The following is a 142,624-nucleotide window of genomic DNA, read 5'->3' on the forward strand; positions in this document are numbered from 1 at the left end:
GCTATTCAATGCTGCATCCAAAGTGATTTCATATGCTTTAAGTTGTGATTCCCACAGCCTGGGATGTGAGACAAGTTTAGGTGGTTCATGGAGGAAGTTTTTAAAATACCATGTGTTTAATGTGTGTTAGAAAAAAAAATCTTGCACAAAGGTAATGCCACAAATGTTTTCACCTAGGGTGAATCAAGTTTAAAAGTCAACTCCAAACAATTATTAATAACAGTACCAATGGTTGCAGAAGGTTGCAAAAATAGTGAAAGTGATGGGCTCATTAAATCTTTAATTTAAAAGTCAAAGGCAAGAGCCCGCCTCCAGCTCAGTGAGACGCCTGCAGGAGGTTTCCCACCAGCAGAGAGTGATTCAAAGATGGCGGCTCAGATTCTCACCCATATTGCGATGTGAATGGGGACTCTTTGGTTGAACTTTACTCTCCCATAAATTATAATCCTATTATAGTCCTATTAGTTTTTTTTTAGACATTTTCTGCTTTGAAAAGTCCTCTGCCAGGTTTTCTTAGACTGAGGTCCTACCCAAGGAGCTGACAGTCATTCCATTACTAATCTTGACTCTAGTTGTATTGACTGGCTGAGAAATATTTAGAAATAATTCAGAATTGTGTACAGTTTTAATAACCAGTGCCTTGGCCATGAGCTGGTCACACAAGAGGCATACAGACCTCCCGGCAAGGGAATCTGCCCCCAGAAAGTTCAAGGTCAGGGGGACAGTGTCTCGGCAGCTCAGATAGCCATTTGCAGTGGATAAAACACACATGTATTTTCAACAAAACGTGTGTTTTGTCTGTCCTTCCTATAAAACTTATGCTTCAGTGACATGATGCTGTAATCCTGCGAGGCTCTTGGCTGGACATAAGTTGAAAGTATTTTTTCAGTTTTTTACAAGGTCCTCTTTATGACAATGCAGGAGGCATTTTTTTTTTTTTTTTTTTTTGTCTCTAGTCTCGGTTACAGAAATAGACTTTTATTTTAGGAAATTGTGAATACACTACTTGTTTTGATGAATAAAACTTAGAGCCGACAAGGAGCCCTCTGCTTGCTAATCAGTGGCTGTCATCTCTCAGATACACAGACGCTAGAGCTGCAGCTCTTTTTTTTTTTAAATTGAAGTAGAGTCAGTTTACAATGTTGGGTCAACTTCTGGTGCACAGCATCATGTTTCAGCCATGCATGTACATCCATACATTCCTTTTCATACTCTTTTTCATTGTAGGTTACTACAAGATATTGAATATAGTTCCCTGTGCTCTACAGTAGGACCTTGTTGTTTATCTATTTTATATATAGTGGTTAGAATCTGCAGATCTCTACCTCCTAGTTTATCCCTTCCTCCCTGCACCTGTCACCATAAGTTTGTTTTCTATGTCTGTGAGTCTGTCTCTGTTTTGTAAATAAATTCATTTGTGTCTTTTCAAATACCATATGGTATCACTCATATGTGGAATCTAAAAAAAAAAAAATAGAGCTGCAATTTTTGACTTCTGTTTTATCTCATCATTTTCCCACTTATTTTTTTGTGTGGTTTGGATTCTTTATTCTTGTATTCAAAATTTGGTTTCCCCCATGACTCATAGGTCAGTATAATCCCTTTTATGTCTTACATGAAATTACCCAGAATGTAAATAAGTAAAATTATTATTCCCCAGATACTAAATGTTAAATAGATTGTGACCCAAATCGCTAAGGGCAGGAAAAACGTAGGAAGTGTTTTTTGTTTTGTTTTGTTTTGTTTTTTTTTTTACTGCCGATCACAGTTAATTTGGCTTCCGGGGCCAAACCTGATGTCTGCGTCGTTTCTAATCCAACTTCCAGGCATACATATTCATAGCCCGCTTGACAGCCTGTTTCCCCCACCCCGTGCTTTCTGTCTCAATAACAGCACTAATTGCCTGGGTAGGGAGCCCATTCGAGCGAGATTTTTTTCTTTTTTTCTTTTTCTTTTTCTTTTTTCTTAAACAGACTGCCCGATCTATTTTAGACGGGGTCTGCATATTTGTGGTAATAGGCATGATTCTCCTATTCTGTTACCGTTCATGGTCATTCTGATTAGAGATCTATTTAAAGCTTTAAAAAAAAAAGTTGAAGAAATTCACAGCGCAAAGAAAGAAGTAGGGAAACCGAAGCGCGAGTCAAAACACTTCCCCGAGACTCGTGGGTAAAGGCCTAAATAAACATCTTTGCCACGTCCTTGTAAAACTATTTTTGGTGTAGCCTTTTAATTAAACTGTCCTCAGGACTTTTTCAGATGCCCGCTCCACCCTGTTTCCATTCTGAAGATGAGGGGAAGTTGCACATACATCTCAAGTTTTCAGTGATGACTTGAGACTCAAGTTTTATCTGCCCAGGGCACAGGGAGCTCACGTGCGGGCTTCCAGGGGTCTCTGAACTGTTGTGTACAGGCTTTTTAAGGATAGAAAAATAGGCTTTGGCTTCATTAGATTCTCAAAGTATTTAGACACGAGTTAAGGAAGGTCTGTGGTCTCTTCAGGGCCAGCAATGCCCTTGGCACTCACCCTTTGACACTGAGCCAGTAAGGCCTTTCACTCTCAGCCCAGATCAGCCCTCAGTTCTTTTTTTTTTTTAATTGAATTATAGTTGATTTGCAATGTTGTGTTAATTTCTGGTGTACAGCATAGTGATTCAGTTTTATATATGTATATATATATTCCTTTTCATATTCTTTTTCATTATAGGCCATTACAAGATATTGAATATAGTTCCCCAATATTGAACTCCCAATTTATATCTCTCAACCCACTCACCTCCTGGCCCCACAACCAAAGAAAGTTTGTTTTCTTTCTTTTTAAAATTCATTTATTTTTTCTTTCTTTCTTTCTCTCTTTCTTTCTCTCTTTCTTTCTTTCTTTCTTTCTTTCTTTCTTTCTTTCTTTCTTTCTTTCTTTCTTTTCCTTTCTTTCTTTTTCTTTTTTGGAGGGGGCAGTAATTAGGTTTATTTATTTATTTATTTATTTTATTGCTTTTAAAAAATGGAGGTACAGGGGATTGAATCTAGACCCTCGTGCATGCTAAGTGCACACCCTACCACTGAGCTACACCTCCCTCCTCCATAAGGAGATCTTCTCTGTCTGTGAGTCTGTCTCTGTTCTATAAATAAGTCCATTTGTGTTCCTTTTTTTTTTTAAACATTTTTTATTGAGTTATAGTCATCTTACAATGTTGTATCAAATTCCAGTATAGAGAACAATTTTTCAATTATACATGAACATACATATATTCATTGTCACGTTCTTTTTTGCTGTGAGCTACCACAAGATCTTGTATACATTTCCCTGTGCTATATAGTATAGTCTTGTTTATCTGTTCTACATATGCCTGTCAGTATCTACAAATTTTGAAATCCCAGTCTAGGGAGCAGCTTTTTGGAGAGAGGTACCCACCCCCCACCCCCTTGGCAACCACAAGTTTATATTCTATGTCTATGAGTCTGTTTCTGTTTTGTATTTATGTTCTTTTTTTTTTTTTTTTTTAGATTCCACATCTGAGCGATCTCATACAGTATTTCTCTTTCTCTTTCTGGCTTACTTCACTTAGAATGACATTCTCCACGGACATCCATGTTGCTGCAAATGGCATTAGGCATTATTTTATTCTTCTTTATGGCTGAGTAGTATTCCATTGTATAAATATACCACATCATCTTCATCCAGTCATCTGCCGGTCAGCCATCAGTTCTTAAACACCCTTGTCCGCAAGGACCAGGGGCCGTGGGGGACAAGGATAGCTCTGGGGCTGCCCAGGCCTCGCAGGAGTTACAGTCTGATCAAACCTTCACATGCAAGACAGTCAACTATGGATCTCACACAGCTGCAGGTTCTCATCTAGTCACTGTGGAGTGGGCCCAACATTCCCCGCTCTCTCAGGCATAGAAAGAATAATTATTAGCAGTATCACCTACTTTCCATGTGTGTCTGACTTGCAGCAAACAAACTCCATGTTGGCAAATCTGGATTTATTAAACAGGTAAAGCAGGTTTGCTATAGTAAGGATGGCACCGTTTTGGCACATAGGGTCCCCTGCTCCGCTGCACACTGCAGTCACCTGGGAATCTTTAAAGTCTGTTCATGCCTGGTCCCCACCCCCTGACATGCTGATTAATTGGTAAGGATGCCACCCGAGCAGGGCACGGGGACTGACAAGCTCCCCGGGAAATTCTAGAAGACAGCAAAGCTTAGGAGCCACTGATCTAATAGCCACCATCACTGCCTCATAACTTCTGAAAGCGATCAGCCAAGTTATGACAGAAAACTTGACCTGCCTGAGCCCTGAGCCTTCTACCGGACGGGACCTTCCGAGCATTCAGCTCAAACACTTCCCACCCATTTTCTGTCAGTTTCTCCGAAACGTTTTCTAGGACTTAACCAGTACCTCTCTCCAAAAAGCTGCTGCCTGGATTTTGGAAGCAGCTGGGAGGTTAGACGGATGTTAGGCGCAGAGGACCTTGCCTGAGGCCGCCGCGGTACGTGCTCAGCCAACCGCTTTATCACGAGGGTTTCGGTGACCCGGCCGCCAGGGGAGGGTTGGCTGGAAGAGCCCAGCAGCCTCCATCATTGTCTAAGTATCCTGGGTCCCGCGATGATCATTTTACAGGGAGCCTTTGAAGTAACTCGTCTTAAAGGTAGTGGAATTACTATTAAACTTCGATTTCCAAGATCTCTTACTCTTAAAAAGAAATCAACAGGTGAATAATGTGACATGATGGCATAAGCTCTTACTTTTTTAATCGATGTTCTGGTATTTTTAAATTTACCCACTGTGAATAAATTGGCATTGCTAAGTCTGTTATACAGAATAAACGAATTCCCTTCCCTCTTCCCCCTTTAATTGGTTAAAATCATTAGGAATCGCTTTGGATAACTTGTTAGCGCAACAGGTAAGATTAAGAACTTAATTGTTCATTTAGGGAAAGCAGAGATTTTGTGAGGCTTTTAAAGGTAAGAATAAAATAATGAAATGTGTGTTACCAAACTGAATACAATCTGTGTCAATACTTCACCATTTAGAGCAGTGATTCTCAGCTGGGGACGATTTTGCCCCCCAGGGGCCATTTGGTAAAGTCTAAAGACATTTCTGGATGTCACAGCTCAGGAGAGGGATGGTATTGGCATCTACTGGTAGAGACGGGGTTGCTGGTAAACCTCCTATGATGCACAGGACACCCTCCCCAGCAAAGAGTTCTCCAACCTACAATCCGAATAGTGCCAAGGTGGACAGACTTGGATTTCAAGATGCAGACAGGGTGGTTCAAACCTGTCTTGTAGTTTCTAAAGTGAGGTGTTCCATGGATGTATGAACTGAGTTCTTGTTAAAAGCAAATAAAAAAATAAAAGTCACCACGTGAAGCTTCTCTGCATCTCCCAGGGATAGAGGTGGTGGCATTCATCTGATGGTAACGTCATCACCACTTCTGACTTTATTTTGGAGCACAGAGCTTAATTATACACGATAGCACCCATGGTGAGAAAAGAAAATTGTCATGATGGGGAAAGAAGAAATAACCATTGCCCAAAGTCCTGGAAAAGTTTGGACAACAAAGGTGGGTAGCCAGCAGGCACTGAAGCAGGTAACTGTCACCTTGTTCCCAAAACTGCCGAACCCTCCTGGCGGCAGCTGGCATCAGCCCGCTGTGTCAAAAGGACCTTGTTGAGTAAAGCCTGTAATTGCCAGTGGGTTCTCTGGGCAAGAGTGGGAGAGAAAGAGCTGGAAATTTCCATCGCCCTGTGAATTGCTGAAACACAGAACACAAAGGGGAGGTGGACGTGACAGCTTTTAAGCAGACAGCTGCTCGAGGTGAGCCAGGAATAGAGTGACCCTGCACATGCTCAGTGAGCCCAGAAGAGGACACTTTGCTTCGTTCCATTAGATGCAGATGCTGCTCACTGAGCATCACTGACTTGTGTGCTTCTGAGTGAGATGTCTTGTGATTTCTCTTGGGTTGCCTATAAATACATCGCAGAATTTACAGCTTAGTAGAATGACAGTCCATTAGAAATAGAAGGAGATAAAGAAATGAGTGGTGGAGACTTTTGACTCCTGCACAGAAGAGAAGAGAGAAGATTCTGAAATATACAAAGCATCAGGGACTTTTGGGTCAGTGAATGACAGGTACCTGCCCTTTCTTCCTCCAGACTGAAAACACCCTAATTATTTAGCATTGCCTCAGTGCTATTCTAGTAGATAAGGGATGGGAGGTAAGACACTAAAAATGAAGGAAGTGTGTCTGGCGGGACAGTTTTGGGGAGAGGCATACCGCTGGGGGAACACCCCAGAATGGTTTCCAGAGGCTGGTTTCCAGGGTTCAAAGGTGAGTGGCCAGGGAGGGGGGTACCTATGTCCCAGCCCGAATGCAGCTTGGTCTAAATTAGGAAAGAGGCCCCTTCCTCAAGACACTTCTCTGCTGTCTTCCAGAAAATTGTCATGATAATGACACAAGCGTCCCATGACTACTGTGTCGGCCCCCACCCCCACGCAGTGCACAGCACAACCTGCAAAATCATAAAGAAGCAGCTTTGGGGAGAATAACAAAGGTCGTCAAAGGCTGAAATTGTAAAATTCAGTGGTCCTAGCTCATCCCTAGTTAATGAGAGAATGCTCTTTCTTCATAGGACAAAGCCAGCTATGACAGATTTAGGAGAAAGGATGGAGCTTGAAAAGCATCATTTTTTTTTTTTTGCAGCTCTCATTTAAATAACTGATGTGGGGGAGGCGGGAGGGGGACATAGCTCAGCTGTAGAGCGCACGCTTAGCATGCATGAGGTCCTGGGTTCAATCCCCAGTACCTCCGTTAGGGGGGGAAAAAAAAGAAAGGTACTGTAGAACAACTTGAAAAAAGTTTGTCTTCCAGAAGAATCTCCTTCACACTGCTTCACACACACTTCAGTGGATAGGGAAGGTGAATCTTCCTGACTTGAAGAGAGCCGAAAGTATCATTTCCCTCTGTTTCTTCTCCATTTCTAGACATGTCAGATGCGGTTTGGTTTTGGGTTTTTGTTTTTGCTTTCTCGTCACTGCGCATTTCCAAATGTTGCCCCTTCTTACCGTTTGCTCTGGGGTTCATGCCATTCTAGTGCATTTCACCTGCATTTCCTTTCCTGGGCCTCTCCTCCCACCCTAAGCTGTCAGTTCGCTTTAGAGCTACTTGTACCATGAAGCTGGAGAAATTGGGCCACTCTTCAAAGAGCAGGATGGAGAGAGGGGACCAGAGGAGGCATCTGTGGACAGTGATGGCCTGAAGGAGTGAGAGGTGAGAGATGAGATGGAGGAATCTGGTGGCCACCACCTTAACCAAGGAATCACACTTAGCATCGCTCATCGCCTGCAGAGGCGTTAAACAGAGTACACAGCATCACCTATGAAGAACGCCTCCCAGAAGTGCTTACTCTGAATCTAATCAAACCTTTTCTTAGGAAATACAAGAGATAAAGAAACAAGGGAACTATATTCAATATCTTATAATAGCCTATAATGAAAAAGAATATGAAATATACATAAACGTATAACTGAATCACTATGCTGTACACCTGAAACTAACACAACGTTGTAAACCAACTTCAATGAAAAAGAAAGAGAGAAAGAAAGAAAGAAAGAAAGAAAAGTAATACCATGTGAACAAGTCAGATCCAGATACAGCCTGATCTCCAACACATTTTTGTCACAAAGTAACAATAATAACAAGTTAACCATTTTGTTGCCTCAACCTGGAGGAGGTATCATGAAAGCGTTTTGCAGTTGTGATGGGGGAATGGCAACACGTCTCCTGAGAAATCTCCTGGCCAAAATGCTATACATCTTTAAATATTTGATAACCATTTTCCAGATTATTTTTTCTTTCCTCTACACTGATGAAAGGTCTTACCAAAATATAATTAGTTTGTTCAAAATGTATATCAAATAATACAAGAGCTTATAAAAGGAAAGACAGCTCTTCCTTGCACTCATTACTACCTATCTTCCAGAAACAGCCACCCTTAACTCTTTCGGCTATTTTTAAAAATAAGTGTTGTCATGGCTCTAAATTATGTGCTCCTACCACGGTTTATCAGTTTGAGACCTTCTGATCTGACAGATGAAGTTTTAGTTCTCTTACAGTCCCACCTTCTCTCTCTCTTCCAGTATACTCAGAGCATCATTTTTAGTTAAATTAATGAAAAAAAATAATTGCGCAAAAGTGTCATTGCAGATCCAAGTCATATCCTATGGTTACACTTCTTTTTTGCCTGCCTTTTGGTTTGTCCTTGCCTTTCTAAGCATCTTTTCTTCCTTTTTGCAGTGGTTTCCTGACAATAATCTTCCCTTGTTTGTTTGTCCCTTGTTCTTTTTCAAATGCACCACCATATTTATCTGGTGCCATTGTTTTTTGTTTTTGTTTTTGTTTTTTCAGTGAGATTCTTGAAGAGTCCTTGGTGCCTTCGAGGCCTGATCTATGGGATGTCCCTTGTGGGTTTCCTAAACTCCCATCTTTCACTTTTGTGGTCTACTGTCTTATTCTATACAGTATATTTTCTGGAAGCTTCCTAAAAGAGGAAAGAAACTGTTTTTTGAGGCTTTGAATGTCAGGAAGTGTCTTGACGGTTACACTTGAATAATGGTCTTGCTGAACGCAGACTAGGAACCTAGAAACCATGTACCTTGACGTTTGGAGGGCGTTGCTCTGTTGTTAGATGTTGCTTAATTCTCAGGTTGTTTGTTGCAAGAGTTTAGAAATATAGTTGATTTTTATATTGGTTTTGTATGCTGCAGTCTTGCTGAAGTTTTTTTCCCAGTTCTAATAGTTTTTTAGTGCATTCCTGACAATTATCTGTGTATAAGATCATGTCATCTCTGAATAGAGATGGTTTTACTTCTTTTCTTCCAATCTGCATGCCTTATGTTTCTTTTTCTTGCCCAACTGCCCTAGCTGGAACCTCTAGCCCTAGGTGAATAGAGGTGGCGAGACTGGACAGCCTTGTCTTGTTCCTGATCTTAGAGGGAAAGCATCCAATTTTTCACCATTTAGTGTTTAACCACAAAAGGATATTACATTTTGCAAATGCTTTTCTTGTGTCCATTGAGATGATCCCATGATTTCTCTTGTTTATTGAAAAGATGTGTTACATTAATTGATTCTTGGATGTTAATTCCTGGGATAAATCCCTCTTGGGCATGGTGTGTAATTCATTTATGTATAACTCATTTTTAAAAATAAAAAAAAAATACAGTTTTAAAGGTTACTTTCTATTTATAGTTATTACAAAATATAATTCATTATATATAAAAGTATTCTTTATATATAAATTATTCCTTTTATGTATAAAAATTTTGTATGTTTGTATGTTTCTTTTTTACATGTCTTTTTATACATTTGCTAGTATTTTGTTGAGGATTTATACATCCGTATTCCTAAGAGATCTTTGTCTGTAATTTTCTTTTGTCATTTTTGTCTAGTTGTGGTGTCAGTGTGATAGTGGCCCCAGAAAAGAGTTGGACAGTGATGTCCTGCCTTCCTTGGGAACAGAGCCCTCTGACTCAGCACTGGGGAGGAAGAAGGCCCGTGCTCTTGGCTGCATCTGTCTGAGATGGAGTTTCTGTTTCTCTGAGCTGGGAGGGAGGAGGGCGTGAGTCTCAGTTTGAAGACCACAGACTATTGTTCTTACAAAGTTTTAGTGAGTTTTCTTGAATAAATGTATCTTCATTTGTTTTATGGCCTTAGGACGATCTCCAGTGGTTTTAAATGGTTGTTTGTCTGTTTTTTTTTTAAATAATTTTCACAGTTTTGCTGAACAGAAAGAAGGTCTTTGGTGCCCTTTACTCTATCATGTCAGAAGCCAGAAGCAAAACTCCAACTTCATCCTTTCTTATCACTTCTAAAGGTCTTTTTTAAAAAATTGTCTTGATTTTTCTATATAATGTTGGAGGAATTTCTGAAATGTCTTGTAGTCCTTGCTTGTCCATTTATACTTAAAATTGAAGCCCTGAGAAGCTGATTGCTTTGCAGAGGGAAGGGCACAAATAGGGGAGACGGATTGATCTCTAGGTTAGTGGGCAAATTATTGGGTTTCATAAGAGAATATGAAACAAAGCAAAAAAATCAGAAGTGTGGAGGAAGGGTCAGTGTGCTATTCACCTCGCCTTTCCTAGTTTGATCAAATACACATTCTAAATTGGGAAAATACAGCCCTTCTCCCCACCCTGGCTTTCCCCCTAAAACTTGAGTCATTTCAATAACCATTTCTTCAATTTTAGAAGGATCTTTTAGGAATTAATATAGGTAAAGAAACATGTACTGAGCTTCAGTAATTTCTCTAATTTCCCTGTTTTTTCTCTGATTAAGTTAAAACAAAGTCAGATTAACTTTTTTTCTGAAAAATACCATGTATAGTATTATTCCACCTTTATAAAATAATTTTTATTCCTACCTGTTTATCTATCACATTGCTTATAATCTACCACCCCGTGGTCTCTCTATACGCATATAGAAGGAAGTCTGTAATGTTTACCATTACCAGTTGCTTGTTATTTCTGGGTGGTAGAAATGGAGGTGGTTTATTACTTTCTTTTTAAGTTTTTTTGTATTGATTGACATTTTAAATAATAGGCATGGATCATTAAAAAAAAAAAAGTCAACAGAATGCAAAAGCAAAATTTAGCCCATTAAAAGAGCCCATCAACCAAGCAGTCAGGGCTGGGACGACGGTGAAGCAGGTGAGGAGCCTTGGGTGCAAAATTCAGACAGGTGCTCCCTCACAGGGCCAGGCAAGTGCACCCTCGGCTCCTCCGTGCCTCTCCGTGGTCCGTGACAGCCCTGCAGATGACGCAGGGAGGACTTACAGATCAGCGTAGGTGAAGAACAGCATGTTTGGAATTCTGGATAGATGAGGAAAGCAGACTCTCATAAACGATTTTTTTTTTTTTTTAGTATTTTTTTAAGTGTCTGCAAAAGAAATAGCCATTACACTTTAGAAGTTCATTGATGAGAACCCCTGAAAGCAACCAACACCCAGTCTCCCTGTTCTTTCCTCTCCCTCAGTTCAGCATCAGTGAGTGTGTTACAGGCTCCAGCCGTGGGGGGCACAGAGGGGCTCAGCCCCAGCACCCTCATTCCCTGACCACCCTCCCTCAGGTAGCACTACACCCTCCTTCAACTTTCCGGCCTGTTTTCCTGCTTTACAGACTGCCTAGCAGCTACCCCATTCCACGTGCACTCATACTTCACATGTGTAGTTGTGCTTTGTGTGTTACGTGTTGATTGCCCGTCTTGCGTTATTATAACATACACGCCGCGACGCTACCCTCATGGAAGCGTGATGGTGCGCAGTAGGTTTCTGCTTCTGGCTTCTGACATGACAGCGTAAAGGGCGCCACAGGAGGAAAGGGGTCGTTGTGCTTTCATGGAGTGACCGTGGACCCGATGCTGTTATGACAACAGGAAGATGGGTAGAATGCAGCCTTTGCTCCCTGCAGACAGAGTCTGCGTGCCTCCCTGCCTCTGCTCCCAGCACTGTTCATTCGCTCCCCAAATCGTTATCCCACAAACGCAGACCTTTGGTTTTTATTCCCCTTGCCCTTTTGTCATAGTCTCTGTTTCTTCTTTTTTTTCCTTCTTGCCTTCAACTCTCACCCAGTTATTGCAGGGAAATATTTTTTCCTCTGTAAAAAAAATATCACTCTGAGTAATGAGCATAAAAGGTAATATGAGTAATTACACATTTATTAAGAGAAAGTCAAATTTGAAGAGAAAACAATAATAATAGTGTTACCAACTGTGAACATCTATTAAGTGTTTGCTCTGTACCTGACTCTGCCAAGCAATTTCTGTGCATGGCCTCATTTAATCAGTACAGATAAGGAAACCATGGCAGCAAGAAGTAACTTGTCCGGGTCACGGAGCCAGTAACTGATCTGAACTCATCTGATTCCAGAGCCTGAGCCCTCCCAGGGGAAACAGAGAGGCTGTGGGGTTCATGTCTGATGTACCCCTTGTGAGGGTTTCCTCCGTCCCCTCCCCACTGCACCAGCAGTTGCTCCTTTCATGCTCTGACAGAGATCCTCTCACACTCGACTTCAGCTCTTACCACGTGAAATGTGAGGCACGGGTCTGGAAGGTGCAGCCGGGTGCATCTTCTCTCGTTACCAGTGTCGTGAAGTATTTGCTCTCCTCATTCTTTGCGATCAGCAAGAACTTCCTATATATGTATCCATTCACACACCAAGAGTTCAAAACCCATCATCTGCTACTTACTAGCGCTAGAGAGTTAGGCAGATTACTTAACCCTTCTGAACCTTAGGTGACTCCTGTGTAATGTGGGGAGGATGATGCCAGTGTTACAGTGTAACAGGAAAAACCTGAGATGTGTCTGCAAGGTGCCTGGCTCCGTGCCCAGCACAACACGGTTGCTCTGTGCATGCCTGCGTTGTCCCTCCTGTCCACCCCTGACTCTCCCGCTGCACCTTACATAGCATCTCAGCTATGTTATGTTACCTATTATGGCTTGAATTAGTTACTTACTACTATGCAACAAATTACCATGAACTTAGCAGCCTAAAGCAATCAACATTATCTCAAAGTTTCTGTAGGTCAGGGGTCTGGGAACAGCTTTGCCGGGTCGGGGTGGTGGGTGGGGGTTCTGGCTCAGTCCTCCTGAGGTCCCAGGCAAGATGGCAGCTGACTTGCAGTCATCTCCGGGCTCAGCCGGGGGAGAGTCTGCTTCCAAGCTCGCTCACGTGGCTGCTGACATGCTTCAGGAGATCGGCTTCTAAGCTTACTCAAGAGGGTGTCTCCACAGGGCTGTCTCAGGCCGTAGCAGCTGGCTTCCCCGGGAGCAAGCAAGCCAAGACAGAGAGAGACCGTCCACCCAAGATGGGAGCCATCGTCTTCTTATGATCGTATCTCAGAGGTGAGATCCCATGACTTTGGCTGCATTTTTATTAGAATCAAGTCCATAAATCCAGCCAGCACTCAAGAGGAGTGTCTAATACAAAAGCCTGCACACCAAGACGTGGAGGTCATTGGGGGGATATGAGAATCTGCCCACGACCTGGCTGAGTCTTACAGAGCTAGACCGGGGGTTGTGATACGTGCAGTTGCCTTTCATCACTTTCACAGAAAGGGACTCACACACTTTGGGAACAAAAACATTGCTAAGCACCGTCACTGACTGTGCTGGCTGGGCTTCAGCCGACTCCACGAAGTAATAACAATACTGACTCCTTTTGCAAAGTCTTACAGCTGTCACACCACCTGTACCTTTCAATTCCCACTCTAGCATAATTACACTTTTCCTCTGAGCTGGTTTGCTTCTTAAGAACCATTTCCCCTTGGGCTGTCTCCTTGGTACATTTTCCACTTCCTACTCTTTGGTTTATAGATGCCCACCCACCCCCCAACACCCACACGCTAGCTTCCTTCCTCTGGGAGCGCCACAGATCAGGCAGGTAGTCATGGTGAAATGTAAATACCACTCCCAGCCCACGCCTGGAAGGCGACTTGTTTATTATTCCAGCGCAGTCACAGCATGCTGCCGCCACCTCCCCAGCGCGGCGTGTTCCGTGTTCCATCTCTGGCTGCTCTCGGCTCCTTTCCCCTCTTCCTCCTGCTGGCTGCCCTGCCCCTCGGTCACGGCACTGCCTCATTGCATTAGCCTCCCAAGAGGGTAGGACATAGATCAAATTGGATAGTCGCATCCTTTCAGGTTTTAAAGAGATTCTGTAAATACTAACATATGTATGACGGAACTAGATGAACATGTCATAAATACTAAGTTAGTATTATAAACATTAACATTTCACTGTGTAAATATTAAAACACATATTTTATATAAAAATCATCTGCTTGGAGATTAAAAAGTAAATCCAACGACTTGAAATTTTGTGTTCTTCCATTTCCATGAGTTATTGAGAGTCTGTTTCTTAGAGGCAGTATTCAATTACTGAGTGGTTTGTGACTGCCAATCACTTTATTAAACTTACCACCTTTGAGGAACAGAAGGGGCTGTGAACAGGTGAATGTTCTTTTTTTTTTCTTTTCTTTTTGAAGTACAGTCAGTTTCAATGTGTCAGTTTCTGGTGTACAGCACAGTGTCCCAGTCATGCATATACATACATATATTAATTTTCACATTATTTTGAACAGGTGTATATTCTGAGGTAGATTTGATGGTGGCAGTTACACAGGGAGGGGAAGAGACAGTGTGATCATGGAAAAACTGAGATGCACTGGCTGTGAGTCATGAGAGAGAAATGTTTACAAAAATGAAAACCCGATAGCCTCATTTAGTTATGATGAACTTTGTGACATTTACTTTGCTAAAGTTATACCGAGCAGAACATTTTGCAGAAGAAGAATCATACTCCTTTTTTTAAAAAAATTGAAGTGTAATTGATTTATAATGCATCAGTTTCAGGTGTACCGCAAAGTAATTCAGTTATACATATGCATACATGTATCTATTCTTTTCAAATTCTTTTCCATTATAGATTATTCTGTGAATCCCAAACTCCCAATTTATTCCTCCCCCTCCTTTCCCCTTTGGGAACCATAAGTTTGTTTTCTGTGCCTGTGAGTCTATTGCCATTTTGTAAAAGAAAAGTCAGAAAACAACGAACAAAATGGAAATAGTAACTCCATACTTACCAATAATTACTTAAATATAAATGAACTACATTCTCTAATTAAAAGATATAAAGTGGATGTGTGGATGAAAAAACAAGACCCATCTACATGCTGCTTACAAGTGAGTCACCTCCTTTAAGGACACAAAGTAAAAGGATGGAAAAAGATATTCCATGCCAATGGAAATAAAAAAAAAGCAGAGGTAGCCGTACTTATGTCAAACAAGATAGACTTTAAGCCAAAGACTATTATAGGAGACAAAGAAGGTCATTATATAATGATAAAGGGGTAAATCCAACAGGAGGATATAATATTTATAAATATCTATGCACCCAACCTAGGAGTGCCTAAATATATAAAGCAAGTATAACAAATCTGAAGAGATAAAGACAGCCATCCAATAATAGTAGAGGATTTTCATACATTTAACAACAGGCAGATCATCCAGACAGATAATCAATAAGGAAACACTGGACTTAAACTGCATGTTAGACCAGACAGACTTAACGTAGAACACGCCATCCAAGAGCAGCAGAACACGCATTCTTCTCAAGTGGCATGAAATATTCTCCAGTTTGTATCATATGTTAGGCCTCAACACAAATCTTAATAAATTTAAGAAGACTGAAATCATAGCAGCATCTTTTCTGATCACAAAAGGGTGAAACTGGAAATCAATTACAAAGAGAAAACTGGAAAATTCACAAGTATGTGGAGATTAAAAGCATACTACTGAACATAAAATGGATCAAAGAAGGGATTGAAAGAAAATTAAAATATTATTTGAGACAACTGAAAATGGAAATACAACACACCAGAACATATGGGATACAGCAGAGGCAGTAGGGTGTTCATAGTAATAAATGCCTACAGTAAGAAATAAAAAACTCAAATACACAACCTAACTTTACACCTCAAGAAACTGGAAAAAGAGGAATAAACAAAGCCCATAGTAGAAGGAAGGAAATAACAAATATGAGAGTGGAAATCAAAGAAATAGAGATGAAAAACACAATAGAAAAGATCAATAAAAGTAAAAGCTGGCTTTTTGAAAAGATACACAAGTTAAACAAACCTTTAGCTAGACTTTCCAAGAAAAAGATTCAAAAAACACAATTATCAGTGAAAGAAGAGACATTACAACTGATACCACAGGGGAGAAAAAAGGATCATAAGAGACCGTTACAAATTACTATACATCAACAAGTTGGACAATATAGAAGAAATGGGTAAACTTCTAGAAACACACAATCTACTAAGACTGAATCATGAAGAAACAGAAAATCTGGACAGACCAAATACTAGCAAGGACATTGAATCAGTAATCAAAAACCTCGCAACAAAGAAAAGCCCAGAACTAGATGACTTCCCTGGTGAATTATACCAAACATTTAAAGAATTAATACCAATTCTCTCAAACTCTCCCAAAAAGCTGAAGATAAGGGAGTATTTTCTGAACTCACTTTATGAGGCCAGCATTATCCTAATACCAAAATCAGACAAGGACACTACAAGAAAAGAGAATTATAGGCTACAATCCTCTTGGACATAGATGCAAAAGTCCTTAAGAAAATATTAGCAAACCAAACTCAATATATTACAAGGATTATGCACTATGATTAGTTGGAATTTACTCCAGGGATGCAAGGATGGTTCAACACCCACAAATCAACGCGATACATTGGTTGTCAGGAGCAGAGGGGAGGACTGGGGAGGAATGGAGTGAGGTTAGTTAAAGGGCATAAACGTTCAGTTATAAGATGAATGAGGCCTGAGGATCTAATGTAAAACATGGTGTCTATAGTTGATAATGCTGTATGGTGCAATTAGAATTTGGCAATGAGATTAGAACATAAATGTTTTTACCAAAAAGAAAAGAAAAAGACAAGTATGTGAGGTAATGGATGTATTAAGTAACTAGATGAAGGAACCCTTTCACACTGTATATCAAATCACCATGATATACACTTTACATACCTTATAATTTTGTATGTCTAATATACTGCAATAAACCTAAAGTTTAAAAAAAGCTTTATCAGTAACCTCAAAACATTTCATTCTGACAGGGCTTAAAAGGGGTTATTTCTCCAATGAAGTTTGCACCCATTTTATGGATGGTGCAGACTCAACTGGAGAAACATGGGTTTATTTTAGTTACCTGGTCAATATACTTTTTTAACAGTGGTATTTGAATTGTCTGAATGGCTCTGCTTATTAGAAGGAGCATAGTTCTGCTCATCGATATGTTTCTTATTTTTATGAAGTAGGTCTTGGCCTTTAGTGAAGACTTAGTGCCCATAATGATTTAATTTATACTGTGGGCACCACAACTAGAAAGTAAGAGTGACATGAGAAAAGGATAATCTATACGATCTTCTTTTAAATCCTTTGTGGATCAAGGTCAAAAATAAATGAAGCAATAAATGAAGGTTCTGTGTTCATTTAAATGACTAAAAATGTATTCTGATCAAGGGAGATGATGTACATTATGGCCTTTAAGCTGAAACGCATTATGCAAATGTCAATCATTGCCCCAACCCGAGGAAGGCTGCTTGTGAGCCTCCTCTAAGCATCACCCTCCATGTGCCTGTTTATTGGAGAAGCGGATGGTGACGCAGAGGCAGAGATGCAGGACGGACTCAGGGGCAGGTGCTAGATAGAGTTTTTATTGGGCTCCTCTGGTATAATTTCTTTCGTGTTGAAAAGCTTGACAGTCTAACTTCTCCCAGTCCAATTTACATGTTGTTTACCCAGACAGAGCACTCACATGGTAGGTTTTCTTTTGGCTGGTAACTGAGAAAAGAGGATTGACAATGACTGAGGCCTCGGGTGCCGTTTTCTGCAGTACGGAAAGCTCTTTCCACTGTATTAATCCAGTTTCCTCAACAGCATTTTGAGGGTGGCGTTTTTTTTATCTCTTTCACAGACATAAAGAGAGTGAATGTTGGAGTTAATATGATTCACCCAAGATCTCATCCCTAGTTCGTGGCAGATGCAAAAATTCAGTGCAAAATGGTGAGTTCTTTACGCCAGCCTACGTGACAGACAGCGTTTGGCGCGTTTCTATCAAGACCAAGTGTTGTTCAATATTTGCCTCATCATCAGCATGTTTGCTAGACTGAGAAAAACAGAGATGCAGATAGATTCAAACTGCTCACTTGTAACTTCTCTCAATGGAGGAGCAGATTAAAGACTTGGTCATGTGAAATTTTGGATTGTTCACATACTATTACAACCTGCAAAGCTGAATAAATAAATGGTTATGATTTCTTATTTCTTTAAAATACATATGACTGTTTAAATCAAAATTATAAAGTTTTGCTGTGGGGTTTATAACATATGTAAATGTAATACATGTAAAAACTGTAACATGAAGAATCAGATGAACATAGATAATTGCAAGGGTTTTAGGGTTTATATGAATTAGTATATTTACTCTAAGTGAACTGTGAAAATTTAAGGATGCACATTGTAATCCCTAGAGCTAAAAAGCCAATAGGCAAAATCGGATTATAAAATATATTTACTCAAAAGATTGTGGGAAAGGGAGAACAGAGGGTCAAAAATCAGATGGTACCAACAGGCAACAAATAATAAAATAGTAGACTTACCCAAACATATCAATAATTATATTAAATGTAAATGGACTAAACTTTCCAAATAAAATACAAGAGATGAAGGATAGAATATTAATTTATAGTAACAGGAAATCAAAAATGTTAAGGTGGTGACTTCGGTTCTGGCTCTAAATGTGCTTGAATTCTAAACTAATTTACCCATGAGACTGTGTAAGCTCTCAGGCTTCTTGAATGATTTGAGTGGCTTTCTCTTACAGCACGGATCTATAAACTCTTCAAAATATCCTTAAATTCAAGTTTGGGGCAGCAGAGTGTTCCCTCTCCCAGAGGGCTTTGGGATTCCTACCCAAATTTCCTCCAGTGTTATACTGCATATGATAAGATTTAATTTGCCTATTTGATTTGCATATACACTTAAGTGACCCTTTATAGAACAACAAAGATCAGCCTTTTCAGGTTAAGAAAAAATTCCTACTATGACTGTTATAATTTCCTCGATGACTACCTCTGGTAAGGCTGAAAGCTCTGTCTTGTCCCTTTCCATTTCCTCAGGAAATTGATCCAAAGCCTAGCACAGAGTGGGCACTCAGTAAATAAATAACACAACATGATCAGCTCTAGAAGCAATTTACAGCCACCTGTCGGGTACTACTTGTTAACTTCTAAAATTAATTTTATTGGTGTATACATTTTACATAATAAAAAGTCCCCATTTTAAGTGTACAATTTGATGAGTTTAATAAATGTATACATCCACGTAACCACCACCAGAGTCAAGATACTTCCATTACCCTCAAAAGTTCCCTCATGCCTTTTGCCATCAGTCTTTCCACATTTTTTCCCCAATCCCTGACTGCAGGTACCCAGTGATCAAGGTTATACCACTTAATGTTAGTTTGCATTTTCTAGAATTTATATATATATAAAAGGAGTCATACAGTATATATCCTTTTGTGTCTGGCTTTTTTTTTTTTTTTTTGCTCAGTTTTTGAAATTCATCTACATTGTTACATGTATTAGTAAAGTATTATTGTTGTTATTCCATTGTTTCAACACAGTATACTTTGTCCATTCATTTATCTGTTGATGACTATTTGGATTGTTTCCAGTTTTGGGCTATTTTTAACAAAATTGCTATCATTTGTAAATAAGCATTTGTACCGATATATGTTTTCATTTTGGGGGTATAAATGTTTAGGGGTAGAGTGGCTGGATCATTATACTAGGTATATGCTTATAAAAAACTTATCAAACATTGTTTTCCGAAAGTAGTTTTATCATTTTTCAGTCCCACCAGCAAAGCAGGAGTTCCAGGTGCTCCATGTGTTCAGTAACGCTTGAGACCATCAATCCTCTTATTTTTAGTCATTCTAGGGGATAGGTGGTGGTGTCTCGCTTTAAAATCCACCTGCTGAAATCTCTGAATTCCCATCTCGCCCCCTGTGACCAGCTATCACTTTGGACTTTCATTGTTTGAAAATTAATGACAACAATCATTGTCAAAAAATTACTACTAGAACACCACCACCACCAATGGAGCATTTACCACTCTCCTCCCCTGAGGCTGTAAGTTCCGAGACCTATCTGCAGCACAATGCGTGGAGCACAGGCAGTGCATTTATTAGCTATCTGTTGCTGTGTAATAAATTACCCCCAATTTTAGCGGCTCAAAATGACAAATGTTTATTGTTTCACACAGTTTCTGAGGGTTAGGAATCCAGGAGCAGCTTAGCTGAGTGGTCCTAGGTCCAGGCCTATAGTGAGGTTGCAGCTAGGGGATTGGCTGGTTCTACAGTCATTGGAGGGCTTGCCTGAGACTGGAGCATTGGCTTTCCAGATGACTCACTTGCATAGCTGTGGGCAGAGGTCATATTCAGTTCCTTTCTGGCTGTCGTCAGCAGCCCTGGATTCCTTGTCGTGCGGCTCTCTCCATTGGGCTGCCCAGCAGGGAACTTTCTCCAAAGTGAGTGATCCAAGAGACAAAGATAGATGTTGATTACACAGGCCAGCCAGTATATGGTGAATATTTATGGACTGAACAGAGGTGTGCCTGACACTATGCTAAGCATTTTACTTAATCACCTTACTTAACCCTGATAACAACCCATGGACCATTGTCCTCATTTGTGGTAATAAAACTGAGGCTTATGGAAGTTAAGTGATCTGTCCAACTCTACAAAGCTATTAAGGGGCAGAGCTAGAGTTGAAAGTTGGACCTTTCCAGCCCCAAAGGATGTGAAAAATGGTTCACACTGAAAATGAATTGCACTATTCAAAAAAAAAAAAAAAAGATTTTTATGGTAGTTAAAATTTTGTTTAAATTGAGTCAAAATCCTTTACATATGGGAAAAGAAACTAGAAATTATATTAATAGGCAAACCCTAGATCTCTTCAGGAGGATAAAGAACTGGTTCCCTATTCTCCAGTTGACAAGGTGTTTTCATTTTTTTCTCCCTTGTCAGATAATAACAGCAGTATTTGTAATAGCCAAGACATGGAAGCAGCCAATCAACAGATGACTGGATAAAGAAGATGTGGTGTATATATGTATACACAAAGGAACATTACTCAGCCATGAAAAAGAATGAAATAATGCCATTTGCAGCAACATGGATGGAGATTATCATACTAAGTGAAGTAAGTCAAACAGAGAAAGACAAATATCATATGGTATCACTTATATGTGGATCTAAAATATGATACAAATGAACTTACTTACAAAACAGAAATAGACTCACAAAGAAAACAAACTTATGCTTATCAAAGGGGAAAGTTGGGGGGAGTGATAAATTAGGAGTTTGGGATTAGCAGATACAAACTACTATATACAGAATAGATAAACAAGGTCCTACTGTATAGCACAGGGAACTATATTCAATAACTTGTGATAACCCATAATGAAAAGGAATATGAAAAGAATATATATATAACCGAATCACTATGCTGTACACCAGAAACTAACACAACATTGTAAATCAACTATATTTTAATTAAAAAAAAACAACCTATAAGGTAGTTGCACGGATCTACAGAGCAAGTGAGACAGTACCTGTCGTCCAAGAGGTCACGGTCTTTTGGGGATTAAGGTGGGACAAAAATAATCGAACACAGGGACGTACACATAGGGAATTCTTAATAAGGTTTGAATTTTTAAAAAGACCAGCCATATCTTTAAAATACACTTGGTGTTTATTAAAATAATCTAGTGTGATCATCTCTGGAAGTCAATAGAAGATCAAGATGAGGGAGCCAGGCCTTTTAAATTTTTATTAATTTTTTTTTTAAAGCAGTTGGAAAACTTACAAGGTTAGTGACTTGCTTGCCATTCCAGACTCAGGTTCTCAGACAGGAACCACAGTTTTCCAATAAAGGTGCTATAAAATGGGTTTCTGGAATGCAGGAATGAAGGAAGAGTGGCTCAGGTTCAAAGTCCAGGTAACCTTCCGTGAGAAGGTAGGACTCAAGCCAGGACAAACAAAAGACAGGGTGGAGTGGGCAGAGCAGTGGAATTTAGGGACTGACAGGTGCGAGTAGTACTTGGTGGTACTTGGAACCATCCTCCCTGACTGGGAAGTAAAAAGCTCTCCTAGCAGAGTTGAAATGATGAAGTGCCCCCCTCCCCATTCACCCCAGGAAAACGGTCCTGTGCATAGTTGCAACTGACACCCCATATGCCTTAGAAAAACTAGTTTCAGGCCAAAATCGGCCTTGTTACACTCAGCTTTCAGTCTTCTGCAGAAATGCGCATTCCGTGGCTCCAGATTTTAACTTTGGCAGGTTGGGGGCGGTAGTGGGGAGTGTGTGTGTGTGTGTGTGTGTGTGTGTGTGTGTGTGTGTGTGTGTGTGTGTGTGTGTGTGTGTGTGTGTGTGTTTAGATCCTGGGAGGTGTCTTGGCAGAGGTCACAGCCACTGGAAGGGGAAGGTGTGAGGCCTAGAGGGCAGCCAGGTTGGGAGTAGAGTCGGAGTAGACTCTGGAAAACAATCCATCAATGTGATTGGTTTTGACCTGGTCGGCAAGCCTTTGTGAAGGAGCCAGCTTGGTTAGACAGGGAGAAGAGGGGGCAGTGCAGGGTCCTGGCTCAAGTCCGTGGATATGACTCGGGGGCGAAGGAATGGTCGTTACCCCAGTAGTGAGCCTCTTGGGTCCTGCCCAGCTACCCCTTCTTGGACAGCAACCTACCCTTTGCAAGAGACTGGGTGCTGGTGCAGAAACGCAGGCGCCGGATGGGGGATGCTCACCTGGCAGCTGCCCTGCCTCCCCCGCTCCTCCCGCCTCACCTGTCCAGGCTCGTCAGCAGGGGCCAACATCTGGCAAGGCTGGAACAGGCCCAGAAACCCAGCTTTGCCAGCTCGTGTTTGCATGTGGGCTTCTGATGGGGAGCATGCACACGTCTGGGACCCTCGCAGACCCCTGTGCTGTCGGTGGTCTGGGGAGAGGGATTTCCTGTTACTACCGTGTACGGAGCCGGCGGTGGCTGAGGGTGTTACACCGCCTGCAGGCGGTGCCCGCGGACCGGAGGGCAGGGCAGGGCGGGGGGCCCCGCGCCGTGCGGGCGGGGGCCGCCTGGGCGGCGCGCACACAGGTGGCCGAGGCAGCCGCAGCCAGGGCGTTGGGGCCCCCGCAGGGCCGCACGGAATCCCGCGGCCCGGGGCGCCCACGGCGCGCGAGGTGCGCTCCGGGGCGGTCCCGCCTGACCCCGGAAGGGAAAGCGGTTTTGGGGAAGGGGAGCGAGGAGAGCGAGTTAAGTCAAACTGAGCGTCAAAGTTGTTTTGCTGCCCTCGGGCCGCCTCGTCCCCGCCTCCTCTTTGCCCCAGGCTCCTGCTGAGTGGCCTCCTCGGAGCCCCGGCACTCCCCGCGTCCCGGCCGGAGTCGGGGGGCCACGAGCGCCAGGTCTCGGGCTTCTCGACCCTCCGGAGCCAGGTCGCCGCGAAAACCCGGAGCGGAGCGGCCCTCGGGCCGGAGCCGCCCCGGGCGCGCATGCTCAGTCGCGCGGCGGCGGCGGCGGCGAGTAGGAAGCGCGGCGCGGCGGCGGCGGCGCGGCTGGAGGGTGGGAGGGGCGCACCGGCCGGCGGGCGGGGGCGCGGGGCCGCGGGGGGGCTCCCGCCCGAGGTGCCTGGGCGCGATTGGGAGCGCGGAGCCGGGCGCGAGGAGCGAGCGAGCACGGGGGCCAACGAGCGCGGGGTGGGCGGCGGGCGGAGCGCAGCCGCCGGGCGGGCGGAGCGGGCGGGGAGCCCGGGTCTCCGCGGCTCGGGACACGGTGGCGGGCGGCGATGTTCCACTGCATCCCCCTGTGGCGGTGCAACCGTCATGTGGAGACCATCGACAAGAGCCACTGCTCGCTGGTCTACGTCCCGGAGGAGATCTACCGCTACGCCCACAGCCTGGAGGAGCTGCTGCTGGACTCCAACCAGCTCCGCGAGCTGCCGGAGGTGAGTGTCCGGCCTCACCTGCGCGCCGCCCTCGGGGGAGCGCGGCCGAGCCCCGCCAGCCTCGCCGCCTCCTCTCCCCTTCCTTGCCTTCGCGCCCTCTCTTCCACCTCCCGACCCGACCGGCTGGTCCCGCAGGAACCGCCACTACCTGCATTCACCTGCTTCGTCCTCCCGTACTCCTCCCCCTCCCCCGGAAAAGTTCCTTTTCTTTTTGTACCCGGCGACTCGCTGTTTTCCAAGTTGGCTCTAGACCTTGCGCGGTTGGGGAAGCGTTCTGTGCGGATAAGTAGTTTAGATACACGTCTAGGTACTGATAGCCGGCACCTGTGACCAGGCAGGTGAGGAGCCAGGTGGCTCGGGCCGTTCCCCGCCCGGAGGACGGAGCGCGGCACCCCGCTCCCGGGGCGGCCCCCTCGCCCTGCATTCCCGGACCGCTGGCCGGGGAGTGTTTCCCCCTCGGCCTGGGCAGAGCGGGGAGGAGGTGGGCAGCGCGCGAGCGAGCCGCGCTATCTCGGCATCTTCCGAGGAATGTGCTCCGGGCCTTATCGCGGGTGGGCCGTGCCGGGAAGGGCTGTAGCTGGGCGGCCTGCCTGGGCTCCGGTACCGGCCGCGGAGGGGGTGGGGGAGGAGGGGGGCTGTGCCCGCGGAGCCGTGGGCAGGTGCCCAGGTGCCCGCCGCTCGGGCCCGGCCTGCGTGGACCTGTTGCGTGGAAGCAGCCGCGGTGAGTGTCCGCAGAGGCTCTGCCCCGCGGGCCAGCCTTGCAGCCGCCGCTCCCAAAAAGGCCGCCTTCAGCTTGCCGCCTTCTGCCCTTGCGGTGATGTGTTACCTTTTCAGAATTGTTTATGTAAATTAATCACTCTGCTGCGGGCCAGACTTGTCAAGCGACACATGCTGATCGTGCTTTAATGGAGGGTCCGGAACTGCGAACTTTCCACCTTCGAGCTTGCCCAGGGAACTTAGCTTGAGGAAGCCTTAAGGAGGAAGGTATCCCCAGTCCAGGGCCGTCTGTGCAGGAAGTCGGTGTGCAGTAGTCCGAAGGTGTTCAGGAAGTAGGGGCCCTGAAGGCCGGAGCGTCGGAACTCGTATCTTGCTGGACCCTTTTTGTTAACACAAAGCCCAGACGCGGTCGCAGAAACACTCACTAGTCAGACGTTCGGGCTTGTTAGAATGCCCCAATGCGTTCTCCGGCCGGAGAGTGTTTTCAACAGCAGAACTGTGTTTTTCTCAACCTTTCAAGTGTTGTTATTCTCCTTGGATTAACTTTCCTTGGTCTCTGTGGAATTGATTGGATGGTTTGCTCCGTGCGATCCCGGGGATTATCCTCGCTGGGATCTTTGCAAAGTCCACCCCCCACCCCCAGGCTTTATTTAGCTTAGAAGCAGAAAAGCCATCCAGTTCCCTCCAGCGTTTATTATTTTGCAGGCATTTTCAAACATGGTTTTATCCGGCCTTTAGCTTCCTTAAATTTGACTTAAAGTCACGAGCTCACTTACTGCCATAAGTTGTGATGAGTTTTAGGCACGGCTATGGCCAGGAATATAAAATATGTAATTTAATACGTTTCAAGGGCTTCAGAATGAAGTTGTGAAAAGAGGGGAGTGAAAAGTTGTTCTGCTAGAAACGTTTCCGTACTCTCTGTGGTGTTGTTTTGCTTGTTTGTTTCCTTCTGCAGGACTGGAAGATGCCCTTTGACTTGGATTGGTTTTTCACTCCCTTCTGCAGAGTTTGTGGGTTTTCCTGTAACGTTGGGGAATTCAGCTCGGTATGAGAAATTAGGGGTTTGGATGTGTCAGGTATTTCTCCTGAGTCTAAATGGAAAACTTCTCAGAAGCTCAAAATACAGTCTGTAAATGTGGGCATAAACAAGCTTTTCAGAGGCTAGACGTGGTCTCGGTGATGGGTCATTGCTCTGACAGCTCTTAAATTAGTTTTATAGTTTTCAAGTTGTGTAAAATCCATTTGTCCCTGACTCATTGCGTGCCTGGGTGCGTGCAAGGCAGACTCCGGACAACCACCTTGAAAACACAGATGTTTGATTCACCATCTTTGCTTGGGCGTCTGTTGTTTCTCCTCTGAGATGTGTGTAACTCATTAGTGCTGCTCACTGCTGTCCCTGCCCCCTGCCCCCTCCCATAGCCCCACCCCTACCCCCTTGCCTGCCACTGATGGACCTCCAAGGTGTTTGTGGGGGTGGCCATACCTGCTGTATGTTCTTCATTTGCAGCCGAAAGGGAAGCCTGCACCCTCCACCCCAACAGCAAGGGTACACCCCTCCAGCCTTCAGCATCGTGAAAAGCACCTCCTTCTCCCTGGAGGTCTGCAACCTCTGTTAGCTCCAGTCCTCTCGTTTCACAAACGGAGACTCAGAATTGAAGTGACTTTTTCAGGGCTAATTCCCGCCAGTTAGATGCAGAATCGCTGTCATCCTCCTTTTCAGGTGTCTGGCAACTATGACAACTTTGGACGCCCAGCAGGAACCTGGCCCGCTGCGCTTCTAGCACCGTCAGACCCTCAGTTACTTAGCCCCCCAGTCTGACTCACATCAATAAGCTTGGCCGCAGTCAAGCATTTAATGACCCTCCAGTATTTGCTAGTTGTGGGAATGTAGAGATTAAGGAAGGTGTGATTCCTATGAGCTGTTTGCAGCTTTGCGGGGAGTCGGGGACTTCAGTACAGATGTGGTGGGTGTGGGGTGGAGTGGGCGCCCCAGTTACCAGACTTGGTGGTTGCTTCCCTGATCTTCTAACTTTTTTGCTGAACCTGCACCACCATCTCCAGCAGGATCCACCGTGTGATAGCCTCCAGGCTGCCATTCTGCAGGGTTGCTTAGAGCCTTCACCTTTAGCCTGGAGCAGCTGGACGAGAGCCTCACCACCCCTTCCCATCCTCCCTCCTCTCCCCTCCTCCATCCCTTTGGGATGTTGTTAACAGAGGCACCTTGAGATGCCCCCTTGGGAGCATATGCCCAGCATCCAGTAGGTCCTGCTGGATAAACTGCTGTTAATCTGTGGAATGAAAGTTGCTGAGTCTGATCCAAATCTTCCTCCTCTGCTTCTTTCTTGGCCCTGAAGCACATCACTGCTGCGGCATCGGTCCTTTTAATGGAGTCGGGGGTCTTCAGGTTGGAGGCATCCTCAGAAGTGGAGGTCGTCTAAGTGGTGCAGTGGTTTTGTCTTCCTCTCCATCATCAGTCCATCCCTGCCTTCCTTTTTGCACATACTCTGTGTTTCTGATGCCATCAGTTTCCCCACAGTGAGCTCCGATTCTCTGATACCTTCCAACACGTGCATTTACATGGCCTCTCTAGACCGTCACAGCGCCTGGTCTAATAGGCAGCAGATATTTGGAGTGAACGCTGTCAAGCCTTTCTCGTTTAACAGGTTGAGTTTCGTCTTGTCACCTCCCTTAGTGAGAGTTCATTTGATCGTCCCATGACTGTCCACTGACCTTATCTCAGATACCTGCTCCTGCCCATCATTCTTTCTCACGTCCTGCTTTGTTTTCCCCCGCCCTCAGAGTACGTATCACTGTATCACTACCGAGCTCCAGTCTGCACTTGGTTACTTGCCCAGCTCCCCAGCCAGCACATAAGCTCCTTGAGGGCAGGGGTGCTTTTGTTCGAGGCTGAACCCAGGACCGTGTCTGGTACACAGTGGGCACTCCAGTGCCTGTGGCACGGACAAGTCCTTATACCCTGTCACGGGTGGACGGCCCCGTTTCTTAGTCATCGTGACTGCCCTTCCCACCTCTGGCTGTGGCTGCGCACCAGTCTGTGGGAATTGGTAACGACACAGAGACACTGAGAACTCAGAGGTCCTGTGCTGCCCATCTGTTCTCTGTCTCTTCTATGCTGGACACTTTTGACCGCCTTACCTTTTGGAGATAATCTTTATGCGTCGTCGACATATTCTGTGGATATGACTTGCACATCTCCAGCTGTGATCTGTTGAGAGGACACTCATGCCCAGATGGAATAAGCCCCTCTTGTTTTCAACCCACCATGTTTCAGTTTAGGTCTCGCCCCCCCCCCCCCCCGCCCCAACTGGCTTCTCTCCCCAACAGTTCCATTTCTAAAGGCTGGGGCAGCCGCTCTCCCTGCCTCACGGATTCAGGGACTTAGCTTCTCATCTCCGCCATCCTTCCATCAGAATGCCCTCTTTCCTCTCCATCTCTCGCTCCCCTGGCTGGTTCCCCCTGGATTCCTGCTGTCCTGTCCGAGGCTGGCCATCTTCTGCGGGTGCTCTTAGGGCTGGGCTGGAAGGAGCGGGAAGCAGGGATGCTGGAGTCAGTTCAGGTGCTGCTCCACCACCTGCATTCTTTCTCCAAGCCTCCCTTTCCTCACCTGTCACAGTAGCACCTACTTTGTATGGTTATTCCGGGATTAAAGAGATAATGCAGGCAGTGCACTTAACAGGGCTGAGATGGCTAAGCTCCTTTTGGATACTGTGACAAGATGCTTTTTAGGATACAGTGTTGGTTATTATGTATTTTTTTTTGAAGTATAGTTATTTACTATGTTGTGTTAGTTTCTAGTGAACAGCATAGTGATTCAGTTATAGGTATATACATATATATATATATTCCTTTTCAGATTCTTTCCCATAATAGGTTATTGTAAGATACTGAATATAGTTCCCTATGCTATACAGTAGAAACTTGTTGTTTATCTGTTTTATACATAGTTGTTCGTATCTGCAAATCCCAAGCTCCCAATTTATCGCGCCTCCCTTTCCCCTTTGGTAACCATAAATTTGCTTTCTATGTCTGTGAGCCTCTTTCAGTTTTGTAAATAAGTTCATTTGTGCCATTTTTTAAGATTCCACAGGTAAGTGATGTCATATGATATTTGTCTTTCTCTGGCTTACCTTCAGTTGGTAAGATCATCTCTAGGTCCATCCATGTTGCTGCAAATGGCATCATTTCATTCTTTTTTATGGCTGAGTAGTACTTCCTGTTATATAAATACGCCACAGCTTCTTCATCCAGTCATCTGTTGATGGACATTTAGGTTGCTTCCATGTCTTGGCTATTGTAAATAGTGTTGCTCTGAACATTGGGGTGCATGTATCTTTTCGAATTAGAATTTTCTCCAAATGTGTGCCTAAGAGTGGGATTGCTGAATTGTATGGTAACTCTATTTTTTAGTTTTCAAAGGACTCTCCATCCTAAGGAAACTGTGTTTTATAAACTGGACTTTGAAGACATTTTCCTGGGAATTGGTAAATTAATTTTTAAAACCAAAGTTAAATTTTTAACTTTCTTTTAAATAATAATTTTTAAAACATCCTAGGTTCTGTAACATCTAGATGACCTTACAATGAGTCATGCCATAAGGATTTTGTGCCGATGTTAGATTGAGCACCCCTTTGATTGTCTCTAGCGAAGCAGGAAGGGTCAGATGTGGACTTATCGCAGAAATCATGCTTTAGGGTCAATTGAAGGCTGGAAGTTCATGAACTAAGGTTTCATGGCAGTTTGCCAAGAGTGATGGATGCTGAAGATCTCCCTGCCCCACGGTGGGGCAGCCTCCCTGAGTTGTGAGGAACCTGCCCCAGGTAGCGTCTTGCACACGATGCAAAACAGCGTCATAATCGTCTGTCGTGTGCAATTAACACCGAGTTCTCTTTTGTTGTTTTTTAATCAGATTTTTAAATTGTTTCACCTTATTGTTTTCATAAGAGCTCAAGCACAGGGTGGGCATACCTAGCTTTTTATTCAGACATGCTTAAATAACATTATAATGAAAATGAATTTAAGGCAAAGCCCAGGAGGAAGGGCGTCCAAGAGATCACTGTCCCCTGGGAGCGGTGACTCGCATGTTCCTCAGGTTTGGGAAGCCGCTCTCCTTTCTCGGATGTGCTGTTGGTTTTCTGATTATGTTTCTTGTGAGTCCAGCCCCCCTTCCTCTTCTCCTGCTCCCACCTCGCAGACCCCCCCCCCCACTTCCCAGGTGAGGAGACTGAAGCCTGGGGGAGGTGTAATTTCCCCCAGGTAGGTGGACATTAAGGTCTCTTTGATTAGAAGCATTGAGTAGTTGCTGCACATTAATAATAATCCTAATAGCCACCGCTTACTGAGATTTTACTGAGCTCCAAACATTGTATTAAATGCTCAGTATAAATTATTTCCCTTAAATGGAATAGCAACTCACGTTAGCCCTTAGAATTCCAGTTTAGCCAGTGCAGACGCTGAGGCTTATTTAAGAAGTTGCTCCAGAAGCTTGTGTAAGGAACTGGGCTGAGGTCTGCTGTGGGGCCAGCGCCTGCCTCCAGCCCCATGTGTCACTTGCCCCCGGGGGTGGGGCTTGGCTGTGTGACCTGCTTCGAGGAGCCTCCACTGAAGGTGATGACACCTCCAAGGTGTCTCTCGCTCTCTGAGGAGCCAAGGGAAGGCTTCAGAGGGGGTGACATTCGCATTGGAAAGAAGGAATTGGTTTTCTCTGGATTTATGCCCAGGAGTGGGATTGCTGGATCATATGGTGACCCTAGCTTCTTAAGGAAGCTCTCTTCTGTTCTCTTTGGTGGCTACACCAAACTACATTCCTACCAACAGTGTAGGGAGCAGTCCCTTTTATATGTGAATAACTGAATCACTCTGCTGTACACCAGAAACGAACACAACATTGTAAATCAACTGGACTTCAATTAAAAAAAAAAAACAAAGGGAAGGGAAAGACATGTCGTGGTTGCCCAAACCAGTCCTTTCCAGGTGGCTCGGGCTAGGATGCCTGAGGGGTTGAGCAGGACTGGACAGAGGCTGGGGTTGGGGCCCTTTGGCAAGGAGATGAACTCTGTCCTCTGGATGGCATGTCAGCAGAGGCACAGTACAGGTTGGACCTCTGTTCTAGAAAGGTGGCTCTGGGGCGGGGTGGGGGAAGCAGTCTGGAGCCCCTGTGGTGGTCTGCGTGGGAGGAACCATACAGCACCTGTGGGCTGGGCGAGGCAGGTGCTTCGTGGAGGATGTTCAGGCTGGGAGCTTCCTGCCCTCTGGTCCAGTGCTCTTTCTCTGCCCGCTTCCGTGTTGTGCGGACCGCCTGAGGTCTGCATCAGTGCTCTGGGGGCACGAAGCATTTACCTCCCTTTTGTGGACACATGTTCCTCGATTGTTGAATGTTATGTGTCTGCATTCAACTCGTAAATTGCTTGCTAAGCTTTGTACGTAGTCATTGGCTTGGGGGAAAGATGGACAGCCAGATGTGCTCAGGATGGGGAAGTTTGTTTGTTTTGGGTTTCAGATGAATATGGTCAGCGAGTTGATAAAACTGCAGCCGCAATAACGCTGGTAGCCCAGTGTGTTCTGTTTTCCTGAGGAATGTGTCTGGGTACCACGTGTGTACCAGACCACGGACCTCAGTTTCCTCATTCTCTGCTGATGCTCTGAAACACTGGTGCCTGGAGCATTTTTCATTTCCAGAGTAACTTGGGAGTCAACTCGAGGCTGACATCTCATTTTTAAAAAATCGTTCAATTCTTTGAGGAGATAGCAATACTACTCACTTAATAAACCTTTCCTAGAGTTTGACCAAGTTGAGCTGTGCTGGTAAAATAGCAAAGTGAGCCTGTTTCCACAGTCTCCTCCTCTCTTTTCTGGGGCTTTCAGGGACAAGGGGGCACCTCGGCCCCTCTTCATAGCTTCCAGAGTGTCATCCTCTCTGCCAGAAAGTGAACTTACGTACTGCGATAAGTCGGCACTTGGGATTGTCTTAAAAAGGATCCTTTACACAGACTAGAAATCTGAGGGGTAAAGCATAGCTGATATTTACCCAGGAGGGTCAGGAACAGCAGTGTGAACGTTTCTCAGCAGTGATGACAAAAAAATCCCAGCCTTGGTCCTGCCGGGCCCTGGACAGAGGTGTTGGGCTCTTTTGGGGGGAGGACCCCACAAGGCTGCAGGCTTCTCTCTTGGCTCACAGAAGTCTAAAGAAAGTTTGCCTATTTTAGGACTCTGTCCGGAACACAGGGCTAGAGATATTTGTCCCCTTCATGTGATAGTTTGAGGGGTGATGAGATCACGGGCCAGAGCTTAGTAAGTGCATAGGAGAAACTCCTGGATGTCCATTTACTTTCTCCTGGGTATTACTTAGTGGGCGGGAATGGTAATTTACTATCGCATGTGGTATTTTAGGAGGTCTAATCGGGTGTGTGTGCGTTTGTGCCTGCAGTGTAAAGTACTTTGAACTTCTGGAAGTAGGATGGAATATTTTAAAACATTATTTTTTTTGCTTATCATCATTTTGAGAAATTTCCTTATATCTAGGCTGTAGCTTCTAGATTCCGGAGAATTTGACTCAGTTGGGAGAAATTTGTTAATTTCTGTTTCCGAGAACTGCAAGGAGTAGATTTGACATGTGGTGGGTAAAAGGTGCTACACCTAATTGCAGCGTGTTACAGACTGAGTCCTGGAGGGTATGATCAGATGGTGGAGGACTCTCCACCCTGACCGCTCCAGTCGCCTTTCTCTCCACAAGCCACAGCCCCTTCTGGGGGAAAGATAATCAGAGGGGCTGTCAGCTGACTCGTGGGGGAAGTGGGGAGCATTTGTGAAGGGCAGAAAGGAGCTGCTGAACCCTGAGGATGTGACCTGGGTTCTGACTTCCTGACCTGATGGAGAGGATGCTGTGACCTGGGCTCTAACCTCCTGACCTGATGGAGAGGATGCTGTGACCTGGGCTCTGACCTCCTGACCTGATGGAGAGGATGCTGTGACCTGGGCTTCCTGACCTGACGGGGAGGATGCTGTGACCTGGGCTCTGACCTCCTGACCTGATGGAGTGGGCGCTGTGACCTGGGCTCTGACCTCCTGACCTGATGGAGAGGATGCTGTGACCTAGGCTTCCTGACCTGACAGGGAGGATGCTGTGACCTGGGCTCTGACCTCCTGACCTGATGGAGAGGGTGCTTTGACCTGGGCTCTGACCTCCTGACCTGATGGAGAGGATTCTGTAACCTGGGCTCTGACCTCCTGACCTGATGGAGAGGGCGCTGTGACCTGGGCTCGTGCTGTTAGTGCAGCTGGCCTCACTTTGGACCATGATGTGGCCTTGTTTCGTCTCATTACAGGAGTAGTATGTGTCGGATGCATCGAAAAATTCAAAGAATAAAAAATGTGACACTTTCCTTGATTCTCTCCAAGTGATTCCAGCCAGACATGAATGATTTTAGAAGGTATTCTTACAGACTTTTCCTCTTCACATGCCACCATATAGTTATTACTCTTAAAATGACAAGAGGACCCCTATGTAAATGACTATGTAAATTGCTTTGCCACTTTTTTTTTTTAACTTCACACTGTGCCCTGGACATCTCCACGTCAGTACGTATAGATGTATTTGAGCACTGATGCTGGTGCTATAGAGTTCCCTCGTGTGGGATATGCCAGAGTTGATTTATTTCACCATCCTCCGATTGCTGAATATTTAAATTGTTTCCACCTTATTTTTTTGCAGTGACAAATCGTGCTGGACTATATGTTCCTGTACATGTCCCTTTGCAGATGTTTCTTTAAGATGAAGTTCAAGATGCATAATTGTCAGATGAAAGGGTGCACACTTTAAAAATTTCAGTAGATATTGCTAGATTGTCAAAGATTATTATTTTTTTAATCAGAGTTGAATGGAGGCCTTGCCATTAGGGAAATCTACCCACTTCCCAGCTAGAGGATGAAGGATGAGGGAGGTAAGGTGATGTGTCACAGGAGTATGAAAACGTGGGCTGTCCTCTCCCCGTCCTGACTGCACCTGCTGTGAGCTCTCCCGGGGGCTGGGAACATAGGCCAGGAGGTGGTTCTATCATTTCTGCTCCTTTTCTCCTTGACAGGACTCCTTCCCGTAAACCTGTGAAAACCCTCGGGTAGGCTTCCGTCAGGCACTTAGACTTTTGTTCCAGGTCTTTGGAAGACAGACATCTGACTCCTGTGTTGAAGTAGCCTGTGGGCTGCAATGGGGCAGGGAAGCGAGCGGGATGGAATTCCTCACGTAGCTCAGTGCCAGGCAAACTGGGAGTTGCCATGGACCTCAAGGGAGGCTGGTTTTCACCGAAGGGAGGTTCAGATGGGCCGGGCAGTGGGGGCGGGCGTCGCAGATGGGGAGCTTTTGTGAGTCAACGTGATGCTGTGTTGCGGAGCAGAGACCCTCACTCTGGGTTGTGTTTCTGGAGCAGGGGGTGCAGATGGACAGTGTGCAGGATGTGGGGGGACAGGCAGCATGGCACCAACGCGGTGTGATGACTGCGCGGACCAGCCCTGCCCCCGGCCCGCCTCCTGATGTGGCGGTTCAGGCCCACGTCTCCCGCTGGCCGGGAGAGTCTGTAGACTGCTTAGGAGGCGGGCCTCTTGGTTGCGACGCCTCGGACAGGTAACTCGGCACCCCTGTGCCCCAGTCTGCTTGTCTGTAAAAAGAGGGTAGTAATAGTTCCTCTGTCTCAAAGCTGTTTGAAGGGTAAATGAGTTCATGCATGTAAAATGCTGGGAGCACGTCTGTTCCATAGACAGGCCCCCAGGACAAAGGGATGGTCCTTGTCATCATTATTGGCTATTTTGTGAAAGAGGCCGAAACCCCTTCACCTCCAAATCCGGTCTCCAGACTTGGTGGGAGAGATCCGTCTGAAACACAGGTGTGGTGGGTGACTTCCTGCGGCAGTGGCTTCTCCCCTTTTGGGACAGCCTGGCCGTGTTTTCGTCCCCCGTCCCTCCCCATCCGGAACCTGTGCTCCAGCAGCGGCCGGCTCCCCTGGTTACCAACCGCGCCATCCTCCCGCACCTTCCTTTGTGTTCTGTCTCCTATGAGGTACTCTCTCTCTCTGCCTCCTTGTCTGCCTCGCTGTCTGCATCCCATGGGACACAGCTCCAGCGATACCATTCCCGTGGGAAGCCTCCTCTTACCTCCTCTCTGGTTTCTGGGGACACCAGTACCATTATTCTCACCTCTTTGTCTGGGTCTCTGTCCCCCGTCGAAGCTGGTTCCTTAGAGCTACGCACCTTTCCTTCGGTTGCGTTCCCGCGGCCTGACAGGGTGATGAGCACAGAGCAGACACGTGAGACGTCTTGCAGCATCATGCAGGGGATGTTTTCAGCCCATCTGGGGAGGGCATTTAGAAATGGGTTTGGGCCAGACCGGGAAGTAGAGCTTGAAGATTGCTCCAAGGAGGGCCGTGCTTTCTGCGGTCCTTGCCTGTCTGGGTGGCGTCACAGTGCGGGGAAAACAGTCCAGGCCTTGGAGTCCGTCAGCCCTGGGCTCCTGTCCTTGCTCTGGCCGACACTGGCATTGACCTTGGGCAGTTCATGTAATCTCTTGAGCCTCAGTTTCCTTATCTGAGCCATGAAGCGGGTGGTGTCGGTGATGTTCAAGGTCTCTCTGAGTTCTGACCTCCCTGGGTGCTAATCTGATGAAAGTTTATGACTTGAGGCCGCTGCGCGAACCTTAGGGAAGCGGTGCCCTGTTGTGCACGTGCTCCGGGAGGCCGCCCAGTGGGGCTGAGCAGAACCACAAGGCTAGGCTTAATCGTCATAATCAAGGGTTCGGTAATAAGAAGAAACTGTTCCAAATGCTTACCCTCCTGTGGTCAGTTGTTGATTCCCAGAACCAATTAGGGCAAAAAGATCAGCAGATTTTCTTTGGTTAAAACACACACACACGCACACACCCACCAGCGACGTTCGAACACGGAATTCTTTCCCCCTGTGTCAGTCGCGTTTCCCCAGCTTTTAGAAGCGAGGCGAAGCGGGCCGCTTGGCTGGGGCTTTGTCTCCTTAGTAAATGAACTCAGGCAGTTAGGAGGTGGCTGTTTGAAACTGCACTTTGGCTTGATTTGAGTACCCGAGAGACTGTATTTTGGGAAACTTAATTGGCGGACCGATGCTTAGAACATCCGTGGGCTAACCTCACCCTGAGGTAGCTTTGCAGGGAGTCTGTTGGGTTGAAAGCTGCCCACTCCTACTCTTCTGCCTAATCGCTCGCTTCCTGACCGGGTGTCGGTGTCGGGGGCTTCCCGGGCCACGTGGTTCAGGAGTAGGGGGAGGGGATGGACCTCTGCTGGGTCCTGCCAGACCCTCCTCCTTCCCCTGCTCACTCCACGCACTCCTGGGTGCTGGCTGTGCTCTGGGCGTGGTTCCTTCTAGCAAGGTGGAGATCTTGCCTTGTCCTAATGGAGCTTCCATTCTGGGTAAGGGAGACAGCCAGGAAGTGGATGAGCAGATGAGAATTTCAGAGAGTAATGAGAGCTGTCAACCACAGACAGGGAAGTGCGGCAGAGAGCAGTGGAGCAGAGGCTCCTGTTTGCTCTGAGAAGGCATCTCTGAGGAGGTGACCTTTGCACTGATGCTGTGAGGAGGTGCGTGCGTGTGGTGGAGGTCCTTGCAAAGCTTTGGGGATGGGTTTGGTGAGCTTGTGGGCTGGACAAGGTCAGTGTGGCTGGCATGACAGGGACAGGGAGCAGGAAATAAAGGTGAAGGTGTAGGTGGGGCTCAGAGACCCTGGGGAGGAGTTTTTCCATCCATGGGAAGTGTGGCAGATCATAAGCCCATTAGTATCTCACTGATGCTTTAGAAAGTTCACTCTGCTGGCTGGTTAGAGTTTTGTCTAGAGGGAGGGAGGGTTCTCAGAAGCAGGGAGACCTGGAGAGAGGAGCTGATGGTGAGTAATGAGATTTATGGTGGGGGTAGAGTCAACAGGACCTGCTGATGTATCGGATGTAGATTTTTGGTTTCATCAGCTGAGGGCTGGCAGATTCCTCGCCAGGTTTCGGAGGACTAGGAAAGGGAATACTGCAGCCGTGTAGGGGCTGGTCAGTACTTGAGTTTGGGCATGAGACCCGGACCTTGGGCCAGGAAGCCTGGGTAACCATAACTGCAATAAAGACAGCAGATGTTTTTTGAGTAACATGCCTCAAACTGTGCTTTGCCCAAACACTTCCCACCGTGAACTCATTCAGCCCTCCCAACAAACGTAACTTCATTTTACGTAAATAGCTTTGTTACACTCCTGAGGGCACCAGGACGCAGAGAGGTGAATTCACTTGCTGGAGTCTCACAGGCAGTACACAGAAGAGCTGGGGGCAGACTGATGTGGACCAGCGTTCCCGGCCCGCGGGGCTGCTGTCCCTCAAGTTCAAACACACAGAGACCACGCTGTCTGCACCAAAAACCGCCCGACGTGCTGGGAGTTGCGTCCGCCCTGTGAAAAAGGAGCAGAAAGACAGCTGTGACCCCCGGGTTATTTTTTGCACCATTAAGAAAAAGAGCACCGAGCTGAAATATCATTGTAAGAATTAGGTCACCAAATATTAATGTGCTTATTCATGCATAATCTTTCAGAGAAGATTAGTGGCACCCATTCTTTGGGGCTGGATTTTTTACCTTCTGGAGCGAACTCGAGCACTGGGTTTATCATAGGAGGTGCCCCCACAGTCCTTCCACCCCCAGTCCTCCGGCTGTTGCACTGTTTATCTCCGTTCTCAAAGTGTGATGTCAGGTGATTGACCGGTGAGGCAGGTGTTAGTGTTGACTGTCGAAGTCAGAATTACAGAGAGCTTCCCATGTACTTTCTGGAACCATCCATATTCCAGTACCTTTACAAATGGATGCTAATAAGGTCAGGGTAATAGAAGCCATGAGTTTTATACTGGACTCACCTTACCTGGTAGCACGCTTCAGTTCTTCACCTGCCTCGGCTCTCCACAGCTTCGTTCTAGAACGGCAGGGGGCGGGGGAGGCGTCCCATCTGTGCGCCGGCTCTCTCCGGTAACGGGAGCGACCCGCTGACGTCACCCAGAGGCCAGAGGAAAGCGAATCCCGGCCCTCCTCTTCAACCTCACCCGTGCCCACCCCTCCGCAGAACTTACTGCTTACAAAGAAAGTCTGCGTGAGGATGTCTGGAAGGTAAACAGAGCAGAGGGTCGTTTCTTGCGAGATGTAGTTCGTACGGTCTTTTGAAAACCTTACATATTCTTTCGGTTTGCAGGTTTAGGTCCAAAGTCAGTCCAGCCCAGGAGAAGCGGCGGGTCACTTCCATGGTTTCAGTTCCCGGTCGTTTCCCCCGAGAGAGGGGTTCAGCCCTGGAGAAACAGGAAGGATATTCGGAATTCTCTTGGCTGCAGATAACAAACACCTCAGCCTAAAATGCCGAAGTGAAAGAGGCCCTTAGGGGTCTTGTGTGTCAGGAGGCCTGAAGGAAGGTGGCTTTAGGGTCAGTTCAGCAGGTGCGCAGCGCCGGGTGCTGGGGGGACTCCTGAGTGACCTGGCAGGGTGGCACCCCGGGGAAGGGCTTACGCAGAGTCCGGCACCTAGGGGGGCAGGGAGGAGGATGGGGATGGGCGCGGCTCAGTGCCGGCTGGTCCTCGCAGACACCCTTGCAGACATCCATGGTAGTAGTGCTTGTGATGTCTCTCTTCAGTTTCCCCCTGGGTCTTCTGCCAGAGACACAGGGGCCGTCTGCTCAGGGAGCGTCTCTAGCAGAGTTGATTTCTCTTCCAAGTTATTCTCAAAAAAAGGAAAAGCTTGTCCATGTAGACGTTTCTCTAGGTTTTATTTTCACTGTGCATGAGAGAAAATTTGTGAGAGAAGAAAAACCCAGGTAAATGGGATGTTACAAAGATTAAATTGCCAATTGGACTTAGTTTCTAAGTTGTTAAATTCTGACGTGCTGAGGACCTCCTAGCACGTTCTGACATCCTCTCTGTTGCATTTCTGTGACTCAGTGCCTGTGTTGGTGCCGTGCGCTCTGCTTGGAAACCTCTTCTCCAGTGCAGGTGCCTCCTCCTCTGGGAAGCCCTCCGGGTCTGCTACCACACCCATGTCCCTGTGCTCTGCCAGCCCCTGTGGTCCCACCTCTTCCACGCTGTTCATCGGGGTTCGACTTAGCTGTGTATCTGTTTATTTCCCTCGGTTTGTCATCAGAGGCTTGTTTTATGCATCTCTGTCCCAGGCACTGGGGAACTCAGTGCCTTATTCATGGGAAATGTTCAAAAAAATGTCTGTTACATTGAAAAAAGTGATTTTTAGGGAGTAGCTGAGATACATAAATCCTCAGATACTCACTTTGGTACAGTGAGGGCTGGCAGTACTGCGGTCCCGCCTCTGTCAAGTGCAGCCTGAGCCTGGCATCTCCAGAGGGACCCACCAGCGGCCAGTGAAGTGTATGGTGGTGGAGGTTTGCTGTCCACCTGAGCGGGCTGGGGCCGAGTCAGTGAAATCCTGCAGGTGCGGGGTAGGGTCTGTGTCGCCCAGAGAAAACATGGCATCAGTCCTGCCTCTTCGCAGAGGCATGAACGAGGAGTGAAGTGGCCAAATGGTGGGGAGTGCCTCTGCCCACGCGCTGGACGCCTGCCCTCGCCTTGGAAGCGTGGAGGGAGGACTCGCTACAGTGTGGAAACACCGATAGCAGCCCTTTCGCGGCTGCCTGCAGTGTCTCAGACACACGACTGGGCACTTAAACAGGATTTGCCTGGTCCTCAGGTCAGCCTTCATGAGAGGGTTTTTGAAAGTCCTCTTTTCCAGATGAGAACACTGAGCCTGGGGAGATGGGCCAGGGGACATCGGGGAGGAGGCCGTGGGAGAGGTCGTAGCCAGATCGGGACATCGGAGTGGGAGGTGAGCAAAAGGAAACCACTTGGAGCGAGGTCAGGATTCCAGGGTGTGACCCAGGAGAGGGTGGTGACGCACATGGGAGTGTGGGTCAACGGCCTCCTAGAAGCCCGGGAACCAGCAGGTTTGTCCGTCGCTGGGATCAGCACCCTTGCTCAGGCAGGGGGAGCAGGTGGGCAGTGCAGGATGGGGCGGTCCGGCCTGAGACAAGCTGGGGGGGCAAGAGGGGCTCATGTCACATCTAAGGACAGCCGCCCTGACCCACAGGTGGGGATGGAGGCCTCCTGTTACCACCTTATTCAGTGCTTTTTTTTTTTTCCTGGAAAACAAGACTTTTTTGGTGAAGTCTGCCGATTTTCAGGCGTTGACATCTTATGTATATCACGTGCGTGGGCTGGATTCGGCTGCGTGGGCTCGTCTACCCCTCTGCTGTGCAAGCCCTTGACATCCCTAGGACGGAGGCAGGAGGTGGTGGTGGGGGGACGGCTGTGCGTCGGATCCCTTGGTCTTGGTAGCGCCTTACCTTCCTGGACATGAGTTTGGAGGATGGAGGTTTTAAAGATAAAGACCTAATGAGCTAATTAGTTTTTCAGTTGGCGCTAATAGGAGATGATAGTAATCTGAAGCCTTTGGCTCAGGAGGATCGCAGACTGATACAAATGTGCCAACTCCTTCTCAAGTGCCAGTCGCCTTCTTCTTTTCCTCTGCATAGAGGAGCCCTGTTTTTCAATCCTGGGTTTTTTTTTTTTTTCTCTTTTTCTTTTTCCTGGTTTGCTTCTCGGCTCCTACTGCCTCTTGTGCCTCTCAGCGTTCTCTTTCCTGACCCTTTCCCCTTGTCTCTTATTTCTGTATTTATGTCTCCATCCCAAATTCATTTTCTCCCAGAGTTCAGCTCGAGTGAGTTGGTTAATGCAACGTGTTAGCTCAGTGTTTCAGGGTACTGATTCAGGAAAATTGTGTATCCTGTTTTCTTAGTTTTTTTTAAACTCTGTGAATTGACTGTGTGAGTCGAGGTTACAGGTGGGGAAATTCGGCCCTTGCACACCCAGAGGCATGTCTTGTCCTCACGCTAATCACCCTGGGGGTTTTACTCAAATTTCAGAACGTTGTTTCTCCTCTGGCCACCTCCACGTAGCTCTGACCATCATTGGTGTTTGCAAATCTTTGTCCCTTTGAAGGGATGGTTGACATTTGGGACAGGCCAGGAGTCAAGACTATAAAGAATAAGGTGGTGAATCTTTCTGAAACGGGCCCTAGTCCTGTGGGAAGAGGAGATGCGGTCCTGAAGCACTGACCGGGGTCAGCGGTACTGCTGGGGGGCGGGAGGCCAGGGGTCCTTGAGGTGGCTCCAGGGGGAGGGGCACAGATGTGAGAGCCTGGAGTCTGTGCCCATTTCCCCTCCATTTGCAGCCTGGCTTTAAAGACTTTGCATCCAGACACACTGTATTTGTCAAGTGACCAACAGCTAAATTGTCCTGTTTCCAAAGACACCTTGGTTAGCCCTTTAGTTTATCTTCCGGAGATAAAGGTACCATTTCTATTGGCCTTTGAAATCCTGCAAGGGACTCTGAGACCTGCATTGCCATCCTGGTGGGCCTGTTGGGCTCCGGAAGCTCTAGGTGGGGAACCACCGGGGTATGGGTTTCCCAGGTGACACTGTCACCGGATGATGTGCACGTGGCCGACTGGCGCACGGTGGTTAACCTGCACGCCTGAGTCAGGCTCCATGCACTCCTCGCGTGTGTCAGGTGCAGGACCGAGCTGCTCTCTCTAACCGTTCCCTGGCAGGCACCGCAGTGGTTTAGACTCGGTTCTTTATCAGAAGCACCTGGGGAGTTCTTTTCAGACCTGCGGATTCTGGAGATGTATTTCCAGAAATGCTGGTTCATTATGTGGGGCTGGGGGCAGCAGGACCCCCAGGTGAGTGGTGCTGGGGGCCCCTCGGCCACCCCATGAGAAACACTGGTCGAGTGGGCGTCAGGGTTGGCCAGGGTGGGTCCCTGTCCTGCCTCCTCCATACTGGCCATGTGATCTCGCCAAGTGCCTTAAACATCTCCGAGCCTCAATTCTCTATTCCTTGACATGAGATGGGTGATGCCATCTGGGGAGTGCAGGTACCCATCAGGTACAGACACAGAGCACCCGGCTCTGCTTGGCACGTGTTCATCACCGAGGGTTGGAAATAGGGGTCTCCACCCATGCTCTGGATTTCTGATGTATTTGTCAGAGGGGAATATAGCCAACCCTGAGGGTGAGGATCGCATTTGACACTTTCTCTGTCCTCCAGTCCACTGCCCTGGGGGGCTGCTGGATGATGGGGCCCCTTTGTCCCATGTGACCCAGAAGTTGGTGGCTCAGCCTGTAGGTCCGGCTCTGCCCCTTAACGGCCACAACCTGAGATTTCTGTGGTTCTCTGTTCTTCCTCCCACGTACTGGCATGGGTGCACACGTGTGTGGAAACACACGTGGACAAGCGTGCACAGCTGAGCTGGTCCTGAGGAGCTGTCCCTGAGGCCTGGCTCAGGCCCAGTGCTCATCGCTGGGGATACTGAACTGTGGTGACAGTTGTCTGCGGGCCTGCCCCGCCGAGGCCCAGGGACTCTCCAGCCTCTAAGAGGTGGCCTCTGCCCGCTGAATCTGCAGGGAAATCACCGTGTCCATCTCCAGCCACAAGCCTGGATCAGGCCCTCCTTCCCCTGCGTCCTCAGGCCCCGGAGGCGCGGGGCCCACCGCACAGTTGTCTCCGTGAAGCCTGGGCTTCGACAACATGACTTTGATCTTCCTGGAAGACAGGCAGGCCAGTTTTTCACAAAACGGTTTATTTTTGTTTGTTTTCAGTGCTAGCACGGAGAAAGAATGCCTTGGTTTTGGCCCAGGGTGCTGTCAAAACACACCACTTCCCGCGTCCAGAATGTGAGCAGGTTTAACAATTGCCCAAGCGCGCGCGGCGTGGAGTTCCCAGCTCCCCTCTGCGACTTTCCAGCAGGGGTAACTTGGCATTCTCTTCTTGCTAATCATTTAAAATTCTCATCAAAAGCTTTGCTCTCATCACGTGAGCTCTTTTGGCAAACGCAGGAGGGTGTGTCTAATGTAATTCCAGTTTCAGAAGCAGTTTTTTTAAGTCAAAGAGGCGTTAATCTTCAATGTCTTTGACGTTGGGCTGTTTATTAGAATTTTGAGCATGTAAATTATGGTGAGCATGGTACCAGAGGGCGCGTTTTTTTTTTCTTCTTTTTTCTCTTGTTTAGTTTGCTTCCTCATTCTTGGCTTGGTAATTATATTTGGGATAATTTAGGCTTGGACTACAAAACAGATGTCAGATCTGTGTTCTCTGTTTGTCACACAGTAATAATTTTCTATACATTACCCAGCAGAACATACAAGTGTATTTTAGGAATTGAGCCCCGTCATCTCTCTCCCAACAGGCTCTAGAATCTTAAGCAAAAGAAACAGGTGGGGATAGAGAAATCACTGAGATGGAAACTCTAAGTGCCTGGTGACTATAGAAACCAGTAAAAAGCCCCTTTTTATTTTATTTTACTTTATTTTATTTTATTATTTTTTTTTAGTTCAAGTTACCAGAATCAAAATAGAGCTAAATTGGTAGTCATTGCTTTTGAATATAGCTTTATTTCAATAGAGAATTTAAATCGTGTGTTAAAGTTCCTTTTCAAAACTTTAATGATTTCCTAGGATTCTTTGTAAACTAAATATTTCTTTGAAAGTAAGCTCATGGAGACTAACGGGAAGGGCGATGGATCCGGATGACAGCCTTCTTTCCTGTGTTTTTTTTCTGATTCATACGTTTTATGAATGCTTTCTGTGTGCCCGACAATCTGAAACAGTGTGTGAGCCCCCAGAAACCCCAGCTCACTTCCCCTTTACAAGCAATTCACCACATTAGTTTCATGGTAATAGATTAAGACAGAGAAGACAGCCAGAACCTTAATTAGTGCTTCATCTTTTAAGCTAAAAAAATTCACTTGAGTTGGCATTTTTAATATTCACAGTTGATTTTGGGGGGCAGTATTTTTTTTTTATTCTGCCTCTGATTACAGAAATGATATTGATGCCTGTTTTGGAAACCTGTAATGATACAGAAATGTTTAACAAGGCAGAAGAAAATAGCCCCCGCCCCCATAACCACATCTGAGATTCCAACCCCTGACTTCAGTGAGAGGGGGCGACTGTCTAGGGCCTCACATCAGGGCATCCAGCTGGCTCCCCCGGGAGCCCAGGGGGCATCCTTCATCCCAGAGCATCCCGGCTGCCACCCGGCATCCTGGTAAACGCCTTCCTTTCTGCCGGACTTGGAGCTCCTTGAGGGAGGAGCTGCCTTAGTTTTTGTATGCCTAGAACCTGGAGTAACGTAGGTGCTCACGAATGGTTACGTTGAAACTACATCCCATGCATTTTGCGTTCACACCATTTGATTGCGGACAGCCAGCACTTACTTTCTTGAACTGTCTACAGATATTTCAGAGAGCATTTTATATTTTGAATATGTAAAATATGGACATGGTAAAACATTAAGACAGCGCCAAAGTGTGCACAGTGAGAAGCCGTTCCCCTTCCATCCGCGTCCCAGGCCTGCGCTTCCCTTCGGAGGGGAAAGCCACTCTTCCAGGACTTAGTATCTCGCCAGAGGTGGTGTGTTTCCACACAAACAATGCAGATCATCTTTTAAGAAACCTGCCTTTGGGCTGGAGGGCGGGGGTGGACCTGTGAGCGGCAGGGCTCTTCTGGAAGCCTTCCTGCCCTGTCTGAATGGGACAGCTCAGCACAGCCGTTCCAGCTCTGGCATTCTGCTTTAAAAATAGAAATACCAGTGTGTCAAGATATAGATTGAGGAATTTTTATTACTGCATTTTTTTTTGTGGTGGCAAAAAAGAAAAAAAAGGAAAAAGGAACAGAAAAAAACAAATAAAGGAAAACGAAGTAAAGTCCATGCCTGTCCGGGAAGCGGTTGAGTGAGTTGTACGCGCACCGTGGCTGTGGTGAGGCCCTTACCAAGATGAGGTGGCGCGTTATTCATCGGTTGTCACGGAAGAACTTTCTCAATGTGTTTTTATGTCTCCAAAGAAAGATGGGGAGAAGATCGTACAGTATCTGCTTTTTACAGAATAATGACAGACTCTCCAAGGGGCTGCGTGTGTTTGTGTGTTTACGTGTGGCATCACAAGCATGGAGAAGGGTGGGGCGGAGGGAGCGAAGTCAAGAACACTTGCTAAGTTCAGTTTCTTCTTTTCATATAAATCTTTCCTGGAATAGGCATTGTGCTCATGGAAGTGATTTGCTGAATCTCCCTCCCTTCATTCTAGGAAATGGCAGTGGGCACTCAAATCCTCCCTTAATCTCATCTCACTAGGGCTTTTATCTTTTGGGGTCTGAGCCATCCGAGGCAGAGCGCAGGGACTCCTGTGGGACAGTGAACTGCTTTGGCATGACACGTGTGCCTGGGGTTTGAAGTCGGCGGGGAGGCACTGACCGCCTGCAGCTACCGAGCAGGAGGACCTTGGAGGGCAGGTACCACACGGCCGGCTGAGCAGCTGAGAGGTGGCAGGAGGGACCCATGGGGGCGATGATCAGATTCCCCCAGGAAAACTGTCGGACCAGAAAAAAAAGTCACTGAGGTCCTGGAAGAGCAAGAGACCATTCAGGGTCTGACGATCCCTGGAGGGTCTTGCCAGAAAGGTGCGTTAGGTGGCAGAGGGAGGCGCTGATGGAGGTTACATCGCGGAGGAATGACGTTCGGGCGTCTTTGCTGGGTTTGCATCCTGACACAGCCCTTTGTTGCCCTTCACGTCATCTCGTTATCCTTGCCTGGGTGGATGCTTGGGGCAGGTAGGGCCAGGAAGAGTGGGAGGGAGGTGTCCTTCAAGGGAGCCTTGAAAAGTACCTGCAGAAGGTGGTGCCCCTGCCCCCTCTTCCCAGAAGTGCCTAAACGCTTACTGATTGAATGTATGTCAGTCCTGGGGAGAAGTCTAACTTGCTGTTACACAGCCCTAAGTTATTTCGTCTTGGGTTGAGGAGGTGCCTTATCTGCTCACACATCTGTAAAGGACCCTAGAACCTCCACTCTGGACCCAAGAGATGGAAAGTCAGATGGAAGGGACGGGGGTGGCGGGGGCTCTGCTCGTGTTGGCAGGAAAGCACGCCGCCATCCTCTCTGCCTGGAATCTACCCTGCTCCCTACTGTAGAATCTGGTCTTCAGTGAAACATTTCTAGTTCATTTATTCTGCCTAGTTATGCTCCTAGAGGAGATGTTACATTTCACCAGAGACCTTTTTAAAACTTGGTGCTCCAAATGAGATTTTCCCGCAGGCCAGAGACCTGGCCGCACCCCCGTTCTGGGCACAATACTGCCATGAGCGCAGTCTGAGAGCGTGTAAATGCACATGTAACTACTGGGTTCCTGTCGTGTTCAGGGTTTCATTGATATGTGTGGTTTTGGGTTATATCACGTTTGGTTAAATCCATCCCCAAGCCTTGTTCATGCATGTCGCTCTGGGCCTAGTCTCCATTATTCTGTACAGAATTTTAGTTTATTTTGGGGGTGGGAGGGTCCAAATGCAAGCCTTCGCATTTCTTGGGGCTAAATTTAATCTAATTAGACTAAGCCCAATAGGGCTCCTGTAGCTGCCTTTTAAGAGATTTTTTTCCCCCACCTGATTTTCTTATAACTTACTTGCTAGTGTCAGGGACCCTGAAAACCAAAGAAAAAGGTGTCACCAAATAGAAGGAAAGCAGGAGCCGGAGACTGCACGTAGACCTCTGTCCGGCTGTGTGCTGGTGGTGTCACTTCCTGCTGACTATGCGGCCTCTCTGAACTTCCACCCCCACGCTCTTCTCTTGGTATGAGATGCAAACATCTCTCTTTCTCTCTCCCTCCCAGTCTTACAAATAAGGATGCGTCCACACGTGGCGACCATCTGGAACGGAGCTTGGCACATGGTAGGCACCTGCTGAGGAATGGCAGTGTCTTCAGCTCGTTAGTTACAGTGTTGCAGAGCGTGGAGCCTGGTACCCCGTGGTCATTCCTGCAGGTGGGCGACGAGCCCAGTGGCCAGCATCCTTTGCGCTGGCTTTGATTGTTCCGCCAGTTTCCTGTTCCCCGCTTTCCCCGCAGCCCGTCTCTGCATTTGTGCAGGGCACCGTGAGAGGTCTTCTCACACACCGTGCTGAATTTCAGGTGCTCTCTTTAAGGACACAGGTAATTATTCAGGGTGTCATGCGACAGGAAGAAAGGCAAGACATTGACGTGTCCAGGCTTTAAAATCACAGTTGGATAAAACAGAATTTGGAGAGGTGAGGTAGATATGCCCTGGGGACAGAGGAACAGGGCACCGCTGGATGTCAGTACCGTGGTTACGGGAGCCGTGGGCTCGACTTCCGCATCCCGCGGTGGCAGCCACTCAGGGGGACCTCCTTAAGGACCTGTTGCTTCCCTCGGTCTCTCTCCAGGTGTCTGAGCTTGTTTCCTCTCTGTCCTTCAGGGAGCACTCAAGAATCTCTCACCTGCACCAAGCTTTCTTTGAACTGTTGCAAGCCACATGATTCTTTTCCTCTGTTTTGTGCCTTTTGGAAGATGCAGCGTTCAGCTTGCAGAAGGTCACCCGTGTCACTGCCGGGCACCATTTGCATGCCCCGTGGGTCCCCACATGTCTGCCTCACTGGCATCTGCTTTTCCTCCGTGGATGGATCCGAGTGTGACTGTCCTGGGCTCCTTCCTCCGTAAGAATATTACCAGCTATGCTTTATGACAATAATGGACGAATATAATCCAAGCTGGATTCATTAGGATTATATTATTTTTTTTTTTCCTTTTTATCTTAAAAGGAATGAGAACATTCTTGAGGGCTCTCAGAGTATCCTGGGCCCTCGGCCCTGGGCTGGCCAGTGTTGAAAGGCTCAGAGACTCTGTCCTGACAGCTACCTCCTCCTGGAGGGCCACCTGATTTCTGGTGGCTGTGCCTCCCCGTTTTCCATCCTCATTTACTCCAAGAATATTGGATGGTCCTGATGGCCGTCTAAGAAGGTGCTTTTCCCTTCTTCATCCCCTCTCTCTGCTTTCTTCCAGGCTGTTGTGCCTTGGTGGCCGTTCTCAGATTCTCTGCAGATTCCTGCCCAAGTAAAGACGGCTGTAAAGGGGCTGTTTTTTTCACTAACCGCTCCGACCTGTTGCAAGGCCGACTTTGGAAAGACATCAAGGTTAATGCTTTTGCCTTCTAATTTGAGGCTCTTAACATATTTTAAAAAAATTTTTTTAATGTTGTGAGATCGTTCTGTTCTTTTCCATTTTGAATGGAGCCCACCAAAAGTATTTCGGTCTTGTCAATGATTACTTTGAAATGAAACTCATGAAACAGGATATAATTTACTGGGCTTGTCATGAATTGAGAGCCTGTTTTTCTCTTTGTCGTGACCCTAGCTGTGTGTTTCCAGGGCCTGCTAAGAGCAGCTCATCTGCTGGTAAAGGTACGCAGGATGGCTCCTGGACAAGGAGAACACAGTGATCCCCAGAGCAGGACTGCAGAGGAGCGGGGAGGAGGCAGCAGTGGCGAAGACTCAGACACCACAGTTCAAACTTGCCTCTGGAGTATTGAAACCAGTGGGCAGCCCTCAAGTCAGGGCCCACAAGAAGCCAGGGGAAGTACGCTGGGGTGAAGTCCAGCCTTGGAGTGGGAGAGGTCAGGGAGAAAGAGGATGAGGCTTATTCCATCAGCCTTGCTGTCTCCCCATCAGGATGGTGGCTTTGGCATTTGGAGAGCCAGACACATCATTGGCATTTCCAGCGTGCTCACAAGTAAGCCACATGGATGGAGCCGTAAAGGCGAGGCTTTCTCAGCGTGGCCAGAGACCGCGAGTTGCCAGTGGGTGGCCAGGCAGGAGCCAGGTCCTTGCTGGGCACATGGACAGTGGACGGGTGGTTCAGTATTCTGTGGTTCACTCCGGATTATCAGCCACCTCCTCTGCCACTGGCAAAGTGTTGAAATCCCATCGACTGTAACTAAATCCCCTCACTTCATTTTCCCGTCCTCGGTCCTGGTGGGATGTGCTGCTGCATCCCGGGAGGGCAGGATGGCTGCACAGAGGACTCCTCCGTCCCTCTTGTCCTCGCCCTTGCAGACATTTAATCCACATGTGTGTTCTTGGGAGACTTGAGTGTGTTCCCTTCCTGGGAGGGGGGGGGGAGGCTGAGCCCAGGAGAGGTGGGAGATTCTCTGTCCCGTGTTGCTCACGGTGACCACACCAGCCTCACCAGGACCTTGCCTCACCAGGACCTGCCATTCCCGCTTGTAATGCTGTTCTTGTCTGTCAGGTTTACCTTTTATTTATTTGATTATTTTATTTTACTTCATTAAAAAATTTTTTTTGATGTGGGAGGTAATTAGGTTTATTTATTTATATTTATTTTTTTAATGGAGATACTGGGGATTGAACCCAGGACCTCATGCATGCTAAACACGTGCTCTACCACTGAGCTGTCCCCTCCCCTGAGACTTGTTTTTCAGACTTAAAAACAGAACAAGAACCTTCTAATCGCATGGGAAGTACTGATAGGAATCCATTAAAATTCCATATTTGTAAGTTGCTTGTCACTCCTGAGGGAGGGCACGAATCCTTTCAAAAAGACCTCAATGTATTGCAGCCGGTGGCCTCGTGGCAAAGCCATGTTGATGCTGCCGCCTGGCCAGACTCTTTCTTTTCTCCTTCCTTCCAGTACCGTGAAAAGTCGTGCTTCGTTTTTGCCACCTGACCTGGCCAGTGCTTCCTGATTTTTCTTCTCATTCACCTGGCGGGGGTGGGGTGGGGGGCTGTGACATCACATTCTGGTGAGTTTGGACGCCGAATTCTGATCCCCTGGTAACCTGCCAGTTGCTTCGCTGCCTCTTGCAAATGCCGTATGTGGTGCTAGTTAATGACAGGCCAGAGTGAGCATCACCAGCTGTTCTCTCAGAACCCGGGTGCATTTTGAGTGGGACGCAGAGCAGGCACAGGGAAACTGTACTTGCAGAATCTCAGGGTCAAGTTGCCACCTCCTAGGTCAACCACCCGTCTAATTCCCCAGTGCCATCACGGAACTGCAGTAAGTAGTCCCCTGGCCTGTGCTTGGGCAGGGAGCTCGCTGTATCCCCAGCACATTTTAGTTCAGTATATAGATGGGCCTTTTTCTTCCTTTAGTGTCCCTTTGGTTTTCATTTGTTCAGCCATCAGATTCCCGAGCCCTTCTGCCTGGAGATCACACATTAGCAGGTCTGAGGCGGGGCCTCGGAGCCCACGTATCTACGGAACGCCCCAGTAATTCCTAAAATCCGTGGCTTTGGTTCTTCGTGTTTTGACAGCAAAGCTGCACCCTGGGCAGGGGTTGTGGGTGTGGGGCTGAGGATGCTTGCAAAGCAGAGCTGGGCACCAGACATCCCGAGTGGGAACTTGGAATTCATCTTCTAATCCATGCTTTATTAAAAAAAAAAAACAGTCAAAACAGCATCGCGTCTCGTCCCTGGACACGTCAACTGTCTGGGGTGTGGCAGACCTGTGGGAGGTTCCCAGGGACACTTGTCACCACAGAGGGCGTCTTCACCTGGTGAGGGGGCAGAGACAAGATGCTTTGGGAAGCAGTTTTCACTTTGCCCAGGTGATGGGGTAAAAAGGAGAGGTTGGGGCCTTTGGGGTAAGATGTTGGTAGCCAGAGAAAGGTGTTGGGGACAGTTGGGACCTGCTGGGTAGCAGACGATTCCTGGGGCCAGACAGGCCACTGGGAAGTCATGGGCAGAGGTTGGATCGGACGTGGGACTTGCAGACAGAGAAGCTGGGTGTGAGGTGTGGCTTACATGCCCTGGTATCCTTCTGAAGTTCAGTTCAGTTCATTTCACTGATTGCTCACTGGGCAGTTCTGTTGTGAGATGTGAGGGAGCACTTGATATGCTGCCAAAACCTATGGAAATGTTGATGGTTATACACACTCCCAGGGTAGGAGCGCCCCTCCGGAGTACGTGCTTGGTTCTGCACGCACCAGTCGGCCGCTGGAGGCTTCGGGGAGACACATCTGTACTCCAGGGGGTCAACTCAGTCCCACGTGTAGTGCTGCTCCCGTGTGGGCGGGGGTGCCTTCCGAGCATCCACTTCTGACCTCACATGTGTTTTTGGAACATCACCCATCCGAGTGGGGAGGCTCTTGGTTCAAGGCCAAGGAGAAGAGACGTGGGCACTTTGTCTCACCTGCCTGCCTTCTTTTTTCTTCCTTTCTCATAATTCGCATCATGGGCTGTTGGCCCCGGAAGGGAGTGCAGAGACCTATTTGAGACCCTTTGCTACTAGTTATCCTGGGGCCAGCCTGAAGGAGCGGTGCCCCAGGGCAACCCCTGGGATCCCCTTTCCAGAGCTGTCTCCATGGACACTGCCCTCCTCCGGGCCCCCTCCCACCTGTGTGCCTCTGGGCCCAGGCTAGGCCCACCCTCAAGTCTGGACCAACGTGGATTCCACTCTCTGGGTTACTGAGCCTCCCCCAGATCCTTCCAGCCCTGTCGTGTACGTTTCAGTTCATGCCTCTGCTTTATTTTGTTTCTGATGATGTGATGAGCGGAAATACTTCTTTTGAAGTTACTTTGCTGTGTTTGGATCGTAGCGTGAGTACTTGGTAGACTGGAGCCACTGGACTCGTTAACTGGTATTTAAGGTCTCTTCACCAGATCCTTTAAGTGTTTGGTCTCAGCCGTCTGTTGACTTGTGTGTGTGTGTAATGTCTTTTTGTTTGTGGTCTTTCTCTGCTTTTGAAAACAACAGAAGTCTTAAAATGTCTGGGCATGATTCTTGTCTAGCTCTTGACTCCATCCTCACGGTGTAATCCGGGGGCAGCAAGATGTTATCATTGGACCTAAATTTCTTACACTTGAAAAGCTTGAGTAGCTTGGATACACAGGAGGGCGTGGTTTATGGTGGTGTAACAGTAATAATTATAGCTAACGTTTGTTAAACTTTTCTCACGTAGGCACTGCTCTAAATGCTTGACCTGTGTCCACTCATGTAAGTGTCACCACAATTCTGTGAGGGACAGGGACTGTTATCACCCCCTCTGACAGATGAAGAAACTGGGGCACAGAGAGGTTAAGCTGCTTTCGTGAGGTCACACAGACAGCCGGTAACTGGGGGAGCTGCGTCTGCAGACTTCAGACTCCACAGTGCTTCTTGGCCCTGCTGTTTATGGTAGACAGGGAGGGACTTTGGACGTGAGTTTGAATCCTGGCGCCGACACACCTGTGTAAACTGGGCCCAGGTGTGTCACCTGTCCATGCTGCAGTTTCATTATTTGTGAAATGACAGTAGCGGCCAGGAGTAGAGTGGTTTTTAAGATTCAGGGAGGTGAGGTTCGCAGAGCCTCGTACCTGGTGCGTTAAAGACGCTGCTTCTTAGTTTAGAACCGCTTTTGTGAAAAGTAAGAGTGTTGAAAGTTTTTGTAATCAGACTTTCAAAGTCCACTCTGGTAATGCAGCATTTTAATCTGAAATTGCTTTGACCTATGCCTGCGCCATGTTCTTCCTTAAAAGAAGTTTTTGCTGTGTGGTCAGTCAGTGGTGCCAGGCTGTGGAAGGTGCTTTCCAGAGAGACAAGCAGGTGGTGGTGTGGGATCAGGCCAGCACCCCCTGGGCTGCTGATGGGATGGTGTAGTGTGGGGTGAAGGAATGCCCTGGTTTCCTTCTGTCATGTGCATCTGGGTAAAAAGCTGGACTCTGGGCTGGGAGCTGGAGGCCGGGGGAGTGTTGGCACAGAAGCCATCAGGCCAGGGCTGCCTGCAGAAATTTCCCCAGGGGCTTATGGGGAATGGTTCATGCCATTGTACCTGGACGCCTGGGAGCTCTGGCTTGTCTCCTGGATGTCCAGGAGCTGAGGGGAGGCAGCTGTCTCTCATACTTTCCTTTGGGATCCCTTCAGGAGTTCTCTTTTTCTCCAGTGTTCTTTCTGGCCCCGAGAGAGCTTTCCGGCCCCGAGCACTCTAGGTGATGCACCGAGTGAGTGCTTATCCCGGGGCAGCAAGCAGCTGGCCAGCAGCGCGTGCACGCCGCTGGGACTTCTTTGCAGGGCTTGGTGGTGATGGACGAGCCGCGTCCTCAGATGCCGAGCTTTGCGAGTGGAGCGGCCGGGATGTGGGCCTCAGGGCCCCGCCCTGCATCCCTGCACGTTCTGATGTTAAACAGACACTGGGCACGTCCAGGTGGCCTCTCACCACGCTTGCTGGTAAACAGCAAAAATAAAATGTAAAGAATGTCGAAAAGGGCAGCCCGAAGAAGTGGCAGTGAGAGAACTCTGCCCGTCCTCCTGGCTCTGAAAGCCTTTCATCAGAAGGAGCTGCCGCCCATGGGGGTCGCACACTTTCCGCTGGGCGCTCACGGCTTCTCTTGTTCCTTCGACAGTGGGGCAGTTCAGAGAGCTTTCCACATTAGGCCTGGGGTTTGCAGTTCTTCATCTGGATTAACGTTAGAATTTAATACCCAGTTCAGTTTGTGAGACTAAAGTGTGGCGATCAGCGTGAGCTCTGTTGTGTTTTTGCAAAACTGTTTGTGAGTTGCTAGGGAATCTGCTCTTGGTTTTTTCCATCTTGCTTTTCACACGGCTGTGTGGGTCGGCCAGGAGGAAACGGCGTGAACTTAGAGTGTGAGAAGTTTAAACACGAGAGAGAGTCTGTTTTGAAGATGCATGGGCCGTTCTTATAGGAGCTTTAAGCACGTTGGAACCCAGGCCTGTCGAGGTGGACAGACACGCTTGTACTGAAGTCCCTGAACTACGCAGTTTTAATCTTAAGTTGTGATGATAGAAATGCCCAAATACATGTCGTAGCTCCTGTGTGTTTGGGATCTATTAGAAAATGTTTTGGGGTGCATTTAAACCCTTCTCCACTTTTAAGGTCGACAGTGATCACTGTATTTCTAAATGCCTGAAATCTGGTTAGAGCCTCGCAGGGACCTCTTCCTCTGTGCAAAGACCGAATTGTGTATTTAAATTGTTTGGAGCCCTGTGAGGCTTCAGCAGATATGTGTCCTATGTTTGGGTTATTTCTTCTCTTGGGTTTGCTATATTGCAAATATATATGTATTTTATATTGCAAATATATATATATATATATATATGTAATTGCTATATATAATATGTATATATAAATATACTTTTTTGTTTTTTTAAACATTTATTAGTTTATTGTTTCTACAAAATGCATTAGTCATCATTTAAATATCTGACATCATTAGAAATCATTTTAACATTTTTTTCTCCCTCCTGCCATAAAAATACACTAAGTAATTTGCTTAAAAAAGAAAGCTATGAACAAGTGTTGTGGTTTCCTCTCCCTCACCTAATACGCACCTCAGTGACAGCAGTTTGTGTATTAATAACACAGTGGGCTGAAGGCTGAGCTTCAGATGCTCTTCCACTTCCAAGTGCAGTGTGTATGTACATAAACACACATCTGTACACCGAGCAGTTATGTACATGGTGCTATACTTGTTAATGCACTCCCTCCTGTTTCGGGAAAGTCCTTCGACAATTCCTTGAAACAAACCCTCCAAAATAAATATGCCCTGATGACTCCCGATGCAGGGCTGACCCCAGGCAGTGGCATGTTGGACATGGATTCTGGGCTGTAATGTGTCGATGAAACGAGTGAGTCTGGCGCCCCCCCGCCCCCCCCCCCCCCCCCGCCAACCCTTCAGCATCTCTTGACGGTGGTTTAAAACAGTGTGGTCCTCGGAAGCGTTACTGAGAACGAGAGACGACTTCTTCTTCCCCCTAATTACACTTTCCCCCTAGTGTAATTAGGTTGCACTGACAATGCCAGTCAGTGTCGCCTTGGGAGACTATGGGTCGTTTCTTTGTTTTGTTTTGATTTAATTTATCTCAAATCACGTTGATGGGCGTTCTGAAATTCCTCCCCTAAAATCAAATGTTTTGTGAGTTTTTTAAACGTGTCTCATCCTTTGGGTCTCTCACCTGCCTCTCTATTAGGGGCCCGGGGTCTTGACCCCAGCCCCGCACATCCTCTGTCCACATCTGACCACACGCAGGGCCTCTCGTGCCAACCAGAGAGTGAAGCAGGTGCTCCCTTTCTCACTGGAGGGCCGGGTTTGGAAGCGGGTCCCTGGGCAGGTGGTGTCCGACAGCCCAGGGTGGGCCGGCTCGTATTCTTTCAGTTCCACCAGGACTGCCCTGCTGCTGGGTAATGGCTCCTCCTTTGCCTCCAAAAGTAGACCAAGCCTTTTTCTTTTTTTAATATGCCTTTTAAAAAAACTTATGGATTAGTTTATTAAGAAGCAAAAATGGTGATGTAAGTAGGTCTAAGAGCCTATCCTTCTACAGAAATATAAAAAGAATCCAGAAAAGCTGTCCAAATCACGTTTGTTAGAACTCTGAAAAACTATCCAAAGCTTATAGCAACCAAGGCAACTCTTACTGCCTTCTGTAGATTCTTATTTTGTAGCTGGCTTTATTCCTTTGATAACTATGTAAGTTTAAAAAGCTAAAGATCTAATCTCTTCTTAGAAACAGTAATTAGTACATATATGTAAACTAAAAAGAAGTGCAGAGTACTGTATATATGTATGTAAATGCAATATAATGAGCATGTGCCGTCAAACTAATAATTCTACATAATAAAACTGAAAAAGAGAAAAAAATAAAATAAAAGTTGTTTTAAAATTGAAGTAGAGTTGATTTACAATGTTGTGTTAGTTTCTGGTGTACAGCATAGTGATTCAGTTATTCATATACATATTCTCTTTCAGATTCTTTTCCATTATAGGTTATCACCGGCTATTTCTATGCCTTTTTTCCTCTGTCATATTATAAACTTGTGTCACATTTCTGCCTGCTGCCTCCCCTGTCCCTTTCGGCCTTCCCCGTTGCCTAGGGTTTTATCTGGAGTTACTCCTCCAGCCCCAGGATCCTCTTGGAGTTACTCATTGTCTTATCTGCCCGGATTTCTTCCTTTTCAGGGCTGCTGTCTCTGCAGTACCGCTGTGTGCACTTACATGCGGGTTCGTTAGCGCGTTCTTTCCCTTCCTGCAGCATCAGGACCATCCTAGTGTTACCCATCCCAGCCCCCTCCCCCTTCCTGTGACTTTGCTTCACTTAGCTAATTAGAATACAGTTGCACAAATGTTTTGTTTGTGAGTTACCTGAGCACTTACTACTTTGTGGTCCTCTAACGTGGCTGTTCTTTGGATTTTCCCTGCTAGAATGTTGTTAACTGGCAGCAGTGTTGGGGGAGCCACTAAATGTTGCAAAAACCTCAATTTCCTCATCTGTGAACTGGAGGTAAAACACTTTACCTCATTGGTGCATAGAGGAATTCAGTTAAATAAAAGTGTCTACAAAAACTTCAATTCGAAAGGATACGTGCACCTCAATGTTCACAGCAGCACTATTTACAATAGCCAAGACATGGAAACAACCTAAATGTCCATTGACAATGACTGGGTAAAGAAGTTGTGGTATATTTTTTACAATGGAGTACTACTCAGCCATAAAAAAGAATAAAATAATGCTATTTGCAGCAACATGAATGGACCTGGAGATTGTCATACTAAATGAAGTAAGTCAAATAGAGAAAGATAAATATATGAGATCACTTATATGCGGAATCTTAAAAAATGAGACAAATGTACTTATTTACAAGATAGAAACAGACTCACAGACACAGAAAGCAAATTTATGGTTACCAGGGGAGAAAAAGGGGGAGGGTTAATTTGGGATTTGGGATTAACAGATACACACCACCATGTATAAAATAGATAAACAACAAGGACCTACTGTATATATACCACAGGGAAGTATACTCAATATCTTGTAATAACCTATAATGGAAAAGAATCTGAAAAAGATTGTATGACTGAATCACTTTGCTGTGCACTTGAAACTAATATAACATTACAAATCAACTACACTTCAATAAAAATCAAAGTGTCTGTGTGTCCCTAGCCTAGTCTTTCATGACCAAAAGGGATCCATTCTTTATTGACTTCTACCAATTCTGTGCATGATTCGACATCTTTTTTGAGATGTAATTCACATGCCATACAATTTGCCCATTTGAAGTGCACAATTCAGTGGGTTTTGGATGTTTGTGGGGTTGTGCAGCCATTACCATGATTAATTTTAGAGTGTCTCCATCACCCTGAAAGGAACCTCATACCCATTAGTAGTAATTTCCTGTTTCCTAGGCAGCCACTAATCTACTTTCTGTAATTTTATGCATTTTTACCATCATGCTTATTATATTGAGTGCTAATAGGATTTTCATGTTTCTTATGGTACATTGAAGGTATTTTGAAATGCAGTCCTAATATTTTTAGAACTGAAAAGAGCCCTCTGACCATTTAATGCTTACTTCTTTTTTTTTTTTTTTTAATTGAAGTACCATCAATTACAGTGTGTCAATTTCTGGTGTAGAGCATAATGTTCCAGTCATGCTTATTTCTTACACAAGGAAACGGAGGACCAGAGAAGTCAAGTGACTCACCCGGGAGCATACCCATTCCCCTCTTCTTTACCAAAACACACTAAAAAAGTGTCTTATTAACACTTATTTCATCAGTAGTCCTTATTTTTGAGTCTTTGCTAAAACCATTTCAAATTCAAATTTGGGTGTGAGATATGCTTGTTTGAATTCTCTGCTTTAGCCAATGGATCTTTTTAATATTCTGTGAAAATTTCTTGGGTTTTCCCCTTTATTATAACTTTCTCATGTATCAAAAATCTTGTCAACCAATGTTTATTCATAATATTAATGTATTTTTCTGTTTAACTTTCCTTTAGAAAAATCATTGCTCTGTGATTAACCATAGAATTTGCTGGGATAATCTGTGTAGTTTTTACATGGCACACCTGAGGATTCTATGCCATCTTGTGGTAGAGCGTTTACTCTACCAGATTTCCCCAAGAGTCCTCACAGACTCTTTGCCCCTTTCAAACGCTGCTCAGAGAGCTTTGTGTAAGAAGCCATACTATCATAAGGGAGAGGAAAGAGGCCTGTGGAGAACAGAGGGGCTCCAGCTGGTGCTGGCACTGCTGCCAGACTGGAAGAGTTAGACCAGGGGGGATCTCCACCCCTTCTGACCCTCTAGCTGAGTGTAACTGCATGAGTGAGGTCAGGTGAAAAGAGCAGAGGAACTGCCCAGGCACCCCACGGAAATGTGAGAAGAGAAAAAAACTCGTGTTGTTTTTGAGTCACTAAGTTTGGGATGATTTGTTACGCAGCAGTGGCTGACTGATACACACAGGTGCCAGTGTTGTAGAGACATTGAGATGATTAGAGAGTGTAATCCAGAAGAAGGGTTTATAAGCTTGTTGAGTTTTCTTCCCTGACTTTCTGAGGAAGTCAAAAACTTGAAGATTTAACGGATCTTAGTGGCTTGTGTCTGTATTATAAGAATACAGTTAATTTAAAGCATTTGAATGCCAAATTAAGATCCCATCAGGATAATAAGACAAGGATTGAGGAGTTACTGTTTTCATCTTGGGATGCTGTCAGAGAGGATTGTTTTTCCATCCGGTATGTGCTTCCCCAGTTGAATAAAGAGTGTTTGTGACAGGCTTTCTTTGAGGATGCTTTTAACATGCAGAACAAAACTTAAATTTGCTTGCCATTGGAATTTCTATTGGATGAGGAGCTTTGTAGGCTGTCATTTCCCCCAACGTAAACCTAACTTATTATTCACTGTAGATCTGAGTCTCTAATTGACTTGATTTCTCATATTATTTCTGACTGGTCCCTGAATGTATGGCTTTGGGGATGGTTTTTGTGCTGTTGCTATTATGCCTTTCCTGGAAAACAAAGTGAGCTTTTCATGCTTGAGTAAACACACGGATGCATTATGAAACTGTCAGACTCTCGGAACAATTGGCATAAGCTCAGTTATTCAAATGTGACTCTTTTGAATGGCTTTTGTATCAGCTAATGCTTTAGTATAATGCAGCCTAAGGAAATGTAAGTACCTTTCCTTAAGAAATTAAATTTCAGCTCTACGATTAAAGAAATCCAAAGGATTAGACCTTTTGTTGAGCACTTTCGTTATCATATGCAGCTAATTGGTAGCATTCATTTGCTGAGATGCATAGTTCATTTTATTTTGAAATGTCTTTCCTTTTTTTTCCCTTAAAAAAATAAAGTTGTTCATGCCTTTCCTTTATTGCCCTGCACAACTTCCACACTCCCACAACCCTGCCCTGCTATGATCCCTTCCCCGCACGCACACCTTGTTTTTTCACATAGTGTACCTGCCATCTTGTTTTCTTTTTAAATTCTATTTGCATCGTAAATCTTTTTCAAGTTCTGTGGTGTTTATAGCGATCGATTTTGTTCTTTGCTTACTAGTGAATTACTAGTGATATGCTAATCATTTCCCTTCTTTGACATGTTTTTCATTTTTAGTGGTGAGAATGTGAAGGCATATTATGCATTGTAGCATGTTGTTCTTATCTGCAAGTATTTCATTTATGAGAATGGATGCCCCAAAGTATTGTTCTTATGTCAATGGACTTGAAGACTTGTTACAGTTTGTGTATTGCCCAACTGATTTCTAAAAAGAGGATAACTTCTTTTTGATCATAGAAGTTACAATCCCTTGTACCCAAAAAAGAAAAAAAAAAGATGAAGCTTATTAAATGCGAGCATCCTTCAAAATTATCATTTGGAGCGCCCTGTACTCTTAGCAGAGCCTTTTTCCTTTATAAATTCAAGTTCTGTTTTTACCAAAGTAATATATGCAAGTAATTTTTGAAAAATCCAAGAAGTCGCATCAGGATCAGTGAGGGGTTGCAGCCTCGTGCCCCCCTCCCCCAACTCCAGGCTCTGGGTTTTGAGAACCCCCAGCTCTTGGTGTGTCTACGGACATCTGCCTCCACATCCCTAAATGGCTTGCTTTTACAGTTTGTTCTCCTACCCCCACTTTTTAGCTATTTATTGATTTTCTTCTATGGAAGATGAGTCTTTAGCACTTAGAGTTTCTTTCACATCCTTTCAATATTGACGTAATAAAAATTTTGTTCTAAATATATATGTCTTAAAATCTTATGACTATTGAAGTATTGTTCACAACCAAATCTTATTATTTCTGCTATGATTATGTCTTATACTATTTATTTTTCCTGGAATTAATAACTCTCCTTTTTTGCTTGCTTTGTTTTCTCTATTTCAATTTCTCTTTTTTTTTTTGTCCAACTATTTTATTTTTATTTTTTAATTATTATTTAATTATTTTTTATTTTAAAAAATTTGGGGGGGGTTAATTAGGATTATTTATTTATTTATTTATTTTTAATGGCGGTACTGGAGATGGAACCCAGGAACTCTCATGCGTGCTGAGCACACACTTCACCACTGAGCTATACCCTGCCCCCTCCCCATTTCAGTTTCTAAGTTATCACCAAGCAGATCTCGATACTTCCAAGCACCTCGGCTAAGCCCTCACGTGTGTTTTTATTTTAGTTTTTTTTCCAGAGCTCCCCTCTGGGAGCCCTCACATTCTTTTCCATATAGGCTGATCGCTCTTAGGACCTACTGCTCTGCTGACGCCTTGGAATTCCATCACTGTTTTATCCAGGGAATTTCCTCTGTCTCTGTTTTGCTGGTTCTCTGATGTCTGGATCTCAGCTCCTCCCCCTTTTAGATTTACTTCCACATTGTGATGGATTCTTGAGAAAGGTGCACGGAAGGTAAACTGTGAAACCACGCATGTCTGGAAGCATCTTTATTCTGTCGCCCTACATGGTTGATAGTTTGCTGGGTATGTAACTTTAGGTTGGGAATAATGTTTTCATGGCCTTTTAAAGGCATTGCTCCATTGGCTTCTTACTTTCAAGTCTGCTGTTGAGTTCAGTGCTGTTCTGACTCCTAGTCCTTTGTTATGACCCCCCTGCCCCCACCCTCTGGTCTCTGGAAGCTTTAGAATCTTCTTATTCTGGAGTCATGGAATTTTATAATAGTCCTTGGTATCCCTCTGTACTCTGTTTCATTCGTTTCATTGTCCCTGTCGTGGGCCCTTTCAGACTGGAAAACGTGTCCTCTGCCGTCCCTGTGTCTTCTCTCTGGAATACCTGTTCGTTGTAGTTAGCGCCTTGCGGTCCGATCCTTTACTCTTCCTATCTTTTCCTCTCCTGTTTCTCCATCTCATTGTCTTTCTATTCTACTTTCTGAGGGACTTTTTGTTAGGTTTATCTTTCATCTCTCTCTTTTTTCTTTTTTTGATTCTTACATTGATGTTGCACTAGCATCTAATTTCTGAGAGCTTATTCTTCGAAGCTTGCCTCTTAGCATCACACAGCTTCTCTGTCTCTAATTTCCCTGGGTATTCATTCCATTTTAGGCTGATGAAGTCTTCCCTGCCCCCGCCCTCGTATTTGTTTCTTCTGAGGGATGTGTGGACACCCACTCTCTTGCATGTTAAGGGCTTTTTGTCCTCCAGCGTCAGGAGAACCTCACCTCTGTTTAAATGAGATCCAGGCACTTGAAGGGGAAAAAAAAAGATGATTGGAAGCCCAGTGTGCCTGGGTGGGGCTTGGAATGTGGGGCTTCCTGACAGTGCACCGTGAGCCTGTTTCCCCACCTGGAACCTGGGTGCGGGGAGGGGGGGTTGTTAGCACTGAGCAGCCTCTGACACCACCCCCCCAACCCCCGTGTGCAGTAGGGTACCACGCCCCTCCCTTAGCCATGCTTTCTGGTGCCTTGCCTGGTTGTGCAGGGTAGAGAAGGGGTTATGGGGACCAGCCATCCTTATGTCCATCTTCAGCCAGATCTCCTTTCTTCAGCAGTACCTGGACCTAACCTGTGATTGGCTGCTCACGCCAGGCTTCCATCTCAGCTGTGTTTTGATTCTTCCGTTGGCTACCCTTTGCTGATCTGTTTTCTGGCTTCGAGGATTTTGTTGCATGTCTACTTTGCTTCTTGTCCCCTCTCATTTTGAGTTGCCTTCGCGCCTTGTTGTCATATTTTTATGTCTGTGTTCATCTCTCTACAAATTCCTTTAATGCCATTTGAGTACCGTTTGCAGAGGGTGTGGGGCCACAGGCATGTGCTCAGAGTGCCGTGGTTAATGGAATTATCCAGAGCAGGCTCTTTTTTAGATTGGTCAGAAATGATTCTCCTCCACACGGTTGTGGAATATTTATATATTTTCTGATGCACTGTAATGTCTTTTAAAAATGTTTGAAAAATATTTTATTCTAATTTTCAAATATCTTTAATGTTGTCTTAGCATCAATTTTTCTTAGTAGAAAATGTCACCACCTAACTGGATAGCAGAAAGGAGTAATTACTGTTCTCATTGAGTTAGTTATTCATTTTTAAAAAAGCTTTAATTTTGAAATCATTGTAGATTGATAGGAAGTTGCAGAAATAGCACAGAGATGTCCTGTGTACTCAGTTTACCCCCGCGGTAACATCGTCACGTGACTATGGTACAATATCAACATCAGGAAATTGACATTGGTGCCGTCCTCATTTTTAAAAGACGTAACTTTTTTAAATTTCATATTGGGCAAAAAAGTTTGCATTGCAACTATATGTGAGATCTGTATGGAACTGTTTTGTCTTTCAGCAATTTTTCCAGCTAGTCAAATTACGAAAGCTTGGACTTAGTGATAATGAAATTCAGCGGCTCCCTCCAGAAATAGCAAACTTCATGCAGCTGGTCGAACTTGACGTATCCCGGAATGGTAAGAAAAAGATTCCACTCGAATTGTCCGTTTGTTTCTTCTGACGCCGGGGGCCGTTCTCAGTAAGTACAGCTGGCTGCGTGCTACCAGAGGTGCTTTTCCCCTGATGCTTGCAGGAAAGCTACCCGTCCATTTGAGGGTGAAATTAAGGCCATACTGAAAAGCTCAGTCACCTTTTAGGTGTTTCCTCCAATATTCCACGGCACAGTTTTTGAGACGCCAACTTTCTCAAAGTGGGGTTGCTCTGATTCACAGTGGTGGAGAGTGGACTGGGAAAGCCACAAGCTTGCCTCTTCATGTTACCGGGTGTGACAGTGAGGGCTGGTGGTTCATCCTGTGTCCCAATCCTGCGGGCTGCTGAGGTCAGGGGAGCCGCCCCGGGAAGGACTGCTTTCTCCCGGCGGTGGCCCCGGTACCAGGGGTGCTCCTGTGAGCATCCGCCTCCCTGCAGTGAACGGACCTGTGTGTTGTCCTTTTATTTCTAACTAAGCCGTGGTCAGGTCTGCCCACCTGAATTTGTGTGGCACATTTGTGAGTTTATTTTGATTTCCAGATTTCACTGTAATGTTTCCTTTTCATTGAGCACTTCAATAGGGTATTTCTATCCTGTTTAGCCTTTCACTTTTAAATGAGTGCCCTGGTTTAACCTTGTGTTTTAAAGCCCTTCGAGCCTTCCCCAGTGGGCTGGTCCCACTGCCTGTTGGAGCGTGTTTGATAAATTACTTTAAGTTTAAGTGGCAGCTCCCAGAGGCTGTGTCTTGAGGGATGGAATTCAGTGCTTGCAAGGACTCTGGTTTAATTTCCCCAGGATAAGCCCACATGTACTCCCTATTGTTTGTAAACATGATAATCCTTTTCTTTCTCTCGTATTACACACCTGCTTTGTGTTTTGTTTTGTGTTCCTACAAAAATCTGTAGGTTTCTTCCCAGTGAACCTTAGGTCTGGCCCTTCCTGTCTGATGTCCTCCACAGAAACCCCAAGGACCAGATGCAGGATTTTCTTGCGGGCTGTTGTTAAAAGACAGTGATGACCATCAGTATTTGTTTGAAAACGCAGTGAAGAAAAAATGATTTTATCCCCCACTTTTAAAATTCCTGCCACCTAGCAGATCCTGTAAATTAGAAACTGTCTTTAGACCGAGCCGTACTTTCTTGACTTAGGGTTCTTTTTTCGTTTTATGAGAATTATTTCTTACCTTGAAGGTACTAGAAAAAGTGGAAAAAAATTTTTTCAATTGAAGGATAGTTGATTTACAGTGTGTTTGAAAAAAAGTGATTTTGGGGGCTTGTTTTCCAATGGCATGTTTGGTTGCAGGGGCCCAGCTCAGCTTAGATAAAGGGGTTTGATTATAAAGGTGGGGCTGGAACCAACATTCTAGAAGCATTGCCACGGAGCTCACGTCATATACCATGTTCGGAGTCCCGTGGCCTGTCTTCGTGGACCTGATGTGGCACCAGCCTCTCCAGACCTGCTGTGCTGTGGCCTCTCACCCCCTTGCTAGGACATCTGGTTGCCAGCTCTAAACGACGACTGATTGACCCAGCTCTTTTTTTTTTTTTTTTTTTTTTTTTTTTTAAGTTGACCATCAGCCATAGCTCTAGGTCACGGGACACCCTAAAGAGTGGCCGCCCTGGGACATGGTGGCAGGCAGTGCCCTGCACTCAGCACAGATGTCGTTGACGGATGGTGTCCCTCACCCTGGATGTGGCGGGGGTGGGCATCGGAGGCCCGTGGTGCAGCTGAGGCTGTCCTGCGTCCCCCTGTCTCGGGTGCACGTTTTCGCAGCTACCCTCTCCTGTCTTGGCAGTTGACTCAGTCGTAAAGCCTAAGAAAGAGCAGACGTGTGAGCTGAGTTATTTGGGAGGAGAGAAAACCTAAGAGCTTGAACACAGAGCCTCCAGCCCCGTCACCAACGCTGGTGGAACAGGACGCTCTGTGGGCAGGCGGCATCGTCAGCCAGCAGTTTTACCGGCTCCCATGGCGGCTGCTGCTTTTCCAGCATTCAGAGGAGGAAGAAGGGCCCCCTGCCTCTTCCCTCGCGTCCGCTTAACGCCTTCCAGTGCGTTGCTGGAAGAAGGAAAGCTTTCTCTGAGGTCGTATCAGGACACAGTGTTTTCTCTCCCCGGGATACCTCGCCCCCCCCACCTTTGTTTCCCCCTCATTTTCAGCTTCTCCTCCTGCGGTTGTTGGAGTTTTGGGGAAGGACCTTGCAGCCCCTCCGCTTTTCATCAGGCTCCTGGAGAAATGCTGAGGACGGGTGAACCGCCCCTTCCCCTGCTGGCAGACCTCGCTCTGGCTCGTGTGTGTGTACATGTGTGTGTGTGCGTGTGTGGCGGGGGTGGAGGGAGCTTTCTTTGTAGTGGTGAAAAAAACGCACAGATGACTGAGCAGAAGAAGGTCACTGTTTCAGTCTCACCCACAGGAACACAGGTCTTGAGCTATTCCAGATCAGGACAATCTCCCTGAGTCTCCTCTCTCACCTTCTGCTGATAAAATCCCATTAATGTGAATCTCCAAGGCAGCTGAGTAGTTAAGTCAAAGTTACACAGGCCGCAGCCTGAGAGAGGCAGCTTGAGGACCCCTACTTGGCAGGGATGCAGGCATCTGGGAGGGTTTGGGGCTCGTGTCTGGAGGCCCCTGTGAGCCGACAGCCCCGGCAGAGGTGGCCTCCTCCATCATCCGAGGCTGTTCCTTTGAGTCCTGCGCAGCTGGGTTGTAGCAGGGCCACAGCCAACGCTGGCTGCTGTCACACTGGGCTCTTTATTGGCCTCCTGGGTTCCTGATTTGCCAGAGAGCATTGCTGGACAGTGGAGGGAAAGGCTACCGAAAGCAAAGGATTATGTTAAAATGGAGATTTTGATGCACTGGGTCTGGAGCTTCTGCATTGCTAAGAAGCTCCCTGGGGATGCCAGCCCTGGTGGTCCACCTGCTGGCCCACCCACCCTGCTTGCACCACCAAGGAGCAAGTTCTTAGCTGTGCCCACTTTGCAGCCTGCCCCTATCAGCGTCCCGTGGTCAGGAGCACGGATTTGCTCAGCTTCCAGCGGCCTTGCACCTGCCCACATGGGAGGTGGGAAACCTCCACGATATTCCAGCTTAAAGCCTGAGAGGCTCGAGCTGACGGAAGTTCAAGTTGGCTTCCATTCCCAGGGCAAAATTCTGCCTCTCCTGACATTCCCTTGCTCAAGGGAGGGAGAAAAGACAAGTTTCCTGTTCCTCACCAAAAGAAACCTGCAAATGAAGAGGAGAGGAGTTTTTCCAGGCTCATTTCCCAGGCCAGGAAGAGCCACCAGGACCTCCAGACCCTGACTGCTGTGGTGTCGCTCTCTGAAGTTTCAAGAACAAAGTCAAGAGAATTGAGTGTGGAGTCAGAAAGGAGAAGTGTGAGCTGGGGGAGGGGGAGGAGGAGGTCAGGGCTGATGGGTTGGGGACAGACTGTGGGGACTTTTTCCTGGGATGAGCACAGTGTGAACGGTTCTGTCCCCAGAATGACAAGATGTGCTGGGCAGAGAGGGCTGGGGGTGGAGCCTCCACCTGCCCCTCCATGCCAGCCGCGCCCTCCCACCCCTCCACCGGTGGGTTGCTGGACCTTGCTCCGTGCAAACCCAGAGAGAGGCCAGGACACTGACCGGCTTCTCATGTCCTAACTTGGTCAGTTATTTTTTTTTTTAATCAGACAAATTAGCTAAAATCTATATAGGATTAAAGAAACCTGGTATTTCCCCATAGATTAAAGAATGATGGGAGTATATAAAATTAGTACATGAATGTGTGATGAAAATACTGGCCAAAAAAAAGCACATGGACTTCAGATTAAGATCTGATGCTATTTTCTATGGTGAAGTGTGTACACTTTAATGCTTGGACTCTGTGCCTGTTTTCTCTGCTCACTGATTCTTAGCTGTTCCAGGCAAATGGTCTCTGGATATGTGAGAAGAGATATTACCCTATTGTAGTATCCTGCTACCCACGCATCTGGGGCAGACTTTCCTAATGCATTGTGAATCCTGCCTGAAGGGTTAGTAATTTGAGTTTTATAGTCTATGCTGTAATTTGACTTACGTCACAGTACTGTGTCATTATCCATTTAGTTCATTTTTTTCCCCAAAGTGTGAAGCATATGCCACGAGCACTATAAGAGAGCATTTTAAGTGGTGCTGCAAAACAGCAATTTTTAATATTGAGTTGTAGTGAGGAAGTTGTACCCTTTTTCCTTCCTTTAGAAAAATTGTATTTCCTTTGGGTTGCTTTCTGTAAAATTTAATGATGCTCTGTTGCACTGTTATCTTCTGTATCTGGCAGTGGTAATAGCTTTGTATTCATATTAGTGATTCAAAAATTTTTGAATCTTCCTCCCATTAGAAAAGTCAAATGAAAAGAATGAGGTAAATCATAACACAAGTGCTCTGCCAGTGTGGCAAAAATTGTGAAGGTGAGGTGGGGATGGGTGACGTGATGGGGACCCTGATCAGCGTTAGCAAACCCCACCAAAGAGGGGGTGAGTTTATTTCTCATATGGAGCAAACCATACTGCCTGCAGAAAAAACATGGCAGGAGACCGCATGAAATCCTTGCGAATTACTTTGCAAACCTGAGTTAGCAAGAAACGAAAAGATAGTTTTAGTTCAAATCATCGTTGGCAGCCGGACATCCCTTCCGAGTAAGCAGATGGACGGCTCGTCTACCAGCAGGATGGTCGTCCTGCCAAGTTGAGATGCTCGACTCTGCCGAAATGCTTGGGCTGGCTGTCTTCTGTCCGACCACAAGCTGCTGACCAGTGTCTGTGGTCTGTAGCTGTGGGTTTGCTTAATGAAATCTAAGGCCATCTGGAAGCCTGCTGAAACGACCTGATGTACCGTCAAGTCTTGGTGCTTCTGAGTGTGCCGTGAAAAAAGGCTCTCTCTGGCAAGCAAGGAATCCGGTGTGTCTAGAAGCCCTCCTACTTGGCTATGAACAGTTAGCCTTTTTTTCTTTTGTTTTTTGTAATAACTACATATACCCACACCAGAAGTGTGGCAGAAGCCAGTTTCAGCCCCTGCAGACTGCAGATGTGCCACGGGGTTAGTGCTCGCTCTGCTTAGCACCTGCTCCCGCTCTAGACTTAATCCATGGTTTTAGCAGGTGAGTTTCTTTGTCACAGTCGCTGCTAAAGTGTGGCAGGAGACGCGGGGTGAAGCCCACAGTGCCTGGCCACTCTGCCGCGTAGGTGGAGAGCCAGGTCATTTCCACCCCCGGCCTTTGCACACGCTGCTGCTTTCCTGTCATGAGCCCTTTCTCTGTCCTAACCCTTACCTTCTCTTTTGTTAGGAAGAGGGGTTAATAATAGAAAAAAGATAATTGCCTGCAGCTCACATTTTAATTCCAGACAATAATAATTATTTTCAAAGTGAAGGGTGCAAAGAAATTGGGCTTCTGTCATGTTTTCTCATCACCTTTCTGTGCTACAAAGTTTTTTTTGTTTTTTTCCAGGGAGCATTGTTTAAATGTGAGCATGCGTAGAACACTGAAAGGGTTGGAATACACTTTGCCAAGAGACCCTCCCTCCCTTTTTGGTACTATAAAGAAACATCGGTGATATTTTCTCAAATAAACCTGAAAAATCTATCACAAATTAATGTCACAATTTTTTTTTTTTTTTTTTTTTTTTTTTTGCAGGGGGTAGGTAATTAGGTTTATTTATTTATTTGGTTTTTTGATGGAGGTACTGGGGATTGAACCCAGGACCTGGCGCATGCTAAGCACACGCTCTACCACTTGAGCTATACCCTCCCCCCATACAAATTGCTAACTCCAAAGGGAAGTTTTGACAACAGTGCCTTGGCTGACAATGGTTTTGGATCTCTCTCAGTTTGTTTTGCATCTCCTCAGACCAGTGGTTTCACTTTTTATAGTGGACTGGATTTTAAAAAACATCCAAACATTACCTAATGCCAATTTAGGAAATAAACAAAGACACTGACGGTCCTTTATGTTACTCAAAATCTGCCTCAGGGAGCAATTCCAAAGAAGTGTAACAGAGTAAACTGTTGTTAATCTAATATTAATTAATAAAACTGCTGTTACTCTTAATTAAAGAGTGAAAAATGATTGTTACTCTTTATTAAGTAATTCAGAGGTTGCTTTCCTCTTATCAGAAAAATTGTGACTGTGCTGAATAGGTTGTGAGTTTATGTAACTTTCTCTCTCCCTCTGTTTTTGAATTAGCAGGTTTGTCATAGAGATGTGCCCTCTGAGTTTGAGATCAACACCTCTGAATGTATTCTGTAGGTCAGTAAGCTCCTCAGTTGGTCTGGGTTCTCCCCCCACCCCCGCCCCGCGTGGGTCACTCGCTCAGCCTTCACCTGCTACGCCCAGTGCCAGATGCTGGATTTTCCAAAACAAGGGGGAAGGTGTAGCTCAAGTGGTAGAGCGCATGCTTAGCGTGCATGAGGTCCTGGGTTCAGTCCCCAGTATCCGCCTCTAAAAATAAATAAACCTAATTACCACCAAAATAAAATTATTAAATAATACAAAGCAGTGTTGGACTTACACGGACTGGGCTGAGTTGAAGACACAAAAATAATTGCAGCGGTCTCTCCTGAAATAAAACAAAATCCCAACACGTGGGATGCTAGTCTCCACTCGCTGTTTAGGCAGTTGACCAGGGTACCGACTTGACAGTCTCCAGCTGTAAAAGTGCTTGTTGAGGGCGAGTGGCCACGTGGCTTCCCTCGGATTTTGAGGTCACCTCGTTTGTCATGTGAATCGGGCTTGAGCCAAGAGACAGGGCGTCTCCAGGCAGCCGAGGGCCGGATGGCACCTCTCCACGAGGATGGCGACGGCTTAAGATGCTGTTGTGAGCACAGACAGTGCTCTGAGCCAATTAAGCCAGAAAAGACACGTCTCAGAGAGGGATGAGGGAGCGGAGGAGGAAAGAGGGAACGAGGGGCAGGATTCAGAACCGACACTTGAGGATTGTATATAGAAACGCTGGGGTTTTAGATTAGCTTTGTAAGTATTGACAGTGTCCTCAATCTAACACACCTGCTCAAAGCTAATAATGAATTACGATTCTTAAATCTTTTCAGTTTGGAAAAGCCTTGGACCCAGGTCTTTTTTTTTTTTTTAATGCTTATGAGTGTCAACGATAGTTCATAATACAAACGTATACAGCCAGACACAGATGGATGGGCTCCCGTTTGCTAATAGCACAAAACCTGTGCGAGATGCGTGAGGTTTTTTAACTTGAATTTTTTCTCAGCAAGCTCCGAGGTAACACTTCTAGGGTAACTGCTGTGCTGTCTTGGCAAAAGATTGGTGTATTGCCATAGAACAAGGAAAGCCAAATGCTGAGAGTGTCAAGGGTTTTATGTTTGAAAGAAGAGGAAAGAGATTAGATAATGTGAAGGTCCCGGGTCCCTGGGAAGCGGGTGTGGCTTTGTCTCTCATGGCCGGTGGGTCTTGCTTTCACTTACTTAACATAGGTTTGTGGGCACCGTCCTTACCATTGTTGTCAAACATTTAAATGTTTTAACAAGGCGGATGCATCACTAACTCTTGCCTTTTCGACTTTCTGGGGGAAACATGACGTGGCCTGTTTAGCACAACAGGGCGCTGTAGGCGTGGAAGGCAGGGCTGGCCTCGGCCAGGTAACCGGCCAGGTAACCAGCAAGGTGGGAGGTTTCCAGAGGGTGTGAGACGTTAAAGGCCAACCAGACAGAGTAACGAAAGAGGTGAGTCAGCGATTTAGAAGTCTCTACCTGATGTCGGATTCTTGTGTCGAAATAAGTCAGGGAGGCACGGTCACGCCCCGGGCCTTGTGGAGATGGGGGTACATGGGGAAGGAACCGGGGCAGAAGCGGGCCAGGCGTAAAACGCTCAAGGGCGTTTCAGGGCCTGTGAAGCGGTCGGTTCTGTACTTACCCGACGTAGGTTTTGTTTGTGAAGGTGCTCGGGGCAAGTGCCACCACGCGGCGGTCCACGCGTCGACCGTTTGCCTCTGCTGTTCACCCTTTGTTTGATGGTCTTGCAGAATGTGAACCAAGAGGCAGGGCCGATGGGGCGGGGCAAGATGAACACGGGGTCTGGGCGTGTGGACAGACGTGGGGGGGCCCGAGCCAGGCACTTGACGCTCGGCCACAACAAAAGGCAGGGCCCCCCCCCTCCTGAGTAGCACCCGGGAGAGGGGCGCTGAGATCCCTCCGGGCAGAGGCCCTAGCTAAGCCGGGGGGGGGGGTGGCAGGCACCCTGCGGAACCGCGTGGGTCATGAGTGTCCCTCCCCTCCCCATCTGACACGGACTCCACATCCAGGCCCCCGCCTCAGCTCTACCAGGGACCAGCCAGCCTGCAGGTGTGACCAGTTGGAGCATGCAGAGGGCTCCCTGCGGCCATCGGCTCTGGTCTTCTGGAGTGCTCCCCTCCTGCCAGTCGAAGCTGCTCTTCTTTCTAAAATCCCTCTTGGCTGTGCCAGCAGCCGCTCTGACCTTCCTCCAGGATCCAACGGGAAAAAATAAACTCAAAGAAGTGTTCTAAATAAAGGTGGCATGGTTCACGGTGAAATGTACAACCAGGCACTGGTGAAGTCCTGGCTGGAATGTGTGCTTCCCTGAGATAAGGGACAGAGAGCAGGACACTTTTAGACTGAGTTTTATTCATCTCTTGAATATTTAACCGGCACCAGGTGTTCAAGTGCTGTGCTGGGAGCTAGGATGGCAAGTCAGATTAGTGACAGAGATTTAGCGGGCAGGGGTGGAAGGACCAAGTCCATCTGGGGTGACAGGGCGGTGTCAGAGGTGTGACTGAAGGAGCCAGGGAGGGGCCCCATCATTCCCGGGAGGAGAGGGGTATTAAGAAGGCTTACTGGGCAAGATGACATTTACCAAGCTCTGAGGAGCAAGGAGCAGGTGGAGACATTTCCAGGCAGATGATGTAGCACAAGTGTGTGTCTGAAGGTTTGAAATAGTGCAAAGGATTTGGGAAACACAAGATATCCTGTGTGGCAAGAGACGAGGCTGGAGAGAGGCAGATGGCTGGGCCTGTGTGCTCGCCCCAGGAGTGTTTCCTTGAAAGCCTGGTTTGGGGGAGGGGGTGGCGCTATGCAAGGGTTTCCAGCAAGGGAGTAACTCAGCTCACTCAGCACCAGCAGGGAGCGCGGGGCTGATCAGGGCAGCCTGGATGCAGAAGGCCTGGCACCCCTGTGGGGGATGGAGGGATGGGAGTGGGAGCAGGGAAAATGGTACTGAGGGGCAGGGTGAGGGAGAGGCCTGGGTCTGGGGTGGACAACCACTTCCCTCCATGGGGGAGACGGGAGACCCCAGAGAGGGCCAGATCTGAGGGGAAAATGAGTTTATTTGTGGACACGTGGAGGGAAGGATGCCTTTTTTTTTTTTTTAAATGAACACACTGATTTTCATTAATTTATTTTTTTGGGGGGAGGTAATTAGATTTATTTATTTATTTATTATTATGTTTAGTGGAGGTACTGGGGATTGAACCTAGGACCTCGTGTGCGCTAAGCATGCGCTCTGCCAATGAGCTATCCCCGCCCCCCAGCTTTTGGAAGATCTAAATGGGGCTGTAGCTGAATGTACGGGTTCAGGGGAGACATGTTAGCAGGAGAGGAAGGTTTGGGAGTCATCCGTGTGCAGGTGATGGTTGAAGCTGCCGCCGTGAAGGGCACGAGGCGTGCAGAGTATCACTGGGGAAGGGGACGCAGAGGGAGATTCTGAGAAGGCTTAGTGGGAGGGTTTGTCAGTAGCGCTGAATGAACTGCAGAAAAGGCTGAGCGAGAGAGTGGCTGCCGGGTCATCACGGAAGACATCCCGGAGAATTGACCTCATGGGCTAAAGCTTTCAGATTAATGGATGGAGTTGTTGTCTTGGACGGGACTGTCCAGGCAGGACTTTGGGGAGCACCGTCGTGAAGGACTGGAGAAAAGAGACTTGAGAGAGTGACTGAGAAGGAGCAGGGAGAGAAACAGGCGCATCGGGAGAGCTCGCCTGGGAACCAGAGTCCGGGAAGCACGTCCAGGAAGGCTGGGCGGAACAGTCAGTAAACGTGGGCTGGGAAGTTTCCGTTGGACTTGGCACCCGGCAGGTCATCTGTAACGGCGGAAGCGATGCCAGAGCGGCTGACAGCACACGGCGCTGCTTGTTCTGTGCTTTTCCCTGGACTCTTTGCAAGGTCAGAGGAACGCTGGAAAAACACCATTTCTGGGAGGAAACAGCAGCGATCAGAGTTTCCTGCCGGACCTGCCAGGTCTAAGGGCTGTGAGCGATCAAGCTGGGATGTATGTCTTGGACAGCTGACTATGATACAACTAATGGGGAATTTCATAGCTCTGGTCATAATGTGTGTGTGTCTGATCAGTGTCTAGCATGGGAACGAGCCGTCCAGGCGGACCCGGAAGACAGAAGGTGGGGGACCAGTCACCAGTATTCTGCGGCTGGGACCAGAGTGCGCTCTGGGCAGTTTACGCCTGGTAATTCCACATTAAGTGTTGAGGACCACAGACGATGCTCCCTCCTTCTAAAACCCTTCAGTAATTGCACTGACCCATTGTGTTTCCAAGTTTATTTCATCTTGGGATTTTTTTTTTTTTAATTATAAAAGCAGCGTATGGTTCACTGTAAAAAGTCAATGGAGGCAAATAAAGTTTAGGTCATCAACCTGCCCTTCCCACTTCCAGACTCTCCCCACCCTGGTGAGGTTGCCAGTGTTGGGTGTCACACCACACTGGGCTTCTTCTGAAGGTACCTCCCTTCCCCACTGCTTCCCGAGATCATGGAGGGCACAGACTTGCCTTCCTTACCTTTTTCTCCTCACCTTCTGCCATGTAGCTGGACATAAGCCGCCAGGGTCTGTTAATTATTAGCTACATGAATGATCAGAGAAATGAACGAGTGAATGAATGGGACGATTTCTCAGGCTTTGCCCTTGGGGCCGTTGGCTTCTGTTTAAACTTCAGCGAGAAACCGATACAAGAGGAGAGCCCCCGTTTTGGTCACTGACTCGTACGAGTGCTGTGGATGGCGCTGTGTCATGGGGTGCAAGGTCTGCAGCCCCTTTTTCAAGCCTAGAGGGGCAGACTGAATTACGTGAATTAAAATTAATTCAGAAAGCGGGAGATGACTGGCAGGAGAACCAGTCAGAGATGAGCGGCTCAGCACTGCCGTGGCATTAGGTGTGATCTGATCTTCATAATGCATTTTCAGCTCTTAGAAAGAAGCACACAGGAACTTCTACATTGAGTTCACACAGCCTAGAAGCGTTTACTGTGCTGCTCTGCACGTCAGGCACTGGGGTTAAGTCATCATAGGTAGAGCTGAAGGAAGAATCCTGTCCAAGAGACACAAGCTATAGTCGGTCCCAGAGGCCTTCCAACCACGGGGGCTAAACCGTATTTGTAGGTGTAAAAGGGAGGATGGAGAAAAATGGCCAAGTTCAGCAAATTAGAATGTCCTGCTGATCATCAGACCACAGATAAAGGGGATTTCAGGTACCACGAGAACAGGAATTCTTTCCAGTTGGAGATTGAGACTGGATTCCGGTCTTCCCTCCTTCCCTGGGGGTGGCGCTTCTCCAGGTGGGCTCTGGGACCGCCTGCCTCAGAATCCTTGTTAAAATCGCGTATTTCCCACTTTCCCCAAGGACTCCACAATTAGGATTCCCAGAGCACGATCCCCGGAGTCTGCATTTTAATCTCCAGGGAAAGCTCACGTAAGTTAAATTGGAGCCGGGAGTCACTCATTTAAGAATCTAACAGAGCCTACACAGTCCCTGAGGGGGCTGAGGTCCTGAACAGTATTTAGGCCAGAAGGGGGTCCTTACAGTCTGAGCTTCAGCCGTGGGCTAAATCCACAGCTTAAGTACAGAAAACGGGTTTTACCCAGCCTGAAATTCACGTGTCTGTCTTAATAACCCAGATATTACAGGTAGAGGGGTGTAAGAATTGGTTTTATTTTAAAAATGGGAAGGAGGTAGTTAGATTAGATTCAAACGGTCCCCTTTCCATCCTTTTCCTGCCTCTTTCCCCCCATTCCTTTCCCATCTTCTACTCCACAACAAAACAGCTTTATTTGACCTCCGCCTGCTGTCCTGCCTGTCTGCCAGAGTCTGCGGAAGCCCTCAGACTGCTCTGTTTCCATCTCAGGGCAAAAATGGCTTCACCCTGGAGGTGCCCTGCGGGTGGGAGCCGTCGGTGATTGTTGGGTACCACACCAGCCACTCCAGCACTGCCGGGGCCTCGTCAGCGTCAGCGGTGGGTCCTGACCCGGCCGCGTCTCAGATTCACCTGAGGTCGTGTTTTTCCTTTTTTTAAAGCTGACCTCACCCCAGGCCGCCTTCCTGGAATCTCAGGGGATGATGGCCCCAGCTGATTGTGATACACATTCAGGGCTGAGAACCAATTAGGTTAAATGCCTCAGTGTTTCTCATGGGTCTTAAGACCCTTTGTATCTGCATCTCTGGGGCATCGGATTAAAATGCAGACTGCTCCTCCAGACCCGAGACCCCGTGAATCAGTTGCTGGGAGGAGCCCCAGCCTTTCCATCATGTAAGCACTGCAAGCCTTTCTTCCGTTGGGTGAAACTTGGGAACCCCCAGTCTTTGGGCTACTCGGTGCTTTTCTCCGCCTTGGATTAGGGATGTGCACTGGGAAGAGCTGTCAGGAGCTGTTGAGAATCAGTGCTCTGGCAAGTTTATCCAGGCTGAGAGGCCTCTCCTTGTGCTCGTGCAGATCTGTGTTGTCCCCTCGACCCCAGCCCAGGCCCCTGGCCGCTCCTCTGCTCTGTGTTACCCGCAGTGTGGTTTTAGGAGTCCGAGTGACTCATCCCAGCCCACGGTCGAGCCTGTCAGTTGGAAAACACCATGCGTGGTGTGGGGGTGAGAGGGTGTCCACCCCAGCAGACGATCAGACCCACAGAATTCACGGAAGGGACGCGCCTGACCCCAGGTGCTAATTTGCACTCCAGGGGAGGGGAAGGGTCCGTGGCCTCAGAAGATGGAGAGGCCTTGAGGGAGAGTGGAAGCCTTCATTTCCAGATTGAAGCATTCAATCCCTGAGAATTCCATTTCCCTAGAGAATTTTGGTGCATAAAGACCAGTAGTGTTTTCGTGTGTATTAAATGGGACACTGAAGTAGCTGGTAAGTACAAAGATTGTATTTTTAGTTTTTGGCATTTAGTTGCTGTCATCTTGAGGTTTAAGTAGCCATTATGCAGAATCATATATATTTTATTTTGGGAGGTGGGCAAGTAAGACGAGTGTCACACTGTCCATGTCCCCCCCACCCCCAGCTTCTCATTCTGTATGAAACCTAACACTTACCCTCCTGTTATTCCTTACTTTTTGGTGAAAAAAAATTTTTTCCCTCCAAAACAGGAGATCTTGTATCTCAAGACACATTTGTGTTTATTTGGTCAGCTCTGCTGGGGAGGAAAAGCTGAGGCATGGAGGTTATTTCTGTCATTGTGGCTGGAATTAGGTGAAAACCCTCTGGGCCAAGAAGGTTTCTTTCCCGGCACAAGTTACCAAGACTCAAAATACAACTTTGACAAAGGGCCCCTGTCCCACCTCCCTCCCCGCAACACCCAGAGGCCACGCCAACCTTTCCGGCCTCACAGCCTCTCCCCGTCTCCCCTGCAGACACTGGAAAGGCTGCCCGGGCAGGACTCATGGCTTTGTCTACAAGGCTGCTGCCTCCTGGGCACGTCCGTGGGGGTTGGAATAATATAATAAACGGGATGGCGCCTTTGGAAAACAATCTCCCTTTAGCATTATTATTTTTTTCCTTGCTCACCCAGGGTAACAGCCGAGGCAGCAAATGCAGACACGGATCATGCGTTCAGACTTAGTCTTCTTGGACAATCCTGGGTAGTTTTAAGCAGGCTGGAGTCAGACAGCTAGCCTTCAGCCAGTCCTTTTGGCACTCGAAGCCTTGCTGGGGCCGAGTGGTTGAATGGGTCTGTGAAGCCGGAAGATGCCCCGAGCGGGCCTGCGGTCAGGGCAGTCAGGGCCTCACCGCGGTCTGGGAGCATCTCTCCTGATGCGCTCCTGCAGTTCACGGCTGGTTGTTTAGTCCCCATCGTGTTTGGATCCTGCCTTTGAGTGGGCCTGGATTCGTGGTGTTTGTGCGTGGTGGGAGCCTGCCTTCCCCGCCAGTGCGGCCCTCCCGTCTCATCCTCCCTCCCTCCCGCACGCAGCATCACCTCAGAGATGCCAGGTCTGGTTTTTCACGGAGGATGTTGATGTTGGGGGTTTTGTCCTTTGCCTCTCAGCCTGCCCCTCCCTCATCTGCACCTGCTGCTCCTGCACCCCTCCCGCCCCTCCCCATGGACAGGGCTCTGATGTCCCCACATTTGGCCTCCCTGCGCCCCCTCCCGGCTGCCTTCTGAGCAAAGACGGGCGTGGGCTTCCCTGCGCCCTTCATTCCCCTCTGTCTGCCCCTTGGCCCACTCCGCAGACGTTCCAGACAGAAAGATCAAACCCAAACACGGTAACATGACCTTTCCCCTTGACCTTGGTTTCCTCCTCAAGCCGCAAACTCCTCTTCTTCCCGCCGGGTGGCCAAGCTTTCGGAAGGCACACTCCCCACCCAGGCTCGCCGGCGTTCGGAATTACCAGGGTGGTAGGGTTTATTTTGGATGGGATTGTGACACGGGATGGCTCACTCTTTGTTTTGATGAGACAAACTCACTGTCATTTAGTAAAAAGCCAGGAGATTTCAGTCCCCAGTCGGGCTGTAATCGATGGACAGAGCACAGCAGCCCTTTTACATAAATACGTTTGGCTTCACGATCAGAAAATCGTGTTCTCCCCCTTCCTCTCTTGTCTCCATCTTTGTCTCGGACTAGAATCGGGCAGGTGCTGCCTCCACCCCCCACCCCCCATCCACACGAACCGGTGGGAACGTCGCTTCTCCACCTTTGTGGTTTGATGCTCTGCGAACCACCCTGTTGGCGACCTCTGGACAGCGACAGCAGATTCCTGGGGCCCAGCCTACATCTCGCTTACCTGTTGGCTGCCACGTCCTCCCACCCTCTTGGTGACCCCTCTGCCCCCTTGACCTCTCAGCTCTGTCCCCAGAGTTCTACCCCGGCCCGCACATCATTAATTCTCTCCTGGGTCCTCCCTCCTCAGATGGCTCACCCACCCCCGTCTCTAGGTGAGACGACTGCCCAGGGTGTCTGGGAACTGCAGGCCTGTGTCTCCCCTCCTCTGGCTCCCCACGTACATTTCCTCTGGCCTCTCTTTCTCCTGCGTGTTTGGAGCCGATAGAATCTGCCTGTCTTCTCCCTCAGCCGTGAGGCAGACGGACCAGGATTTCAAAGCTCTGCTCTTAAACCTGGCCCTTCCCAGGCTTGAGTCTGTCCCCTGCCCTTCTCCCCACACCTGAGACTTCCCACTGGTGTCTAAGGGAGTGGTGACAGTCCCTGCCAGGTAGCTGATTTCAAAGGGGGCTTCTCTGAGCACCAGACAGTTGGGGAGCAATTTCAAATCTCCATCTAAAGTAGAAGGGTTGTGTGAAAAAACATCAAGTGTGTATGTGGCTGAAGGGAGGTGTGTGTGTGTCTGTCTGTCCAGGGTGACCAGCTGGAGCCAGGAGCCAGCGGCCTGGGCAGGTTGGCCCTGTACACATTTACCACCCAGAGGGGCTCCAGCAGGGGGAGAGCTCAGTGTGGAGCAGCACTGTCCACCCGCTAGGCTCCTCCCTCCTCGTCGGAGGGCACCGTGTGGGATGGGAAGAGGACCAGGTTCTCTGTACTCGTGTCTCGCGCCTGCACCACCCTCAGTGTATTGATGTTAAACATGAAACATGCTCGATGTGGACGTGGTTAGTTTCTGTGAGAAAGGAAACCCAGGCGGGCTTACCCGCAGGCCACGTCTGCTACGTCTTCTCTTTGTAGAACAGAAGTAGTTGTTTGATGAACCAAGAATGGGGAGGTTGTTCACCTTGCACGAGTCTCGAGCTGGCTTACTGACTGTGGCTGCAGAGGTCGGGGAGGTTAGAGCCTGGTGCCCGTGTGCCCCTGGGGTGGCTGGGGGCCCCGGCCCTGGGTCTCCTTGAGGCCAGTTCCAGTCCCCGTGGGGCTGTTGTTGCCACGGCCCCATTGGCGGGTGCCATCTTACTTTTGGTTTGTCTCTGATCTGGTTTAACATCAGCCATGTGGTGATGAGGCTCTGCCCTCGGATTCTTGACTGTTCATGCAGCTACACGTATCTCTGCCTAAGATGGGATGCTGATAACAAGACACATCGAGAAGGAAAAATACCACATGATGTCACTTATATGTAGAATCTAAAAAAAAAAAAAAAAAAAAAAGACAAATGAACTTATTTACAAAACAGAAACAGACTCACAGACAGAAAACAAACTTACGGTTACCTGGGGTGGGGGTAGGGGGTGGGAAGGGATAAAGTGAGACTTTTGAGATTTTCAGATACTAACTAATAAATATAAAATAGATAAATAAGTTTATACTGTATAGCAAAGGGAACTATATTCAATAGCTTGTAGTAACTTACGGTCATAAAGAATATGAAAATGAATATATGTATGCTCATGTATGACTGAAGCATTGTGCTGTGCACCAGGAATTGACACAACATTGTAAACTGACTATACGTCAATAGGAGAAAGAAAGAAAGAAAAAAACACCCAGTTCTTTCTGTGCTGACAGAGGCCTTGATGATAGCTGCCCCTCCTGTCTGAGCGTGTGTCAGGGTGAGAGGGGAGGTGGCCGTGTGCCGCAGACCCCACAAGCTGCTATGACAAGTGACCCGCACTCGGTGAAACCAATCTGGGGGGAGCCCTCTCGGCCTTTACATTTGTGTCCTTTGCCACGTTACCCTGTACGTTACCTCGTCTTACCTCTCAGTAGCCCGGGTTGGGGGATGAAGCCAAGAATCGCCAAGCCAAGCCCCTTTTGTGAGTGACGGAGGTATAGAACAGGCTGAGTTTTCCCATGCTGGGGCCGGAGGGGTGGGGTTGAGGAAGGTGGAATCCCAGCCTGATGTGTTAAAAACAGATGCTGAGAAAAGAAGGAAACAGCAAGGACCTACTGTACAGCGCAGGGAGCTATATTCAGACACTTGTAACAGCCTATGACGGAAAAGAATCTGAAAAAGAATGTTATGTGTATAACTGAATCACTTCGCTGTACACCAGAAACTGACACAACATTGTAAATCAACTAGACTTCAATTGAAAAAAAAAGAAAAGACTAGGAGTGCCAGGAAGGGCAGGGACTGTCCTCTTAAATCACTTTCTAAATGACAGTGGCTGCGGCGAAAGCTGTTTTCTTCTCAGAAGCCCTTGGGCTGACGGTGCCAGCGTGGTGTCTACGGGGCGGTGCTGGAGACTCTCTGCGCTGCAGGGTTCAGGGCTGACTGTCAGTCCTCTGTTACAGGCTGTGCTCGTGGTTATACTGATAATTTATACACTTTTTATTTTTTGGTAAACTAAAAACATTTTTACTTTTTGGTTTATTGGTAAACTACAGGCATTCTTATGTTTTAATTGTGTCTCACTAACTCAGAGCAATTCTGACTCAGAAATAATGAGAGCCTAAAGTGGGCCTGAAATAAAACGTTATCTTAAGAAAGTTGTAGGGAAAGATTACTTAATTTTATAATCATTCTCAGACATTTTGTCATTATCGAATTTTAGGCTTTTATTCTTGGACATACAGGAGACAAAGCCAGTTTGGATAAATGAAGAGTGATTAAAATTTTTTGCTGTTTGACCTTCTCTAGAAGCTTGAACTAAGCTGAACGGTGGCAATTAGAAGTTTGGGGGACATTCTTTGACGAGATGAAGAACCTCATTAGTTATTTCTCGTATTTGTTTGTAAATAGATGTTTATTCAGGGTTTAATCATATGGCTTGTCAGACGGTTAAAACAGTAGCAAAAGCGCTCTCAGTCCTTCTCATCTCTGTTAATAACACTAGTACTTACGCTGCTGTTTATAATCACACTGCTCTTCTTCAGATTATTTGGCCTTGAATGGGAAGTAGTGATCCTCTCTACTGACCCCCCACCCAGTATAAAAAAAGTGGTCCAGCAGCGTGTCCTGTGCTGTTATGTTACTCTCAGAAGCTGGAGGTCTGATTACCCCTTGTTTATAGGAGAGGAAACGCCTTGTCTAGCAAATTAATGGTAAACAGCTGAGCCTGGAGCTGGTCGTCTGCTATCAAGAGATCTTTCCAGCCTTCTCTCCAGATGCTCCCGTGCTGATGTTCTGAAATTCTGGCACTCCCTGCCCAGGGCCTCCCCTCTCCCTCTCTGGCCCATGCTTCTTCTCAGGTCTTCCTTATTTAGTTCAAAGCAGAAGTGTCCCCCTTGGTCTGATTTTTTCCCCCTTCTCTGAACTTCTGCAGCACTCACGGTGTGCTGTGCTGGCATTATTTGAAAAATACCTGTTGACGACCCATTTTACAGATAAGGATATGAAGGCACGGGGGTGTGCTAAGTAGTTTGCCCGAGGGCCCCAGGAAATGCAGAAGACTGTCACAGATTGCTTTCCTGGCTGTTTGGGGAGTTGATGGAGGACCCGTGGGATACAGAGAGAGACAGATAAAGAGGACAGTGTCATCCTCTAGGTGGTCGGGGCCTGAACTAGGTTGATACTAATGAGAGTGGACAGAACGAGATGGGGAGGGAAAATAATTAGTGACTAATCAGAAGGACTTGGACATTGGATGTGAGTGGGAAGAGAGGGGGGTGCAGGGGAAAGGATTCTAATTACAGGTTTTTAATGAGGTTGGTGGTCAGCCTTGGCTTCATTGAGAAGTGGTTTTTATATGTATTTTTTCACATGTTGATTCTTAAATCTCACATTTGTCCAGAGCAAAACCCTTGGAAGGCAGTTAAAGGGGGATTTCAGCTGGGAATAACCTGCAGGCTTTATACTAGCTCTTGTGAGCTGGGACCGAGCAGTTTCCGCACTGGTAAAATAGAGATAATTTCCACCCTTTGGAGGGTATTTCGTGGCTCAGATGAAGAGAGCAGCCGTCCTTGCAGAGGCTCAGTAATGTGAGTTTCTCGCTCATTCATTCGGTGCCTGTGGGCTGCTTAAGCTTAATACGGCGGTCCCTTGGAGAAAAGGGAAGGAGAAAAACACCAAAAATTCTAGGATGCTCAGATCTCTCATGTAAATGGCATCATCTTTGCATTATCCTCCCATCTGCAGTAAAACCATCTCCAGATCACTCACAATACCTAGCACAATGGAGATAGTTGTAAGTACGATGGAAATACTATGTAAATAGTTGCCACGTGAGGCCAATTCAAGTTTTGCTTTTTGGAACTTTCTGGAAATTTTTTAAAAACTGTTTTTGATCCACAGTTGGTTGCGTCCCCAAACGTGGAACCTGTGTATGTGTGGGGCCAACTGAGCTATCTCAGCTTCGGGGAAATGGTAGCAGACAAGGCCAGGTGTGGTCCTTCTCCCCAGTGAGCTTTGAGTTCAGTAAGGGAGACTGACCATCGCCAGGCACTTATCTAATCAGAACTGTGACAGATTTCACAAACGTGAAGCCCACAGAACCTGAGAGCAGGGGAGTCCAGCCCCACCTTGGGGCCCAGAGGTGTTCCCGAGGGTGTGACATTTTAGCTGGGTACTTAAGGATGCGTAAATGTTCCCCTTGCTTAGTTTTCTGTTCTGCTATTTTTAGTGACCTAAAGCAAACCAGTAATCAGGACCCTATTGCCTTTCTCGTCCAAAGCTCTTATTTTTGCAGGCAAATACCTTCTTTTCAGGCAAGTTAGGAACAGGCATCTGGTGGAAAGCAATGGTCTTTGGAGCAAGAGACCTGTGTTCTGTTTGCTGAGCTTGTATACAAGCAGGTTAGCTTGAGGAGGGGACACCTTCCTATGGAGCAAGCCTCTCGGCCAGCTCTGTCTGAACTCAGTCCAACGCTGTTCTCGGGCAGTTGCTTTTGGTGTCCTCAGATGCCCTAACTCCAGACCAGTCCTGACCAGTTTCTTACAGCCGCTATTCATGTGTTCCCATGGAGGGCCCGTCTTCCCAGGCTTCAGTGATGTTTCTGATGCCCTGAGAAATAAAGACCTTTACCTAATTGACACATCTTTCCTCTTTCTCTGTTTTCTGGATCTTTTTCTCAGATGGAGCAGAAAGCTGCTGTACTCTGTGCGTGTGAGTGTCAGCTTGACCTTCTTCCTTGGCTTGTGAGGCCATGGCTGCAGCCCCAGCCTCTCTTTTCTCAGTCTTATAAATACCTCCCCCCCCGGGACCTTAGTGGTGGCAGAGGAGGGACTGTTGGGGGGTCCAGGGCCGACAGCACCATTCACCTGGGCAAACCTCACCTACCTGGACAGCTGTGCATTCCTGTAATGGATGGATGTACCTTCATTCGTTCCTCCCTTTTTTTTTTTTTTTTTTTTTGCCTTTTCCTTTTTTAAAAAGTTGAAGTTTGTGTGTCTGTGTGTGTATATATTGCCATCATATTTATGAAACTAGGATCATTGGTAGTGTGTGTCCTTCACGACCTTGTGTGACCCTGCATAGGCAGAAAACAGTGTGAAGCAAATGTGACCACAAATTTAAATACTTTCAGCTTTTAAATTTGTACTGAGAGCTTTTCTGTAGCTTCTGGTTACTCTGTGGTGTTGGAGCAGGGCGTGCATTTCCCCCTTTATTTCTCCCATCTCCTCTCCACCCCCGATTTAGAAATATTAGGTATGTTTTGGCTCAACTTGCATTTGTCAAGCTGGTGGAAGAAATGGCCCAGGATCAGGAGAACCTTTCCTATTTTAGCCCTTCTTAATGTTAGTGGGTCCAAAGTAAACAGATTCTCGAAATTAAATGCCATGAGCTGAACTTTTCAAGCCCCCAAAAAAGCTGTAACCTCAGGTTTTAAACCAAGAGAAAGAGGAATTTAAAATAACAATTTCGGTCATTTCAAAAATCACAGTGTTTAGTGGCAGGCAAACATGGGGGAAAATATTCAGCCTCCTTACTAATAAAAGGAATGTAAAACAGAATGTTGCCAGACTACTTCACCAGTAACTTGGGCAGTTTCTAAAATGTAAGGGAAAAAAGGAAGGGGAAGGATGTTGAACTGGGCACCTTGTACTGGCTGGTCGAAGTGTAAATGGATGTAACTCGCCCCTCTAAAGCAATTTAACAGTATTTATCAAATGCTCTAGAGATGTGAGTGCCTTTGACACAGTAATGACAGTCTGGGCGCTCAGCCTAAGGAAATAACCAGCAATGGACATGAATATAATTATAACGTTAGGAGCTTGGAGCAACCTGAATGTCCAACAACAGGGGATTGGCTAAATGAAGTATGAAAGTATAAAAGTGGGCTTTTTGTGCCACTGAGAACAGCCAACTATTTGGAAGAATAATGACAGGGGAAAAGGTTTATAAAATAACATAAAGGGATGCACAAACCTAGTGTTTTGCAATATAATCTATTTATATACACACTCTGTGTGTGTGCGCGTGACAACGTGACAATGAACAAATACTTCAGAGTGAAACGTTTTCTCTGGGTGTTGGGGATGTTGGTGGATTTTTTTTCTTCTTCTTAGGACTTTTCTGGGTTTTCCAAATTATGTTTGTAATCAGAAGAAAATTCATGATTTAAAAATGCATCCTTTAGAATGCTTTGTACTGATACAACCATATGAAAGTGGGGGAATGGGAATGCTGTCAGTGACTTCCGGTAAGGTGACAGAACTTGGTGGCGGTGGTGGTTTTTAATCTTTTTCTTTAACGTGCTTCTGTTTAGAATTCATCTTCTTCTAGGAAGGCAAATATAAAATACACGTGGGAAAGTACTTTAGAAGTGCATGCCATGCTTCAGCAGATAGTCCCTTGTGACTGTGGTCCAGCGTGAGGACGATGAAAACTCTCCACCGTGGAAGTAAATGACAGATACTTTCTTTCCCTCTACAGATATTCCTGAAATTCCAGAGAGCATCTCATTCTGTAAAGCACTGCAGATCGCTGACTTCAGTGGAAACCCACTGACTAGGTAACCTTTCTGCTTGCTTTTCTGTGGGTAGTACTAAGGGTACCTTTTTTGAGAACCGGGCTGTCCTGAGCCCCTCCTTGGGGCTTCTGGCTCAGCTGTGAGCCCCCTGACCGGTGGATTCCAGGCACTTGTGTGGTCCGGAGAACCATGCAGGGATGGCCCTCCAGAGTCTGGTCCCGCGGTCTCTCTGGGCCAGGTGGGTCCATTTCTAATCGTGGGGACCAGATTTGGCTTTGAAGTTTGGAATTACCTAGATTAAATATCAAATGGTAATGGAGGATTTGTTTGTTTATTTGTTTTTAAAGGAACCTAGAAAGAGGAAAGAGATTCTAATCTAGAGACTATCACTCAGGCAGGAGTCCTCAACCATCCCCTGCAAAAAAAAAAAAAAAAAAAAAAAAGAGTTTTGCAAAACAAAAGTTATATGATCTTTTCTCTGTATTAGTGGATTTATGTATAACGACTTTCAGCATTTTAGATGCAATGAGATCTTTTTGCCTTCAGTTAATGTTTTTTTTTTCCTCCCTAAATACTGGCGACCATAGATATATTGAAAGTAAAGTTCCTTTGTAAGTATTTAAATAATAGTTTTATTTTGAAACCTCACCATTCAGTAGAGTCTAAGAGAAGTATACAAAATTTCTTTGTGTAGACCCTTGTGAAACGTGTAATCTGCTCAAGTGATTGGCATCTTAAATCAAATTAAAAGGAAAACATTAAGAAAGTAGCAATTGCCTGTCAGCTGCTCAATTGTAAGTGATTCATAGCGCTGCTCTGGGTATAAGCTACAGGAAAAAAAAGTTACTAAGCAGCTGTCTCGTGTTTTATTATAATCTTGTGGGCTAAAATTTCTGCCTATTTTCTCCTCATCAATGAAGCATTTCCACTCTCAGGCATTTTCAGTTACAGAAGCTATTTTCTTTCATAGAGCACTCAGTAGGCTCACAGCGTCTTTTTCTCTTTTATTCTTACAGCTTGTATATCTTTCCTCTTTAATTATTTCTGGGTCACCCTCTCAGCAAGTATTTATCATGCCCCTGCACTGCGAGGCAGACCAAGTCGTTATTTTTTGCCTTATAAATAGGAAAACAAGACAAAAGTGCCATATGTAGTGTAACTTTAGAAGGTTATTTCAATTAGCATATAGAAGAAATCATTATATTTATGTTTAATATACCTCTAGTATATATGCACTTCTCTTTTTCAATTATATCGACATTTTTTTTGTTCTTTTAGATTACCAGAAAGCTTTCCCGAATTACAGAATTTGACATGTCTTTCTGTAAATGACATCTCATTGCAGTCTCTGCCTGAAAATATTGGCAAGTAAGTTTTTTTTAAATTGAAGTATTGTTGATTTACAATGTTGTGTTAGTTTCTGGTGTACAGCATAGTGATTCAGTTATATATATGTATATGATAAATAATATATATATAAGTACTTTTTTATTATAGGTTATTACAAGATATCAAATGTAGTTCCCTGTGCTGTACAGTAGGACCTTGTTGTTTATCTGTTTTATACATAGTAATTAGTATCTGCAAATTCCAAACTCCTGATTCATCCCCCCCACCCCAGCCCTTTTCCCCTTTGGTAACCATTAATTTGTTTTTTATGTCTGTGTGTCTGTTTCTGTTCTGTAAATAAGTTCATTTGTGTCTCTTTTTTTTTTTTTTTGTACATTCCATATATAAGTGATATCATATGGTATTTTTTTCTTTCTCTTTCTGGCTGACTTCACTTAAAATGATGATCTCCAGGTCCATTCATGTTGCTGCAAATGGCATTATTTTTTTCTTTTTTTATGGCTGAGATAGAGATAGATAGATAGATAGACAGATAGATAGATAGATAGATAGATAGATAGATAGATAGATAGATAGGCAGGCCACATCTTCTTTATCCAGTCATCTGTTGATGGACACTAGGTTGCTTCCATGGCTTGGCTGTTTTAAATACTGCTGCTATGAACATTGGGGTGCATGTATCTTTTTGAATTAGAGTTTTCTCTGGATGTTTGCTCAGGAGTGGGATTGCTGGGTCATTTGATAACTCTAGTTCTAAGTTTTTTTTAAGGCATCTTTTTGAAAACCATTACCATGTGTAATACTCTTTTTTTTTGAGGCCTGGGAATTTCTATAAGATATTTATTGTTTCAAAAACAAAAATGAAAGGGTTTTAGAACAATTTCTGGAGCACAGCCACCATAAGGAAATTTGTAACCAGAGATTGCTTCAGGACGAATCCGGTGTGAAAATAGCAGAACTGCTACGACTGTGTAATTCCACCCCCCCCCCCCCGCCTTCAGTACCGCTTTCCCCAGTCAAGTACTATTGCTGTAAATGTTTATAGGTTTATACATGTTAATGGTTTAATAATGTACTGTCTTTTGTTTGCTTGGGGCACTTCAATTTATTTGATTCTTTACTTTCTTAATGATTTTGTCCCCCAAAATGGAAAAAAAAAATCCAAGTGGTTTAGGGCAGGAATTTTTAAAATATAGTGGAGAACAGATGTAATTTTTTTTTTTTTAAAGTAACCCCTCATCCAGTCCCTGAAATAGAATCCTAAAAATACAGTTGACCTACGTTCTGGCTTCTAGAAGAATGTCCCTCGTGTGCCTGCTCTCGGGGACTCTGTGAGACGTTAAGGTCAGTGTGCTGAGAGGAAAAACTTTTGTGGTATCTTTCTGCAGGAGTTTGTGAGGTTTTTTTTTTTTTTTTAAACCTCATTTGGTGGTGGGAGGGGCAGGAAGGATAGAAAATAGTATTTTTTGGAGGAGAAGGAGGTTATTCTGATGGTATTCCATAGAAATTTAATGTGCCAGGAATTAAAATTGAAGGATAAAATATCTGTTACAGGGGAGTGGTTAAAAAAATTAAGGTCTGTGTAGATAGCAAGATACTATGCAATTAAAAAATATTTGTTTGCTCTCGCTTTGATTATGAGAACTGTTACTCGGTTTCTAAATTTCTAAAATCATTTTTCGTTTCCTAAAACTGGAGGAGGATACACTGAACTTGTGTGTTTCATCGTATAGTTCAAGTGCATTTCCAAGCAGATGGGGTTTATGTGTGTATGTGTGCTGATCATGCAAATCACATGTGCATTTGCTGATGTTACGAAACCAGCTCTGTTAGCGCCTGTGATTCTGGCTCTTACGCTGGAGGAGAACAGAGGATTAGGGCGGATTAGAGGGTTGGGGTGAGGTTTGACTCCTTGTGTTCTGTGCGTGCACATGTGAAAGTCCTCCGCGTGGGGGCGTCACTCTGGTGATACCAGCGGAAGCTCACGTCTTCGGTTGGCTGGAGCTTAGTGCGGTGCCTGCTGGAGTCGCAGCGACTCAGGTTTCTTCTGAACCAGTACGTTTTGCCAGCGCCGACATCACTGGGACGTGTGCGGTTTCTGCGGGTGCAGGGTTGCCACTGCCTGTGCAGACGCGACCCAGAGCATCAGCTTCTGAGGGGGAGCCCATCTGTCTCCTTTAACCGTGCTCCTCACGGACATGGATTGCACCCGAAGCGCAGGAGAATCCGCTGCAAAGAGTGCCACTCTGGGGTTTAGTAAGAATAAAAGCAACATTATTACAGCCGCCGTTTACCGAAGCAGCCCTGCGCCCCAGGCACCACGTGGCGCGCGATAGTACGTTACCCCTCCTGCGTTTCAGTGGCCCCTTGCTCTGTGAGCGCAGCGTCTGGTGAGAGCACATGGGTGCCCCGGACCCAGGGCCCACTGCTTCCAAACAGGCACCGCTCCTCACTAACGTTGGGAAGAAGGGCTTCGTGAGATTAAAGGCGTTCCTGCACATTTTTGACATTCTCAAGTCCAGAAGCTCCTCTATGACTGCTATCTTGGTCCTGGGAGTGGTTCCCTTTCAAGGCCTGGTGACTTAACGTTCACGTGTCAACTGCACAGAGTATCCAAGCGAGGGAGCCTTAGAGTAATGACGCTACTCTTTTGAACTTTTAATATTAAAATTTGGGAAGTAGTGGTTATGTTGTTAGTGGGTGTTCAGGCGGTGGTGGTCTTGGATACTTCTGCCCCGGGAAGCGACGTGCGAGGTGTTATTAGGGCTTGTTCCTTGCGCAGTGTGCATATTGTGAAGTAAGCAGAATGTTAGAAACTTTCCTGATACTTTCCCCTTCTGTTCATTTCTAGTCTGTATAACCTGGCTTCACTGGAACTGAGAGAGAACCTTCTCACATATCTTCCCGAGTGAGTCTCTGCGGAAAATAATACACTGACTAAATTTCTTTAAGCGTTGGGGTGGGGGGTGGGGGGGGAGGCACAGCAGTATCTTGTCAAAAAGAAGTTCTGTGTCTTTTGGAAAGTTTCAAAGATGCCAGCCTTCCCTTAATAGTCCTTCCCTTAATATTTATGGCCAGAAAGTCCAGATGAATCTTATTTTTGGAAACCGGTCCAAGCAGGGGATACCATCTTGCTCAGCATTTCTGCATCCTCTCTAAGAGCTCCCTCCCTTTGTTTGTTTGTTTTTGCTAATAGCTCTCTTACCCAGCTACGGAGACTTGAAGAACTTGACTTAGGAAACAATGAAATCTATAATTTGGTAAGTCAGTACTGAAGAGAGATTTGAACTGCACCTCATCCTTAGTTATGGTCACAGCAGATTTGGGGGGAGACATAGAGGGGTGCTTGTAGACCAGGGTTTCCACGGATACAGCTCAGCAGCATGAGAGGATGTGCTTCAGTTCACACAGGTTAAGAAAGATGATTTGGGGGTGGAGAGTCAGGAGACAGTGGGCACTAGCGGAAACAGCTGGCCTCCTTGGGGAGCAGTGGGGTTGCTTTTAGGAAGGGAGGCCTGATGTTGGACAGGTACCAGCCAGCATCCTCCCTGGCACCCAGCTGTCAACTGTTGAATCCGGGTTTTTTTTTGGTATATATATTTTTATTGAAATGTAGTCAGTTTACATTGTGTCAATTTCTGGTGTACAGCATGCTGATCCAGTCATACATGAACACACATATATTCGTTTTCATATTCTTTTTCACCATAAGTCACTACAAGATATTGAATATGATTCCCTGAGCTACACAGTATGAACTTGTTGTTTATTCTATATACCTCAGTGAATATCTGCAAATCTCTAACTCCCAATTTATCCCCTCCCACCCCTGTATTCCCTCGGGAGCAGTTTGTTCTCTGTGTCTGAGTCCAGGATTCTTTCTTTCTTAGTGGAAGGCTGAAAGTTGAAGCTTTGTTACCATAACATTATCTTTTTTGTTTTAGCCAGAATCAATCGGAGCTCTCTTTCATCTAAAGGAACTCTGGTTGGACGGAAATCAGCTGTCCGAATTACCTCAGGTGAGTGGTAATTTCACGTTGTCGCCCCTAAAACGTAAAACACCCCCCACCCGCATGTAGTCTCTGCTTCTACATGAACTTTTCTATCAAAGGGATCTTGAAAGCCGAAACATCGGTAGCAAAAGCAGATTTGGAAAAATATATCAAGCATTCACCCATGCCACATTACCATAGTAAAATCGAAAGCCTCAACCCACCGTTTCTAAAGATAGTGATAATGTCCCGAATCTGTAAAGTCTGCATTTTATTTCGTCCTTGCTTTACGCTTGGGTTGCTTGCTGTCGGCCCAGAAAATTTGGAAATTACCGGGACGCCCGATTCAGATGGTATCAGTTTCTGCCGCTGTTGGTGACGTGCCCAAATGCTCTGGGATAATCTGACCACGTCTTGCCCTGTAAGAGTTGACATGAAAACCGTGTCCAAAGCTCTTGTTTCATATTTTCTCTAAATGTTGCTCACGGTTACGCTGGAAGGTCACAGTGTTCACATTTTTCCTACTGGTACCAAGCATGAGAACCAGGTTCCAAATGAAATGCGGTCTCGTGTGGACTTCTGAGTCCCTGGTCACCTTTGGGGTCCCAGCCAACAGGCCCACCTTCTGGTCAGTTGAGAGAGAAACTTGAACAAACAAACAATGACAACCACAAAGGGGCGTTTTCCCCTTATTTTATCTTTCTCCAGGTGGGACTGAATTTTGCTTTTTGGTGTCTCTTAGAGCCAGTGTTTGAAGTTGGAGTATATTTCACTATGGCTCCGGGGCTCATGTGTTGCAGGCTTTCAGAGGCTGTCTCTGTTCTGCTGTGCACCTCGGAGGGGAGTGCATATCGGTGCAGGGAAGCCTAATGGCAGAAAAAAATCCTTCAGTAAAATTCTAATTGTTGCAGTTGTGGCGCTGGAATGACTGTGACGTCCCCTGTGACTAATGCGGCTAGGGAGCTAATCTGAGTCTGTTTCTGAGGTCTTGGCTGCATTTGGGAAAAGGGAAGGACAGATCAGCAACTGATGTGGGCAAGGATTCGATGAGCACTGAGATTTCCCTAGGAAACTATGAGAAATCCTGAGCGAGAGATTTTTAGTTACTTAAGAGTCAAAGGGTGGGGGGGAGGGGTGTGCCAGGCAGTTACTGAGAACGTAATAAACTGTCAGCTGTTAGACATGCAGGGGGAAGAGTGTATGTGTGGACAGACGTCCGTAAATGACTATGTGCAAAATGCCACGTCGTGGACACAGAGAAATGCACACGCCAGGGGTCACGTTGTTCATGTGACACCGAGGAAACATCCATAGAACCGCTTTGGGATTCAATGGCGAAAAAGCCCTGTGAACACATCCCTCTGTGCTGTGGCGGGTTTAGATGCCCTTAGGTCTCCTTTTCTGTGTCGTTGATGTAGGAAATAGGAAATCTGAAGAACCTGCTGTGCTTAGATGTCTCTGAAAACAGGTTGGAGAGACTCCCTGAAGAGATCAGTGGCCTGACTTCACTGACAGATTTTGTCATTTCCCAGAACTTGCTAGAAGTGCTCCCGGACGGCATTGGTGAGTATCGCTCTGTGCTGGCTGTCGTCTGGCGTGCTGCGAACCCATGCTGGCCCTCGCGGGAGCTGGGCTCGCAGCCCCTTTCGTCTCCTGGTTGTGTGTTCTTAAAGGAGTGCCAGGAGCGTGTGACACAGGGTCGGTGTCTCTGCACGCAGGTGCTTCTGCCGTGCTGGTCTGGCAGCAGTTATGAGTGTTATTCTGCTCAGGTGCTGCCCCTCCTCCGCCGCCCCGTCTCCTCTGTCCGCATTCTGTCTCCCTGATCTCGGGAGGAATTAGCCCAAATCAGAGAATGTGTTTCAGGCATATGAACAGCCACTAAGACATCTCCAACTGAGCATCGTAAACGGCTTATGAGAAACTAGCTTTGACCTTATCGTGCGACCAGGGAAGGGCTGTGAAAGGGAGTCGGGGTGTTGACTTGAGCCTTCCCTGGTACGTTGAGAATCATCTTTTCCTGGAAGCATCCGATGCTGTTTCCTTTACAAAGCAGTCCGGACATTTCCTTTACCATCAAGGAACTCAGTCCAGGGTGAGAAAATAAACACAGAGAAGATACAGACATGGACTGTCAGCTCCACTGTCACAGAGCTGCGGAAAATTGTCAGAAACTGTGCTGAACCCTGTAAGTTATCACAGGATTGCAGACTCTGGCCTTCATTTAACCTTTATTCACGACATCAAAGGGAGCGTCTGAAAGATGCTCAGGGCTTGGAGCAGCCGTGTGACAAAGCACCACTCCCGTTCCGGTGTTTGGCCCAGATGAATGTGGTCGCTGATCACAGCGCCTCGGCAGGGACGCAGACACTGCCTTTGGGTCCAGGCTGGGTGGAAGTGGATGAGGATTTTGACTCTCGGTAGAAATGTTCACTGTGAATCGTCCACGGCGTCTGAAAGCAGTGGTGGGAACTGGGGGTGTCCTGTTGTTGGGACTGGGGGAGGAGTAGGAGGCGTGGGCTGGCCGGCTGCAAGCGTTTGACAGGCCGTCAGGTAGGAGGAGGAGCAGACTGATCACCTCAGGCAAGTGCAAGGAAATGGTCATGACTCCTGATTTAAGAAAGCACTTAGGGGGCGGAGGGTATAGCTCAAGAGGTGGAGCACATGCTTGACATGCACGAGGTCCCAGGTTCAATCCCCAGCACCTCCTCCAAGTAGAAATAAATGAATAAACCCAATTACCACCGCCTCATTTGGAAAAAAAAAAAAAAAAAGGAAGAAAGAGCTTAAAAGAGACTTGTTCCAAATCAGTTTGGGCTGCCTAGGGAAGGGGTGAGTCTCCCGTCACTAGACGTATTCAAGGAGAGGCTGCAAGGCCACGTGATATCATTGAAAAGCTCAGTCGGGACGAGCTCTGTCAGCCGTCGGGCTCCCGGCCCCCCGCGCTGGTGGCCCCCTCCCGGGGCAGTGTTAGTAGGTGCCGATTCTGCCAAGTAAGGAGCCTGGGAACGGGTTAGTTCTCCTGCAATGCCCCGCGACTGCACACAAGGCCGGTTAATCTTTCTCTAGCTTTCTGTTGTCTTGTATGATCGAGACTGTTTCCTGATTTTGCTGGGAAAGCCACGCGCAGTGGATAGGAGGGCGGCTGCCCATTTGGCTCAGCCTCCTGAGGAGCGGAGCTGAAAATGAGAATCTGAGGGTGCAGGTTCTCCTCTGCCCCCTCAGCGGGGGCCCTGCGGGGGCTGCGGGAGGCGCAGGTTCCTTCTCCACAGCCCGAGGGCATCTCCAGTGAGTCCATTCTTCCTGCTTTGAGGGAAATAGATCAGTTTCAATAGGACTTTGTAAGATCTTACTGCGCACAGAAGGAACGACCTCATCTCAGGGGTCCTCACTGAGTCATTGTCACTCGTAGGTGACATGATACAGTAAACTGCACTGCACTGTCTTTTGTTTTGAGCCAGGGTGACTCCTAGAGTAAGATGAGCTGTCTCTTCTCGGTGCAGGAATCATCTCCTGTTCTTAAAGCCCCACCAAGAGCCAGCTGTTGGTTTTTCTTTAATTTTTTTTGGCTCTGCGATGATATTTTTAGGTAGTGACATTTTAGAGGACTTGCTACTAATTGCCAACTGTTTCTGATGTTCCTGGCCAATTATTTGAGCTCTCAAACCTTTCGTGATCTCAGTGAGAATGGAGGAGTTTCGTCATGTGAAGAGTTGGGTGAGAAAATCAAATGAGTCAGAATGCGGAGAGGAAACACCGAGCGGTGATCGGAAAACAGTGACAACTAATGAGTTTAACTGACGCTTTTACAGGAAAGCTAAAGAAACTGTCCATCTTGAAGGTGGATCAGAACAGACTCACCCAGTTGCCTGAGGCGGTCGGGGACTGTGAAAGCCTCACCGAATTGGTTCTGACGGAAAACCGGCTCCTGGTGAGTGTGGTGTCAGACGTGCGGGCTGGTTTCTGCATCAGAAGGGCCGGTTGGGGTCGGTGCGACTTATTTGTAATTTGTGAAGGCTGGATGGGCATTGGCTTATGTTATAAGTGAAAAAGGGACTTGAGGAGCAAACATGGGAACATAAAGATGACCCCTTTTTACGAGTGCAGGCTCCCCTGTTGGCGTGTGTGTCCCAGCGGTGCTCACTGTACCGGGACGGAACTGGCAGGCAGTGCGTGTCCAGGGAGGCGCGGGGACAGCTGGCCCTGTCGGGGGAGGTGCTGACGTCTCTGCCAGGCATGCGAGGAGGACGGCCAGAGGGAACGTCATTCTGTCTGGGTTCCTGGAGCAAATGAGAGAGCAGAGCAGGGAAGGAAATAGAATTGGGCAGGTGGGAACACTGAGGGGAGGACTGCTCTTTGAGGGGCAGCCAGACCATGGCTTCGACCTTGACCTCACCCCGTCTCAGAAGTTGGGTGAGGCAGCTGCAGGTGCCCCACCCTTGGACCAGCCTCCCCGTTCTCTGGGAGGACCTCGTGGGTACCACCTGCTGATGGGGTGGCGCAGGTGGGGTTTCCGGGGTGACAGGTCTGAGTTGCCCCCCACTCCCTGCTGCTCCTCTGCATCCAGTCCTTCATCCTCCATCTGCACTTCCTCTGCTGCTTCTCCTTTTTAAACTGTCCCGTAGCCGAGTTTTTGCTCCAGTCTACTCTCCTGCCTTTCCATCCTCTCGTCTCCATCTTCATTTGTCATGTTAGTGTTTTTTTTTCTAAAGTACAGTCAGTTACAATGTGTCCATTTCTTGTGCACAGCACAGTGTCCCAGTCATGCACGTACATACATACATTCCTTTCCATGTCTTTTTCACCAAAGTTTATTACAAGATATTGTATATAGTTCCTGTGCTGTACAGAAGATTTTTTTAAAACCTTTTTTTTAATATATAGTGTCACATTAGTTCTTACCCTACTTTTCCTTTTTCCTTTTTCTTCTGTTTTCTCCTTTCTTTATAAAGGAACGAGCAATGCTCTTTAGGTGAAAAGAGCAGAAAAAAGACAGCAGGAGTCGATCAAGGGCACAGGGGGTGGTGGAGGGGCGTGGAGGGGGGCCCCCCCAGCAGCATCTCCCCTCGGGTGGCACAGCGGCCCCCGGGCAGGTGGGGTGGGAGTGCCCAAGCCCTCCTTCCTCATTGCTGGTTGTAGAATTACAGGCAGTCGTCACAACGGTTGGAAAAATAACCTTCACCCCTGGGTTCCATCTGGATTGAAGAGCCCCCCTCCGTGTCGGGCCTAGCCTGGTTCCTGCAGGGACCGAGTTCCCGCACCAGCCCTGGCGCCCTCCCTCTCTCCCCCTGGCCTCACGGCAGCCCTGCCCCGGCCCTGACCCCCTGCCCAGCTCTCTGGCCCCTGCAGGCTTCCATGCCACCATCCGCAGGTTCTTGGAAGTGCAGGGGACAGGTGAACCCTGAGGGTGCAAATGGCACTTCCTTGAGCTGAGGAGCCTCCCTTACCTCTTTCACTAGGTGTCTCTCTGTTCCCGGGGCCTGTGCCTTCATTTCGTCCAAACATACTCTTGTTTTAACACAAATGCAAAACTCTTAGGTTCCACATCCCCTAAGTGAGCCTTACAAACACCCATGTTCAGGAAGAGCCATGCCTTCCCTTGCTGGATGAGACTGGATTATCTCCGTCCTTGGAAAGACCCATTTCACTCGGAGCCATGTTCACAGTATGTGTTAAGTTAATAATAAAAATGTTATTTTTACAGACTTTACCCAAGAGCATTGGGAAACTCAAGAAGTTGAACAACTTGAATGCAGACAGAAATAAAATAGTGTCTTTACCAAAGGAGGTACGTGCTTTAAAAATACATCTAATAATAATCATAAGGAGATAATAATGACACACAAGGGATCAGAAAGGTCAAAGACCTTGCGAGACTGACGTGGGGGAAGGCCAAGGTATGAGCTCCCGTCTGTGAGTGCAGAGGTGGTGGGAAGCGTTCATCAGAGGTGATTGTCAGGAAAGTGAGGAGCGTTGGTGGGTCCGGATGGCTGTGAGCGGAGCTGGAAAGGGTGGACTGGTCGGACTGTGCTTGGGAGAAAGAGGGAGAGAAGGACGTTTGCGGGCTGACCTACGAGAAGGGTGGCGCTGTGGACAGAAAGGGGTGGTTTGGGAGTCGGACAGAGGAAGAGGATGGCTTTTGCTTTGATTGACTTGGATGAGGAGTTAAACTGTCCCACGAGTCATGGGAGTTATAGAAGCGGCCCTTGATGCAGCCTCTTCATGGGAGGAGGCATGCGGGCGGAGCTCAGCTCCGGGAGAAGGGTGTCCACCCTGCAGGTGGAGGACGGTGTCGAAAGGGAGAGCCAGGCTCTTAGGATTTTTCGGGCAGTGCTCCCGGCAGGAGGGGAGAGACAGTCACCACCCCTGGGGGCGCAGCTGTGGGGCTCAGGGGCATCTGGGTTTTGGCAGAAACTGTGCAGATACTGGGGAGGGGGAGGAAACCCACGACAGAGCAAATAGGGAGGCGTCGGCTGTGTTGTTTGTAAAGAAGGCGCTCTCTCTGTTTGGAACCAGGCGATGGGGAGTACCGAGCTTGCTTTTTTATTAGCAAGATGGCCTAAAACAAAGTTGAAGTCCCCTCCACCCCGCCCCACCATCACATGAGCTGCAGGGGAGCCCCTCCCCTCGGCCAAGGCCTCACCTAGAAAGGTGTGGTCCCCAGTGATGTGGTCACTGGCCAGGCGCACTTTCCTTCGTATCTCTCTGTCCGACCCTTTCCAGCATCTGTCCTCGAGTGATTTCCAAGCTGCCCTCCGGCCAGCCGCCGGAATGGGAGGGACTTTTCTGTTCCCAGGGCCGCATCTCAGGGTGTCTGGCTGGGCCTGCTGTCTCCTCCCCTCATCTTGGTGTTCTACCCCTGGTCACCCAGGCTTCTCCCAGGTGAGAGGCCAGTGTCCCTGAACGGAGGCCTAAGGACGTTTGTTATAAATGTGACCGTGTCCTGACACTGCCATCATCTGCACAGTGGCGTTGCAGTAAGACCGTTTCCAGCAGAAAGACTTAAGCTCCCCCTCCGCTAAACTGGGACACAAGGAAGAGACTCCGCCCATCAGAACATTTCGGTTCCAGCCTCCAAGTGATGTACTAAAACACATGCTATCCCGAAGGCTGATTTTATTCTTGTTGGAGAGCACGCATGGACCGGTGCGGCCTGGACACCTGCACCTGCAGGGAGAAGTCAGACAGGCTCATTGCTCCTGCCTCCGAGCCCTGCGTGGGACTTGGTGCTGTCATGCACGTTAGGTTCTTGAATCGTCCCGGCAGCTGTTGAGGTCACGAGGTTGTCCTCATTTTACAGATGAGGAAACTGAGGCCCACGAGATGCTTTCCTTCCCGGGACTCACGTGGCTGGGGGGTGTGGGGTTGGTAGAATGGGCTCCAGATGCGTCCCTTGATGGTTAAGCCAGGCAACCTGGCCACTCAGCTGACACAGGTTGACCCCAGCCTTTTCGTCCCTGTGGCCTGGAGGTGAGTCAGGACCTTGACTGAGTAGAGACAGGTCAGATCATCTTCAGTTTAGCCCCTTTAGAAATGAATGCATTTGAGGAACATTTTCAGTGAAGGCTGGAGAGAGCGCTTTGGGTGTGACGTGAGTCCCCATTACGGTCCCCCGGCCCCGCGGCCCCGCGGCCCCGCACCATCCCTCCCTCTGCAGCCTGTCTCTGGAAGGAACGCGTTCTGGACGAGAGCTGGAGGAGTTAACTTTTGTCAGGCCATCGCTGTAACACGAGCATCGGTCCTCTGTTACCCTGGGGACGGAAGCGCGGGCTCAGTTTCCGATCAGAGAGGTCACGTCTGTTGCGCGCGGTGCGTCCGCACGGACCGCTACTCCAGCTTCTGACGTGGGAAGGCCTGTGTGGACCTGTCTGGCTTCCAAGCACGTTCATCCATCAGCTCTCATGTTGTATCCATTTTACACGAAACTATGGCAGGTTTCCTGGCACCTAGATAGTGTTATCAAGGCAGCAAGTCTGTGCCCTTTCCCTCTGCTGCCCGCTGAGGCAGGATCACTCAGGACGTCTCACTCCCACTCACACACACGTGCCTCCCAGACCGGGATGCGTGGCCAGTCCCACCGCAGGTCTGAGCGCGGAAGCCCAGTAGGACGGGCCAGCGCGGGCCCCTGACCGTCCGGGCCCCTGATCGTCCGGGCGCAGCAGCCAGACCTCTTGAGGGTCTCCTGACCTTGAAGTGCGTCTCAGGTGATGGTCCAGACAGCACGTCGTGTCTGGAGTCTCTGTGCAGCGAGAGTGGCAGGCGCTGTGAGTGTGTGTGTGAACGTGAGTGCGCGTGCATGTGTGCGCACTCTGCCCCCAAGCCCGAACCCATGCTGTCGAACCCTGCCCGCTCCTGCTTGGATGCTGTTCTTTCAAAACGTTATAACTTTCTCTGCAACGGTTAAGTTGCACACATGACCCACCTGAACTGAAGCGCTGACCTGTTGCATTTCTCCGCCCTGAATCCATAGTCGTGTTAGTGGCCATTGGTCTGCTTGCTGTGTTGGTTCTTTTCTGTCTTTTCCCCCCCATTTGGTAGTATCATATACTGTCAGTTGTATAGCACAGCTCCGTAGTCCAGAGCAGCATTTATTTGCGTTTTTGCTCCCCCAAATGGTTGAGGGGGAAATGTTTGTGCCGTGTGGGTCACAATAACAGATTCTGTGTGTGCTGTGAGGCGTTAAGTGTAGTGAATGTTTGCAAATCAATGAATATCTCTTGTTTTCTTAATTGTTAGCCGCTTGGAACTTTAGAAAAGTCAGGTAAACTTGCCGCCTTGTAAGTATCATTCCGCCCGCAGTGGCACCGCTGACTCCCATCCTGCCTGTCAGACGCATGCGGAGTCCCATCGGCTGGCCGCTTCGTATGTGCTTCACCGGAAAACATTGGACGTTTTCCTCTAAACTCAGTGTTGTGTTTTTTTTTTGTTTTTTAATTTGACTGCATGGCCTGGAACTTGATTATGTTCTGTCTTTTCAGATGATTCTCTCTCTAAAGAATGCCTTTCTGAGAATTACATCTTAAGTTATTCAGAAATTCTGAATGGCATAACTTGGCAGCTCACCCGCCTTCGTTAAATTCTGGTTTGTTGGCACGATTCTGTCTCCGGTGGGAAGGCTAGATTCGCTGTATTCGCTACTTGTGGCATGCTTCTGATTTTCCAAACAACAGACTTGTGTCTTTTGTTTGTCATCCTGTTGCTCAAGTTATGTATGTTTCTGGGATAAGGAGGTCCCCTCCCCAAATCCTCCTTGGGTGGAGGGAAGAATTAAGGGGAAGAGGCTGGGCTGTGGCATCATTCTTCATGGATAGACAGGAAGTGGGCATCTGTGCTCATGGGTGAGACGAAAGAGAGCCAGGAACTTCCTGACACCTCCCAGCCGCATCTGACCTTACCAGTCTGGACCACAAAGAGTTGCTGGCTGGAAGAAATGGAGCATGTGTCCAAGTTTGGAGTTCAGTCTTTTGTCTCCATTAAGTCAAAACAAAAGGGACCCTAACTACATCACACCTATCCAGCCAAATGAGACAGGGTACGATTTGCAGGTCAGTCATCAAAGCTTCTCTTTGTCAAGCAATCTGCAAACATCAAACACACACAGATATTCAGGACATTCAGAAATGCCCATGGGGTTAGAGTACTCTTTTTGTGGAGAGCTTTCTGCCTTCCTATTAGCACAATTTAGAATTCTCTGGAGTAAGTTCCCATGGTGTCCTACAGTGAATTATTGATCAATAAAAGAGATCATGTAAGCTAAAAACCTAAAAATGCTAGAAAGAAAAAAAAAAAGCCTGGGTTTCAAGATGGAGAAGTTATCCCTAAACTTGAAAGAGGAAATAAGTCATAAACAGTTGATGGATTTGTCTAGTTGAAAATAAGGTTTCTGATCTTCAAGACAATAGACAGCCTGGGGAGAGGAGCACATTTGTGTAACATGTGATGGATGTCTTTCCTCACTCTGTTAGAAATTCTTTCATCCCATTGAGAAAAGAGATGTGCCCACTCTGGACAAATGGGCAAAAATTCAAGCAAAGACCCTCCCAAGAGCCAGTAAGTGATTCACAGGAGAAGAGAGAGAAATGGCGATGAACGTGAAATCATTACTTACAAAATGTTAATTAAAGCATTTTTGCCTATCAGATTTTCAAGATTTAAAAAGTGTAGTCATATAGCAAAGACTGGTGAGCGTACAGGGAAGTGCATATTATCTGGGAAGTATAAATTATTCTGGCTTCTCTGGAAGGGAGTGTGGTAATGTTATTAAACCCTTTGAAAATGTACATACCCTTGGATTCTGTAATTCCACTTGTAGGAATTTATCCCACGAAAAAACAATTATGGGTATACACTAAGACTCACGCGCACGGTTACTTCTCACAGTGTGCATAGGAGCATCTCTCGTTCCAGGCACTGTGCTGAGCGTGTACAGGGATGGTGAACCCGTGCCAGGTACTGTCTTATCCCAGGTGTTATAAGAGTAACATATAATGTGCTTGTTCGTGTCTGATGGTCACAATAATTCTAGGAGGTGTAGGTCACTCATTATCAACATCCAACAGATTTTGAAACTCACACTCAGAGAGGTCAAGCAACCTGCCCAGGAACACACAGCAAAGAAATGGCACAACTAATGAGAAGTGTCTAAACTGGTGATGTGCTAAGTAATCTGTGGTACAGCTGAAAGAATGAAATAACTATGGGGTCAGTAAAAATCCTGTTAGAAACATAATGACGTGGGAAGACATTCTTGACGTTCTGCGTGAACAAAGGTGCCGAGATCATAGTATTGGGCCCGATTTTGTGGAAGTGCGGATGTATAACCACAGATGCACAGCATTTATCCCTCCGAATGTCAATACTGATTATCCCTTTGTGGTAGGATTTGGTTTGAGTTATTTTTTCATCATGCTTGTGTGTGTGTGTGTGTCTGTGATTTTTATTTTCCAGTCAACTAAATTATTTTTTTTAAATCATTTGGAAAGAAGAATGCTGTAGCTGTTAGTGGATATTTTGATGTCAGTGGCCCAGCAATTTGGGGAGTCCCAAAGCCGCACGGTTTCCCAAATGTTTCTGAAGCAGGGAGCCTTTGAGTAATACGCCACAGCCAGGGATGGGAAAGACAAAATTAGTCTCTGGTTTCTAAAATTGCACATCATGGTCTTTCTGTTCAAATTGGATCGCGACCAGATTTTGTTTTATTGTACATTTTCCTTTCTGCCTACGAGATGTGGGTTCAGTGCTGTTACGAATGACACCGAAAGGAAGAGACGGAGGGAGAATGAAAGTTCCTTTGCGCTCCGGGCGGACGTCGCGGAGCGGAGCATGGGCAGAGGTGCTGGTCCTGGTCCAGGCTTTCTCTCTGAATCACGGACTCTGTCTGATCATCTCCTCTAAGCTATTATCCTGGGGTTTAAGGGAGTTTAAAAATGTCAGCTTCCTACATAACTGCCAGTAAGTTGTTCAACAGTGACTCTGCTGCCTGGAAGTTTGTAGTGATGGAAACGTGTTATCCTGCTGACCCCTAAGGAACGTGTAAACGCTGCCTCCTAAACCCCAGAGAGACAGCCAAGTGACTGACATGAAATGCAGCGCAGAGCTCACGGCAGCCTTCACGACCATGAACACAGAATATCCCTGCGATGCACCGTCAGGGAGACAGCGTTCCAGGAAGTTCTGGTGCGTCCGGGGCAGAGCCGGGCCCCAGCACGTTTCGGCAACACAGCCCGGGCTCAGGTTGACCGTCCATCCCTCGGACCTGGGACTCGCACTTCTCACAAAACAGCAGCCGCGTTTATCTGGCAGCAGCAATGAGCCAGGTTCTGTGATGGGTGCTAATTACATATGTGGTTTCTTTCCATCTAATGCTCATTGTGACTTTTGTGGAAGTGACATATCCGAACCCGAACCCACCGAACCTAGGATGGAGCCTGAATTCCACCCCAGGTCTGTGACGTCCCAAAGCCCCCCTCCTTCCATCGCCCCGCTCTCCCTCTGACGTCTGTAAAGAACTCGATCCACTGAACCATGGTTTCGGCCGCCTGATCGTCTTTTCCAGAAGCCTGAGCTTTGCGCCCTCCCCTCCTGGCTGGCTTGGGAACAGGCCCTGTTGGGTGGTGTGAGTGGTCTGAGCGCCAGGGCCCAGACGGCTCTCTGTCAGCCTTGTTTCCAAACATGGCCAGTGGCATCAGCTCAGGAGGGTCCATCTCCCTCCCCTGACAGCCCAGAGAGCCTGGAGGCCCCTGAATGCAACTGCCTTCCTCCCCTGATGTCTCAAATGGTGTGAGATTGGAACGGAAAGGAAAAAGGAAAAATAAATAACCAGCCGTAAACACAATAGGCAGCGCACCCACTCCCCAGGGAGTCCTTGCTGTTTCCCTCAAAGGACTTCAGGGGTGTTAACGGGTCCAGGACTTTCATCGCAGTGACCCCTTTCAGACCCCCCCCCCCGACCCACTTTAATTCATTAAGATTTTTGAGGAGATGGTATACATACCAGCAGGGTCCCCCCCACAGTCAGCTGGGCAGCTTCGTGACAAAGTGAAGCCCCGAATCATGGTGCAGCCTCAGCTGTGTACCCCCACCCCCGGGGCCTCGCTGTCCAGGGGATCAAGTATGTGAGTGACTGACACCCGCTTTGCCTCCCTGGAGTCCAGATAAACTCTGTCCCCAAAGCTGGGCCAGGATGGCAGGACGAGGCGTGTCCAGCCTCAGCCGTGCGCTGGTCAGGAGGGCCATCTTCATGGCTCGCAGACCCAGATGCTCACCCTACCCCGAGATCTTGGCTCCCCCCCGGGGGTAGATCTTTGTTGGGACCGTCTACATTCATCACAGAGAATCTGGTCCTGTTGGTCCCCACACGATCCAGGGTGTCCAGGGTTTTGGTTCCTTTCCTTCTGTGATGTGAAGCTCTGTTCAGATTTTGTTGAAGGCCCAGGTCTCTCTGCCTCCTCAGGTGGGAGGCCCTGGAGTATTTTTCCACGGGTCAGAGAGGCATCCATAGCTCCATTCATGAGCCTTTTCCAGCAGTGGCTCTCCGGCCAGCGCGTGCGCGGCGGGTGTGGGGCTGGACCCGGCCTGCGGGACGTTGTGTCTGGGAGCGAGGAGTTTCTCCACCCCCTTGGGTCAGCTTTCCCGACTGTAGAACCCACAGCCAGTTTATGCAAGAGAATCATTGAATTCTTTTGTGCTTAGGTGCTTTTTTTGGGAAGACCAGACTCATACAAAGCTCAATTTACTTTGAATTGTTTACTTAAAAAAAAATGGTAATCAGATCTGGTGTGGGTACAGATGTTGACGTCTGCTTTTAGCAGTGGGTCACAGCCCACCAAATTCACTTTTTGCTGAAAGATGGTTGATTTTGCATTTGTCAAAGGGAAAATGAATTTACTCAATTAAGTTGTGAATGAACAAAGGCTGGTAAAAAACGTATGGTAGAAATTAATGCATTGTATCATCTATCAGATGCTTCTCTCTCTCTCTCTTTTTTTTTTTTACTGTCGTGGGCAGGTCTTCCAAGGTGTGCGTGTGTGTGTGTGTATTTGGTGTGTTTGTATCCTTGGCTTAACTTTGGAAACCTAGACTTCTGAAACTCCAAATTATTATTTCCAAACAATATTTGCTTGGACCTGTGTCTCCTGGTTAATGTATTTAAAAGGTGCAGTTGCATCAGACAACACGAGAAAATTATTTTCTTTTCAGAATGAAATTGTGGAACTGCACTGTCGATCTTCTGGTTTTAATTTAGAACATGAATGTTGAATGAATGTGTTGCAGAGATTTTTATGAACTCCCTGGACCACTCGGTGCTCTGTATGCTTTACGTGGATCATCGTGGGTCATCAGTGAGACTTAGAATCATCTAATATAATTTCCTGCATCCTTTTCTCACCATTTGATGAAAAGATGCTCCAGTCCCAACCCTACTTCTCAGGACAACCTGGAAAAAAGCCGTGTTTTCTTTCCCATCGTAGATCGGCGGGTGCTGCAGCCTCACCGTGTTCTGCGTGCGTGACAACAGACTGACCCGAATACCCGCAGAGGTGTCGCAGGCCAGCGAGCTACACGTCCTGGACGTGGCGGGCAACAGGTAGGCGTGTTCTGCGCTGCTCTGCTTGAGACAGAGAAACCGACGTCCACCCCCTCCAGCCTTGGCCGCCTCGCCTCCGCTCCCCTCGGAGACTAGATGCTGGTTGGTCACAGGACCCCGGCCCTGGGAGGTCCTGGTTCTGGGAGCTGGAGTGACGGAGCCGAGGGAGTGGAGAAGGTCAGGGACGGCCAGCGCACGGGGTCCTTTCCAGTTGAGGTGAGCACGTCTGGAGAAGGGCTTCCCGGACGGCAGCCCCGCAATGGGAGGGGAGGGCGCTGCCTGGGAATCGGGAGTCTAGGCTTGACCTTGGCTTTTAGAACTGGCTTCTGCGTGTGATCGTGGGCCTCGGAGTTTCCTCCTCTGAAATGAATTTAAACTAGATTCCAACCCGAGATCTTGAGGTGCTCATCCCTGGACTCTGAGCGCCCTGATGTTGTGAACAAAATTGTATCCGGGGACGCTTCTCTGGTGAACAGATCTACGGCTGATGTGAGAATCGCCAAGCGGTTCATAGTCTAAAAAACTGAAGAGCTGCCAGCCTGTGTCCCCAAGGTCACCCCGCGTCCTGGGTCGGAGGACCATGCGCTGCTCGCCGGCCGTCTCTGGAAGAGGCCTGCTCTTCACCTGCTTGGGGGGTCGGGGTGTTTCCGCCGTCCCGAACTCCTTCCTTCACCTTGGATGTCACTACACTTTCCTCCCCGCTGAGCCTACCCGCAGTCTTCCTCCTACCTTTGGTCTCATCACTCATGCTTCTCTTTTCGCCAGGGAGCCTTCTCTCCGTGATAACTGCCTGTTTACCTGCGTGTGACCCTCTGACAGCCTAAGTTCCCTAAAGTTAGATGTTCTGGTTGCTGTGTCCTCAAGGGATTTGTCCCTTCCCGGTGCCTGGCACATAACAGATGCCAGGCAAATAGTTGTTGACTGAAAATGCAAAAAAATGTTCGTTTTGCAGAATGACCAGCAGGCCACTGCGAGGTGCCTGGTCTCATCGGCTTCATTGCCAAAAGGAATTTAAAAAAGACTTGTAGGCATTATATAGTTAGATGGGGGGAGGGGGGCAAGGTGCTAGATTCAGGGGTTCTAAGTGGTAAATGCCGGTGATCTGAAGAGTGTTTGGGGGATGGTGTCCGAAGTCTGGCTGGCCGCTCACTTAGGTCCAGCACAAGCCATGATTTTTCACTCCTGCTCATGGATTGTGGACAGCAGGGCTGGACTCTGGTGCTGAGTCGTGGCCTCAGGGAACGCTCACCTGTTTAAAGTTAATGCTTGTGGGACATCTTGGTTGACCAGAAGATCAGGATTGATGGGCATTGGCCGCTGAAATTCTTGTTGGACCAAGTCTAACAGGAGACATACAGCTCGAGGAGGGCAAGTTCTGCCCTGAGCTCTCCCTGCCAGCAGGAGAAACTCAGTGACACCAAACCGGTCCTGGTTCTCGCCTCTCTGGGGAGAATGGCTTTGCATCACTCATTCCGGAGCCGAAGCGTGGCTCTGATGTGTAAACACTGTTTTACTTGAATGAAAGTCCCGTTCTCCCGCTCACAGAAGCAGCCAAGGTTCAGGTTTTACTGTGCTTGGGCTCGGGTGCTGTCGTCCGAGTCAGTTAAGTGTGTCATTTAGTCCGTGTACGTATAGATTTTAAGCTTATTAAAATATTTAATGACTGCTAATTGAAAGTATCAGTATAGAAACTAATAAAAAAAAAAAAGGCTTACCATGTCAGCTTCTTTGCTTACAGAAATGTCACACCATGGGAAATCACACCAAATGCACGAGTTTCTGCCCCTCCTCTCAAGCATACAGGAATAGCAGGTGGCACGGGGAGATGGTGCGTTGGTTTCTGGGAACCTTCTTGACACATTTGATAGGAATGATTATAGCAAGGGTAACTCTAAAATGCCACTTGGAAACTGAGCGTCACGCCTCCTGGTACAGTAACAGAGAAGGTGTCTTGTATCAGCAGCTACCTACAGGCCCAGTCTGCAGTGTCCTTCGCTCGCAGATGCTTCCCCAGGTGAACTCCCACCAAGGGCACCCAGTCAGCTATCAGGGCATCTTCTCGCAGTGTTACCAAGACCAAATACTACAAACCGTGGTGGTCGTTAGGGAAATCGTTTGCACCTTGGAATTTTATAATCCAAGAAATTGAATTAAATTAAATTAAAAAGATTACCAGATATCGCCTCAGACCTGTTAGAATGGCTTTTTATCAGAAAGACAGGAGATTTAACAAGTGTCAGGCAGGATGTGGGGAGAAGGGAACCTTCGTGCGCTGTTGGTGGGAAATGTAAATTGGTGCTGCCACCATGGAAGATAGGGTGGATAGAACTGCCATATGATCCAGCGGTCCTACTCCGGGTATATACCGAGAGGAAAAGAAAATGGGAGAGCAAAGAGATGTCTGCGCGCCCATGCTCACAATGTTGTCATTCACAGTAGCCAAGATACAGAAACTGCATGAGCAACCGAAGGCAGATGAATGGATAAAGAAGGGGTGTGTGTGACTGTGTGGAGTGGAATATTATTCAGCTCTGAGAAAGTTGGAAATCCTGCCATTTTACGACAACATGGATAGACCTTGGGGCATTTTGCTCAGTGAAATAAGTTAGACAGGGAAAGCCAAATACTGTATGATCTCACTGATATGTGGAATCTAAACAAGCCAACCTCACAGAAACAGGGAGTAGAGTGGTGGCTGCAGGGGCCAGAGGGTGGGGAAAATGAGAAGATGGTGATCAAAGGGTGCAAACTTCCAGCTGTAAGGTGAATTAGCTCCGGGAATCTACAGTACAACATGGTGGCGCGCGCACACACACGCACACACACGATGGTGATTAAGTGAGGTCACAGAGGTGCTGCTAAGCCTGCTGACGTCCTCGAGTCACAATGTAGTGGTCCCTCCGTATCCACGAGGACTGGTTCCAGGACCCCCAAGGTTACCAAAGTGGGCGGACGCCCCATCCCTTACATAAGATGCCGTAGTACAGTCAGTCTTCCGTATCCACGGGTCCTGCATCCTCGGACCTGAGAGCCGACTGTATACGTAAGTGTAACAAATCGTCACGTTGTCCACCTTAAACTTACACGGTGTTATATGTCAGTTATATGTCAGTACAGTGGGAAAAAACATTAAAAGACAAAACGCAACACAACAGTAGACGGTGGAATTCGAAGCAGCTACGGAATGAGATATGTCTCTGCACAGGGACCTGGAAGACACTCCATGATGCGCAGGACAAGGAGCAAGTGTAGAGCTATCCGCGGACCTCTAGTTTTTGGTTTTAGAAAGCCTTACCTATACGGAGCACCGAAATGTTAAAGTAACTCCCCGAGAGAAGGAGTAGAAACTTGAGGTTACTGGGGGCTTTCCCTTTAGATATTTTGGTACTGTTTACACTTTTTCACTGATTATGTTCTCTCGCTATATATATATCTGCTTTTAATTCTTATTTTTTATTGACATGTCATTGATTTACGATGTTGGTTTCAGGTGTACAGCAAAGCAACTCAGTTATACATGTACATACATATATGTTTACATCTATTTTCAGATCTTTTTCCTTACAGATTATTACAAGATATTGAATGTAGTTCCCTGTGCTCTACAGTAGGTCCTTGTTGTTTATGCATTTTATGTACAGTCATGTGTATCTGTTAATCCCAAACTCCTAGTGTTTCACACTTTTTTACATTTTTCACTTATTATGTTCTCTTTCTCTGTATATCTTTAAACATTTTTTTCAACAAGTATATTTATTTTTATTTTTATCTTTTTTTAAACATCTTTAAACATTTTTGAAAACTTTGGTTAAAACTAAAAATTCTAGAAGGAGGCAGTGAACAGACGAAGCATTCAACAGTAAGACGCATCCAGCCATGGCCGAGTGAGTGTTACGTTCACCCGCAGGCCACGTTTAGTGCTAAGTACGTTGGACAGAGCGGTTGCTGTCATTCAGAGTCAGAGGTGGGGAAGGTCACTGCAGGCTGGGTGGGTCACAGATAGAACTGGAAACTAGAGGGTCATGGTTTGCTTGCTCATTTGCTTTAGTCTTTGTACTGTTGATGTCACTAGTAACCACAGGCTTTTTATTTCTGGGGGGAATGTGGTTCGAAATGGAACACAGAGATGTCTTCAGTTGGGGCTGTGGCTTCTTGGGTTGACTCTGTAGAACACAGAAGGTACCAGGGTAAAACCAAAAATGTATTATTAACTTGCTGGAAGGCAAGAATGTGTATGTGTGTGTGTGTGTATATATGTTTTAAATTTTATTTTGTAATCTGTTTGCTGGCTTATGTCTGGGATGGTTCACCCCAGAGGAACAGAGGAGTGTGTGTCTGTGTCTTTTCTCCCCAGGCCACAGTGAGTCAGCGGGAGGGCCGGCGCAGCCCGCAGAGTCTCTGTTTGCACACTGTTTCCCTCTTGGACACCACAGGGAACACCTCTGTCCACAAGACACTGGTGAACGAGCTCATGTGTGGTGTGTGCTTGGTCAGTAACAGCCATACCCAGGCTGGACACCAGCGCTTGGCAGGAAAACCAGTGTTGGAGACAGTGCGTCAGGCTTACACGGCTTGGTTGAATGTGTTTTTAAGATGTGTCACTGTGGAGTCTAGTAATTTATTTCAGCTTTTACTGTGTGATGTGTCGTTCATAGAAGCTGTTATTATTGATGCTCGGTTTAGCCTTTTAGTGATACCTTTGCTTTGGTGTTTAGGTGGGAAGCTGGTTGAATAGTCTGAGGAGTGTGACGACGATGTGTTAGTATCCGTGTGTCGTGCCAGCTTTCAGACCCTGATTTATCTTTCCTTCATGTTCCCGGGGGTAGATGTGCTGACAACAGATTTCCTGCCCCAGACTTTGAAACTTAAAACATTCTGGAGGATTGTTAGCTTAACTCCCTTAAAAAAACAAAACCAAACAAGCAAACAAAAAACAGGAACAAACTTTCTAAAGAAATTGCCCTTTTGTTCAGTAAAATGATAAAAGGGTTTGATGTACTTTACGCGTCCACCACGTATTAGTATGTTCTTAAAAAAAAAATCTCCGTCACAGCCTCGGGCAGATACTTGCCTTGTGTCTTTAACTTCCTTGCCTTCGAGTATGTGCGTGACAGCCTTTGGGCAGAGGGCGAAGTGATTTGTATGAGCATTACGGACTTAGTCTTTCTGTCCCTGCAAAGAACCAGTACCTCAAGTGCGGGAGGTGGGGCTGTGAGTCACTGCTCCCTCGGCTCCCCCCCGGGCATCCTCATAGTAGAAGCAAGTCACTGCACTGGCCTGATTCTGGGATTTAAAAATACCTATTTGTCCCTCCATTTGGCTCACATTAGTGAAATACTGTAGTATTTCTAAGACGTGGAGTCTCTTCCAGGGTCCTTTAACAAGCGCAGTTCTCGTGGATACACTGACTTGAGAACCTAACTGAGGTACTGCAGTGTGTGCTCAGCATTGCACCCAGCGCCTGCGCGTGGGGTGGGTCTGCCTTTACTGGACTAAGCGTTAGGAAAAGAAAATATTTTTTCATCTCGATCATTAGCGCATTGGAGGTCTTTTGCAAAACCTATTAATTATCCTTACAAAACATTTGTTAGCGCATTTGTTGTAAATGCTCCCTACGCATTCTTTGATCATTCTGAGCTTCGTTTGTTGAAGCGGCTTCGCTGGCTTGTGCTTGCGTTCCGCTTAGACTGGTTTTACAGTCTCGGAGTCTAGCTTCTCTTCATAGCTCTGTGTAGGGTTCTAGTTTATTTTTCCTTACGTCTGTCAGTTCGCAGTGGTGCACATGTCTGAAAGGGCGGTGCGAATCTGTTGGTGAGGCGTACACGTAGATCTCCCATGCGTGTTAACTCGTGGCGGATGTACCATATCATAGAAGAAGGAACCCGAGGAATGCACGCTGTCATATAACTTCTTATCGAATTAAGGGGCCAGAGATTTCTTTTAAGAAAGTGTGCCTCCTGTTGTCATTCACAGAATGTGATTAGTTTATTACTCTTTAACTGATGGAGTCGCTTCTGAGACTGACTTAATCCTCGGAGCCATCCTTAGAGTGAAAATACTTGATCAATGAAAGCCTTAGTTTCTTTAAACCTTAAATCCCTGGTGTCTGCAGAGGTTGGGCGGTTTGCAGAGTGAATGAGTAGACCTGTATAGAAACATCGGGTTTTTACTACAGTTTCGCCCTTGGCGCTGTGAGATTTGGGGTTGGATAAGCCCTTGTTGTGAGGCCGTCTTAAGCGTTCACTGTAGGATATTTAGCATCCTGCCTGGCCTCGACCCCCTCCATAGCAACAGCATCCCCTAAAATGTCTGCAGACATTGCCAGGGGTCCCCCGGGGGGCCCCCTGTTGAGATCCTCTGCTCAGAGTCATCTCTGCTTCACACTAGCCCTGCTGGTGAGGCTGTCGCCACTGACTTGGTAACAACTCTGGCTTCTGGGTCCTTCCACAATTACACTGTCTTTCCCTCCCCTACTCTTTAAATCGAAACATCCTAGTATGAGAGTAAATAGTGTGTTTTGTGATTTCCTCTTTTTTTTGCCCTGTGGCCTGGAGGTGCTAATGGGACGGTTGATGGCAGAGAAGGGAAGCCCAGTGACCGACTGAAGGATCTCTATGTGAAGTCAATCAAGTGTCTTATTGTAAACATGACGTCTTCATACATATTGAACCCAATCCCAGGAAGCTCTTTTTAATTTTTTTTTTTCTGGATTTGGACAAGAATTGAGGTGATTACGAATTTTGAGATCCCGATGCCTCCTTTTGTTTTACATTAGGTTGTTGCACCTGCCTCTGTCCCTGACCACGCTGAAGCTGAAGGCTCTGTGGTTGTCGGACAACCAGTCCCAGCCCCTGCTCACGTTCCAGAAGGACATGGACCACGCCACGGGGGAGAAGATTCTCACCTGTGTCTTACTGCCTCAGCTGCCTTCCGAACCTGCTTGCCAAGGTGAGTTTAAGGACCGTGTTCACTTGGCCGCGAGGCCGGCGGCCCTCATGCCTGTCCGTAAGACCTCTCACACCTGTGTGAGGCTGCGTTTTGTCTGTCTGCCCGTAGAGCCAGCCCGGCTGTGAGGTCGTGCTGGGTCTTTTCTGGGAAGGTCTCCCTGCATCTGTGCAGAAAATGGGCTGCTCACACCTGTTACCAACGTCTGAAATTCTTTAGTGTTTTGGCTTTGACTCAGAGCGAAGGCTGAAAATACAAAATACATACTCCTGAAAGAGACTAGAGTCACTTAAAATCCAAACTGATGGTTTGGAGGGTTAGTACTGAACATCTTCAGCAAACTGGTTTTAAGCCAGGGAGCTGTTTGGAGTGATTGTGTCTGTGTTTTGTAAATCAGTGTGGTTTAAAAAAGCATTCACTTCAACGTCGTGTTACTGTCGTAAACCCTATGCTGAGAGCTGGTTTTGATGGAGGGGCGCTAGAAGGTTCTGGGTGAACACAGCCACCTTGCCGATCCCAGTCAGAGGAGCGTTTAAGACCCCAAGGGAACAACGCGGCAGATTGTGTTACTAAGGACAGTGCTAGATCCAACACGCGTGGCCATACAGCTGTCAAGAGGGAGTTTTTGAAGCGAGTGTATAAAAAAGAACCATGAAAAAGAACTCCATCCTTACGACGTCATCCTGCAGTGAAACAGTAAATGTTGATTTAGTGGCTATTTTATGATCGCAAATAGCATTATGCATCATTGAAAAGGAAGGGCAGCCTTGCGGGTCACAGGACCCCGAGATCCCTGCTGACGTGCTCTTTGTCCGACAGAGAACCTGGCCCGTTGTGCTGCCTTGGAGAGCTTGGTGAACGACGTCTCTGATGAGGCCTGGAACGAGCGTGCGGTAAACAGAGTCAGCGCAATCCGATTCGTGGAAGATGAGAAGGATGAGGACGACAACGAAACGGTATGGAAACGGAGACTTTTGCCCCCGCGGAAGTTCACAATGTGAAAGCCTTCCGAGGTGGACGGAGAGTCACATCCGATAAAGATCACTTTTATTTTCAAATAGTCTTTTCTCTGTTTTGCCTTCAGCATTTAAGAAATTTTTTTTAGGGGGAGAGTATATAGCTCAGTGGTAAAGTGCATGCTTAGCATGCATGAGGTCCCGGGTTCAATCCCCAGTACCTCTGTTAAGATAAATAAATAAATAAACCCAATTACCTCCCCCCGTAATAAAAATTAATTAATTAATTCAAAACAAAACACAACTTAAAAGAAATTTATTTTAGAGAGAAAACTAGGTATTTCTTGATCCTGATTCACCAAATGTTTGTCGGGCAAATGGGACTTTGGTTTTTTTTTTTTTGTTTGAATAGTTTGTGGGTGCGTCTTTTTTTTTTCTTTGCGATAATATCCCCTCCTTCCCCCACTGTTTTCTTAAAATTGGTTGGGAATTTTTTCTTTTGTGTTGTCCCGGGTGAACAAAGTCTCTTCCCGCCCTCCACCCCCGGCTTACAGCTGTCCCATGTGGACTCATCCTCGTTTCATGATGTGACTTAACCCGCCTGCTGTCCTCCTGGACCTCTGTCCTCCTTCGTGTAGCCGGGGGCCTTCACCTTCATGCAGAGAGCTTGTGGCCTCAGTAGGATGACCCTACAGGTCTTCACTCAGAAATCGGGGGCAGGTGGGAAAGGACTAGTCAGCCCTCCTTTCATCTGTCCCTGACAGTGTGTCTCAGCCCCCCAGCATCTCCAGGGGTCAGCGACAACTCTTGGAGCCTTCCTACAAGTTGACTTTGGCGTCTTAAAACTCCTTGCACTAATTGAGATTTTCATAAGCATAACCTAGAAGAGAGGGAGTGCTTCCAGCCCCCAAACCGAAGAGTGGATTTTTAAATTACTGCCTGGAGTCTTTGTTATCCCAGCTGTCCCCAGATGGGACTTTATCCATTTGCAGGAGTACAGTGCATGGCAGGAATCAGGCATGACAGAATGAAGTCCGCATTCGTGACCCTCTACTGCTCACCCCACAACTTAGAGCAGGGTTGTTTCACCCCTTACTCGTGGCCTCGGCAATGCCCTTCCTTTTTTTAACCTTCTGAAGCTCCTGGAGAGGCCATTTAAAAAATGTAAACACTGTTTCAGGAGCGAAAGAGCAAGTCGTGTTAAATAACATAATATTTAAAATGTTGCCCACGCCCATTACTTCATGCCCAGCACTGCGGTCTTTTAGAAGAACTCAGACTGTCTTTGGTAGGTCACATAAATACAACACAGCAGCAAAATCAGAAAAGAAGTGCTTTCCCATTTCCCTTGTTCCTTCACCTCCCATGCCTCGTGGGTTGAAGGAAGCCAGAACCACTTCAGATAATAGTAGAACATTCCAGCGATTTTAATTTTAGAATTTTGTTTACCCCTTCATCTTTGCCCCCACAGTTCTGTCTCGCTTAAGTCTTTTCTTTCCTTCTGACCGTTCACGGAGCTTTGTTTTCATCTCAACACTCATCTCCTATTTTACAAAAGATCCTTTATTCCGAAAGTAACCCTTCCATCTGGACCAGGTAAGTTACACACACTTTGATCCTCCATCCTCGGTTAACCACTGGTGAGCGGTTGAAACGCAGGTAGCCCCCCCAGGCCGGCCTTTCCGCCCCGCCCTGAGCCCTGAGCCCCGGGGAGGTGAGACCGCGTTGGAAGGCCAGCCCCGGGATGCCCTGAAACCCAGCCGCCCGCTCCGCTCTCTGTTTGCAGAGAACGCTTCAGAGGCGGGCCACGCCGCACCCGGGCGAGCTGAAGAACCTGAAAAAGACAGTGGAGAACTTGCGAAATGACAGGCACGCTGCTAAAGGACTGGATTCCAACAAGAACGAGGTCAACCACGCCGTGGACCGGGTGACCACGTCCGTGTAGGCGGCGCCTGCCCCGCGTGCGGCCTCCCGCGCCCTCCCCGCCGCGCTCCTTCGTCCGCCCGCACCGCGCGCACCTCCCCGCCGCGGGTCGGGGTGCTGCTCCCCCGGGAAGTGCCTTACTCCAACCCGCGCCCGTGGGCTCTCGCCTCTTTTTTTTTCCCCTAAACTTCAGTTGTTTGTAATAAGTAGAATACACTACTGAAAACATCTGACCCTTGTTTTTGTCTTATGTTGGGCTAAGGGAGAGCAGGAAGCGGGATTTCTATCCTCCTCCCTCCCATCCATCAAGTGCTGGGGCGTTGTAAACCCAAGTTCTCTTGGACCTACTGACGAGAGAGAGTTTTATGTCTGGGGGGGGGGGGGGGCGGGGAATGGATACTTTTTTAAACCTTTTTTGGCAGCTCAGATGGTGTAAATTAAAAATTTTTGTATAGGTATTTCGTAACAAAAAAATTTATGTATTTCTTTTTGTTATTTTATCCGGAAAACGGTACACATTTTAGCATTTGTGCAGGAAAAAGAATAATTAACCAAACCAATCCTAAAGTGTTTGTTTTTATCTGTACCACTCCCTTGTGCCTTACTGTATCCTGTGTTCTGTCAAACCGTTGCACACGGCAGCCTCTCTGAGCAGTGAGGTGACACTTGGAACGTGGTACGGTTAAAGCAGTGTTGGCTTTTAATCCGTGATCGACCAAGTGGATTTATTTTTAACCAAAAAGAAGAGTTACCACCAATTTATAAATTATATTGGTTGATTTTTTTAAAAAATAGATGAACCAAAGGATTTAACTGCTAATATCTCACTTCTTAAACTCTGATTTTTCATGAATGAGTCCCTTAATGATGAATGTGGCGTCTGACTGTAATTATTCAGAAAGCATGTGCCATTTGTAAAATAAAATAAACAGAAAAGCACAAAAAGAGAAAGCTGGCTCAGAAACGCAGTGGGTAAATAAATTATGTACTGCAAAAGAAAGTATGATTTTTTTTTAATTGAAGAAAGCTTTAAAAGTTTTATATCGTGATATAAAACCACAATAAAGCAGAATAACCTACAACCCTATTAGAAACATTGCTGTCTTTATAAGTGCAATTTAATTTGTAAATAGAGTTTGGGGTCAAAGTATAACAAAATATTGCTTCAAGTTTTAATTGTAAATCTGCTAATTTAAGGGGTCTAGAGGTATGTTTTGGTGTATTTCTGTTGATTTTTTTTCTCTTTTGTGTGTGTGTATGATGTGATAAAAGAAGAATGAAAAGTGCCCACTGTGTTTAGGAAAATCACGTTGATGTCTTTTTAAAATTTTTTCCATGAAATAAAGTCACCCTGGACATTAGCAATACTGCTTTTTAAAGTGAATTATCACCTTGTACGTTCACACGATGGCAGACCACCGAGTCCTTGACCAACACGCTCCCTTTCCTCAAACATCTGAACCACCAGTCAGTTTCGCATTAACGTCCTGTGGGACTTGACTGCCCCCCTCCTCCCACACGGGGCAGAATCACCTTGCACTCTGGTTTGTGACCTTGGGTTGGGGCTGACTGGCCAATCAGACTCCTTAGAAACCTGCTTTCAACTGACGGAATACAGTACCTTCTTTTATGAACATGCGTTTACTTACTGAGTTCCCTTTGCTGTTTTGGCCATTGGTCTGTGTGTGTGTATTTCTAGGACTTTTTATTGAGTTGAGAGCACACTACGCCTTGGTGGTTTTGGCGAGTCCGTTTTCTCCCCTGGTGCCTCCTCCGTGGGCACCTACTTTCTCTTCTCCATCTCTATGTTTCCAGCATATTCTGTTTCACTGTATAAAGGTGGCGCCACCAGCTCGTGGGCTGATAGAGAAGTCGACTGGTTTGGCTTTTGTGTGTTTGTGAGAGGCCCTCTCCCCTCTGTTTCTGAGTTTTTTGGGTTTTGTTTTGCTGTTTTCAGTTTGGGGATTAGTTGATCTGCCACTTCCTTGAGCGGGAAAAGTCACTTTCCTCTTAGTCATTTATTCTGGGTGACACTACGATGCTTTTTCCGCTCAGGTTGCTGGGACAGACTTAGACTTCATGATGGAAACAGCATCAACCTATCAGACCCAACTGGAGAACTTGCTGGCCTTTTCCACGGAAAGGGAAACAAATAATTAGGCACATAGAATTGCCTAGAAAAATGTAAACACACACTGTTCTGTCTACCTCTGTTCCACTAGAGCCATGATGAACCGAGGACCCGAGGGAGGGCTTTATATAAAAACAAACAACCGAAAACCACTATAGAAGTTCTCTCTGTTCTTCAGGGTCAAGGTTTCTCCTTGGAGAAAACCAATTTGTTCCTCTGTCAGCCTGTAAATCAGTGGCATCACCTCCACAAACAAAACAGAGTCTGCCAGGATCTTCAGATGCAGGAAAGGAAATGGGTACCCACAGATTAAGGAGCAGGGTTTCTTGTCGTCATAAGGAAAATTTAATGACGGGAAAGGATGCCTTTCCCTTGTGAGGCCAGTGCCAAAAGTTCCCGACTTTTTCCTAGGGAATCCTGTCCCACAGAGGTGTCAGCTCCTCCCGCCCCGTGTCTGTCCCTTCCTTTAGGGAAGGGAGGAGAACTCTGTACAGCTCAACTGTTTATCTTGGGGGAGTGATAGGTAAAAGCAGGAAAGATTAGTATGACCGGTTCACTCACTTCTTTGTAGCCCCCGTAGTCTTCGTTTTAGCAAGGAAATGACACCTAAGTGGATGAAATAGTACTGAACAATTTAGAGGGGATGAAATACTGAAGCCATTGATAATTGAACGAGGGACAGGTAAGGAAACGAGAACTGTTTGCCTGGATGCTCTGCTTTCTTCTGGAGAGTTGGGAGGAATGGTCCCAATCAACCTCATCTTTTATCTAAAAACTTTGCAGTTCGATGTCATCAAGTCAGGAAGCACAGAGGACGTGGTTCCCACCAGCCTCTCCCTATGGTCCCCCATCTCTGGTGAGATCTGCCACCCCCGCCAAGGTTTAGTGGACTGGGTGGGGGCTGGAAAAAATCCCTTCCTGCTCAGAGAGTTACTCTGAGCAGCCAGTTCTCACCTGGTGAGGCGGCCGGCACCCCAGCCACGGGCTCGCGGGCCAAACACCGTCTGACCAGGGACGGCACCAAAGCTGCTTATTAATGGAGGGCTGGCAGCTCAATGAGAGTTGCGATCTCATTTCAGCATTTAGTGTTGACTTCACACCACTTTCCAAAGAACCAATTCAAGAAAAAAAATCCAAACTTAAATATGGATCATCAAAAACATACAGAAGTCATACGTATGATTGAAACATGCGGCTGTATGCCAGAAACTGACACAATATTGTGAACTGACTATCCTTCAATTAAAAAACGCAACACACACACAAAAGCAGAATTGTGTAGTGGCTCCCCATATCCCCATCACCCAGCACCAACAATTGGTAACATAAGATCAGCACTCAGCCATTTTAAAGGAACCAAGTTGTATTTTAAAATATATCCAGGGGGAGGGTATAGCTCAGTGGTAGGGCATGTGCTAAGCATGCATGAGGTCCTGGGTTCAACCCCCAGTACCTCCATTAAAAAAAAAAAATCAAATAAACCTAATTACCTCCCCCCAATAAAAAATAAAATAAAATAAAATAAAATAAAATAAAATAAAATAAAATAAAATAAAATAAAATAAATAAAATAAAGTAAAATACATCCATTAAGGAGAAGACTGCACAATGAAGTAATTAGAAAACTCTGGAAAAGCAGAGAGTGAATATCCCCTTTAAGTAGCCCTTTGGAGTTGAAAATCCCAAAAGCCAGCACAGCACAGCCGTTGGAAGCACATGGACGTAGGTGTGAACCCCAGTCCTGCCATGTGGCTTTGGGTAAGCTACTTAACCTCCCGGTCCTTCATCTCTAAAATGGGGCCGTGATATGCCTCTGACCGGCTGAGAGTGAGGATGCAGTGGGATACAGGAGACTCCCACTCTCAGGGAGTGAGTCGTTACTGTTATTACGGGTCTTGCTGTTGCTACAGTGATGTTTTTAGCATCACTTCCTAGCCCGGAGCTAGCATTGTGTGACCTCCGGGGTCATGTTCTCCAGGAATGAGGTTCTCCAGCAGAGCAAACGTCACCTGAACATTCTCTCACCTGCGTTACTATCTAGAGACCCGTGTGGTATGTAATGGGCGAGGGAAATTTTAATTTGTTGGGTCAGCTCACTTAATCAGGTTAGCGATGGTCTCGGTCCCATCACTGGACTCACCGGCTGTCCTCAAGGGGAAGCTACTTTCTACCAAGAAACCATTAATTGCCTCATTGAGAAAAAGGTCTCTGGGTTCCCACACAACGTCCCCCCTCTGCCAAGTCCTCCGTTGTCCAGGTTTTGGTCTATTGGGCTTATTTCCCGTCTTATCTCTACTTTATTTCACCTCTGATTTCCGTAACTCCCTCCTTTTCCAGCTCTCTTGCTGTGTTCTGTCTCTTCTCTCTCAAAGGGAGACCTCTGAGGCTTAGAAGGAGGGGCAGGTAGACTGAAGACCTGGATCACTGGTGGGAAAAAGCCTACTGGATCAAAGGAATGGGTGCAGCCTCAGCTGGTGAGTGTGCAGTCCACTCCCATCTCTCTGCAGGATTTTATTTTTAAAAAGCTGACAGCTGGCGGGATGGGGGACCAACCAGAAGAACCTGATCCGGCGACCTTCGTTCAGCAGGCTGTGCGAAGGGCTGGAGATGCGATTTCGTGTCTCTCAGTTTTTTGTTTTTTTTTTAAATTGAACTCCAGCCAGTTTACAATGTTGTGTTAATTTCTGGTGTATAGCATAGTGTTTCAGTTGTGCATATATAAATATTCTTTTTCATTATAGATTATTACAAGATATTGAATATAATTCCCTGTGCTGTGCTGTTGTTTATCTATTTTATATACAGTAGTTAGTATCTGCAAATCCCAAACTCCTAATTTATCCCTTCCCACTCCCTTTCCCCCCTGGTAACCGTAAGTTTATTTTCTATGTCTATGAGTCTGTTTCTGTTTTGTAAGTAAGTTCATTTGTGTCTTTTTTTTTTTTTTTTGGATTCCATATATGAGTGATATCATATGGTATTTTTCTTTCTCTTTCTGGCTTACTTCACTTAGAATGATGATCTCTAGGTCCATCCATGTTGCTGCAAATGGCATTACTTTATTATTTTTTATGGCTGAATAGTATTCCATTGTGTAAATATACCACATCTTCTTTATCCAGTCATCTGCTGATGGACATTTAGGTTGCTTCCATGTCTTGGCTACTGTAAATAGTGCTGCTATGAATACTGGGGTGAATGTATCTTTTCAAATGAGAGTTCCCTCCAGATAGATGCCCAGGAATGGGATTGCTGGATCATACAGTAAGTCTATTTTTGTTTTTTTAAGGAACCTCCATACTGTTCTCTATAGTAGCTGCACTAAATTACATTCCCACCAACATTGTAGGAGGGTTCCCTTTTCTCCACACCCTCTCCAGCATTTATTGTTTGTGGACTTTTTAACAATGGCCATTCTGACCCGTGTGAGGTGATACCTCATTGTAGTTTTGATTTGCATTTCTGTGATAATTAATGACGTTGAGCATCTTTTCATGTGCTTGTTGGCCATCTGGATGTCTTCTTGGGAGAAAGCTGTCTGTAGGCCTTCTGCCCATTTTTGATCGGGTTGGCTTTTTAGCTGCTGTTGTTATTGAGTTACATGAGCTGTTTATAATATTCTGGAAAAAAAGGCCCTTGTCAGTCACATCTTTTGCAAATATTTTCTCCCAGCCTGTAGGTTGCCTTTTCATTTTTTTTATGGTTTCTTTTGCTGTGCAAAAGCTTATAAGTTTGATTAGGTCCCCCTTTTTTTTTTTTTTTTTTTTTTTTTTGCTTTTATTTCTGTCACCTCGGTGGACTGCCCTAAGAGAATGTTCTTAGATTTATATCAGAGAATGCTGTGCCTGTGTCCTCTTCTGGAGGTTTATGGTTTCCTGTCTTATGTTTAAATCTTTAAGCCATTGAGGGTTTACTTTTGTGTATGATGTGAGGGAGTCTTCTAACTTTATTGCGTTACATGTGGCTGTCCAGCCTTCCTAAGGCCACTTGTCAGAGAGACCGGGACAGCAGATTTTTTTTTGTTTGTTTTAATAGAGGTTCTGGGGGTTGAACCCAGGACTTCGTGCACGCTAAGCGCACGCTCTGCCTCTGAGCTATGCCCCTCCCGCAGACGGTGCAGTCCTAAACTGTGGGAGAGGGCCGTCACCGTGACAGGCCCAGGCTCTTGAGCTCAGGCTGGGCAAGAATCTGATTGGGTCCATCCTCCAAGGTCCTTGGGAGGCACCAGCATTTAATTTCTGAGCAGATGATGGGCTGCCTCTTAGTGAAATAGGACTTATGGTGGTTCCTGTCTACTGAGCGCTCACTATGTGCCCCACCGTGAGCTAGCTGAACAGTCTCAGTTTTCCAGAGCAACCCATGAGGTCGGTATTGGCATTTCCATTTTGCCAAGGAGCGAATTAAGATTCAGACAGTTTTCTTTACTTGTTCCAAGATCAAACAGCAAGCGACAAATTTGGAATTCGAGTCACAGCTTCGTTGACTAGAGTCTGATCTCCATTACTCCTTTATTTGGCTTTGCCTGCCCCCCGCCCCCACCACCCTCAGCCAAAATGCTGTGAAGCTGCCATTGTACTTAGAGTTCTATTTATTGTAGAGGTGATGGTTCTGTTTTAACTTATTGGGATTATTTAGGTCTAGGTTATGGACAAAGACGGACACAGAATTGAGTGAAATTTAGCACCGTCTGGGCAGAGTGGGACCCAGTTGTGGTAGCAAATGCTCTGCCCCCACCCCCGTGCAACCCCCATCTCGGGTGCCCAAGCCACATGGCACCCTACAGGAAGTGCTGTAAGAAAGTGTTCATGGGATCTTTGTTCTATTATCTCAAACTGTGTGCAATCCTCAATAGACTTGGGAGAAAAAGTGCTTGGTTAGTGGGTGTGACCAGATAAAAATTACTTTTTTTTTTTTTAAAAAAAACACTGACTAAAGGGACAGTTGGATAACCCACTCTTGAGAGAGCTGCACTGTGTTTCTAAAATTGGCAGGGAGCCCTGGGCTGAGCTCATTAGTCAGGACCGATCTTCACCCTCCCTTTCACAGCCTCCCCTTGGAGAAAGGACAGATAAGGAAGGCTGGGAAATCAGTGGTGCTGCAACTTGGCCGTGTTGCAGGAGGTGAGGCGGGGGGGAGTGAGGAGGGTGACTCATGATTTATTACTTAAGATCCTCCCTGTGAAAGGGTGGTTGGCAGAGATTGGACAAATAAGGGTTGCTCCTGTTTAGGGACTATCGTTTAATCAGAGACGCAGAAAGCCAGAAGAGAAAACCCATGTGACTAAGCAGCGTTTCACTCTGCTCAGGACTGGCTCCGCCACGCGGGGCTGGGGAACAAAAGCCCCGGTGCTGTCTGTACCCCGGAGCACAGGGTCTGATGGAGCGACCCCGCACCGGACACCGCGATTTACAGAGTTGACAGATGCTTCTCTGGGGAAGGGGGTTTCTGAAGCTAAGTCACACGTGCAGGCTTGATGCTCACAGAGGCGCCCAAGGACCACTGGGGGCTGCACCGACTGAGCATCGGAGGGAACCGGGCTCCCTGGGGGACAGTTTGCTCCTTGCCCAGTGTCCCCTGTTCCCCTTCGCACACACCTGGCTGCCGCCTCCCAGCCGTAGGTGTGAGGGCTTGTTTGTTTAAACCTCGCTGAGCACTGCTTGGAAAAACAAAACAACACACTCACTTGTCTGGGCATTGGATGATCTTCCTGAAGTCTGGTCCTGCCCAGTGGCCCCGAGGCATCATGGGTGGGGTGAGTTTCGGCGCTGGTTTGGGGAGTTTCGGGAATGGGCTGCGGGCTGGGTTGGCTCCGTGGGGGTTGCCCTTGGTTTTCATCATTCTGGAATGTCTGAGGGTCAGGGGCATCACCATAGAGGAGACCGTAGGGCTGCCGCTGTGTCGCATGAGGGCAGATGCCCCTGGGGAGGCACTTCTGGGGGCCTGACGGATGGGAGGTAACCGTCATCCAGGTGGTGGTCTCCCCTGGACCCCTGGAAAGTCACCTGTTGAGTGAGATCCCCGCTGGATGGGGCTGATTCCTGCACATCACTGACTGCCTGTCTTCCCCCAACCCCTGCCGTGTTGATGTCACCAGCAGATGAAGGTGGTGTGCCCAGGACCCGGGCAGAAGCAGACCTTTGGCGACCCAGAGCTGGTCACCTGTGGTGGCTCCACCCTAAGTGGGACACGCAGCCTCCCCTTCCCCCCAGTCTTAGCGTGCAGCTCCGTGCAGCAGACAGGATGTCGCTCCGGCACATCTCCTCCGGCAGAGCCTGGGGTGGCGTGGGGTGGCTCTGAGGGTGCTGAGCCCGTTCCTGCTCACTGTCCTGGGACCTGAGACCACTACCGTGTTCTCTCCTTCCTGGAGGCGGCAGGGACAAGAGCCCCTTGGTGGCCGTGTTAAAGAGATCCCTGGGTCCCACCCCAGGAGTCTGATTCGGAGGGGCTGGTCTGGGGCCCAATAATCTGCATTTTTTAAATGGAGGGACTGGGGACTGAACCCAGGACCTCATGCATGCTAAGCACGGGCTCTACCACTGAGCTCTGCCTGCCCCCACCCCTGAAAATCTGCATTTCTAACAAGTTCCTGGGTGCAGCTGCTGCTGGCCCAGTGACTAGACTTAGAGAACCACTGCTCTGTGTATTGTAAGGAGTCAAAAGTTTAGAGTTAAGCAGAGCGAGGTTTAAACCTAGCACTTAATTAATTTTGAGACCTTGAGAGGTTTTTCTTGATTTCCCCATCTTAGTTAACCCATTTTTAAAGTGGGAATAATCTCCCTTCAAAGATTCTTTTCTAGACTGGGATTTCAAAATTGTAGAATAGATAAACAAGACTGTACTGTATAGCACAGGGAAATATACACAAGATCTTATGGTAGCTCACAGAGAAAGAAATGTGACAATGAATATATATATGTTCATGTATAACTGAAAAATTGTGCTCTACACTGGCATTTGACACAACATTGTAAAATGATTATAAATCAATAAAAAATGTTTAAAACAATGAAAATAAATAAAGCTCAGAGATCGATGCTAAAAAAAAAAAAAAGATTCTCTTCTCTTTTTTTAACAGAATGAGGGGATAAAGGTGGCCCCTGGAAGGCTCTCCGGAATTGCCAGCTCCTTGGCCATCCTGAAGTGTGTGCACAGGAGTCCCACAGGTGGCTGGAGGAGCATCTGGTCTCTTTAGCTGGACTTGAGGCTCCTCTGTTAATGGATTCGAGTTAGTGGGAGCAGAGGAGGTGCTCAGAGAACTGAGAGCTCTGCTTGCCACCCCAGGGGAAGCCCGGAAGTGCTGATGGGCCCGTGGTGGGACTGTATTAGCACGTCTGGACTTGCCCGTGGAGGAACCGTGTCTTACTCATTTGTGTGTCTGTTCCTGACGCTCACTGAAGCCTCACATCTCCAAACCCACAATCTGCTGTTACACCAGGACTGTTGGAGGAAATCTCCCAACCGTGATGTCTCTGAACATTTCAGGAACCTGAACCTCATCCCTGTCCTTCATGAAGCTAAGCTCATTTCAGTGTCTCAAGAAGCTAAAGTCAAGTTGCTTTAGTCACCTTGTCCCAAGTTCTCTCTGTTCTCCCCAAATCCATGACCTCCCTCCTTGTTACTGCAGAGATCCCCAAAATGGGTTACTGGTATGGGAAAAAACATACATCAATACGTAAATGTTAAATTGTATCCCTTGTGGTCTAAAGCAAAATGACATACATCGTTAAACGCTACTTTCCTAGAGATCTGATGAGTGGTGCGAATCATTTATCACACGCTTTCTAAATAGTTGTGCATTTTAGACTTGTTTAATGTATGCTCACTATCTCAGTGACGTGCTTCTCTGAGCCCTGGTTTGATTTGGAAACAGCATCAAACTTTTTTTGGACAATATTTCTACTAAGATATTTAAGGGCGGGGTCCTTAAGCTCTGGCTCACTGCCTGTTTTTGTAAAGAAGATTTTGTTGGCACACGGCTGTGCTTATTTGTTTATGTACGGAGACTGGCCCTCCAAGCCTAACTTAAAATACTCTTCGGCTCTTTAACTGATGAAGTTAAAAGGGGTTTCTGCTTCTAGTCAATAGGTCTCAGCTGGTACTTTAGCCACCAGAGGGCGCTAAGTGTCTGCCCGCTTAGTACAGCCAGTTGCCCTTCTGGTCCCCCAGGCTTCGCGCAGGGGCTGAACTCAGAGACCCTGCACCTTGGTCCCCACCCCGCCCTGCCCCTGGTTCTACCAACAGGGGATGCTCTGGGACACAGCCTCTCAGACTGCTCAGGGGCTGGGGCACACCCTCCGTGTCCCTCCTGGGCCCCTTTACCATCCTAGGCCTGGCTGAGCAGTATCATTATGTGACTTGTAGTCTCCGTAATTGAAATTGTTCAGCGTCCTGTAGGCAGAGTGTTCCAAGTGTTGATGTGATACGTTTAAATTTGCAAAAATAACTACCCCCAGCAGCTCACGCCCCGGTGGACATGTTGATTCAGTTCTTGCCTTTTCTAGACCTATCTGCTGCATTTGGGTGGGCAGCTTAAGAAGGAACCTTTCATTTCACACAATAACCCAACAAACAGGTACCTACACTCAGCTGGAATTAACATTCCCCATACAGTTCTCATCCTTCACAATATGCAGGAAACGATTTCCAGTCTCAATCTTTTCAGTGCTGGTCACAACCAAATGGTTGATTTGACGATTCAGTAATGGGTCAGATCCCATAGCTGGAACCGCACACCTTTGCTCTCCTGGACACGCTTTCCCCTGCTTCTCCCCACACATCTCTTACCACCCTCCTCGGTCCCTGTACTTTCTGACAGTCCCAGTGTTTGCCTTCAGCTTTCTGTTTCTTTACAGAGTAAATCGTAGAGCCGTTTCATGCCATTTTCACTTCACGGCAAAAGTTATCTTGCAAACAGAGATAGCCGTTCCCGGCGTCACAGTCGCGTGCACCACACGGTTGTCTGTGAGCTTCGCTACTTCTGGAAGGACTTTCCGTGGAAGAAGAATTAAACATCTTTTTTTTTTTTTTTTAACATCCTATAACAACATTACGCAAGCATTTATTGCATGCTGGTGCTCATGCTAAAAAAAAAGTCCTTTAGCCCAAGTGCAGAGCTGAAGTTATCTGACATCATAATTGACGAGAAAAATGCTCTGCCAATTTTCTTAGATGCTTAGAAAATGCAAAACAGGTCCACTCTTCAATCAGCAAAAAAAATTTGTATAACCAGCAAACGATAATGGAAAAACGTTGGAGAGATGACTGTAGCATCCACCCCACCCTAAGGAGGCCCCACGTGGACCGTGCTTGTATGTTTACACATCTCCCCATTTTAACCATTTCTATGGAAGAACTGAACAATGCGAGTTTTGAAGTATATGAATTTGGGGGCTACATCTCTCCAAAAAAAAAAAAAAAGCAACATCTTGATTTTAAAGGCTTGGGATTTTTTGTTTGATTTTGTTTTGATGCTTTAGTCTAAAAAGACCGTGCCAACCTTTCGACGTGGATTTTAGGTCGTTTGGAAGAGGAGAAGATGCCGTAGGTCAAGAAAGGGTGATGGAAGGATGGGGGGGAGGCGGAGATGTGGAAGGAAAGGATGGAGAAACATGAGAGGGTCTAAGCAGTGAGGAGACCCTTGGGAGACCACGAGGAACAGTGATGAAAACACGGCAGGTGAGGGGTCTGGTTGGCGGAAAGAATCCAGTGAAGGTTTCAATCCGGGCTTCACTCCTCGAGTTTATCAGCTCAAGTTTATCAGTCGGCCCCCTGATTGTCACTGAGTTCCTGTTGTGGCCTAGGCTGTGAGATGCCGGAAGAAACATCGACCAAGACAGGACTCCTGCCTCGTGGCATCGGAGAAACGGAGGGCATGACAGGAGAATCAGAGACGACTTGACTGAGTGACAGTTAGCGTCAGCCCCGCAGAGCATCCTTGTCTGCTTTAGGATTCTGAGCTGCATTGCGGCATCTGCGTCCTGAACAGGACCCGGCTTATTACGTGGGGCTCTGGGAGGATTTGGGGTGACAGACGTATGCTTTGCTAAAATTTTATTTGCAAGCTGGGCAGCAGTCCAGACTCGGCCGCCAGGCTGTAGTCTGCTGCCCCCTGTCCTGGATCATGCACGTTTGTTGTCCTTCGTGACAGAGAGAAACGTCAAAGTGATTTAAGCCACCACAGTGGACTCCGATGCAGCGGCCCCCTGCCTCGGTCTTCAGCTTCTGCTGCTGGGACTGTCAGCCTTCGGAGAGGTTTTTCTGGCTCCTTCTGGCTGGAATGACCTTTGCAACATGGATCTCCTGTGCATGGCAGTCACCTAACTCGGCTTGGGTCCAGGGAGTCCTTTTCGACCAGCCCTACTGCCCCCCTCCCCCAACCCCAACTAAGAAGGGGCTGCTTGTGACCAGGGCTCGTATGTTCCTGGTTTCTATTCCTCCAGGAACTAGCGCCTCTGTCCACGCTGGTTCCAAGTGACTAGAAAAATCATAGGGACAGCCCGGATTTTCAAAGGGCCTGGGGAAGCAGGGGACAAAAACGGTTTTCGACTTGTGTTTTGCCACATCAGTCTTAATACATCAATGAAAATTTTCCTACCTATTTTTTTAACTTGTGAAGAGTGTGAAATAGGTATTATTCCTAGCGATTTCTGCCAAACTTAAAGGAAAGAAAATTGAGAGGCAAAACGGTGGGCTTTAGGAACTGGGGAATGAGGGTGCATTCGCTAAAAGTGAAAAAAGATACAACACAAGGACAGAAGGAGTCTGTTTCCTCGCTAACTACGTTCTCGCATGTTTCATCGTGCTCCCTGAAAGGCTTTTCCCCCAGCAGCTCTCTCTGGGCTCAGGATCTGCAGCCCTCGGAGAGGAAAGCCAGCGTAATGACTGCGAGTCCGCCTGCTTGTGAGAACCCTGTGGACATCCAGAAAGAACTTGAGCTCCCCAGGAGGTTGGCTTTGAATGTTACCATCTCTTTAGGGAAGTATCTGGATTTGAAATCCTTTTACAGGCAAACGCCGCGGAGGATCAAGCGCTCTGAGTCAGCGGTAGCCGGGATGCTGCGAGGAGCCGGTGGAGGGACCAGGGATCCGGGCAGCAGGGGACGCAGGAGGGCGGCCACATGGCGGCCGTGGCATCCCCTTGGATTTGTGCAAAGCACCCGCGGAACGGCTTCCTTCCACAACAAGGTGTGTGTGGAGTAAGTCCTCCTGTTGCATGGAGTTAGAAATAGGCAAGCCCTGGTCCCAGGGACTGAGGTCCTGACTTCAGAGGGCGGCTCTGCGGAGTGAGCCTGAGAGGAGCAGCCCTGTGCTGCGGCTCCCTTGGGGCCGGCCCCTCCCGGGCCGGATGCTTCACAAGGCGTCCTTTACATCAGCGATGGGACATTTCAATAAACATGTCATGCACACAAAGTTTATCTAGTTGTTCATTAATTTTTTTTTAATAGTGAAAATTTTTATGTTTAGAATTAGCCAGTTGGACTGAGTTTAGATGATTCCAATTTTGTTGGCAACACCCAAAGAATCAGAGTCAGGAGCCAGGCGTGCACGGGCCTTCTTCTCTCCATCAGGCCTGATCAGGGTATTGACTTTAGCCACGTCCATGTCACAGAGCTTCTGCACAGCCTGTTTGATCTGGAGCTTGTTGGCCTTGACATCCACAATGAACACAACTGTGTTGTTGTCTTCTCTCTTCTTCATGGCTGACTCGGTGCTCGGGGAAAACGTGATGATGGCGTAGTGGTCAAGCTTGTTCCTCCAGGGGGCGCTCTTCCGAGGACGTTTGGGCTCCCTCCTGAGCCGCGGTGTTTTGGGCCGTCGGAACGTGGGAGGCGTCCGGATCTTTTTTTTTTTTTTTTTTTTTTTTTTTTTTTTTTTTTTTTTTTTTTTTGTGGCTGTGGACGCCTTTCAGCAGTGCTTTCTTGGCCTTCAAAGCCTTTGCTTTGGCTTCGGCTTTGGGAGGGGCAGGGCCTTCCTTCGCTTTCGCCGCCATCTTCGTGAAAAGGCTAGGTGTTCATTTAGAATAATAATAATAGAAATAAAATGTTCAGCCCCACATTCCATCCAGCTCAAGAAACAGAGCATCACCAGCATTTTGGATTTCCTTTGTGCCTTTTCCTCCCGGCACTCTGCAGGGAAGCCCTCCCCAGAACTTTTTTCAATCCCTTGCTTCTCTTTTATATTTGACCACACATGCATATATTACTAATCAATACGTCATTTAGGTTTCCCTATTTTTGAGCTTTATAGAAATGGAACTAGGGGGTGTATTCTTTTGTATCTTATTCTTTTACACAATTTTATTTTTGAGATTCGGTCACGGTGATATGCGTAGCTGTCTCTTCATCACTATGTAACGTTCCATGGTATGAATATATCACTGTTTATATATTAGCTCTATTCTTGATTTATATCAAGACATTGACATTTTTTCCCTATTATGAATACGGCTCCTATGATCGGTCTTGACCGTGGCCTCTGCAGTGGTTTCTCTCTGGTTACAGTTCTTGGAATAGGATTACTAAATGGTCAAGTACATGCATGTCCAGTTTTACGAGGTGGTGCCATGATATTTTCCAAAGTAATTGTTCCAGTTTATACTCATGCCTACAGTGCGTGAGTTCTCAGTCCTCCACATCCTTGGTTAGTGTTGGTACTACCAGAACTTACAGTTTTTTCTATCTGGTGGGTATGAAATGACACCTGGTATTGAATTTGAATTTCCACGGCTAGTGCAATTCCTGATTGAATACAGTTGGGCATCTCTTCAGGAATTACAGGCTTTTTTTTTTTTTTTTTTTTTTGCTCCTCTGTGAAATGCCTGTTCCTAACTTTTGCTCTATTTTATAGGGTTTATTTTTCTGATTATGTCATAGCTATTCTTTATTTGTAATCTTCTGTTAAGTGTGTTGCCTCCCAGTTTGTAGCTTATCTTTTCACTCTTCTTTGGTGTCTTTGATGAACGGGATGAACGGAAGTTTAAAAAATTTAATGTAGTCAAATATACCAATGCTTTTTCTTTTTTCATGGTTTGCCTTAAGAGCCTTCCTTACTCTGAGATCATAAATTGATTTTCTAAAAGTTTAAAAAAATTGCCTTTAACACTTCAATTTCTTAACAATTTCAATTTCCACACACATGTGCGTGTGCATGCACGCGCACATGCACACACACATTTTATATATATATATATACACATATATACACACATATATATACATATATATATACATATATACATATATATATAATGGTTGACCAGTTAGACAGTAACTACCTGCATAGGTGTGCTGGCTCCAGATTCAGGACAGGAAGTACATGCATGCATTTCTTCCGTGAGAGTCCACCCATCACTCCAGTGGCTGTGCTTTACCCCACGAGACAGTTCAGACACGGGGAAGTACATCACAGTGATTAGAAGTCCCAGTAAGATCTGTGTTGTTGTTTGGCCTTCCCTGGTCGTGGTCACAATCATAACTGCAGTGTGGGACAGGCCCAGACTGGGACATGCTGGGTGGTTAGGTTTCTGCACAGATTCTCCAAAACTTGCTTCTGTTAAAAACGTTTAGGGTGGCGGTGGGTATAGCTCAGTGGTAGAGCACATGCTTAGTATGCAGGAGGTCCTGGGTTCAATGCCCAGCACCCCCAGCACCTCCATCAAAGTAAAGAAATAAACCTAATTACCACCCATGTTTAATTACCTTTGTGATAAAAATTCAACTTTAAATGTCCTGAAAAAATGTAATCTCTTAAAAACCTATTCACAGGGGTCTATGGCCTTCAGTTGAAAAACCACTGGGCTGGGGTACGTCTTACAGACCGGAAGTCCTTGCGAGGCTGAAGCGCACGTGGGCGCGCAGAGACCCAGCGCGGGCCCTGAGGACGGCACGATCTCGCGAGAACTGCCCCTGGGATGCGCGACAGCCGAGGGCGAAGTGCTAAGTCCTTCTAATTCGCTGACAATCTCTTGTAATGACGACTCTGAGCCTGTGGCTTGGGGCTCCTCTTGTTTTGCTGAAGATCGCCAGTCTGTTGCTGAAGGCCAGGCCTCCTTTGCGTTAGTTTACGTTAATGACTCTGTGGGTGGGACTCTGAGCGTTTACTATTGGAGGGAGCCCTGGCGTCACTGTTTTTGTGTAAAAAGAGGGGTGTCTGCTGGTAGGAGGGCCTTGATGGGGTGGGGGGCGTGGGAGGACCCTGGCCCACACAGCCTTCCTGCTCTGCCTTGGCACTGCTGAGTCACCCGGCCTTGGCAGGGCTTTGCGCACAGGTAGTGCCCAGCCACCCCAGCCGAGTGAAGAAATGCCACTATCCCTTCTAAGGTCTGGGGAGACGTTCTCTGGTCCTCTCTGACACCATGTAATTTCAGGCATTTTATAAATTTTATAAATGTCATCGAGTGATTTAATGGCCTTGAAGGACACTTTCTAAGAGATGGCATCTGAAAAATGGCAGAATGACGTGTGTGTGTGTGTGTGAATGATCGATGCGTTCTCCTCAGAGTGTTGGGCACCAGATACCTGCACTTGTATGTTATTAGGCACTCCTTTGTGAGCACCCTAACCTCTTCCAGCCCAGGCTGGCATCGGTACTCTCCACGTAAGACCGTGTGAGTGGGAAAGTCAGTCACCTTGCCCTGCTTTCCTCCCAGGATGTGGGGAAGAAGCTTCTGAAATATCCTAAGTGCTCACTTGTCAGGTTCCTACTGGGGCTCATTACAAGGAAAGGAAAATGTTCATGGTGGTTTTTTTTTTGGACACGCTCAGCTCAGCTAATGCAAACCGGAAGGAAGAATCAGTACAGAAGCCAGAAGCCGAGGAGATAAGAGTTCCCACCTGAGAACTGTTTTTTAAAAAATAGTATTAAGCCTTTCTCTTTGCTATAAAATTAAATATTAACTAAAGAAATGAGCTTCTTCTAGTCCAAAAAAAGTGTGCTATGGAGATGGTAATACTGCCTCTAGTTACAATGCTGGGTTACTCTTCTCCTGGGCTAGTGTGGGTTGCATTGCTTCTAACTCTCTCAGGACTGGTCCCCTTTGTGTTTGATAAGCTGTTGCCATGGTACCATCAGGAGCACTTCCCTGTCGTGCATGTGCACCAGATACTGACACATTGTGACTGAGTATACTTCAATAAAAAAATAAAATAAAGTAGCACAAATTGAAAAAAAAAAAAAAAAGAAGAAGAAGCCCTTTCCTGCAGGTGGACCTGTTAATGGACTTTTCTATTCTCGGTGTCAGGAAGGGAGTGGAGAGGGAGGAGAATACCATTTAACTACTTAAATTAATTGACTAAGCCCCATGAATGTGAGTCAAATGATGGCAAAAGTATTTGTAGGCAGAGGATTTAAAAATGATCCCTTGATAAAATACTATTCATGCACAGCGTGCTCCAATTGTGCATTTAAAAATTATCTATTTTTTTTAAAGTTCAGTTTGAACTTTCCAATGCATTTGCCTCAGAGGATTTAGTCAGAAGATTATCTTCTTATTCAGTCTTAAACTGTCAGTTGACATTGTGTTGTTTCTTACAGAACATCGCTTTTGCAAGTAAAAGTGCTTTCGTAATAGCGATTTAAAATTTTTTCCGGGTATCCTAAAAGGTTTTTTTGCTATGATTATTTATTATCATCATCATTGCCTGGTTTTAAGGTTGTTTACTGATTGTTTTAGTAGATTGCCTCTCTTTCTGGTAACTCCAGGATTAAAAATTTTATAGAGTCAGCAACATCTTTCCAAATCACCATCTCTTTGAATGGCTTACTGAAATGATTAATCCTATTTCTAAGCACTTTACTTTTTTTCCCCTCTGTATTTGATATCAGAAGAAAAAAAAAAACCCGTTAAGCCTTTAAACTTGAATGTACTAAAGAAATAGCTTCACCCAGACATCTCTCTCTCTTTTTTAGCATTCTTTTTTTTTTTATTAGTATAGTCAGTTACAATGCTGTGTCAGTTTCTGGTGTCCAGCATCATGTTTCAGTCATACACGTACATACATAGATTCCTTTTCATATTCTTTTTCATTATAGGTTACTGCAAGACATCTTTCTTAAGACAAGGTGAAGACATGGAGAGGAGGACCATTTGTGAGGGTTATGTGTTGACAGCTTTAGAATGTCTGAAGAAAGGGCAGGAATAAAATATGGCAAAGAGTGAAAGTAATCTATTAAAGCTGTTCTCTTGCCTTCAAATATTGTCCACCTCCAGGGTGAGCAATATATTTTTAGATGAATGTTACCACCCTCCTTTCTCACTTTTTTTAGAGGCTGTCGAAGCACTTATTATTCCTCCTAAAACCCAAAGCAGGAGCCAGTCTTTAATGATCTCTTGGCTGTTAGAGTCCACAGCAGTGAGCAAAGAAATCCCTGGAAAGTTCTCATGAGAAATTGATGACGCTACAGGCACAGTGAGGATTTTGGCTGTGGCCGGCCTCTCTGATTGAAAAGTGTATAGCACTTTTGGATCAGGTTCCAGCCACGTCTCGGGAGACACTCCAGGGTACTCCCGCCCGACGAGTGACAAGCAGGTACAGCAGCCCTTTAAGGTAAAGCTATCCATTCAGGAATATTTTGCTGTCTTGCCACTTAGAAGCATCACTGTAGATGGCAAGTGGCCTCATCGGGGGTTGATGCATGTGTCTGCATGCACATGTGTGTAGGCACGCACACACGTGTGCTGTGGTGTGTGTTCGGATCCGCAGTTTATCCACTGCAGTTGACTTCTTTGGACTCAGATATTTAGAAACTACTAATTCTTTTCAGGTTTCAAAAATAAAATCTTCTTAGTCTGATAGCATAACATAGAGAAGTTCACCTTGCTCTGTAACATTGGAGGTGACATTATTGGAGTTTTGTCTCCATTTATACACAGAAACACACCTGTATTTGTTGATCACTTCGCGTGCATCTGCCTAAAGTTGAGATGGCAAGGGTGGCGCTGGCTCAGAGGATGGTGGCTCTGTCTTGGCCTGAGGTCTATTACGGACTGGCTGTGTGTCCCCAGCTAGGTGGCTTCACTGCTCTGGGCATCAGTCTCTAAATCTTAAACCAAAGGGATCTATCTTTTGGTAGTTTTGTGAGAAGGGTGGACCTGAGAAAAGGTTTGACAGACTCACATTATCAGAAAATATTTTTTATTTCACTGGAACTTTTAATCAATAGTTTGGGGTGTATAATCCTACATTTCAAATTGCTTTCCCTGTAATTTTTGACTTCTGGTTTCCAGGGTTTCTGATGGGTGTTCCAGTACCATTCTGATTCTTGATCTTTTGCAGAAAAAAAAAAATCGATGTTTTTAGGACCTTCTCTTCCTTCATGTTGCTTTGAAATTTCATAATGACGTAGCTTCATCTACATTCATCTATTATATTAGAGCTGTGTGCACCTGTCAAGGTGAAAACTAATGGGGAATTAAAAAAAATATTATCTCCATTTTTAACTCTTTTTTCCCCCCTGTTCTTGTTTTCTGGATTTTCTGTTATTTGGATCTTTGACCTACTGGACTTTTCTAGGTTTTTTGTTTTTTTTAATTATTCCTATTTTCTATCTTTTTGTCTTTTTGTTTTACTTTCTGGAAGATTTTGTTCTTCTAGTAAGTTTTTCATTTCTGCCATCATATTGCTTCATGGATACAATATATTCTCTTATCTTTTTGAGGCTATTAATGATATTTTGTGAAGACTGTTTTTCCCTCCTACATTGTATCTGTCTCCTAATTTTTTCTTGTTATTTGCTCTGGTCTCTGTCTTTCACATCAGATGATTTCCTCAAATGTCTGATGATCTTTATTTGCCTGCTCATGTTTAAGCGGGGCATTACACTGACTGGAAGTTCCGTGCCTGTGAGTGGGGCTGGTTGCTGTGGTCTGTCCTGTAAGGCAGTCAGGTGGTGTCCGTATCTTTAGCACTTTTCTATTTGACTGGAATGAATTTCCAGAGTAATTTCCTCTGGTTATTTTCCTAGAATGTCCATTCCCAGTTTCCAGTAGCCTGAGAGAGGGGAGGTGTCTCAGATTCCATATGTTAACTTTTATTTAATTCTACCTACACAGTTACATTTTCCTGAGGATACTTTTTTCCTGAGTTCTTTAAATATAAAGAGAAAAGGAAAAAGCCTTTCCCACGCCCTGGGGGAATTTTTATGGTCATTCTGCAGCAGCGGGATGTACCCTCACTTACCCTCGCTCAGAGTTTGGGTCAGGTGTTGAGACTGACGACATCATAAACACACCGAAGGGCTGAGAGGCCATTTATGAGTTACATAACCGGGGTTTCTGAGGGAGGGCAAGGCAGGCCTCTTGCACAGGTCCAGAATGGCTGGGGACAGCAAGGAAAGGGGCCTGGCCTGGGTTTCCATTGTGGTCAGTGGGCTGGGTTGGGGGGAGGGTTCAGGGGCAGAGAGGATGCTGTGGTTTGAGACTCCCATCCACAGCAAGGCAGGGAGCACCAGGGCTGCTTCTCAGCTTCCTCAGATGCCGAAGGGGGCGAGGGAGGGGGGAGGCGTGAGAGCTGCCAGCAGTCAGCCATCCAGAAGTGGAGTCAGGACCCTTGTTACAGAAATGCCCTGAACAGGGGGCAGATGGATGGTATGGAAAATGTTACCCGGGGAGACTGTCTTGCCTGGGTCCAAGACAGAGAACGACTTCTTTCAAAGTCCACTTCTCCCTTTGTGTGGCTGATGCCAGGGCCAGGGGTTCAGAGGTGATCCCATTGCTTGGAAAATGTGCTCAGAAGCCTTCAAAGCAGTGCTTTTCCGAGAGCGGCAGGGCCCCAGCAGCGGCAGCGTCTCCTGGGAATTAACCAATGCAAATTCCCAGACCCCACCCCAGACCGGCTGAACCCGAAACTCTGTGGGTGAGGCCCCCGCACCCTCTGTCTGAACAAGCCCTCCAGGAGAGGCCAACATGCCTGCCAGCTGAGAGCCACAGGTGGAGAGGATGCACGTTCAGACACGTCTGGGAGGGAGCCGCAGAACCGCGTGGCACAGCGGCCTGAAGGCCCAGGACTTGTCAGTTCTCCATCAGCAGGTGGGGAAAGCAGCTCGCGGTCCCTGTGAGGGGCAGGTGGAGGGAAGGGTTTGCAGAGGGGGAGGAGCCCAGCCACGCAGCACAAGGCGAGGGTCTGAGGGGGAAGAGGGTTGGTAGAAATTTCCAAGGGGTAGTAGGGATGACCGAAGAACTCTTAGGAGGGGCGGCGGGTGATGCTCTGATGTAACTTTTCTATGTCGTGACATACCAACCTCTGTCCCAAGTCTTCAGTAGGTCAATATACACGACCCACTTGTGTGGGGCAGCAGGGAAGGAAGGGGATGGTGCCAAAGGGGGAAAAGCCACCACTGCTCTGTGCAGAGAGGGTATGTGTGCTTTATGTTTCCTTACCAATGTGCTCCCCAGTGCATTCAGTATCCACTGACTGGCTCGATAAATGAAGACTCCGAGTATTTTTAGAATTTATGGAAAGGACCTAGATGTGTGGAAAAGACTATGAAAAGGAATATGTGTGTGTGTGTGTGTGTGTGTGTATAAAATATATATATATCTCTGAATCACTATTCTGTACATCAGAAACAAACACACATTGTAAATCAACTATACTTCAATAATAAAGTAAAGAAAGAAAACCAATAAAATTCACCTAAAGCATCAAAAAAAAGTAAAGAAAATTAAATCAGAATAAGTTAGCCCTTTCCCCCTGCCCACTCCCACCTTCCTAAAAAAGAAAAACCTGGGCCTGGTTCCTGCCCTGGACCTGTTTGCCCTCTGGTTGCGAAGGCCAGACTGAGGCTGAGGCCCACCTGTGTCAGCCACACATTTTTCCTTAGGAATCTCAGCACCCTTAAATTCAGCCTTTGTTCCCACTCTACCGGGCCTAGATTTGGTTTCCAGTGTTGTTTGCCCTATCTTGACCTAGGAGGTAATCACCCACAAGGCTGCCAGTTCTGGAAGGTCTGCAAGCTGTGGTTGTGCAGTGCCCAGCCTGCATGTCAGCACATGATGGCGCTGAACACTGTGTCCACATGATTTTTGCAAAATGCCAACCTTATCTGTTCTCTGTTGGGATCACTGGTTTCATACTCAGAATTCTGGAGGAGGTTGCCTTGCTTTTATTCCCAGGTACCAATCCTATAAGATACAAATTAAAGGAAAACAAAAAGCAGAATTTTAAATACAAGACTGTAATCAATTACAGGTTAGATGACTTGGAAGATGCATTCTCACACTTCAGAGGTGGAGTCATAACAGTGGAAACATGATCTAAGGGTTAGAATATTTGACTTCTATGGAAAACAGATTGGAGTTTCCTTAAAAAACTAAAAATAGAGTTAGTATATGATCCAGCAATCCCACTCTTGGGCATATATCTGGAGAAAGGTCCAAAGCAAAAAGATAAATGCACCCCAATGTTCACAGCAGCACTATTTACAATAGCCAAGACGTGGAGGCAACCTAAATGTCTAGCGACAGATGACTGGATAAGGAAGATGTGATATATATACACAATGGAATATGACTCAGCCATAAAAAAAGAATAAAATAATGCCATTTGCAGCAACATGGATGGACCAAGAGATTATCATACTAAGTGAAGAAAGTCAGACAGAGAAACACAAGTATTATGATATTGCTTACACGTGGAAACTAAAAAGACACAAATGAACTGTTATTGAGCATTTACTAAATGTAAGGAGGTACCAGACCCTGCCTTTAGAAATCACTGTTCAATACAGTCCACTAGACACAAGCAGCTATTACATCGTTGAAATGGGGCTAGTTCAAATTGAGATGTGATGTAAATGTAAAACACACTCTGGGTTTAGAAGACCTAATAGGAAAAAATGGAAAATATCTCATTAGTAATTCTTCATATTGACCACATGCTGAAAAGATAGTAATTTGAATACATCAAGTATAATATATTAAGATCAATTTTACCTGTTTCTTTTTATTTTTTTAAATGTGGATACTAGAAAATTTACAATTCTAAGTGTGACTCACAACTTTGTCTCCTGGTATCTTTCTGTTGGACAGTGGTGCTTTAGAAATTAATAGACCAGGGAGGGGCATGGAAGCAGATCATTAGAGGTGAGTGGGGCAAGCGCTTTAAGGGATGGAGGTATGAACTACAGAGGAGGGTGCATTGTTTCACTGGTGTGTTCAGGAAGAGATTTAAAGAGGGAAGGAGAGCAGGACAGGAAGAGAGAAGAATGCATGGGGCACGGAAGACAGCCTGGCGGCTTTAGGAAAGCGTCTCCCTTTAGGGGGACAGAGGACAAAGCCTTGGGGCAGCAGCAGGAAAATATAGAAACCCTGTCTTCATAGTTTCCCCTAATAGTTTAAAATTGTGTGTCACTTATTTAGAACGTTATTATTTGTCTCGCAATCTGAATAACAGCAATATTTTTTTCTTAGAAAAATTACCAATAGCCTGACTGTATTATATCAGACACCACTAGATGGCACTATGCTCCAGGATTGAAAAGCTGGCTGGCCAGGAAAAGTGATTTGGCGGTCAGCAGCCTAAAGTTTTCAAGACTGCTTCTATCATTTTTGAGCATGCAGACCTGATAGATATGTGTATATTTATTTATAAAGGATATACCTCATACTGCACTGATGCACTCTGCCCATCGTAAGACACACATATAGAAAAACTGTAGTATAAAATGCTATGATGACAATAAATTGAATCTCTAGCATCTTTCCAGCACCGTGGTGGATTTTTTTTGGGGGTATGTGCACCCTGCTTTGAAGACCATGGGTCTATTTCATGATTTTTAACTTCATGAAGATGAGAGGGAACTGCATTTAATAACGTATAATAACCTATAGTGAAAATGAAAATAAAAAAACATTTTACTGCAGATGAGTATTAAAATAGGCATTGCAGTTACATGACAATCCATTTAAAACATTGAAATTAAAGACCAAAATGAGAAAAGGTCAAGACTTGATTCCTTAGAGATCTTTATAATTTTCCACTTTAAACCGGATTTGGTCTAATACATCAGAATCATAAATGAGTTAAAATAGCAGACTAAGTGCTATGGAATTTTTTCTGTTATGTATTTTGTTGTTTAAAAATCAAAGAGCTTAAAAACTTTGAAATGTTACAACAAACAAAGCAAACAAAAAAAAATTGGATATAAATGATTGATTAGTGGTGGAGGCTCATGCCAAATAAAACAGGAAGAATTGAGTTTAAAAAAAGAAACTCATTAAAAAAAAAAAACCCAAACAAGGGGAAAAAGTCCTGATTTTATTAGACGAATATAGTTTCATTTTTGTCCCAATTTCATAGAGTTGTCTCTGTAGAAGAAGGTTTTTGTTTTTCATTTTTTAACATATGATGGGCTTTTGGATTTTGGAGAACATGTGTTCCTCACTGGTCAGGCGACCCCCGCACTGGTCAGGTGATCCCTGTGGTCCAATCAGCTGTGTTGGAGGGTGGGACTAGATCACGAGATCAGCGGGAAATCCACTCCTGTGACTGGGGGTGGGCTCAGATTTCAGAGAATGAGGATTGCGAGGTAGGCAAGACCCCCATAGGTGTTATTTAGAGAAGGACAATTCCAGGTAATTACACTGGCACAATATTTTAAGTCTTTTTTGTGAGGCAGGTGCAGTGTGGCATCAGTAAGAAAGCTGGATTTAGGCGTTAGTAACATCCATAATCACAACGACGCTCTTCGGCCCGCTTCACCCGTCAGTCTTAACTCGCCGCCATTCAAACGGGAAAAGGGCTTCCTTTTCCCTCCGTGCTGCCTCCAACCACCTTCTCCCAAACCTCACATGCTGCCTTTCAGTGACTCTCTGGACAGGTGCACACACTTTGCAGACATTTTTAGGGCATTTAAAAGTCTCAGTTGGGTTCAGTTTAAATTCTCCTTTCATATCCAATTTAAAGTTCCCCGCTCCTCCACCCACCGGCCAGGCAGGTGTCCAGGGTCTGGGAGCCGGTGGTGCTGGTGGTGGTGGTGGTGGTGGTGGGTGTGTGCTCGCGTGTAACTGTCCACACTGCCTCCCCCTCCTCCTTGTATGTCTCTGACTCCTCTGAGGTGCTGAGGCTTCACGGAGGGAGGTAGAAAGGGCGCTGCCTACACTCAATACACCCTCACTTTACTTTCCTGACTTCCGAGTCTCATCTCTGAATTCTTTCTGCCAGGAGACAAGAACCTACCCTCCAGTAACAGGCATTTGTTGAGCCTTTAAAAAAATTCTTCATGTGGCAATATTTGAAAGCAGATCAGTCATGACTACATGACAATAAGTAGCCCTTAATTTTAAAGAATGCCTAGCACAGTGGACACCCGGCTTTCCTCAATGTCCATGCTGGGACTGGATGTTTGAAGTTGTTGATTTTATGGTGGAGGTGTTTTGTGGGATTTTTTTGTTTGTTTTTTTGTTTTGTTTTTCTTTTTTCTTTTTTTGATTTGCAATGTTGTGTTAGTTTCTGGTGTACAGCATAGGGACTCAGTTATATATATATATATATATATATATATATATATATATATATATATATATATATATATATATATATATATATATTCTGTTTCATATTCTTTTTCATTATACGTTATTACAAGTTACTGAATATAGTTCCCTGTGCTGCCCAGTAGGCCCTGGTTGTTTATTCTGTACATAGGAGTTTGTATCAGCCAATCCCAAGCTCCCAAGTTATCCCTCCCTCTATGGGGGATGTATTTTGAGTAGACATTGTTTATCAAAATAAGGAGCAGAATTTAGAGAAGACAGTACGCTTAAGGACTTACTAAGGCCAAAAAAAAAAAAAAAAAAAATCTCTATTTTTTTCCCAACCACAAACGGGTGAAAAATAGAATGCTAGTGTGATAGGTAGCAACAATTTCTTGTTTAAAAGTCCTTGTATTAATGACTTGGCTATTAATTGAAGTGCAATGTTGACAACCTTTGGCAGTTCACCTTTGGAACACATTTTCTGTTTGCTTTGGTCCTTGGAAGTGGTGGAGGTGTTGAATTTATAACCCTTCTCACTAACACTTCACCGAGTGAGTCATGCCCCGGGGTTGGGTCACACCCACTGTGTTCATTAAATCCGGAGACAGTCCCCATCTCCGTGGCTTTGGGGGTTGCATGCTGCCATAGTGAGGTGAATGGAAGACTCTGTAGATAATTACTATTTTTTTTTTAATTTGAAACAAGAAGTAATAAAATAAAAGGGACTTGCGGAGTTCGTTTTTGCCCCACAGGGAGGAGCTGGCTCAGAACCTGGCTCACCTGATTCTGCTGTTGACTCACCTCCGGAAGGGCGTCTCATTCCGGAAAGTGAATCACGTAGTAACAGTAAGTTACACATGGAACAGGGTGAGCGGGCTCTCCGGTGCTGTGGATAAGCGATGTTTTACCGCCCTTTCTGTCTGTAATTCCTCAGATGTGTCAGGTCGCCATAGAGAGCTGCCCCTTTCTGATGAGGACGTGGTCACCATGTTAATTCCTCTTCCCTTGATTGCATCATTTTGAAGATCAAGCTCTTGATTTCCCAGGCTTTGAATTAAAGAAAAATTCAATTTCAGGTCAGCCTTAGGGGCTGCAGTGCTATGGCATGATTTTTATTGAGAAATATAGACGTAACACTATACAGGTGACATTAGTATTTCCATGGCTTTGTTCGCAGGTGACGTGTGTGTTATGTGTTGATGTCTGTAATGCCACCAGACCCAGCTCTGTTAGTCCTGCTTTGAGTCGTGATCCATTGATAGCAACGCACTTTCAGTGTCTTACTGGTCTCACTTAGGACAAAAGTTCTAGAATTTCAGTGTTAGTCCACAGCACTGGAAGGTCGCTGGGGACAGAACTGAGATTTTTGGATCAACCAACCTACTAGCCGGCATGCAATTTTCTACATGACAGAATTAAACAGATATACTCCTTAAATATTCGTTATTGTATTTCTGTGTTCTACAGACTTTTTTGGGGGTAAGGCACTGATATTAATGAACAATTTTACTTATATTTTTTATTTTATTTACATCTAAAATTATTTAAATGCACTGTGGTATTACTCTGTAATACACATCATAAGACATATACAAAATTATGACTTTTAAAAAGGATGAGGTAAACAAATAACTACAAATTGAAGCTCTGATCGTTTCTTCTTGCTTGCCCTGAGATATACGCTCTCTACTTGGACTCTGCAGAGATTCACAGGCTCACAGGGAGATCCACCTTTCATACAGCTATGTAAATGAAAACAAAACCCAACATCATCATTCTGGAAGGAACTTCTCAGAGTATGCTTTTCCAACTTCTTGTTTTTTAGGCATAATTACAAGATTACTTCTAAAGTGAAAACTAACTCTAGGTAGTTCTCAAAGTTCTAAATGCTGCAAGAACTTGCTCAGTCATGTGTGGGAGTCGAGTTATCCCCAATAACTGGAAAAACATATAAGTGGGTGATGTCACTCTGTGGTTGATGCCTCTCTGAGTGTCCTCCTGTCTCCATGGAATCAGAATTCACTTGAGAGATGGTGGTGCCCAGGACCTGGGGAAAGTGTCGCTCTGTCCAGGGTCCCTGTTCTGTGGCCTGAGTCACATGCATACGAAACCACGGGATGGTTAGGGACACATGTAAGACCAACGTTGGAACCTACTCACAGGAATCACTTCATTTGATTCATCTCTAGAAGTCCCTGAAAAGCCACTTCTAATTCACAATAGATTGGACGGAAGAGTACATTCAGTTTTTCTTCCATGGTCGTTTGAAACCAACCAGAGAACACCTTGTTCAGATGAGGAAGGGACAGGGCCTTTATTTCAATCAACATTGAGAGCCAGAGAAGAAACTCATCTGTGTCTCATATTTCCATTTGCTAATAATGATGTGTCTGAGCTTCGTTACCACGGCTTCTGGTACCCAGACTTGGGGTCCTCTGGGAAGGCCGTCTCAGCGGCCAGATGGCCTCACCCAGCACCTTCCTCTTCTCCAAGGCTGTTCACGCCACACTTGTCCAGGGAAGATTTTTTCTGATTCCATATTTTTCTTAGTATAGCTCAGAAAATTTCACAGTGTTTTCACAGACGTCATTTCATTTGATCTTCAGTATCCTTCAGAGTAGCTAGAATGTCGGTGTCCCCACTGTATGGATAGAGAAACAGGGTCTCCGAGAGGTTAAATGACTTCTAAAGCGTGTCAGAGCTAGGAGAACACTGGCCTTCTGACCTCTACCCTAGACAAAGGATACGCAAATTTATAGCACGTGCATTTTGTTATAGCGTTAAGCACACCCAGGCGAATTCTAGTGTATATTTCATTACATCTCAGTATAAATGCCTTGGCTGCCTCCTCCCAGCAGGACTAGTTACCGAGTGCTAGGAGCTTGACTATAAGGAAATGAAGTGTAGTGACAGCTTAAGAAGTCCCCTTTTATTTATTTTTTAACTTTTTATTGAAGTATAGTTGACTTACAATGTTGTGCTCTTTTCAAGTGTGCAGGAAAGTGATTCAGTTATACATATATATATATTTATATTCTTTTTCAGATTCTTTTCTATTATAGTTTATTACAAGCTATTGAATACAGTTCCCTATGCTGTACAGTAGGGCCTTGTTGTTTATCTATTTTACATATAGTCATGTGTATCTGTTAGTCCCAGACTCCCAATTTATCCCTCAAAAGAATTTACCCTTCCCCTTTGGTAACTGTAAGTTTGTTTTCTGTGTCTGTGAGTCTGTTTCTGTTTTATAAACAAGTTCATTTGTATTATTTTTTTAGATTCCACAGATAAGTGAGATCATATGATATTTGTCTCTCTCTGTCTGATGTACTTCACTTAGTATGATAATCTCTAGGTCCAACCATGTTGCTGCACATGGCATTATTTCATTCTTTTTTATGGCTGAGTCTTGTTCCATTGTGTATATACACCACAACTTCTTTATCTGTTCATCTGCTGATGGACATTTAGGTTGCTTCCATGACTTGGCTATAGTAAATAGTGCTGCTGTGAACATTGGGGTGCATGTGTCTTCTTAAATTAGCGTTTTCTCTGGATATATGCCCAGGAGTAGGATTGCTGGATCATAGGGTAAGTCTATTTTTAGCTTTTTAAGGAACCTCTGTACTGTTCTCCATAGTGGCTGCACTAACTTACATTCCCGCCAACAGTGTAGGAGTCTTCCTTTTCTCCACACCCTCTCCGGCATTAATTATTTGTAGACTTCTGAATGATGGCCATTCTGACTGGTGTGAGGTGATACCCCATCATCACTTTGATTTGCGTAAGAATCCTTGAATTTAGTGTTGCCTCGGAACTGTGTTCTGCAGACCTAGGATGTTTGGATGCAGACCTGACGCCGTACCCGCTCGCTGTGGGCTGTCAGGAAGATAAGGTTGGCCAATTAAGGGACCAGCCAGCT

At 46.5% G+C, this 142,624-nt stretch overlaps 2 protein-coding genes across 4 annotated transcripts; one reads left to right on the plus strand and one right to left on the minus strand.

Annotated features, from left to right (window-relative positions):
• Window positions 1-12,776: 12,776 nt before the first annotated feature.
• LRRC1 (leucine rich repeat containing 1) lies at window positions 12,777-114,460 on the plus strand. Of its 3 annotated transcripts, XM_064476590.1 has the most exons (16): window positions 12,777-12,904; window positions 17,546-17,634; window positions 20,660-20,834; window positions 61,788-61,905; window positions 83,814-83,892; window positions 85,129-85,218; window positions 88,052-88,108; window positions 88,397-88,460; window positions 89,145-89,219; window positions 90,611-90,755; window positions 93,002-93,120; window positions 94,894-94,977; window positions 103,160-103,275; window positions 110,051-110,223; window positions 111,040-111,176; window positions 112,963-114,460. In XM_064476590.1, the coding sequence occupies exons 3-16, from the start codon at window positions 20,730-20,732 to the stop codon at window positions 113,119-113,121; spliced, it is 1,521 nt and encodes a 506-aa protein (XP_064332660.1). In that variant the 5' UTR covers window positions 12,777-12,904; window positions 17,546-17,634; window positions 20,660-20,729; the 3' UTR covers window positions 113,122-114,460. The 3 variants fall into 3 exon arrangements, with proteins under 3 accessions (XP_064332660.1, XP_010991695.1, XP_064332662.1); XM_010993393.3 differs by lacking the exons at window positions 12,777-12,904; window positions 17,546-17,634; window positions 20,660-20,834 and adding an exon at window positions 23,385-23,627; XM_064476592.1 differs by lacking the exons at window positions 12,777-12,904; window positions 17,546-17,634; window positions 20,660-20,834; window positions 61,788-61,905 and adding an exon at window positions 68,146-68,173.
• A 12,253-nt stretch (window positions 114,461-126,713) lies between these two features.
• On the minus strand, window positions 126,714-127,218 carry LOC105100391 (large ribosomal subunit protein uL23-like). The gene is made up of 2 exons (XM_064476093.1): window positions 127,117-127,218; window positions 126,714-127,079 (listed from the first exon to the last, which is right to left on the minus strand). Exons 1-2 carry the CDS (start codon window positions 127,216-127,218, stop codon window positions 126,714-126,716), a joined length of 468 nt encoding a protein of 155 aa, XP_064332163.1.
• Between the last annotated feature and the right edge of the window lie 15,406 nt (window positions 127,219-142,624).

The sequence above is a fragment of the Camelus dromedarius genome, chromosome 19, assembly GCF_036321535.1.
Source record: "Camelus dromedarius isolate mCamDro1 chromosome 19, mCamDro1.pat, whole genome shotgun sequence".
Taxonomy (NCBI): Eukaryota; Metazoa; Chordata; class Mammalia; order Artiodactyla; family Camelidae; genus Camelus; species Camelus dromedarius.

Excerpts from the sequence above, each read along its gene's own strand:
- LRRC1 (XM_010993393.3), top strand. The coding sequence starts at position 23,469 with ATGTTCCACTGCATCCCCCTGTGGCGGTGCAACCGTCATGTGGAGACC. Across the intron at positions 83,893-85,128 it reads AGTGGAAACCCACTGACTAG|ATTACCAGAAAGCTTTCCCG; the intron begins GTAACCTTTCTG and ends TTGTTCTTTTAG. Across the intron at positions 85,219-88,051 it reads CTGCCTGAAAATATTGGCAA|TCTGTATAACCTGGCTTCAC; the intron begins GTAAGTTTTTTT and ends GTTCATTTCTAG.
- LOC105100391 (XM_064476093.1), bottom strand. The coding sequence starts at position 127,218 with ATGGCGGCGAAAGCGAAGGAAGGCCCTGCCCCTCCCAAAGCCGAAGCC. Across the intron at positions 127,080-127,116 it reads TGAAAGGCGTCCACAGCCAC|AAAAAAAAAAAGATCCGGAC; the intron begins AAAAAAAAAAAA and ends AAAAAAAAAAAA.